The sequence below is a fragment of the Bos grunniens genome, chromosome 1 (genome assembly GCF_055505025.1).
Source record: "Bos grunniens cultivar Pamir isolate PY7600 chromosome 1, Bosgru_T2T1.0, whole genome shotgun sequence".
Taxonomy (NCBI): Eukaryota; Metazoa; Chordata; class Mammalia; order Artiodactyla; family Bovidae; genus Bos; species Bos grunniens.
Window position 1 is genome coordinate 50,009,244 of NC_141165.1, and position 144,179 is coordinate 50,153,422.

Consider the following 144,179-nt stretch of genomic DNA (forward strand, 5'->3'; position numbering starts at 1 on the left):
ATATTCACTACTTTGCTGTATTGTTTAGATTCCACATATAAGTGATACCATACAGCATTTGTCTTTGACTTATTCCACTCCAGGTTCATCCATGTTGCTACAAATAGTAAAATGGCATTCTTTCTTATGAGAACCAACTTATTTTTATCTCACACATAATTTTAACAAGTTTAAGAACTTGTTTAAAAATTTAGGAACAAATATAAAATTCTAAAATTTTTTTTTAATGTCTGATATTCTTTAGCATAATGGACAAATGGCCTTACCACAGTGATCTGTTTAACCCTTCATCCCTTTTTTTCTGATAGCCTGGGTTCTATCTCTTTATACCTGTAAGTCTGGCTTATATCTCATATCTGGAAGCAAACCTTCTTGGAAGGCACAGGCAGGGTAAGGAGCTCTAGACCAGTCCCTATGTGGTTCAGCCTCACACTGCTCTGATGGGTGTACCCCCATGTCCATCAGTGAGTTTTGCCGTGATCTGGAGATATAGCCCTGCCTTATACCAATCCGGTTCCTGATGAAGTCAGTTTGGGGTCAGTCTACTTTAGGACACTAATTTGAAGGCTGATACTGTTTTCCTTTAAGAATGGTGACTCCATTTTTCAGAAACAAAAATTAGGACATAAAATCTGATAATAAATCATTATATGATTTGTGTCTCACATTTAGTGTCACACAACACATCTCTATTGAGGCAAAATTCAAAGAAATTTAGCGTTTTATATTAATATAAAATCAGCTATACAATTACTAAACATTAGCAATTGGGATTTTTCCTTTGAAATCTGGATTACCTGACCATGTTTGTTTCAGATACCTGTAGGTAGACATTTGCTTCTTGAATTAACTTTCTTTTTGCACTGGGGATATTTCTGCATATAAAAACAGGCTCAAGCATTTAGTTTCAGCGGCACTAGGGGAAAATGAAGCCTGTTTTCTTTATGAAAAAAAAAAAGGAGCCCCATTTCTATGTGTATTGGCATATGCATCTCCCTGTGGCTTCCTGGCCAAGTCGCACAGGCTTGTTCAATGCAGAGGCCTTTTACAGTGTGGAGATCTGGGCTGCATCTGTAAAAAGCACAGAACAAGGGCTTCTGTCAGTTTCAGATGAGATGATATGAACACTAGTGCTCTGATGGGGGCTATATGATTACATTATTACATAATACAAGGCATATTATTAGCGGGGGGAGAAGGTTCTAACTAAGCACACGGTAAACATGGTCATGAGATCAGGGGAAAGACTCTTAGAAAGCCCCTGAAGGCCTTGCCTACCTAGCTGGTCCTTAGAGCTGCAGAGAGGTCCCCACCCTGACCTGGCAGCATGAGAGAGAGACTCTACCTGTCCTTTTCTGCTTTTTGTGCTCCTGGAACTCTGCTCCCTCCTGATCACATTCTGAGGAGAGAAAGGAAAGTAAAATAGAAGGCAATAGAAAACAACAATGTGCGCGCATTCTTATGAGCCTGGCCGTTAATGCCAGTCCTTTCCTAGGAAAACTAGCAGTGCTCCATCCCTGTGCATCTGGCTAACCTCTCGACTCTGAAACAATCCACCTTGGGAAGGATGGGGCAGAATAATGTGATTCTATATTGCTCCATATATTGCTCCTAAAAATGTATTTGTACATAAGGTTAAGGTTAAGTCACTTCAGTCGTGCTCGACTCTGTGCGACCCCATAGACGGCAGCCCATCAGGCTCCCCCGTCCCTGGGATTCTCCAGGCAAGAACACTGGAGTGGGTTGCATTTCCTTCTCCAATTTGTACATAAGATATATACATATTATATATACATGCGTCGTGTGCATGCTCAGTTGTCAGTCATGTCTGACTCTCTGCAACCCCATGGACTGCAGCCCTCCAGGTTCCTCTGTCCATGGAGTTTTCCAGGCAAGAATACTGGAGTGGGTTGCCATTTCCTATTCCAGAGAATCTTTCTGACCTAGGAATCAAACGAGTCTCCTGCATTGGCAGGCGGATTCTTTACCACGGCACCACCTGGGAAGCCTCATTACATATACATACATATTTATACATATCCATACATATACAAAACATAGCCATACATATACATATAAAATATATACATAATATGTGTATAAAATATAGATACAAACCTATAAAACCTGGAGTTTGTATTGGTATCCAGCCAATCATTTCACTAGAATTATGGACACCTGTCCTTTCATAGCTCCTTTGATGTCTTTCTATTGATGGGCCAACCAAAATATCTAACTAACTAGTTCTCTACCAGGATGGTGTACGTGGGAACCATTTGCAACAACTTCTGCAGCAGTACACATCTTAGGTCAGGACTGGCTTTCTTAGTGTTTCCTTGTATATGAAACTTACTACAAATGATGCACTCTCTCTCTCTGGATTGTATGTGTATTACCCTATGCCAGTGCATTGTGCTATGCCTGGGTACGTGTTCTTTAATCACGCCTTCATTCATTGAACAAGTATGCATTGATCTCCTTCAAAGAGTCAGATCTGCCTAAAATGCTTTTTATTGTCCTCTTAGCAAAAACCCTTTGCTTTCTCCTCTCCTCCAAAGGCAGCCCACACACCACTTCCTTGTTGTTCAGTTGCTAAGTTGTGTCTGGCTCTTTGTGACCCCTTGGACTGACTTTCCTGTCCTTAACTGTCTCCCAGAGTTTACTTAAGTTCATGTCCATTGAGTCTGTGATGGGGCTGTCTTATTTGTGATCACAGTATATTTCACCTACTCACTGCATGCCTCCCTCACCAGGTTATGAGTAGACCTTCAAGGAAGGTCAGTCTTGGTCATTTATTTACTGCTGATTTGAAAACCGGCACATAGTAGATGGTCAATAAATGTTTGTTCATTTAAATTCTATATGACAGATCCTGGGTCAGACCTGGGGACAGAAGTGCCTCAATATGCTCACAGCCATCCCCTCCCAGTTAACCTTACATAAGCCTGGGAAGTATCCATGCCCTTTCTTCTTTTTCTTGTTCTTGCTAGTCCTGCATTAAATATGAAGCAAAAATTAGCATGTCCTTCATTGCCCAAAGGAAAGGGCACCTCTAGCTCAGGCCCTTAACTCTTCACTGCCCCTCTAGACCCGAGTTGAATTTTTTGTAATTGTCATTATCCACTTAAGCTCAATTTCAATCAAAATCATTAAAAACAATTTTCTTTGACCCACCAAGTGACTAAATTTTAAGTTTGATTTGAAGGTGTCATCAGATAGCTCATTTGTTTCCATCTCACAGTGCAAGAACTTCATTCCATCTAGCATAAACAGAAGGGCTGGGTCTGACTAGCATTTAACTCCTCAACTGATTTATGTAACAGATCCTTTATTTGAAGTGATGGATAAAATAAATAAATGTATTTTTAAAAAAATTTAAAAAAAATGAAGTAATGGACCACCCAAGGAGGCATCATTGTTGGTCTGTGTTTAGACCATAGATTGACGTTAATCTAGCCCTGGTCCTTCCATTACTTGTTAGCAATCTGGTGAAAGGCTGAACATGAAACAGCTGGATAAAAGCACCTTGGGTAGCAAGTACAATCTGGCTCCTGTCTAACTGTTCAATTTTTGTCTTACATGTGCACACCCCTGTGCTCCATTCTACCCCCACTGGGACACTCAGTTTCTCCCCAAAGCACTCTCTTCCACTGTATGGCCTTCCCCCCATCCTATTCACTCATCTGGAGTTTATCCCTAGGAGGACTCAGCTTCAGTCCAGCCTCCTCCATGGCGCCTGTCTGGAAAACGTCCAGAGTGCATTACACATTGTAACAAAAAGTAATAGGCATGGAGCATCATTCTTCAGTGGCCCATGAGTTCTTGTCAGTTTTTAAAGTTAATCTGCAAATGTATTTTAACTCTCAATTAGTTAGCAAGCTCTTGCTGGTCTGTGTGTTTTGGTACGGGATAGTGTGAACAGTAGGTGCAAAATAAATGTTTTATAGTAAATGCTCTCCAGGTTTCAGTTGTCCATGGAATCCCCCTCAGTCCCCATTCTCCCCTTTCCCAAATCACAGATCATGGTTGTCACTCTTTAATCCAAACTCAGTCACATTTAGGAGTCTTGTCTGTGTCTCTCCCTTAAGGGGGAGTCTTCTGCATAGAGGACATCCCCACAAAAATAGTTATGGGAAGTCTGGGGACTTCCCAGGTGGCACTAATGGTAAAGAACCCACCTGCCAATGCAAGAGATGTTTAAGAGACCCATGTTCAATCCCTAGGTTGGGAAGAGCCCCTGGAGAAGGGCATTGCAACCCACTCCTGTATTCTTGCCTAGAAAATCCCACGGACAGAGGAGCCTGGCGGGCTATGGTCAATAAAGGGTTGCAAAGAGTCGGACTGACTGAGCAACTGCATATTCATGCATAGGGACAGCCTTACTTATGCATCCTCCTGAAAAGCAGTGGAGAGTTTCACTTCCTCGTTGTAGTCAAGTGCTCTCCTATCTTCCAACAAGTGAGGCGGGTTGTTTGGGGGCGGTGGGGAGGGGAATCAAGCAGGATCTAAACAAAGAAATCTCAATATGCCTAGTATGTATCTCAGCAAAACCCTCTCCTAGAGCTATGGGCAGGGACTGCTGACCTGAGCAAGGTGGATAAGGCGATGAGTTTGGAGTCGGCGTGCTGGAGGGCAACACTACCGAACCTCAGCTGCCGCTGTGCATCTGCTCTAAGCCAGGAATTCTGTGAAGATCATGACAGCCTGCTACCCTTTAATTCTCACAACACTTTTATGAAAGCAGGACTTATTGACCCCATTTATTTTTAAAGATTTTTTTTTGATGCGGACCATTTTTTAAGTCTTTATTGAATTTGTTATAATATTGCCTCTGTTTTATGTTTTGGTTTTTTGGCTGAAGGGTATATGTAACCTTAGCTCCCTAACCTGAACCCCCTGCCCTGGAAGGTGAAGTCGTAACCACTTGACCATCAGGGAGCTCCCCTATTACCTCCATTTAATGGATGAACCAACTGGGGCACCCTCTGTTTAGTGACATGCCTGACTTCTGGCAGGAACCCCAGCCACTGAACCACGCTGAATAGGGTTTTTCTAACAACTACTCAGATTCAAGAAATAAAAGTATTAAATGTGAGCTGAGTATTCTTTATGAGCATGAACTAATTCTGATGTTGACGTCTCTAAAATGACTCCAATTAACAATTTGAAGTCATTTCCAAGTGTTTGGATTTATTGGGTTCAGAAAGCTCTGAGGATTATAGAATAAAGTTGTTCTATGGTGCAGCAAGACCTGCTGTAGCCAATCTTGAAAGCTTCATGAGTCACAGGAAGAAAAATAAACTCACTCAATTGTGCAGAGCAAAATGTTGCTCTGGCGAGCCTTCCTGTCCCAGCCAGGGCTCCCACCTTGACCTCTAAGTGCCTTTCTTGCAGACATGATGGGCAGAGCCCAAGATACGCCTTTACCAACTGAGCTATCAGGGAAGCCCTCAGGGTTCTAGAGGCGGGCATTAAAAACTCATTAGTTATCTGTTAAATTATTTTAGTGGGTAGTTACCAGCAGGAGAGGGAGATGGGGAGAGAAGGAGGGAAAGAGAGAAAGAAGAAAGGGAGGAAGGAAGGGAAAGGAGAAGAGGAAGGGAAGAGAAGGGAAAAAGAAAAAGAGAGAAAATAGAGTGCATTTCACATAGTTTAAGTATTGTTTTGTGAACCAATTTTCAGGTAGAAATCATTTTTTAAATATATAGGGTTACTGGAACATGATGTAGAAATCCTACTCTAAAAACACTTGAGAAACACTGGCTTTGATTTTCGAAATAAAAAGTTTCTTCAAAATGTAGACTATTGAGTTTCCACAATGAGTGGACTAAACAGAAACCCTTCCAAAGTTTTCCTTACTGCCTACCTAGCTGGGCTCACTGGAGACATTTGAGAGCCTTCCAGGTTTGTTCAATGTGTCCTCAAGATCCCCTCCCTCTCCGTGGTTCTCAGGAGCTGAGAAAACACATGAGCGACTATTTCCTGAACACTTTATCCTACCCACTGAAAAAGCTTTCCAACGGTCTTAAGTTTCTGATCATGTTTCCAGTTGGGTGCTGAGCTTGGGAAGCAGACTCCAGTGAGCCCAGGCTGAATGAGTGACCCCACTCTGCTCCCACCTCATCTCTTCATTTGTCTCTCACCAAAGTGGGATGCCTCTGTCATATTTACTGTCATTGCCTCCCCACAACTCAGTGCCCTGTATGCAATAGGCACTCTGTAAGTGTTTGCTGAATAAAAAATAAATAAATAAATAAAAGAGAATGAATCTGCTATCAGTAAAGATCAGCTAGGTGAAGTACATGTAGCTTTGTTAAGGCCTTTCGTTAACCAAGAGGTTAATGAAATTTGCTTTCATAGTAGATGACTGGATGAGAACCCAATTAAAATTCATCTTCCTCTGATTAACGGGGTTAAGTGAAGGTCTCCAGGTCACAGTAAAAGATCTAGGAGATACCTGTTCACTTCTCATATATGGTGGCCCCAGTGAGTGTTGCCAAGAGGTCAGTTATTTGCCTGTGAAAGCAAATAAATAACACCTGAGAGAGGAAGAAGGGTTCCGTGTTTGGGCTACAAAAAGAAAAACAGAGAAGGAATGGGTAGAGGCAGACTCAGCCACTCCAGGATTTCCCTGATGGCCCGGGAGCTCACCTAGAGGCCTGAGAAGATGGTGGAGGGCCAGACCGGAAACCAGTGAAGACGGGCGAGGAAAGAAATTTCCGGGTGCCACGTACACACTGCCTTTCAGCAGTCCCCCAGTTTTGCCCAAGGGAGTTTAGTGTCATACAGCACCCTTCCTGTACTAATTCAGGAGCTATGGGGGACTTACTGTCTCCCACCTCAGTCCACACAGGCTTCCCACATGGCTCAGATAGTGAAGAATCCACCTGCCAGTGCAGAAGACTCAAGAAATGTGGGTTCAATCCCGAATTGGGAAGATCCCCTGGAGTAGGAAATGGCAACCCACTCCAGTATACTTGCCGGGAGAATCCCATGGACAGAGGAGCCTGGCAGGCTACAGGGTTCACAAAGTGTCGGATACAACCAAGCAACTGAGCAACTGAGCACACACACCTCAATCCACACAGGGTGAAATCCCAACATTCATAGCATCCCAGAGACTGCCTCAGGGTAGAGAAGACCATGGCTGAAACAGGTCCTAATCAGACGCCAGCAGGAACAGTGTGGAGCCTACTCCTGCAGCAGAAACACACTGAATAGCAGCCCAGAGAACTAGGGAGTGGCTCAGGGACAGAACAAAGGAGATATCTGGGTGTTCTGGCCTAGATGGCTGTGTAGCTGCTCAAAGCTAAAGTTAGCTTTCCTTCCTGTCAGCATTTATCAGCTTTCATTTGAACCTTCTCAGCTGATGTGGAAGAAAATGTGGCTCCCCAGCATTGTGGAAAATCCTTCACCATCAATCAGCCTTTTTCCAGAGAATTCAGATATCTGCCAGCCCAGCTCTGGAGAGCTTTCATGTCCAGGAAATGTGTTAGTGAGTCAGGTTCTGGAAGCCTAATTTCACTATTAAAGAAGGTTCCTATGCTATGAGGAACTACAGCTCTGAACTGTCTCTCTCAGCCTATTCTAAATTTAGGATACGAGGTTCCATGGTGCAAAGCACACTTCTCTATGAAGCCACAGAAATCCCTTCTGAAATTACAGCCGGGCAATACTCTTTTGTTTCTATTCTGTCACCAGGTCAATTCACAGACAACGTGTAACCAAAACATGGAGGAAAATCTCAAGCTTTGTACAACTGTTGAAGAGACTTAAACAGAGCAATGCTGTCATTGACTCATGGTTTCCAGTAAGAAGGAAAAAAAAAAACAGGCTTCTTATTTCTTGAGAAAAATCTATCCATTGAAAGGTCATCCACTTGTTTTGTTAAAGACCTTGGATGCTCACAGGGCCTTTAAGCTTGTGGGGAGGTAAAGACAATGAGTCCTCATGTTAAAGGAAAGAGAAACATTACAGAGAGGTCTCGTGTTTTTAAGCTTTTAGTCTTCACATTGCATGTTAGAATGGAAAAGTACCAAAACCATCTATAACAATAATAGCTGCTGTCTATTCTGTTTATTCACCATGTGCCAAGCACATGTGTCTTATTTAACCCTCGAAACAACCTTACGAGCAGAGCTGACATTCAGCCTTCGGTAGGTTTTTAAGCTACTGAAATACTTCTTTACTGCTGCTGCTGCTAAGTCACTTCAGACATGTCCGACTCTGTTCGACTCCATAGACAGCAGCCCACCAGGCTCCCCTGTCCCTGGGATTCTCCAGGCAAGAACACTGGAGTGGGTTGCCATTTCCTTCTCCAATGCATGAAAGTGAAAAGTGAAAACGAAGTCGCTCAGTCATGTCTGACTCTTAGCGACCCCGTGGACTGCAGCCTACGAGGCTCCTCCGTGCATGGGATTTTCCAGGCAAGAGTACTGGAGTGGGGTGCCATCGCCTTCTCCGAAATCTTCTTTACTGGTTGGTAAAATATGCACTGCCCAGGGACCACTGAGTGACAGCCCTCCTCCCCATGTTCACAACCTTCTCTCCAGCCTTCCTCTTCTCTGGGGACATCCAGGACTGTCCTCTAGACTAAAGGTTTCATGCTGGTGACTGTTGTGATTGGTAAGTGTCCAGGCTATACTTCTGATTACATATTTTCAGTGTCTCTGCTACCGTATGAGGTTAGATATGGTTATTCTCATTTGCAGATGAAGAACAGGAAGCTTGAGACAGTATGGCAGACTTTCTTTTCCAAAATTAGCTCCAATAATAGTTCCAAGCACACATGCTCTTCCAGAACCTCGTCACTTCCCCATCAGAGTTGGCATCCATCTCCCCTCCCCTAGAACCTGGGGGTGGGGGTGAAGGGCTGTGTGACTGTCTCAATGAGCAGAATGTTACAGAAGAAATGCTGTGTGACTTCTGGGGCTAGATCAGCAAAGCAGGCTTCCCTTGCGGCTCAGCTGGTAAAGAATCTGCCTGTACTGTGAGAAACCTGGGTTTGATCCCTGGATTGGGAAGATTGCCTGGAGAAGAGAAAGGCTACCCACTCCAGCATTCTGGCCTGGAGAATTACATGGCATGTGGTCGCAAAGAGTCAGACATGACTGAGTGACTTTCACTTTTTCAGCAAAATGATCCAGTTTCCACTTGGCTTCCTCAGGACACTTGCTGTCGGAGTATAACCACCATAGAGAAGAAGCCCAAGCCATATGAAGAGGCTGTGTGCAGTTCTTTGGCTGATAGTCTCAGCTGAGGTCCCAGCTGCCAGCCAGCCTCAACAGCTAGAAATGGGAGTGAAGGAGCTTTCAGATGATGTCAGCCCCCAGCTGCAGAGCTACCCACTCAGCCTGTGAGTTTCCAGCTAAGGCCCCAGACACCAGAGAGCAGAGACCAACTGTCCTGATATGCCCTATCTAAATTTCTGACCTAAAATGTAGCAGTATGCAAAATGGGAGGAATTTGTCACTTGATACTACATAAGGTCCGTCTAGTCAAGGCTATGGTTTTTCCAGTGGTCATGTATGGATGTGAGAGTTGGACTGTGAAGAAAGCTGAGCACTAAAGAATTGATGCCTTTGAACTGTGGTGTTGGAGAAGACTCTTGAGAGTCCCTTGGACTGCAAGGAGATCCAACCAGTCCATTCTGAAGGAGATCAGCCCTGGGATTTCTTTGGAAGGAATAATGCTAAAGCTGAAACTCCAGTACTTTGGCCACCTGATGCGAAGAGCTGACTCATTGGAAAAGACCCTGATGCTGGGAGGGATTGGGGGCAGGAGGAGAAGGAGATGACAGAGGATGAAATGGCTGGATGGCATCACTGACTCGATGGACGTGAGTCTGAGTGAACTCTGGGAGTTGGTGATGGACAGGGAGGCCTGGCATGCTGTGATTCATGGGGTCACAAAGAGTCAGACACGACTGAGCGACTGAACTGAACTGAACTACATGATCATGTGCTGTGCTAAATTGCTTCAGTCGTGTCTGACTCTTTGCAACCCTATGGACTATAGCCCACCAGACTCCTCTGTCCATGGGATTCTCCAGGCAAGAATTCTGGAGTGGGTTGCCATTTTGGCCCAAGGTCACACAGCTAGTAAATGGTGAAGCCAGGATTTCAACCCAAATCACTTGACTTGGGAAGCTGGCATTCTTAACCACCAGGTAACACTGTTCCTATGGTCACAGCATCATGAGGCAACATGGTAAGGTCAAGATGCCAGCTGGACAAACTTTCAGTGGATGTGTGGAGTTAAAGGGTAGGCCTGGCTATTTTTATTCTATGACTCTGCTGTATGTGGTTCCCATTTCTAAAACCACCTCCCAATCTAAGATGACATCTCCAGTTCTAGCCATCATATCTGCATTCCAGTCACTAGAAGAGGAAAAGGGGAGGAACAAGAGCTCCACCTTTCGAGAAAACTTCCTGGGAAGTGCAGACCCTATTTCTGTTTAATGTAACACCACCCAGAACCTCAGTACACAGTGTACGGAGCTGCAAGTGATGTTGGATGACCTTGTGTCCAGCTAAAAACTAGAAGCATGGGACTTCCTTGAGGGTCCAGTGGCTAAGACTCCATGCTTCCAATGCAGGGGACCCTGGTCTGATCCCTAGTCAGGGAAATAGATACTATATGGTGCAACTAAGTGTTCACATGCCATAGCTTAAAGATCCCATGTGCTGTAACAAAGATCAAAGACCCTGTGGGCCACAGCTAAGACCTGGCATGCCAAATAAATATATACATATTTGAAGTTTAATTATTCAATAAAAATTAGAGGCATGTTTCTGTAAATTCTGGAGAGTAAAGGGAAAACTCTGACACTTTAACAACTGGCGATCTCTGCCATAGTGAAGAAAGGGGCTTGTATAGAAAATGAATCGTTTCCAATTTGGAGCCATCAGTTCAGTTCAGTTCAGTCGCTCACTTGTGTCTGACTCTTTGCCACCCCATGAATCGCAGCACGCCAGGCCTCCCTGTCCATCACCAACTCCCGGAGTTCACTCAGACTCACGTCCATCGAGTCAGCAATGCCATCCAGCCATTTCATCCTCTGTTATCCCCTACTCCTCCTGCCCCCAATCCCTCCCAGCATCAGAGTCTTTTCCAATGAGTCAACTCTTCACATGAGGTGGCCAAAGTACTGGAGTTTCAGCTTTAGCATCATTCCTTCCAAAGAAATCCCAGGGCTGATCTCCTTCAGAATGGACTGGTTGGATCTCCTTGCAGTCCAAGGGACTTTCAAGAGTCTTCTCCAACACCACAGTTCAAAAGCATCAATTCTTCAGTGCTCAGCTTTCTTCACAGTCCAACTCTCACATCCATACATGATCACTGGAAAAACCATAGCCTTGACTAGACGGACCTTTGTTGGCAAAGTAATGTCTTTTGCATATGCTTTTGCATATGCTATCTAGGTTGGTTGTAACTTTTCTTCCAAGGTGTAAGCGTCTTTTAATTTCATGGCTGCAGTCACCATCTGCAGTGATTTTGGAGCCCAAAAAAATAAAGTCTGACACTATTTCCACTGTTTCCCCATCTATTTCCCATGAAGTGAAGGGACCAGATGCCATGATCTTCATTTTCTGAATGTTGAGCTTTAAACCAACTTTTTCACTCTCCACTTTCACTTTCATCAAGAGGCTCTTTAGTTCCTCTTCACTTTCTGCCATAAGGGTGGTGTCATCTGCATATCTGAGGTTATTGATATTTCTCCCAGCAATCTTGATTCCAGCTACTCATCCCTATCTTCCTCTACTTTAGCCAATCTTTTGGTTAAAAAATGTATCTCTCATCCATTATTAAATACTTTCTAGAGAATTTAAACTGACTTTACTGTAAGAGTGTTAAGTACCTTGAGATAACGGGAATCCCCTGTGACTGGGTTGAAGGGGAGACTTGCCCTAAAAATAATCTGGGCTCAGTCTGCTTGGGTCCATCATGTCCCAGAAGAGTGGAAATGTTACGTGGACCAAGACCCTAAAAAATAGAGTCACATTCAGTCATCTCACAGAGAAAGCCACACATGATTGGCTGGTAGTTTTTGGTGGGGGATGGGGGAGCTGTGTGGAGTCTCCGTTGAGGCCTGTAGGCTTAGCTGCCCTGCAGCATGTGGAACCTTACTTCCCCAACCAGGGGTCAAACCTGCCTCCCCTGCTTTGGAAGGCGGATTCTTAACCATTGGACCACTGGGAAAGTCCTGATTGGCTGGTAGTTTTGGCCTGGTTGAAAAATAAAGGTTACAGTGAATTTTGCAGGAGCCCATTTCCAGTTTTCAAGAGGTATTTCCTTCCCTCTTAACCGTCCATCTAGACAATATTTTGGATGATACCTGTTTGAATGGCTACACTGCTTAAACTGATTTCACTGATTACTCCATAAAATCTAAATGTCTACAATCTTTTACAATTCCAACATCGTTCCCAACATGGGAAGCTTTTAGGAGATAAAGGTGGAAATCACAGGGTCCCTTGGAACAAGCACATCATTTGGCATCATTACAAGCCTTTAGTTCAGTTCAGTCGCTCAGCTGTGTCCGACTCTTTGCGACCCCATGAATCGCAGCACGCCAGGCCTCCCTGTCCACCACCAACTCCCAGAGTTTACCCAAACTCATGTCCATCGAGTCGGTGATGCCATCCAGCCATCTCACCCTCTGTCATCCCTTTCTCCTCCTGCCCCTAATCCCTCCCAGCATCAGGGTCTTTTCCAATGAGTCAGCTCTTCGCATCAGGTGGCCAAAGTACTGGAGTTTCAGCTTTAGCATTATTCCTTCCAAAGAAATCCCAGGGCTGATCTCCTTCAGGATGGACTGGTTGGATCTCCTTGCAGTCCAAGGGACTCTCAAGAGTCTTCTCCAACACCACAGTTCAAAAGCATCAATTCTTTAGTGCTCAGCTTTCTTCACAGTCCAACTCTCACATCCATACATGACCACGGGAAAAAAAATAGCCTTGACCAGACAGACCTTTGTTGGCAAAGTAATGTCTGCTTTTTAATATGCTATCTAGGTTGGTTGTAACTTTCCTTCCAAGGAGTAAGCGTCTTTTAATTTCATGGCTGCAGTCACCATCTGCAGTGATTTTGGAGCCCCAAAAAATAAAGTCTGACACTGTTTCCACTGTTTCCCCATCTATTTCCCATGAAGTGAAGGGACCAGATGCCATGATCTTCATTTTCTGAATGTTGAGCTTTAAGCCAACTTTTTCACTCTCCACTTTCACTTTCATCAAGAGGCTCTTTAGTTCCTCTTCACTTTCTGCCATAAGGGTGGTGTCATCTGCATATCTGAGGTTATTGATATTTCTCCCAGCAATCTTGATTCCAGCTTGTGCTTCTTCCAGCCCAGCGTTTCTCATGATGTACTCTGCATAGAAGTTAAATAAGCAGGGTGACAATATACAGCCTTGACGTACTCCTTTTCCTATTTGGAACCAGTCTGTTGTTTAAGGTCTACATTTTTCAGTGCTTAATGACTCAAACAATTCTTTTAAAAATGGACCTGACCTGCAATAACCAATGGAAATGAGTTTAAAGGAAAGAAAATTATACCATCCCCAACACACAAATTTGTTTTTATATCATTTCAATGAAAATTTGCTACCACATTACTAAACAAAACAGAAAATAAAGCATGGCTTAGCAATAGGAAGAAACGGCTGTAAATAAAATGTTCTGTTGGTACAAAAATGCATCTGTTTTCTGAATTGGAGTCTATCTGATCCTAATTAGAGATGTCTTCAACTTGTTTCTACAAGAAATGGGACTGCTGTCTTCATAGAATGTTTCACCCAGGCCTCCGGCGGAATTTGGGAAAGGGTAAGTAACAAGAAGTTCTAACCCCATGAATTCCCTGAAACCTAAAACCCTGATCCTGAAAGAAAACTGCATAAGAACTCTGGGACCATCACTTTATGATGAGAAAGGGGCAGATGTTTGGGTTCTGCCCACAAGAGAAGAGGGTAAATTTTGCTTTACCACATGTAAAGCCAGCCGGAATATAAAAACAGAGTAAGTTGGGACTTCCCTGGTGGTCCAGTGGTTGAAAATCCACCTTCCAGTGCAGTGGCTATGGGTTTGACTCCTGGTTGGGGAACTAAGACCCCACATGCCATAGGGCAATTAAGCCCTGGCACGGAAACCTCTGAGCCCACGCTCTAGAGCCCATGCTCTAAACAAGCCCACGTACTGCAACAAAAAGCCTACACACTGAAACAAAGACTAGAGTGGCCCAAATTAAAAATAATAATAATAAAAAATAAAAGCAGCATAAATCTGCATAACATTTTATGATGTATAAATAGATTTTCACACACATCATGCTCAGCCTCTACAAGGCTTGCAGTTTGTAAGGAAGGCATATTGTCCACTTAATTCTGATAATGAAAAGGACGGTTCCGAGTACTTGTGATTTCCTAGGAGTCACCAGCTGGTGAATGGAAAAGCCAGAACTCAAACCAGGGCTTCGATGCCAAATAGATTATTCTTTCCACTATACCACATTTCTCTCTATCTCTCCACTTTTCCAAGAGTTCAGGCTATGTAAATATATATAGCATAAAAAAAATAGAGAAGTTTTAAAATATGTCCACAGATTCTCCAAAACTCCTTCTTAAAAGAAGTAGAGTCTACTAATTCCTCTTTCTTTCAGCCTGAAATGGACTTAGTAACTGATGTTTAATAAAAAAAAGAATATGGTAGAAATGACTGTATAGTAACCAGGTCATAAAAAGCATTGTGGCCTTCTCCCTGTTTGACCTCATCACCCTTGGGGAAGTCAGTGACCATGTTGTAAGGGCACTCAAGCAGCCCTGTGGAGAGAACTAAGGCCCCTGTCCAACAGGCAGCAAAGAAATGAGGCTCCTAGCAACAGCTTTGTGAGTAAGCCACCTTGGAAAAGGATCTAGACCCAGTCAGGTGTTCAGATGACTGCAACCTCAGCTAACATATTGACTACATGTTCACAAGAGACCATAAGCCAGAACCTACCAGCTAAGTGGCTCCCAAATTTCTGACACATAGAAACTGTGAGATAACAAATATTCATTGTTTCAAGCCACTATATTTGGGGGGTAATTTGCAACATAGAAACAGATAACTAAGATACTAGGGAATACTTTATTCTGTTCCTTGACCCCCAAGTGTGTGTTCCTTCCATGATGCCAACACATTTTTCTATGTTTCTCCACTTTTCCAGGTGTCAAGACTGTGCAACTACACAAACCCAAGAAACTCCTTAGTTAGTTCCTTGGCTCCCAGAAGCCCTACCTTTTGGGCACATTCACCCAGATTCTTGTTATCCTTTAGCTATTGAGTCAGAATGTTATTGTTTAATAATTTAATAATAATCACCCCTTCAGATACTACGTTTGTATTTTAACAGGGAACTTCAACATCTTAACCGAAAGGGCAGTCTCAACTGAAGGTAGAGTGGGAGGGGAATTTCTGGCCATTGAAGATCCCTTGTGTTCCCCGGTCTTTTTCTTTATGTAGATGCCCCACCAGCTGTGCTCACTATGTGACTACCCAGGACGACCAAGGACCCAAACCTTGAATTTGAAAAGGGTCTGAGAAAGGAAGTAATAGAAAGATGAAAAGCAGAAGGTTGACTCTGAAAAGGCTTCACGCTGAATCATGCCAACTCTATAACATTCTGGAAAAGGCAAAACTCTGGGGACGATAAAAAGATTGGTGGTTGCCAACAGTTAAGGGCATGGGAGGGATGAACAGGCAGAGCACAGAGGATATTTAGGGCAATACTGTTAGTGATGGACACATATCATTACATAGTCATCTAAACCCATACTGTACAACACTGAGAGTGAACCCTAATGTAAGCTATGGCTTCTGGGGGATCACAGTGTGTTACTCTAGGTTCGCTGATTTTAACACATGTACCTCTCTGGGGCAGGATGCTCATAGTGGAGGAAAGAAGGGCATGCACAGGGAAAGAGGATAGACCGGGAAGCTCTGTACTTTCTACTCAGTTTTGCACTGAATCTAAGACTGCTCTTTAAAAAAGTCTATGAAGGGACTTCCCTGGTAGTCCCATGGTTGAGAATCTGCCTTCCAATGCAGGGGACATGGGTTCGATCCCTGCCCAGGGGAGTAAGTTTCCATAGGCCTCGGAGGAACTAAGTCCACATTGCACAGCCAGTGAGCCTGCCTAGCGCAACTAGAGTCTGAGCACTGCAACGGCGATCCCATGTGATGCAACTAAGAACTGAGGCAGCCTAATAAATGAATATGTATTTTTTAAGTCTGTGAAGACCTAAAAAATAAAGTCTAAAAGAACAAGTAGGAGGTTAGTCTAGATTTAGATTGTATAGAAGAAAGGCAGACAGTAACGGAGGAGGCCAATTTTAAGGAAGTCCTCCATCCAATATCAGAATACTTGATGCCCATGCAATGGACTTGAGGTTGTCCTCCAAAGTCTCAGCAGCTGGAGAGCACTCCCGATGATAGAAATGGAACGTCCATGGGCTTCCTCTGCCTCCATAGGAAGCCCTGCCCGTGGCTGGGTGTCTGCTTTCCCAAGAGGACCTGGTGTTTCTGCCCCACATGTGCTTTCCCTCTGGAGCCTGGCAGCCTGTGGAACCAGCCATCTGACCCCAGGCAGGGATTCCAGAGGCCAGCTCTTTATGTGCTGGGGTGAGGCAGGGCTGGTTTGTGGTATGGGCCCAGGGCACTCAGACAGAACTCAGAATTGACTGTCAGACATTCAGTGGAAATGAAAGGTCAAGGTAAGGGTCCCACAAGGAGGGCAGACAGCCAGGAGGTGGAACCAGTCAGACAGAGAGTCCCTGATATGGGAAACCCAAAAGCCCAGCCTTGTTGTACAAACATTACTCTCAAATGGGAAAAGGACCGCTAAGGTTCAGCCCTGAAACTGTGCCCATCTTTATCTGTTCCCATCTGTGAATCGGGGAAGCTTATAGTCCTTGCCTCACAGGGGTGCTATGAGGATTAGGTAAATTCATACACGAATGATCACCTGCGGCTTCCCAGGTGGCAGTAGTGGTAAAGAATCCTCGTGCCAATGCAGGAGACACAAGAGAAGAAAGTTCAATCCCTGAGTTGGGAAGATTCCCCTGGAGTAAGAAAACGGCAACCCACTCCAGTACTCTTGCCTGGAGAATCCCATGGACAGAGGGGCCTGGTGGGCTACCGTCCAAGGGGTCTCAAAGAGGTGGACACAACGAAGGGACTGAGCACACATGCACACATGTACATGCACAATCATTTAGAACTATGCCTCGCACAAACTAAGTGCTTCCTAAGAAGATTAGTTGTTGCTGTTGTCATGACAGAAGCAGCAATAGCTCCTAGCCAGAAAATTGCCACAGGAACCCAGACACCGCTCGGTGACAAGTACGCATCTTGACAGCATGCTGCAAACTCTTTTTGAAATGCCTATGTGGCACTGACTGTCCTGTGCTTTAGGGGATAATCCATCTCAGCCAAGCCCCCAGGATCCTGCCTCACTCCACGTGGGAAGCCATGGGGTGGGGGTGGCTATACAGGGGCCCACTGTTCTATCATCCTATGCACCACGGGGACCGTCCTGTGGCCGGGCAGCAGCCACTACCAGCCTCAGCCCTCAGCATGGAGTTGGCAAGGAAATATGCTTTTCGCCTTTCAGGGGGAGATTTGACCTGAGAAAATCAAGTTGCCATTATCTCAGGCACAGCCCATCCTGAAGCCCAGATTAATTCCCTCAGTTTAGTGAAGGTGTCGTTCCCAGGGTTATCTTTAGAATTCGCACTCCAAATGCTGTAGCCAAGGAAGAATTTTACTGATGAGTGAGGAGATGAAACAGCTTCAGTCAGTCGTCACAGTCACAGAAGGAGGGGCCTGGGCTTGTCAGTAGGACAGAGGCATCTCTCAAGAATCTTCACTCTCTCCCTACTGAGGCAGCTCTCCTTGTTACCGTCTGTGTTGTGTGTCACCACAGGCAAACGATTCTGAAGTCTTGGGGTCCTCTTCCCTTTATTTGTGGAGACCCCCTCCCCACTACCCTGTGCCAGCATCTGTGCGCTATTCTTCGGCTCAGCTGGCTTCTAGACTTGAAAGCATCTAACACTGTTGGTCATTCATTCAGAAATGTTTCTAAGGCCCCATTGTATGCCAGGCACTGGACTAGACCCTGGGGGTGAAAAGATGGCTAAGATAAGGTGTCTGCTATCTAGGGTCCCTGTCTACTTGGTGGGATGACAATCGTGAAAAAAGTAGTGTGGTCAATTCTATACTATAGGATTGTTATACTATTACAGGACTCCAAGCAGTGTACATGAAGGACCACCTCCATAACGATCCCTTGATGGACGTCTTTGGCTCCATCCCTGTCAGGTATGTTTTAATAAAAGTACAGTACAGAAAGGCAGAAAGGCTTTTACGATGAAAGGATTAATCTGTAGGAGAGAAGAAACACCTTGCCAGTGAGAAAGAACTGGGGGAAGGAATTGTCCTTGTGCTTTTTTAATTGTTGGAATGCACCTTCCTTAGAAGGCAGTGCCAGGACCTAAGATTATAACTCAGATGCCCACCCTCCTGCCACATGTCTTTAAAAAAGAATCACTTAAGAGTAGCAGTTTTCCTACAGAGAGAGGAAATGTTGTCTGCTGTGAAGAAAAGTGAGATTTTCACCATTTTATTGTTGTTCAGTTGCTCAGTCGTGTCCAACTCTTTGCAACCCCATGGACGGCGACACGTATCTTTATACTAAGGACTTTATACTATGGTTTATTCCAAGATTCAAACCGCTTTCCAGGGGAAGAAGATGTCTGGAGCCTGTTGTTAATGCATCATCATTTATCTGGCAAGGGATGCTCATGGGTCCCTGGCCATGGAGGGAGAATGTCATGGTCCAGGGTGCCCAACTGATGCCCAGCAGCATCAGCTAAAATTAGGCTTTATCTCAGCTGCAAAGATCTCCCTCTTTCGGGAAAAGCTATTCTGGGAGATAAAGGAATCTAGTTGTTGCCTTTTTACAACCCATTTCTAGCTAAGAATGACTTCACTCACTGAGTGTTCTCAACCACAAGTAAAAGGGGAAGCACTCTACTATTCAATCCCCACTTTGAACTCTGCCCTGCCTGCTGCCATAGACCATGACCAAAATTAGGGGCACACTGTCCTGGGACTCCACCACTGCTAAGAGTTGACAGTCATTTAAAAATAAACAAAGCTGGAGGAAAAGCCGCTGGAGTTGGGTTCTGCAGGTCAACAGTCTATTCATAGGACAAGCACAGTGTGAAAGGGTCTAAGACAGAAGCTCAGGAGAAAGAAAGGGACAAAGACCCTCATGCCATCTTCAAAGAGTTAGCAACCTACCTGCAACTCCCACCCCCCAATAGAGCAGAGATTATCTAATAGTTAATTATCATCTCTAAGGGATGATGAGTGGAATACTCAGTACTATAAAAGGAGGAGGGAGTTGAGGAGGACAGCAATTCTGTGGGTCAGTAAATTTACGGAAAACACAGGACTTATGTTGGGTCCTTGGAGCCCTCATGAAGGCAAAGGAACACAGTCTCAGAACCAGTCTTTGTAACTTGAATGGTGTTTGCAAGTATCTGAGTCAGAGATTTGAATTATACATGTGAGAGGTGTGTGCTTAGTCATATCCAACTCTTTGTGACTCTATGAACTGTAGCCTACCAGGCTCCTCTGTCCATGGGGTTCTCCAAGCAAGAATACTGGAGTGGGTTACCATGCCCTCCTCCAGGGGATCTTCTCGACCCAGGGATCGAACTGGCATCTCTTGCGTCTCCTGCATTGCAGGTGGATTCTTTACCCACTGAGCCACCTGGGAAGCCCCACACTAACTTATGGAAGCCTGAGCTGGCTCCTGTAGTTGTTTTTATTAAACTATGAATTGATTTTAACTAGGAAAGATTAGTTTTTACAAAACGATTGAACTCAATTCAAATCAAAAGAGACCAACATATTTTTCCAAAATGATGATGCAAACAAAAGCAAAGGCACTTATTCATTCATTTGCTAGTGCCAGCCACTAGCAGTTCTACATAGCATGTTCCTGCTTTTGGAGCTTATAGTTTGGTAGGGGAAAGCCAGACAGTAAAATAGATTGGATAAACAAGGAAATTTCAGGACATAATAAGATGAAAATGAAACCAAGTTATGTGCTCAAATTACTAATTCAGATTGAGTGGTCAGGGAAGGGTGCTCCAGAGAAATGACTTTTAATAAGAAATGGAAATGACAGGAAGGAGCTGGAAAGGCAATGATATGGCATTGGGGTCATTCCAGGCAAAAGGAACAAGGCCAAAGGTAGAAGCAAGCTTAATATGTTCAAAAAACTGAAAAGAAACAGGGGTTGGAAAGTGATGGGCAAGGGGAGGGTAGTATAAAATTAGTTAGGAAAGGCAGGCGGGGCCATATCATAGAGGCATCACAGACCAGGGTGAGCAGCTTAGACTTTTTGCTAAGTGTGACAGGAAGCCATTGGTGGTTTCAGCTCCTGTGTGGAAATGGGCAGGAGTGAGCAGGGAGGCAGGGAGACCACATAAGGGACAGGAAGCCTGGTGAGGATGGCCATGGCTTATACTAGGCATGCTAACCAGCTGACCCAAATCTTGATTTTTCCATTACCATCATCAGAAAGCATCAACAAGCTATACTTAGGTTGAAACACAAAACCAAATTCTCCCAAACAAGATCCAATCAAACCATGTAGGGATGCCCTTTTCCAACAGGCCATGCTATAGTTTAGTTAGTGTGCATGCTAAGTCAATCAGTTGTGGCTGACTCTTTGTGACCCTACAAACCATGGCCCACCAGGTTCCTCTGTCCATGGGATTCTTCAGGCAAGAATACAGGAGTGTGTTGCCATTTCCTCCTCCAGGGGATCTTCACAACCCAGAGATCAAACCTGCATCTCTTGTGTCTCCTGCATTGGCAAGCGAGTTCTTTACCACTAGCGCCCCCTGGGAAGCCCAGAGTTTAGTTAGAGTCTCGGACAAAAGAACAGACAAGACACCCTTGGTGAGGTATCCTTGAATCTTTAAGAGCCTAAGCATTTGGTGAGAAGATGGGTTTGAACTAACTGTATCACCATCTTTCTAAAGTTAGCAATGGACTGTCCCTCAGTTTGATCTTCAAAGGCTTCACAGAGATTAAGGTTGGAGAATAGGAGATGAGGTCTGAATATGAATCTCCTCTAGTACCTTCTGAACTTTCCAGCATATACATTCACCAGTCTCAAACTGGTTCTTCTTGGCTGGGCAAGAGGAAAAGGAATTAAATTCCATCACTCACTGTGACCACAGAGTTTTATATAATGTTCTACAAGGTACAAGGAAACTTTAAAAAGTGTATAATTATCATTTGCCAGATTGCCAACTGTGTTTATACAACTTGATTTTCTTGGTTACTGGTCTCCATTTTGTAAATTAGTTCAAACCAATAAATCAAACTCCATTTCGTGCCAGGAGAGAGCTGCAACCTAGGCTAGCAAGCCCTGTGTGGAGATCTTTGTACAAGAATAAGATAGTAAAGGTTGCAATCTTAATGCCCATTTTATATGCATGACTTGAGTTGAGCCCTTATGCATAATTCATGCGGTCATTTACAGGCTTTTACACGACTCCCCCTTTAAGAGTTAACTAACAAAGGGCAATATCAGCCATGGCAACAAGGATATTATGTAAATCTATCTCGGTACCAACATAAGAGGGGGTGGGTTGATTAATTAAAAAGACAGAGGAGGACAGGAGGCAAGGTGCACATGCCTCTTGATGTTACTCATCATTTATTAATGTATTTAATTGAAAAGAATTTTGAAGGGTAAATATGTGTTTGTATATTGCCACTGGGTGGGAGAGCACTGCTTAACCCTGTAAGCAACCATTTGAATCAGTGGAAAACACCCGATTTCATTCATTTCATTTCCTCTCCTTTCAAGGAACAGCATCATGAGAAGGTGAACTAAGTCTTGGGTTTGATATCAGCTTTAGCCCATTATACTAACCAAGGTACTTAACTCCTTTGAGGCTCAGTTTCTTGCATATAGAATATACACTAAAATACCCATTTATTTACTTGGTACAGAGTGGGAGGGGACTATCCAAGGGTATGGATAGGAGGAGGCAGGAAATATTGGGGGTCATCTGGAAGGCAAGCAACCAGATGTCAGAAGCAGAGACCAAGGTGATTCTCCTAAAATCACTGGGACGATACAGAGCCAAGTCAACCGTACAGGTTGTTCAACTGCTGTTCATTGAATTGCTGGAGGGAACCAAAGTAGAACCCTCTATCTTACCAAATGGGATTTTGAAATTTTCATTTCCAAAAGCTGATCTGAAAGCAGTGATGGGGGACTTCCCTGGTGGTCCAGTGGTAAGAATCTGCCTTCCAGTGCAGGGGACACAAGTTCAATCCCTGGTCAGGGAACTAAGATTGTGTGTGCTGCAGGGCAGCTAAGCCTGCATACCACAATGAAGACCCAGCACAGCCAAAAGTAAATAAATGTTTGAAAAATTAAAGCACTGGTAATGTCTGACCCATGAGTATTTAAAATATTTACACTTTACCTCAAGAACATGTTTCCATCAAGTGCATCTATAAAGCGAGACTGAGGCAAGAAGAAAGTTAGGCTTGCACTCTCTCTCTCGGTTTTCAGTACCGAGACAAGGTCAGGGCTCCTATCCAGAAGAACCTTCCAGACAAAGTGAGTGACTCAATCAAAGTTTTTTCTGGATTTCATAAATCTGGGGTAGCTTACAACTGATGGGTGACTACTTCCAGGCAAACCAAATTCTTATAGACAAGACAGAAGCTACATTTCCTGTGAACTGCTAGCTTTTGACCTTATTTCCAACACGTGGGAACTGAAGACACTTCCTCCCACATCCCAAGAACTTACTCTTCAGTATTTTCTATTTTAAAATTGCATTCTTATCCCACATGACAGAGAATTTGGGGATTGTTCTGATTCAGCTGCAGAGAAGAAAGTTCTGTTTCTGTTCCAAGACAACCTTTGTTGTTTTTTATTATAAAATAATTTATGCTTATTGTATACATTTTAGAAACCAAAGAAACATCTGCACGTACAATTAAAAATTCACTGTCAATAGTTGATGTGTTTTCTTAGGGATTTTCTTTCTGTATATGTGGCATTAGTGGCAATGAATTGGTGTGCCAATTCAGGAGACTCAAGAGACATGGGTTTGATCCTTGGGTCAGGAAGATCCCCTGGAGAAGGGCATGGCAACCCACTCCAGTATTCTTGCCTGGGAAATCCTATGGACAGAGGAGCTTAGTGGGCTACAGTCCACAGGGTCGCAAAGAGTCAGAAATGACTGAGCACACATATATGTGAATATAGCTGTAATTACGTTAAAAAGCATGACCTATTTTCCCTTAGGGAAATTCATAATTAGGGTTGTCTTCTCTCTGAATTTCAGCATTTCATACATCACAGGGGCCACAATGATGTGAAATAAAACAAAGTTATAACTATAAACTTCTAGAACTACTTGAAATGATAAAATGAATACAGTCTTTTTAAATGGGTGATGTTCATTATTCCTATCATAGACAGTATCCCAAATTACAATGACTACACAGAGACTTCCAAGCCATTGAGCATCACTGCTAATTTTTGCAAGACATGAGCAGTCTTGGAACCAAAGAGTTCCCTTCCTAACCTTGCAGGAAGAGGAGCCTCCAGGATCACAGAGAATCATGGATTCGCAGAACTTTGCTGTATTACTGGTAAAGGTGGTGCCTGTAGCCCCAGTCTCTAAGTGTGACCAGTTATTGGACTGATATCACTGAGGGTCTTTGCCTTTCCTCTCTGGAAGCTAGAGACTATTTAATACCATAATTCCTTATACCCCTAAACCATAGTCCATAAGGCAAGCCTCTCTTAGTTTCTGGTATCTCACATATTCTTAATTCTATATTCCTTAGAATATCTTTCACCATCTCCCTCCATTATCATTTTTTTTTTCTAAGAAAACTTCTGATCATTCCCCCTGAAATCCTCACTCCATGTAAAAAAACCTTGCAACCTCTCCTATTTCTGGTAATGTCACAGGTTATTTGGACCAACTTCCTGCAGGAAACAACTAAAAAGGAGCTGAATTCATCTACATTCCCTCAACACCTCCATTTCCAGTTCTGAAGGATGTAGAAACAGCTCACTTCACTTCAGATGTCAGTGTTTATTAACACTGGGGCAGGGAGGATAAACACCTGAACTGTCAGAGATTAAATAATTGAGACAGACAGGAAAGCTTTTTATGTTGATGTTCTTACATATCATTTATTGACAATCCAATCCTGTTTAACTCTTTCCCATCCCATTTGGGGGTTTGTCAAGAGCCTGCTGGGATATTTTTTGCAAGCCATTTTGGACCAATTCTTCAGCAAGCAAATGAAATCTCTGTAAAGGGTGGCAGGCCAGTGGTGGTCATATGGGGAGAGTCAGACCCTTTCTCGGTTTGGTGCCAAACTGGCCCATGTTCCCCTTTGTGCATGGTTCAGACAGCTCCCAGGCACTGGGTCTGAGTGGGATCTGACCGCTGCCTCCCCCTTACTGAGTTCCTCTTGCTCACTCATTCTGATAACATTACTCAAACTGAGTCAGAAGTTGTGCTATGATTTATATGCCCTTTCCTGTACTGTTTTGTATATCCTCTAAAGTGAGTAATTATCTATTTTTATTTGATTATTTTCCAACATGTTTTCTAACAATTTAACCACACATTTTCCACCAGTCTTCTAAATTCTTCTCAAGATGTTTGGAGACATCAGGTTTTTGCTTGGAAATTTCTGACTTGTTCTGACCTCGTTAAACCAAAATTGAGGGGGGGAAAACCTAGCCTACATTTAAGTAAAGATTCTTCAGCCATTTTAAAAGTCAAACAAGAAGAAACAAAGGAAGAAAAGAGTAACTGGAAAATCTTAACATACTGATAATTCTGTAAGGAAAATGAGCTTAAGAGTTGTGAATAGCTAAAATTCCAAGCTCAGGAATTCCCCACTCCTGGGACAGCTTTGTGATTTCTCTCTCTCTTTCACACATGAACTGTGCCCAGACCTTCTCACTCTCTCCATCTAAGACCTAGGTCCCTGTTTCATCCCTCTTTCCTCACTGCCTGTTCCAGACCCTGGTGGTCCGGACATCTTCCTGACTCACCCCTCACCTCCACTAAGTCTCACTGCCGGATCACACACCCTTCCCCCGTCCTAGCCCACACTCCCAATGCCCTACACTCTGCCCAGTCACTTCTGTTGTTCTTAATTATGCACATGTCTTGTGATTATTGGGGATTCCTTGGTGGCTTAGATGGTAAAGAATCTGCTTGCAATGCAGGAGACCAGGGTTCTATCACTGTGTCAGAAAGATCCCCTAGAGAATGGACTGGCAACCCACTCCAATATTCTTGCCTGGAGGACTGTAGGACTGAGAAGCTTGGCGGGCTACAGCCCAGGGGGTCACAAGGAGTCGGACCGACTGAGCACAGCAGTGCTATTGTGATTATTATTTATGCTGTGCCCTCTCCCCACCCACTCTCATATAAAGAGACCTTAAAGTTATGTTCACTGATGTATCCAAGAATCAATAGGACAGTGCCTGGCACACAGTATGTGTCAAAAAGTGCAACTTTTTGTTGAGTGAATAAATGTGATTTCTCAACCCAGCACCCCAGATACTTTTACCATCCTAGTTTTCTCCCACCTTCATTGTGTCCATTTTCAAACTTGAATCTACCCAACACTCATTTTCTCAGCCTCTGATGCTGAGGCTTCTGCTATTTTCAAGCTGCTGAGAGTCACTGGAGAAAAATCAGAGGCCTGCCAAGGGGATCCTCCACAAAATCATATTGCTGAACTCATATGTGACTTTAATCATGACTAACGATCTCTGTGGGCTTCCCAGGTGGCTCAGGGGTAAAGAATCCACCTGCCAAGCAGGAGACATGGGTTCAATCCCTGGGTCAAGAAAATCCTCTGGAGAAGGGAACAGCAAACCACTCCAGTATTCTTGCCTGAAGAATCCCATGGACAGAGGAGCCTGGCTACAGTTCATGGGGGTCATAAAAGAGTTCGATACGATTTAGCAACTAAACAACAACAATCTTTGTATTTATCTCAAGTTGCCTCCCTAGCAAATTCCACACTGTGATGTTCCAAAACATCTTTCCCTTTTGTATCTGTGTAGAGTCAGACTTGTTGCCCAACCCCAGCCAATGTTTAGATTTGAGCAATTGTTTTCATTTTTGTAATAGGTTCTTTCCAGCTCTATTTTGTCCCTACTCTTCTGGCCTCTTTCCCTCACCTACTTCTAACTTAGGCAACCTTGCTGAATTTTAAATCTACTCACAAGCAGACTTAAATGATTTTGTTTTAATAGGGTTTTAAGTTTGTTGTTGATGTGTTCTAGTTTCTTAGGTAATTTTAAAGCACTTTGTACTTTGTAGATTAATTTTGATGGTCATATAATATTCTATGATAATGTACTTACTTTCACTAATGTTGGACATAACATATGTTTTTCCATTTATCATAAAAGCCTAGGCACATAAATCTTTATTTGACATTTCTGCAAATTCTTAACTGTAGATTCCTAGATTTATTGGAGCAAAAGGCCTAAGCATTTTAAGACTCATGATAAATGTAGCCAAATTTCTTTTCAGAAAAATAGTACTGATTTATGTTCCTATTAGTTGCAGTGATCACTTCATTATACCCTCACCAGTACTAATATTTTTGTTTTATCATTTTTTTCAACTGGATACACAAAGAATAGTGTTTCACTTTAATTGCATCTCTTTGATCATTTGTGAATATGATATTTTTCACATATTCATTAGCTATATGTACTTTTCCTTTTGTGGATTGCCTATTGAATATCTCTCCCCATTCATCCATTGAGATATTCATGTTCTTGGTCATTTTGTCTATGTTATTGAGAAATCTATTGCAGTAATTGTGTGTAATGTTTGCTAGAAATAATTTTCTGGCTTGAAAATTGCCTTTTCATTCATTTTTTTCTTCTTAATATGTACACACCATTTTTAAATCTTGTTAGAGCTTTGTATCTTTGCCTTTGGGATCTTTGCATTTGTTTGTAACCATGGAGAGTCTTCTCTGATCCAGACATTTTATATTATTTTCCAGTTTTTGTTTCTAATAGTTTGTCATTTATAAAAGCTAATCTTCATATATTTGCATGTGCTATGATATGAATTTTTCCCCCAATCAGTCAACCATTTGGTCCAGTTTTGGAGTTTTAGATGGACCAACAAATAATATCCTTTCCCCATCATGAATTGGAAACCTATTAAGAGAGAAAGACACAACGCACAATGCAGCCAGATGTTGTCTTCTTTCTTTCTGGGTAAAGCTGATTAGAACATGTAATTTTAGATAAACAGCCAGAATAACCTGTTAATACACCTCACCCCTGGACTAAACTGTTGGAGTCACATGAACTCAGGCCCTTCTAAGTCAATTCAGCTGTGTCCGACTCTTTGAGACCCTATGGACTGTAGCCTACCAGCCTCCTCTGTCCATGCGATTCTCCAGGTAAGAATATTGGAATGGGTTGTCATGCCTTTCTCCAGGAGCTCTTCCAGACCCAGGGATAGAATCTGCTTTTGTCTTATGTCTCCTGCTTTGGCAGGCAAGTTCTTTACCACTAGCACCACCCGGGAAGCAGGTTGTGCTAGACCCCAGTGAATTCCCATCAGACAGGAGCAAGAACTTCCTCAATAAGAGGCCACAGAGCAAAGGGCAGAACAGCAGTCTGCAGCCCAGCAGATCCAAGAGAGGAGGAGCCTGAGCCACTTAACACTCTATTTCTTCTTCCAAACTCATCGTGAAGTATTTCCCTCCTCTCATTCTAGGAAGGAGAAAGTGAGGACTCGGGAGAGAAGTGGGGCATGGAACTCGAGGTGAAGACTCTGTGCACAGAAACACACATTTAGGAACAGTTTCTCTCCCTTCCTTTCTCCAACCCCTCCCGTCCACACCAATAAATATCTAGCACTCTTCATTGGAGAACCTTCCACTTGAGTCCTTTCTGTGACACCATCTTTATCATCATCATATCATCACGTGAACTCAGGCCCTGCTGTGCTAAGTCGCTTCAGTCACGTTGGACTCTTAGAGACCCTATGGACGTAGCCCTCCAGGCTCCTCTGTCCATGGGATTCTCCAGGCAAGAATACTGGAGTGGGTTGCCATGCCCTCCTCCAGGGCATCTTCCCTACCCGGTGATGGAACCTTGGTCTGTTTCTGGCCTGTCTATTCTGTTTCACTAAACTATACTAGTAATGGAAACAAATTGAAAGCGTTATTGTTCTTCTGTTGTCTTTCACTTTCTGGGAAAACTAATCCCTCTCTGCCATCCACCTGTTTTGTTTTGCTTTCTCAAAAAATATAGTAGTTCCTATTGCCTGTTGTCCTCCAGCTGCATTTTAGAATGATTTTGTCATATTCCAAAAATAACCCTATTGGGATTTTGATTGGAGTTATATTATAACTATAAATTAATTTGGCAGGAAATTGACATTTTTTCTAATATTCAGTTCTCCCATCCAAGAACACAGTATGGTTCTATTTATTGAAGTCTTCTTTTATATCTTGTAGTAAAATCTTGTCATTTATTCATATAAATCTTTCATAGTTCTTGTTAAGTTATTCCTAGGTATTTCATCTCTTTTGTTGCTATTGGGAATGCAATATTTTTCTCCATTATGTTTCATCACTAGTTATTGTTAGTAAATAGAAAATCCAGTGATTTTCAGATATTTATCTTAATATATATGTGCATGTGTGCGTGTATGCAGGTGTCCTCAGTCGTTCAGTCATGTCTGACTCTTTGCGACCCCGTGGACTATAGCCCGCCAGGCAACTCTGTCCATGGAATTCTCCAGGCAAGAATACTGGAGTGGGTTGCCATTTCCTACTCCAGGGGCTCTCCACAACCTAGGGATTCAACCTGTGTCTCTTGCATCTCCTGCATTGCCAGGTGGGTTCTTTACCACTAAGCGAGCTGAGAAGCCCCTATATGTGTGTAGCTTTCATATATTAAGTCATTCTTTTCACTCTTTTATTAATGTCAATATTTTCTTCCTTGGGCTTTCTAGACTGGAGCTTTCCATGGTGTGCTTCGTGCCATCCACTGTTGCACTGAGAGTGGGACTCGGTTGCTCTGTAAAACACTGACTGCGGCAGTCAGGGAAGGTCTGATGCGGCCACTTGTAGCTAGTCACCTACAATCAAGAGGCTCCTTGGAGACTCAAGAGAGAGTCCCAAGCAGAACAATTCTGACTATGAGATCACTATTAGCAATGAGCACAACCAGCCACATCCCACACTCCTTGCTTTGTCCCAATCTGTTAAACCAATCCAAGGGGTGCCCTCTAGCCAGGCAAGAGCACATCTCTGCCTTGTAGCCCTGGGGTCATGGAGCTGCTGGAGGGGTTTCGGTACCAAGTGCCCACAGGCCCAGATCACAACCCAAAGAGGCTCAGGGCAGGCACTTCACCAGCCATCAGCTTGAAGTCTTGGTCCTGACACACAGGAGATGCAGCCACATTTTTGTGCCAATGGATTCTTTTAATGACATTCAAACTACTTGCAAGGTAACTGCTCAGATAACACCAGTCTTTTCTTCACATTAAAGAGCTTCATCACTTCTTTGAAGCACATAATACGAAAAAGCTACATTGATTTGAAAAATCTATTTGCATCATCACAGCAAATTTCAGTATCACATTTGCCTATGAAAGAATAAAAAGCTGTTAGATTCTCTTGGCAACTATTATACATTTTAAAAATTAAAAACTAAATATTTAAAATTAACAAATTATATGAACAAAGTTTCTCATTCATATTGACTAATAAGAGATGATCATTAAAAAGTCAACACAAATGGATATTGATAACTCTTTCAGGCATATAATCTTTTTAAAAAATATTATTTATTTATGTTGTGCTGGGTCTTCATAATTATATAATATAAAAACACACTAAAATTTTTCACCAAACTATAGAAAATTGCCTCCAGCCTTCCTATGGTTTATTCCAATATATCTTACAGATATTATCATTTTCTTCAAGGACCATACTGTGAAAAAGGACTGAGAATCTCTATTTTAGTTGTTCAGTCATTCAGTCATGTCCAACTCCTTGCGACCCCATGAACTGCAGCACGCCAGGCCTCCCTGTCCATCACCAACTCCCGGAGTCCATCCAAACCCATGTCTGTTGTGTTGGTGATGCCATCCAACCATCTCAGCCTCTGTCATCCCTTTCTCCTCCTGCCCTAATCTTTCCCAGCATCAGGGTCTTTTCAAATGAGTCAGCTCTTCGCATCAGGTATCCAAAGTATTGGAGTTTCAGCTTCAACATCAGTCCTACCAATGAACACCCAGGACTGATCTCCTTTAAGATGGACTGGTTGGATCTCCTCGCAGTCCAAGGGACTCTCAAGAGTCTTCTCCAACACCACAGTTCAAAAGCAACAATTCTTCAGCGCTCAGCTTTCTTCACAGTCCAACTCTCACATCCATACACGACCACTGGAAAAACCATAGCCTTGACCAGACAGACCTTTGTTGGCAAAGTAATGTCTCTGCTTTTGAATATGCTATCTAGGTTGGTCATAACTTTCCTTCCAAGGAGTAAGCGTCTTTTAATTTCATGGCTGCAATCACCATCTGCAGTGATTTTGGAGCCCCAAAATATAAAGTCTGACACTGTTTCCACTGTTTCCCCATCTACCTGCCATGAGGTGATAGAACCAGATGCCATGATCTTAGTTTTCTGAATGTTGACCTTTAAGCCAACTTTTTCCACTCTCCTCTTTCACTTTCATCAAGAGACTCTTTAGTTCTTCTTCACTTTCTACCTTAAGGGTGGTGTCATCTGCATATCTGAGGTTATTGGTATTTCTCCCGGCAATCTTGATTCCAGCTTGTGCTTCCACCAGCCCAGCGTTTCTCATGATGTACTCTGCATAGAAGTTAAATAAGCAGGGTGACAGTATACAGCCTTGACATACTCCTTTTCCTATTTGGAACCAGTCTGTTGTTCCATGTACAGTTCACAACAAGAGAAGCCACCAAAATGAGAAGCCTACTCACCGCAAGAGAGTAGCCTCGGCTCTCTGAAACTAGAGAAGGCTTGTGAAGCCATAAATAAATAAATAATTTTTTTAAAGTTATAATTCCAAAATCTGTTGGCTTCTGTCACTTACCTTGTCTCCTATGAGTTGACATTTCCCTGTTTCTTTGTATGATGGCAATTTTGGATTGTAGATTTGATATTTTGATTGTTAGGTAATGAGGCTCAGGATCTTGTTTAAATCCTACGGAGCATTTTTATATATCTGTCTTAGCAGGCAATTGATCTGGTTGGGTTCAGGTCACAGGTTCTGACCAGTCCTCTGTGGGTTGCAGTCGTAATGACAGTTGAATTCTCTGAGTTTGCAGGGCTACTGTATGTGCCATCCAGGGACCAGTATGAGACCAGCATGGTGGCCTGTCACATAGCTCAGTTCTCAGTTGTCTTCAGCAACCTATTTAGGGCCAGGTCTATACATGTACAGATCAAGGGTGAGGGGGTTCATAAACAACTTGATGGGGTTGATTTTCTCAGCTCTTTTTTCTTTAAGATCATCTTGTTCTTTTCAGTTCCCTGGGGCTTCCCTTTTCCATCTCAGTGTCTAGCTACCTGACTCTGCTGTGCACTTGGTACATGAAGTGTGCGTTCCCAAACCAGCAATATGCACTCAATAGGGGAGGGCCAATTAAGTCCCATGTCCACCCCTAAACCATTGACAGTCTGCAGGGGCAATGCCTTGAGCTGACTGGCTTACACCAATCAGGACACTCTTAAAGGGCTGAGAATGGTTGACATTTGACAAAATCAGGCTCTGTGAAGAGCAGTGACATGGCTGTTGGGGTAGACAGCCAGGAGTGTTTAGCCAACACTTCTTGTCTCCTTTTCTTCCCTGAAGCACTAAATGTCAGCAACCTCCTCCCAATCGCTCAGGTTTAAAACCTCAGAGTTTTCTTCTCCTCTGTGCTTCTCCTCCCCATCTTCACTCCTGCAAACATACAAACAGATGCTCAGCCCCCTCACTAAGGCCTCTCTCCTTCATCCTTACATTTTAAAGCCCATCTTTCATACTTCCCTGGTGGTCCAAGGGGTTAAGAATCCTCCTGCCAATGCAGGGGACGTGGGTTTGATCCCTGGTCTAGGAAGATCCCACATGCCGAGGGGCAACTAAGTCCATGAGCCACAACTACTGAAGCCCACGTGCTCTAGAGCCTGTGCTCTGCAACAAAAGAAGCCACCTTAAGGAGAAGCCCACGCACCACAACAGAGTAGTCCCTGCTCACCACAACTAGAGAAAGCCCGTGAAGCAATGAAAACCCAGTGCAGCCCAAAATAAAAAATAAACTTAAAGAATAAAGCCCTCCTTTCTGGCTTTCTTGCCTCAGATTTCCCCTCTCTGTGGTCAGCATCTAAAAGCAGAGTACAACTGATTATCAAATTCCCCTGGCCTGCAGAAGAAAGTCCTTAGTGCTGTGACCCAGGCCTCCCTGCATCTATTCTAACCTTCCATGTCTAGGGTCACATGACAGCCCTCTGTCCCCAGCACTCCAGCAGCTACCTTTGACTAAAGGTCAGTCCTTAAACATACCCTGCATTTTGTGCCTTTTGTTCCAGCTGTGTCCTCCTAAAAGACCCTACTATCAAATCACAGTATTCAAGGCTCAGCTAGCATGCCATGTTCTCCCTGAAACTGAGCCCACAGCAAGTTAACATTCATCCGCCTTCCCCTTTAGGCCTCATGGACATCTCTACTGTAGCTTTTGATCACGATGCCTTGAGTTGCACTGTTGTCTCCTTCACTAGAGCTACTTAAGATGTGAGACCCTCTCTTGTTCTCCTTTGTAGCCCTCAGAGTGCCTGGTCCAGTATCTCAGACACAGTAGATACTGACAACATGGTTGTTTCATTCAGTTCAGTTCAGTCGCTCAGTCGTGTCCGACTCTTTGCGACCCCATGAATCGAAGCACGCCAGGCCTTCCTGTCCATCACCAACTCCCGGAGTTCACTCAGACTCACGTCCATCGAGTCAGTGATGCCATCTAGCCATCTCATCCTCTGTCATCCCTTTCTCCTCCTGCCCTCAATCCCTCCCAGCATCAGAGTCTTTTCCAATGAGTCAACTCTTCCCATGAGGTGGCCAAAGTACTGGAGTTTCAGCTTTAGCATCATTCTTTCCAAAGAAATCCCAGGGCTGATCTCCTTTAGAATGAACTGGTTGGATCTCCTTGCAGTCCAAGGGACTCTCAAGAGTCTTCTCCAACACAACAGTTCAAAAGCATCAATTCTTCGGCGCTCAGCTTTCTTCACAGTCCAACTCTCACATCCATACATGACTACTGGAAAAACCATAGCCTTGACTAGACAGACCTTTGTTGTTGGCAAAGTAATGTCTCTACTTTTTAATATGCGCATTCAATTAAATGGACTTGACTATTTAGCCTCTAGGCTTTCCAGGTGGCGCTAGTGGTAAAGAACCCATCTGCCAGTGCAGGAGATGGGCTTGATCCCTGGGTCAGGAAGCTCCTCTGGAGGAGGACATGGCAACCTACTCCAGTATTCTTGCCTGGAGAATCCCATGGACAGAGGAGCCTGGCAGGCTATAGTCCATAAGGTCACTAAGAGTCGGATATTACTAAACTTAGCATGCTCACATGTAACATTCTTGGGATCAAAAGAATAATTGAAAGGTGAAATAATTGAAGGTGAAAAATAAGTTTCACATTCTAATAGGCTTATATGGGTGTCTTACTCAAAAGACATTTAAGAGGAGAAATCATTCCCTCCCCAGCAAAGCCTGGGTGCTTACCCCTATGCTACCATAGCCCCCTGTGCCCCTCATTTTTATCATTCATCACTTTTCCATTACTCAATTAGTATCTGTTCCCCCACCTCATGCTTTCATATCATTCTTGGAAAGTAGGGACTCATCTTTCTTATTCTCCACTGTATGTCTGACACCTACTACAGTTTCAGGTTTGAAGAAAGCACCCACAAATATTTATTCTTTGAAAGGAATTCCATAATTAAGAGCTACTAAAAAGAGATAAAAAGAAGTTTAAGTCTGTTATATAGCATTGCAAATTGCAGTGATGAGAAATAAATTTGGACAACCAGAATCAACTGAACAACAGCAAATAAGAAAACACCATCAAATATAGTCTGCCTTTACCAAAACAACCTTTGACTTTTCCTTCTCTTTCTCCCTTTCTTAACGTCCCCAATTTTCATTTTCCTGTCTTTTCCCTTCTTGTTTATACATGGGAATGGGACTGCCAGTTTTCCCCTTATTTCCATTCTCATCTTCTTACACGTGAATAGAGTTTTTAGTTCATCATAAAGCCACATAAGTAAAGTTGATATTTCTTAGCCATCCTTGTAGCTTGGTATGCCATGTGGCTAAGTTTTGGCCAGTGGGAGGTAAGTAGAATGATAATGATATACGCAAATTTGGGGTTTTACCCTTCACAGAAAGAAGTGTGCTCTCTCCTTCCATCTATCCCCTTCCCACCAGCTGAAATGCAGATGTGCTGACTAAAGCCAGAACAGTCCTGTTGGCCCACAGAGTAGAAGCCGCATGTCATGATGTAGCAAGAAGACTGAAGAAGCCTGATCCCTAATCCCACATAGCCACCAAACCCACCCTGGCTGCTTCAACCCACATTGTTAGGAAAGTGATGCAGAGAACTGTCTATTTTATTGACCTTTGTCTCTTAAAGAACACCAATATTTACATCCTTCTAGAGCCTGTAATACAGAGTGAAGTCAGAAAGAGAAGAACAAATACAGTTTATTAATGCATATATATATATATATTATGGAATCTAGAAAAAATGGTATTGATAAACCTATTTGCAGGGAAGAATTGGAGACTCAGGTCTAGAAAATGAACTTGTGGACATAGTAGGAAAGGGAGGGAGTGAGTGGGACGAATGGAGAAAGTAGCATCTATATATATATATATATATATATACACACACACACACACTCTACAGTGCTATGCTTAGTGGCTCAGTTGTGTCCGACTCGTTTGTCACCCCATGGACTGCAGCCCACAGGCTCCTCTGTCCATGGAATTCTCCAGGCAAGAATGCTGGAGTTGGTTGCCATGCCCTCCTCCAGGGGATCTTCCCAGCCCAGGGACTGAACCCAGGTCTCCTGTATTGCAGGCAGATTCTTTACCATCTGAGCACCAAGGAAGCCCTAATATACAGTATCATGTGTAATGATACATGGTTAGCTGATGAGAAGTTTTTGTACAGCACAGGGAGCCCAGTCTGTGATGCCCTAGAGGGGTATGATGGGGAGAAGGGAGGAAGGCTCAAGATAGAGGGGATATATGTATAATTATGGATGATTCACTTTGTTGTATGGCAGAAACCAACACAACATTGTAAAAATTAAAAAACAAACAAATTTTAAAAATATAATGCATGGTCCTCTTTATGGCCATTTTTCCTAATAGAAAAAAAAGAAAAAAGATACCTTTGAAAAATCCTACATTTGCTCTGTGTCTTGAAAAACTACAGATACAGGCTACTTTGTGATATTTCTATTAAAATAATGTTGACTTTTCAGTGTCTAAATGAGAAAGGAAATGTCGTAATTGGATGTCTATTGAGAATCATCTTGGTTAAAGAAAGGGGTTAGGCAACTATACCCATTGAGACCTTTGAGACAAAAGGAAAAAAATCTAGCAATAACATTATTGATCAATATTTAATGTTACCTTGAGTAGACAGCAAAAGGGATTCTATTGAAAATGCCTTTTAAATTATGTTTGTCTCTGAGAGTTCTGAATCTTTCATTCACTTCTCAATAAAATGAATTAACGACTTAATTTTTGACCTGGCAAAGCAAGGGGAATTATTGACCAAGAATCCCCCTAAAACACCTAGGGTAAGTACTGAGATGTGTGAATTTCATTAATTTAGCTGCTGAGATCTTTGATTTCTTTCTCATATTTTTGTAACTTTTCCAACTTATTGATGATAACTTCACTTTTTTTTTTTTAACCACACTGTGAGGCATGTGGGATCTTAGTTCCCCAAACAGGGATTGAACCCTTGCCGCTATAATGGAAGGTCAGAGTCTTAACCACTGGGCTGCCAAAGAAATTTAATAACTTTATATTTTAAATTAAAAAAAAAACAGTAAACTCAACATTCTTAGATTTAACCTCATGGTTTCTAATATCATGAAAAACTTAGGAAGTACATGGTATGATATTACATAATTGCTCCAGTTCACAGAGGAAATTATATCCTAGAATGATCCATTTGACAGTTCATAAAGGTCTGGGAACATTCAGGATCTCACTTCTAGTATTATGACAGCCCTCTCTTCAGCAGGAAGCTTGCCTGGTTCAGTAGACTTTGTTCATCAAGAAATCTGATAGGATTTCCCTGGTGGTCCAGTGGCTAAGAATCCACCTGCCAACACAGGGGACACAGGGTGGATCCCTGATCCAGGAAGATCCCGCATGTCTCAGAGCAGCTAAGCCTGTGCACCCCGACTACGGAATGAGCCCTAGAACACACGCTCTGCAGTAAGAGAAATCAGCACGATGAGAAGCTGACACGCGCGATGGAGAGTAGTCCCCACTCGCTGCAACCAGAGAAAACCCTCGCCCAGCAACGAAGACGCAGCGCAGCCACAAATAAATAAATATCTGTTAAAACATAGTAATAACAAAAAGCCAAACGCATATTAAAAAAAAAGAAATCTGATGAAGGTTTCCTTCTATACAGTCTAGGGTCTGTAGTGCCTGAAGGACCAAGAGAAGAGACTATTTCTTTTCAAAAACCTTTCTGTTAGTCCTTATTGATAATAGAGAGAATCAAGTGTAAGTTACTGATCCCTCTTCCTTACAAACCATTCCCTTGTTGAAGGCACATCTGCATTACCGGTAGATGTGCAGTTTATAAGGAAGCTTATCACTCCAGAGACTGAAGACGAGTAAGGCCCTCCATAGTGGCATCCTGGACTAGAAGTTCCTGTGTGTTCACTGTTCTCTTCAAGAACCTATCACAGAAAAAAAGAAGAAGAACCTAGCCCAGGGTCATGTATACAGCAAGTGCTTAACAAAAATCTGCTGAATGAATAAACAAATAGATTCAATGCATAATGTGAGGAAGCATAAGACACACTTCCTGCCTTCGAAGAGCTTACCAGTCATACATACCCATTACGTAAACCAGAAGAAACTCATTTCCTAAGAGGCAAAGGATTAATACAGATTTTTAGGTACCATAGTTTTTCTGGAAGGTCATTCTGTAGGGTTTTGATTGAAAAAGACAAAGGTGAGATGGGCCAAAAGAGAAGGAATTCCAGAGAAAAAGAAAGGCGGGCATTAGGACACAGCCCAAGACACCAGGCAGATGAAACGGCAGAATAATGGAGTGGCTGAGGACAAGGTCAGGGAAAGAAGCTGGGGCTGTGTGTGTGGACGGCTCCGGATGACCAGCCGAGAGTGTGGGGTCCATTGTGGGTCATGGGGAGCCACTGTAGTTTGCTCCATTGGAGAAGACAGACAGGAGGGGGCAGGAATAGGGGGCAGCTGCTATCAGGGCCGTGTAACCAGGAAAGAGTGTTTATTAGGGCAGTGGCAGGGCAATGCAGAAAAGGCACTAAAACATCTAGAAGCTCAGCGAACCACTCCTGCAGGAACCGGGATGAACCTGCAGCACTTCCTCAGGCATCGCGAGTCAGTCACCTGGGTGCTACTGTGACACAGGGCAAACTAAAATCGACTCTGAAGTAGAAAAAACTTTATAAAACAGCTCTATTAACTTTGTTTAAATTTGTTTCAGAAATATACAAATTCATTTATTTAAAAAAATACACAAAGTATACAGGATAAGTAAAAATTACCCCAAATCCCACTCTCAGCCACCAAGATTACTGTTATTATTTTGGTGAATACTTGCCCTCACATTATTCTATACACAGATACATACAACATATGATAGAATCTTATTAGATGCAATTATTCCATACAAGCTCTTCCAGAGTCAATTTTCCTCACCCTCTAATACGTTGTAAACATTTTTCCATTTTGATAAATATTGATCTACATATAATGATGTCAATCAGTTTGCCTCTGTCACAGTGTTCCACTGATGGATATTTGGATTCTTATTCTGTGTGTTGCTCTAAACAATCCTGTGATTAACCTCATTGTGTATGTTATTTTTCAACTGTATGATTGTCTCCTTAACACAAATCAAAGAAGTTGGATTAGCTAGGTCAAAGGTATATATCATTTTATGTTTTGACACATATTCCCAAACCACCCTCCAGAAAAGTATGTTTATTCATTTACACAATAACTATTTTTTGAGCACTTACTATGTAGCAAACACTGTTCTATGTGCTGGAAATACAATAGTGAATAAAATGGACAAAGTCTCTGCCCTTATGGAATGTACATTCTAATGTAGGACAATAAACAAACAACTAAACATATATTGTCAAATAGTGGTAAGTGTTACAAAAGCACAATAAAACTGAGTAGCGGGGTGGAGAGCCCCAGGGGTCAGGGGAGGAAATAGAGTGTTTTACATAAGATGGTGGGGAAGGGACTATGAGGAAGAGACATGATATCAGACATGTGCATGCCTGTGGGGACAACAGTACAGAGAGGGAACAGGAAAGCCAAAACATCTGACGTGGGAACACGGCTGGCATGCATCATGGCCAAAAAGCCAGTGTCTCTGGAGAGACTGGAATAAGAGGGAGCGTTGTGGGAAATCCAGATGGAGAGGTGGCCAGGTCAGACCGGAGAATTAGGGACGAGCACTTGTAGAGGTGTTCCAACTCGTTATGATCTTGGCTAAAGGAATGAGACTCTAGCCTGAGACTATTAAAAGGAGAAGAAAGATGGAACTGGGTCTGTTTTAGCTGTGTTTTACCACTGCTTAGTCTTCTATTCACTAAACACTGCTTAATAGATGTCTGCATTCCTTCTTCCCCTCTCCCAACTCCACTTTCCCACTTATGACTAGGGTCTGGCAAGAATGGAACACATGTAGGACTATGTATATGGAAAGCGATTTAAGCGTCCATCATGCAGGTCTTATTATGAAGTCTTAGGATATCTCCCAACTTCAATGGGATCTGAAAACTCCTTTTGCTGGCATCTTAACTAAGCTGAGAGATTCCCTGCTCCCATGATTGGAGACCTCTATCATCTTAATAAAAACTCAGGCAGCCACATGGGTTCATCACGGCTGACTTAAATCCATATGAACTTTCCCAAGTCCTCCTAACACAGAATTTTTAACATGGAAGGTGATCTATAAATATATACTGGATAAACAAAAGAATATTCACAAATTTTCTCTGAAGGCACCTTTACTTTGTAGGAAGAAGCTCTATCCTATTATTTTGCTTAGTGTCAGTTTCAGGGGACACATTCTGACCACGTTCTTCAATTCTGATGCACTTTGATTACAGTTCCCTGGGCCCTGCCTTTGAGTGTCTCCTTACAATCTTCTGGGAAGGTTCAGGGGATTTAAATGTGTCCAAAGAGAGCTTGGGACTTCCCTGGTGGTTCAGTGGTTAATAAGACTCCACATTTCCAATGTAGGGGGATTGGGTTTGATCCTTGGTCCAGGAACTAGATCCCACATAACCACTACTAAGACCCAGAGCAGCCCAATAAATACTTTAGGGATTCCAGGTGGTTCAATGCTAAAGAATCTTCTTGCCAGTGCAGGAGACAGCAGACAGGAGACATGGGTTTGATGGGGAAGATTCCCTGGAGGAGGAAATGGCAACCCACTCCAGTATTTTTGCCAGGAGAATCCCATGGACAGAGGAGCCTGATGGGCCCAGCCTGTGGGGTCACAAAGAGTTAGACACGGCTGAGTGAGCACAAGGAGAGCACCCACAGACAGTGTTTAGGGCAAGGTTTGAGTAAACACAGGGCTTTACTCTCTCCCAAGGTAATTATCTGCTTGGGATAAGGATTTCTTCTCCAGTGATAGTATAGAAATTGCACAGCAAAAAATAAGACTAAGAGCAAAAGAAATTTTTTTAATTCAAAGAAGAAAGGTGATTTGCTGATAATGGAAATTGCAATGTTGGCTAATTTACTGTTCTTTAAACAAATTAATAATAGTATTTTCTTCTGGTTATGAAAGTACTTTGTACTCATTCTAGAAAAATATTTTAAATATCAAAAAGCATAAAGGAGAAAATAAAAACTACTCATAATTCATTATTCACAGAAGACATTTTGCTGGATTTCCTTCCTTTCTAAACATCACTATGATCATACTATATATGTACAGTTTTACATCTCTCTTTTTCACCTGACAACGAATTCTGAACTTTTTCCCCCAAATACATTTTTTAATATTATTACTAAAAGATACACAATGTTCCAACTATGCCTTTGTCATAATTTATATTATGTGTCTATTACAATTAATAGGGGCTAGAGAACATTAGTTTTCAATCTATATTATAAACTCTTATAAATAATGTTTCAGTGAATATCCTTATACATAATCATTATTTAAATCTCTAAACAATGTCCTAAACTAGACCCTCAGAAGTATAATTACTTGGTCAAAAAATGAGTCTTTTGATAAGTATTTCAAAACTGCTTTCCAAAAAGTTTATATTAACTTAGACTCTCCCACTACTCTCAACCATCCCGCTCATGCCACAGCATTTTAAGAGAGTAGCAAAGAGATGCTGGGTTCAAATCCCAGCTCTACTATCTTAGGGAAGTTATTTAACCTCACTAAAGCTCAGTGTCCTCATTTGTAAATCAGGGATAGTAATGGTTATCTAGCTCAAAGAGTTGCTGTGAGGGTTAAATTAAATAACATAGAATTGCTTAGTTCAGGCCCTAGAACGTATCAGGTAGTCAATATTAGCAGCTCTCATGTAGTTAATGTTACCAGTAACCAGTAACATCACCCTTCCCCAAATTACTGCTAGCCAGAGCAATATTTGGGTGCAAAATCCCCTAAACACAGTCATAAAAAGTACCAAGCTTCCCTGTTGAAATAGCTGAAGTCACTCAATTATTGTATCCATACACAAAGCCTCAGTATTCTAAAAATACTCACCTATTTGGTTTCCACCTGGAAGCAAAAAGGGTCTACTGAAAGGTGTTATCTACCCTCTATACATTATTTTAACAATGGTATGTTTTTCTTTATTATTCCAAGGGAAATATTTATTTAAGGGTCAATGGCTCAAATTTGGATTTTTTTTCCAGCAAGAGAAGGAATCAACATAAACAGCCTTGTAATTCATCATTATAAACAGACTTCATAACCTTCAATCTATTATGTTTTGGTCACAGCCTCTCAGAAGAGATCAATGTCTTTTTTAAAAAAAAGTCCCTGAACAACTTAACAAAGAAAAAGTTTTTCTAATTATTTAATAATCTGAAAGGTCCGCTGGAACTTTGCTTAGAATTCTGTGAGTTTTTTATTTGACTATTCTCAGACTCTTCAGTTGAGATGATCCCAAGGTATTAATAAATGAAATCAATTGTGGAAACTTGTTTATTAGATAGATGTCCTAAAATTGCTGCAGGAAATTAGTTTAGCTCTATTTAATCCAAAATAGATCAATTTCAAGTGCTTTATGGGAATATATTTGATTAATCTTTCTATAGAGCTAAATATTTACTGGGTGTGGAAACATTGGTTCTCAGCTGATGGAGAGAAACTGCTCAATAGTGCTCTGTGTCCATTGTCTAAAAGGCTATTACTATCAGTAGAATAAATATACAGTTTTAAGTTCCTTGGGCTTCCCTCATAGCTCAGTTGGTAAATCAGCTGCTTGCAATACAGGAGACCTGGGTTTGATTCCTGGGTCAGGAAGATCCGCTGGAGAAGGAAATGGCCACCCACTCCGGCATTCTTGCCTGGAGAATCCCATGGACAGAGGAGCCTGGCAGGCTACAGTCCATGGGATCGCAAGAGATGGACACGACTTAGCGACTAAACCAGTACCACCACCAAGTTCTTTGAAGTTCCTTGACACTGGGTAAATTTACACCATTGGTTAGGAGAGAAACACTGGGGCATTTCATGCTGTGAAAACAACAGAGGAAATGAAATTGTAGGATATCAGAAAAGGTCCTGACTGCTGCTTTCACCTGGAGTTTCTTCTCTGGAAATCTACTCTGGTCTGATACCAAAGGTAGCATCTCGGGACAGAAAACTGATTCAACTCTTCCCTTTCTGAAGTACAAATACGGCCAGTGTTTTCCTGCCCTATTTTCCTTCTCCCTACTCTGAGATCAGTGTTATCAGACCCTGTAAATTTCCCTTGCAGTGGGTCCCAAATAAACAGAAGTATATGATAACAAGCAGTTGGGTTTAGACGTCTTTCTGTCCAACTGGTTTGGCCAAAAAAGATGGGTAATGCTTCTTGTGAGATAGACAAGGAAAAATTCTTGGAATTGTCCAGAATCTGAGTAAGAGAAAGGTACTTCTTCCTCCTTGCTGCAGTGGCTATCACTTAGTTTGACAAGCAAAGCGCAGGGTAGATTTTGCTCTAAACTATCTCTTTGGCCTACACAATCATACGGTGTAACCCTAAAATTCATTTTCTCAAGTGCCATATGTGTTGCTGAATTCTTAACAGTAACATAAGAAAAGCAACAGGACAAATGATAAAACATAACTTCAGATCTCAGTTCCAACCTGGAAATCAAAAGGTTTTATTGTGATTCTGCATGTGCCCATCTCTGGGCAAGGCATGCAGGGGATACAAATGGAAAAGAAGGATGCAATGAGTTCCTGAAGGATGCTATGGTGTAAAGGTCTCTCTGTATATTTCTCATTACCTGTTACAGAAGAGAAAGAAAGATTATCATATTACCTTCTCAATAATAAGACCTTGTTTAAAGTTCTAAGCTTCTGCTAAGAATATCAGAGCCCACATAGATTCAAATCCCAGTACCGTTCCTTGCTAAATATAATTTTCAGTGACTCACTAAGATGTCCTGTTCCTCAATTTCCTCATCTATAAAAATGGGGATGATAATACCTATGTCATATGCTGTGCTGTGCTAAGTGAAAACTGAAAGTGAAAGTTGCTCAGTCATGTCCAACTTTTTGCCACCCTATACACTGTAGTCTGCCAGGCTCCTCTGTCCATGGAATTCTCCAGGCCAGGATACTGGAGTGGGTAGCCATCCCCTTCTCCAGGGGATCTTCCCAACTCAGGGATCAAACCCAATTCTTTACCCACTAAGCCACCAGGGAATCCCAAGAATACTGAAGTGGTAGCCTATGCCTTCTTCAGGGGATCTTCCTGACCCAGGAATCAAACTGGGGCCTCCTGAATTGCAGGTGGATTCTTTACCAGCTGAGGTACCAGGGGAGCCTGTGCTAAGTAGCTTCAGTCACGTCCAATTCTTTGCAACCCCACAGACTGTAGCCTGCCAGGCTCCTCTGTCCATGGAATTCTCCAGGCAAGAATACTGGAGTGAGCTGCCATTTCCTTCTCCAGAGGATCTTCCCAACCCAAGGATCTCTTATATCTTAACCCGCATCTCTTATATCTCCTGCATTGACAGGCAGGTTCTTTAACGTTAGCGCCACCTGGGAAGTCCCAAAGGTCATTCCTATTATTCTGTGTTCATCACAGCTCTTCTAGTGCCAAGGATAGTATATTATTTTTAAAAAGAAGAAGTCCATCCATTGTCATAATCACTCTGAATTTAAGCTTTAACTTTGGAATGCCTAGCAGACCCTGTATTTAAAAGGGCTATTTGGTTTCTATTTCTAGCCATGGCAGGCTGGCTTGTAGTTTAAAAAAAAAAAAAAAATCTTCCCATGAAAATAGCTAGAAGAACTAAAAAAAATTTTTTTTTAATGTTAATGTCTGAAAACATTGAAGAGCCACTGAGGTAGCCAGGGCTTCAAGAGGCAAATCAATATCCCTAAAAGAAAGCAAACTCATTAAGACAAACCTGACATTCTACAATCCCTACTGAGTATCTGCTGACTCACATGCATAATGGATAGAGGATAGAGAACCTGAGCAGAAAGTGGCTTTTGAAAAGCAGAAAAGGTGAGCAGGAGTTTTGGCAGACTCATTGGAGAGACAAATATTGAAGCTCAGGGCCACTGAAACAACCAGGACTTGAGACACTAAGATTTTGGAGGGGAAAAAAGTGCAGAGAACTGATTTAAATAGAATTATCTAGTTTTTACCTCTACATATTTGCCAATTAGTAAGCAGAGCAGACCAAGAGTTAGAGAGGCAGAACAAAAGGCTATTAAGAGACTGAGAAACTAAACAGAGCTAATGACAGTACCATGCTGCTGCTGCTGCTGCTGCTGCTGCGTCACTTCAGTCGTGTCCGATTCTGTGCGACCCCATAGATGGCAGCCCACGAGGCTCCCCCATCCCTGGGATTCCCCAGGCAGGAACACTGGAGTGGGTTGCCATTTCCTTCTCCAATGAAGGAAAGTGAAAATTGAAAGTGAAGTCGCTCAGTCATGTCCAACTCTCCTCGACCCCATGGACTGCAGCCTACCAGGCTCCTCCATCCATGGGATTTTCCAGGCAAGAGTACTGGAGTGGGGTGCCATTGCCTTCTCCGAATGACAGTACCATAGTGCTGGATAAATAAACATTAGCACTCAGAGCCTAGCAAAGCAGAGTGGGTTTTGTAAACATTTCCTGCTTTCAGTGGAACTGATTGAACTACATTCTAGAAATAAGGGTAACCAACCTAGATAGCATATTCAAAAGCAGAGACATTACTTTGCCAACAAAGGTTCGTCTAGTCAAGGCTATGGTTTTTCGTATGGTCATGTATGGATGTGAGAGTTGGACTGTGAAGAAGGCTGAGTGCCAAAGAATTGATGCTTTTGAACTGTGGTGTTGGAGAAGACTCTTGAGAATCCCTTGGACTGCAAGGTGATCCAACCAGTCCATTCTGAAGGAGATCAGCCCTGGGATTTCTTTGGAAGGAATGAGGCTAAAGCTGAAACTCCAGTGCTTTGGCCACCTCATGCAAAGAGTTGACTCATTGGAAAAGACTCTGATGCTGGGAGGGATTGGGGGCAGGAGGAGAAGGGGATGACAGAGGATGAGATGGCTGGATGGCATCACTGACTCAATGGATGTGAGTCTCGGTAAACTCTGGGAGTTGGTGATGGACAGGGAGGCCTGGCGTGCTGTGATTCATGGGTTCACAAAGAGTCGGACACGACTGAGCGACTGATCTGATCTGATCTCTGAGATGCAGATCAGCCCTGTAAAGGCTTAAAAATCCAGGCTCAAGTCAGCTTATTCCCTTATTAGTTTAAGGTATTCTGCTTTTAATCTGACCATTTGCCAGAGTTAACATCATTGAGAGTCTTTATAACTTTTCATATGCAATGTCTGGCATTCAATCAAAAATTACCAGACATACAAAGGGACGGAGCAAGAGAAAAAATACACAATAGAAACAGATACAGAGATGATCCAGACACTAGAATTATCTGTCACAGAATGCAAAATAACTGTGATCAACATGTTCAAGAAAATAGATGACAAGATGGAGAATTTCATCAGAGATTTAAAATCTATGTATTAAAAATAAAAAGCCAAATATAAATTCCCAAACTGCAAAATATAATAAATGAATTTAATAGCAGTTTAGACAGATGAAATTAAAGTTCAGTAAATGAATTTAACAACAGTTTAGATAGATGAAAAATGCATTAGCAATTCAGAAGATTGGTTAATAGAAAATATCCAGATGGAAGCATCCAAATCAAAAAAAGAAGAAAAAGGTGAAAAATACAGAAAATAGCATAAAGATATGTAAGACATTGTGAAAAGGTTGAACATATGTGTAATTAAAATTCCAGAAGGGTTCTAGAGTGAAACTGAATTGGAGCAATAGGGGCAATATTTGAGAATTTTTCAAAATCAATTTGAAGGTATCAAGTTATAGATTTAAAGGGATCAAGTTATAGGTTCAAGAAGTACTACAAACCTTGAGCAAGATAAATCCAAAGGAAAACACATCTAGGAATAGCATAACCAAATTTCCAAGAAAACAAAACAAAAAAAGAAAATCCTCCCTAAAATCAGTCAGACTATCTTCCATATTACCCTCAGGAGAACAATGAGAAACAGAAGTAACGGAAGTCAAAGGACTCTGGGATAACATCTTCTAAATGCTAAAAGAAAATAACGGCCAAGCAAAAGTATATTTCAAATATTAAGGTGAAATAAAAACATTTAAGACAAAAAGTAAGAGGATTTGTTGCCAGCAGACCTGTGCTTTAAAACAAAGAAATCTAATAGGAGCCCTTTAGGCAGAAAGAACAATTATCTCTGGTATAAGATCATAAAAATGTGGAGGAATAAAAAACACTGGAAAATAAACATGAATAATGACTATATAAAACTATAAAAATGACTATTTGGAGACTTTAAAAAAGCTAGTACTAGCTAGCCTGCTTTTCAGGTCTTGTATGTTGAGAAATTTTCACTGTTTTTTAAGAATCAAAAAAGGATTGTCTTAACTAAGACAACAAAAAAAGGAATAATCTGTTTCCTTCCACATGAGGGGCCATACAGCATCAAAACACTAACCTCAGCCCTTCTACTCACTGAAGAATAGGGCTTGTGATGGCCCTCCAGGGATTATTTAAAACCTCATCAATCACTGTTTAGAAACCAGCCCCACAAAAGGAAACTATCAACATGCTAACATACTAAGGGCAAGGCTGCTGGGTTACAGGGCCTCACCCATTGGCCAGCTGTGTGTACATGATCCCAATAAATTGTCCCAACAATCCCAGCAGGTAGGTGTTTTTCTTCCTGTTTTATAGGAGTTCAGAAAAGTTAATGAAATAACCGAAAACTGTACAGTTAGAAAACGATGGAGGGAAGGGGAGGAGCAAGGACCATGGCCTCTGTGGTAGCTCTTGCAGTAGGCTAGGAAGGAGAAAGGTGACGCATTTCGTGACAGCTGCTGTCTGCCTCACAAATTCCGGGACTCGTGCAGTGCTGTGAAGAAATTGTTCACAATATAAACAGATAACAAGCAAGGAGGATCTGCCTGCTCCAATGGAAAATCCTCATAAAGAGCCTCTGAAAAATTATATCTTGTGTGGAAACCGTGTAGATTGTAAGAATATACAGCTTTTATCCCAGTTTATGTCTCCATTTACTGGATGCATTTATGGGAGGCACATAACAGGTCTTTATGGGAAGAAACAAAGAAATCACAAAAAGAATTAAGAGAGCTCAAATATAGGGAGTTATGCCAGTTACATATAAGGATCCTGCATATCTCAAAGACCCTAAAGTTTGTAACATCAAATATAGGGAGTAAATTATATAAAGTTGTCATCAATAAACTTACTTTGCAATTAAAAAAGAAAACAGAAAGTGATGGATGTTTAGATTTTAAACCAGTTCTGCAAAGCCCATGGTCTTTCCACTGTACCAGGCCAGAGGCTAGAAAGGCTCCAGCCAGTGAAAGAAAGTGAGTCACATAATAGTTAAAAGAGAAGATCGAAAGATGTGTAGCACATGTGCAGAATACTCTTCAAAACAGACTGAAATGATAAAGGGATGGATGGATGAATGAATGGACGGAATACATGCGCATGTGTGCTCCGTCACGTTCGACTCTTTGTGACACCATGGACCTCTGGCCCACCAGGCTCCTCTGTCCATGGAATTTTCCAGGCAAGAATACTGGAGTAGGTTGCCATTTCCTTCTCCAGGGGATCTTCCCAATCTAGAGATGGAACCCGAGTCTCTAGTATCTCCTGCAATGGCAGGTGGATTCTTTATCACTGTGCCACCTGAGAAACACCAGAGATTATACAACAGTGTAAATCAACTATGTTTCAATAAAAAAACTTTTAAGAGCTATCAGAATGGGCCCAGCAGCTCTCTGGGAAGTTCACTTCACCTGCCAGTAGGTGATCTTTTAAAAGACAAATAAAGCAAAACAAAAATAAATAAAGCTGCAATATATTTGAATGTTAAATAATTCAAACAATAAAGAAAACAAACAAAAAATCAGATTTTCTCTGTACTTTAAAGATTCAATCTCCTTCTCTAGTGGAAATGGTCATTGATTTTTTATGCTCTTATGAATGTAGATCTATGTTGATACTATACTGACATCTATGTGTACATACATATGTGTGTGTATAAATATATATGTATATACTTTTTCCTTGCACAAACAGAAGCATACTACACAGTGGACACTGAGCCTTAATTTTTGGGGGGGCATGGCTCACAGCATGTGGGATGTTATTTCCCTGACCAGGGATGGAACCACTGCACCTTGCATTTGAAGTGTGGAGTCTTAACCACTTGTCCTCCAGGGAAGTCCCTGAACCTTGATTTTTCACATAACTATTTTTTTCAAGATTTTTTTCAAATGTGAACCATTCTCAAAGTCTTTGTTGAATTTGTTACAACATTGCTTCTGTTTTATGTCTTTTGGATTTTTTGGTCACGAGGCCTGGGGGATCTTAACTGCCTAACCAGGGGTCAAACCCACACTCCCTGCATTGGAAGGTGAAGTCTTAACCACTGGACTGCTAGGGAATTTCCTCACATGAATTTTCATATAATGAAGGTTGTTCCTATCACACATATAAATCTAACTCAAGCTACACTGAAGAGTCCATTGAAAAGATGAACTGTCTTTTAATGAAATAAGCCCTATTAATGGACATTTAGAGTATTCTAGGTCTTTGATATTAAAAATAATACTTTCAATGGAAATAAGTCCTCATGTATATGTGAAAGTGTTAGTTGCTCAGTTGTGTCCAACTCTTTTCGACCCCATGGACTGTAACCCGCCAGGCTCCTCTGTCCATGGGATTCTCCAGGCAAAAATACTGGAGTGGGTTGACAGTTCCTTCTCTAATATGTGCAAATAGTGTATAGGATAAATTCTTGGACATAGAAATGCTGAGAAAAAGTATATATGTATTTTTTTAAATTTTAATAGCTATGGCCAACTAACACTTCCAATAGATTGCACTAGATTACACTCCCTCCAACATAATATGGCAACCAATTTCAACATACCTATAACTCATCAAACTTTTTAGTTTTGTGAAGTGTGAGGCTAAAAACCGTATCTAATCATTTTAATTTGCATTTATCTAGTTTTAAGTGCAGCTATTTGTCGTATGTTTCTAAGTAATTTATATCTTTCTTCAAAATGTCTATTCATATTCTTTGCCCATTTTTTATTGGATTGTTGAATTTTTTCTTTTTAATATTCATATTCATATACTAAGGAGATGAGCCCTTGATCTGTCACATACTGTTGCAAATGTTTTTTTTTCTAGGTTATTATTTGTCTTTAAATGTTATCTATGGTATCCTTTTGTTGTAGAAATGTTTGTTCTTTATATAATCAAATTTATCATCTTTTTCTTTTTAATGTCTAAGCATCAGGTGATCTCATTAGGCATGAGGCTGTGATGGCCAGGAGCCATATCATTTTTGCTTGTTTGTTTGTTAAACTGTCTCAAGATGCAGAAAAATTTGCAACAATATTCGTAAAAACCTTTATTCTGGAGCACCAATGAGCAATAATAACATCTTTCCTGGAAATTTTTTCTTGAAGACCACTGTCAGTATTTTTGAGGTTATTTAAGACAGTATGATAACATATAAATGTTGCCTATAGAAACAATACTATGAACGTTTAGGACTCCCCTTTCCCCTCATTGGGAAGTTGCCACTTAACATTTAAAAGACTGCCAAGAGGCAGCTGTGGAAGAAACTAGTGACCCTGTGCCTTAATCCAAAAATCTTAACTACCCCTGTCACTGTGTAGTGGTATTTCATAGTGATGACTCTCTTCAACTTTACAAATACTTACCTGGTGATTGATTATATAATATCATCCGCATGACTAAACTAGGCAACCAGGCATTACCATCTCCATTTTGCAGATATGAAAATTAGGAAAGGCAGTGGCCTGTCTTAGTTTATACAGCTACCAAGTAGCAGAAGGCAGCTAGAATTAAGGTCTTCTGATCGTAGATGCAAAGTCAGTCTTTCTGGCTCAGCTCACTACTTTTCTCCCTGCTGCTAAAACACTTCACTGCCAAAAAAAAATTGCTCCATGGAACCAGCCTCATTAACATGTCATGCCTGAGGCTTGTCTATTCAGTTCAGTTCAGTTCAGTCCCTCAGTCGTGTCAGACTCTTTGTGACCCATGGACTGCAGAACACCAGGCTTCCCTGTCCATCACCAACTCCCAGAGGTTGCTCAAACTCATATCCATCGAGTCAGTGATGCCAAACCATCTCATCCTCTGTCATCCCCCTTCTCCTCCTGCCTTCAATCTTTCCCAGCATCAGCGTCTTTTCCAATGAGTCAGTTCTTCACATCAGGTGGCCAAAGTATTGGAGCTTCAGCTTCAGCATCAGTCCCTCCAATGAATATTTAGGACTGATTTCCTCTAGGATTGACTGGTTGGATCTCCTTGCAGTCCAAGGGACTCTCAAGAGTCTTCTCCAACACCTCAGTTCAAAAGCATCAATTCTTTGGCACATAACAGGAATATAAGACTCTGCTTCTTACCCTGACAGGTCACCTTTCAGGAGCAGAGCTGTACTGGACCCCACTCTGTCAGGTGGGGCGTGAGAACACCAGCTGATTTATGGTCAAATTCAATGATCCCTATAGAATAGAACTGCAGGAAAACTAACAGCAGAGTCCTCACTATGTTATGTTTACAATACCTACTTACAGATTCACATTGACACACAGATCACAAACCTCTTTGGAACCTCACTTCTTCCAAGAATGGGATGCTACTCTAAATCATGGCACCAAAGATACAGTGCTAAGTCTTCAGTTCAGAGTCTATGACTGTGAAATTGTCTTCTAAGGAGAATAACAACAAAGGCAGGTAGTCTGAGCAACTACTGATTTTTTGGTACAGCTGCAGGTATCCCGCACTACTGATAATTTGGACAGTGTAACTTATTTCAGTTTGGGGGTGGGAGAAGCCATCCTGTGTACTATAGGATGTTGAGTAGCACGTGGCATCATTTCTCCACCCACTAGATGCCAGTAGCAATCCCTGTCCCCATTATAACAACCAAAAACTGTTCCAGACATTGCCAAACGTCCTCTGGGGAACAAGACCACGTCCAGCTGAGAAACAGTGATACAAGACCTTAAAACATTCTGCCAAATATCTGAAAAGACCTCTGATTACCAGTGATGGATCTATTAGATGAGATCTCAGATTGGTCCACTGCTCAAACTCAATGGGAAAAGAATGACTAATAGAAAAACTATCTGAGTATACCAAACTACAATTAAAGTTTGCAAACAACCCACTCCAGTATTCTTGCCTGGAAAACTCCATGGACAGAGAAGCCTGGCAGGCTACAATCTATGGGGTTGCAAAGGTCGACAGAGAGACTAACACACACACACATCCTTATATTTATATATATTTTTTATCCCCATTCCTCATCCCATCACTCCTCAGTGGGATCTATCCTAATATGTTTAGCACATTTCATTTGTTTGCAAGTGTCCTTGTATAACATGTACCATTTTGAATATATTCTTCTCATTAAAGTAAACACAAGTCTGCAATTGCTTATCCACAATTCTGAAACCTCACAGCTCTGGACCCCAAAAGTTTTTCCTTAAACTCACTTAGTAAAATCTGATGCACGGGACATGAGGTTATTTGTAGCCTTTATCCACTTAATGTAACCCATTCCTACATTTGGCTGCAGAAATATTGTGTTCAATCATGAGATGCTGCCTTTTCTTTTTCTAAAATCCAATTTTTTTGTATTCCTAAACAAACCTGACTGCAAGAGGTTTAACTGTCTGTGTCTAGTATTATACACAGATCTTATTCTGGTTTTATCTTTATGTTTTTACCTAGTATCATGTTTTAAAGATATACTCATATTGATGTGTATACATCTAGTCCACTGCTTCTAAATGTTGCAGAATACTCCAGGAAGTGGATCCCTCACATTCTATTTATTCATTTCCCCACTGGTGGGCAGCTAGATGGTCTCCAACTCCCACCACTACAACCAATGACTTAACATGCATGAACATCTTCATACATGCCCTTTTATGGACCTTGGGATCTATATTTCTTTAGGATGTATACCCAAGCTAGAACACTGGATAATCAGGTATGCATATACTTAATCCAACTGAAGCCAGACGCCAAAATGCCCTCCAGTATAGCTGCATCAGTCTACTTGCATTATATAAAAGAACCTAGGATCCTACATTTTCACCAACACTTGTCAGTGTCCAATGTACTCATTTTTTTTTGGTGGTCTAAAAGGTCAAAGTGATATATTCTTCTTCTTTACTGTTGTAGTTTTCAGATTATACTATATTTGAGCATCTCATGATGCTGGTTAGCCTTTGAGGTTTCCTTTCTGTATATTGCTGCCTGTTCATAAGTTTTGCCCATCGTCACTGGGGTTTCTTTTTCTTACTGACTTTTAGTCTTCTATACCTCTGTACCTTCTATACTTTCCTGTTGGTTTTAGACATTGCACAATATTTTCTCCCAGTCTGTCAGCTATCTGTTAACTTTGTCCATAGTTAACAGGAAATCATACTACAGAAATTTTTAATTTTATGTAATCAAATATTTGAGTATTTCACTTACGACTTGGGGCTTTCCTATTTTTTTAAGAAGTCCTTCCCACTCTTGAATGATGAAGATAGTGTCCTACATTTTCTTCTACTAGTGTAATAATTTTACTTTTCACATTTAGTCTTTAACCTACTTCTAAGTGGCTCCACTTCTGTATGATAATATTTTCTACTAAACAATCCATGCTTCCCTGATTGATCTAAGTGCCATCATACCTTTATACTAAATATACATACATACGAGTCTGTCTACAATTTTCTATTTTGTTTGAAAGGTGCATTTGACTGTCTTATTGCCAAATGTTATTTTTATTACTATTGCTCTGAACTATATCTTTATATCTGGTAGGACTATTTGCCTATCTCTATTATTTCTTTACAGGTTTAACTTAGATATTCATGGGCTTTTATTCTTATATATTTTGAAAGTTAGTGAAAGTTAAGTCGCTCAGTCGTGTCCGACTCTTTGTAACCCCATGGACTGTAGCCCACCAGGCTCCTCCGTCCGTGGGATTCTCCAGGCAAGAATACTGGAGTGGGTTGTCATTTCCTTCTCCAGGGGATCTTCCTGACCCAGGGATCGAACCCAGGTCTCCCACATTAGAGGCAGACACTTTAACCTCTGAGCCACCAGGGAAGCCCCAAAGCTAGAGTACTGTGATTAGGCTTATTATTAAGTTCCTCAGAAAAGTTATTTGTAATTTGTTTTGGGATTGCATTGAATATGTGAATTAACTAAAAGAGACTTGAGCTATTTATATCTTAAGATCTTCCACCCAAGGTTATGTGTTTCCATTTAAATTAAATCACTCTATGTTCTTGACTGAATTTTCCCCAATGGTGATTTTATGCTTACATTAACTCATGTAATAATCACAACCACCCTACAATACCTTTATTATCATCATTTTTCAGATAAGGAAACTGAGCTCAGACAGATAAGTAATTTGCACAAGAACACATGTAACTAGCAGAACCTGGATTCAAACAGTTTAAAGTCCATATTCTTAACCACTGTACTGCTTCCCCATCAACAGGCAGTTACTTTATAGTTTGGCTGCTATTGTGAATGGTATCTTCTTTTTATTACTGTCTATTTATTATCTGGTACATTATTTTTATTATATTTTCTAAAAGGTTGTTACAGATGTAGAGAAATTTGGTTGATTTTTGAAAGTTAGTATTTGTATCCAATGAAATTTATAGATAGAGTTCATACAGATTAATTCTCTTATTAGTTTAGTATTTGATCTATTCTTTCTGTTGCTTTTTTATATATCAACTGTAAATAATGAGAGTTTTGTCTTTTACTTTCCAATTTTATTTTATTTTATTTATTATTTTTTTTTCACGTTCCAATTTTAAATCTCTCATTTCTTTTTCTTTCCTTATCTCATTGGCCAAGACATCCAATATAGTGCTAGACACCATGTAATTGCGATCATGGCCAAAGAATGTCTCTTATAGAACATTAATGTTATCTCAGAAGAAGTCTGTCCTTTTATCTTGGCTACAGAATGTGCAGCACATCAGAGAACTGTTTCACTAAAGTACAGTTTAGAAATCATGTCTGGTGGCCATGAATCCATTCTGAGCATAGGCCTGATGTTCATTTATACTGCAGAAATTCTTTTTCATAGGAGACAGCCCTTCCAAGGGAGAAATGGCTCAGCTAAACTTGACTTCATTCTGACTTTGCTGCTGCTGCTGCTGCTGCTAAGTCGCTTCAGTCGTGTCCGACTCTGTGCGACCCCATAGACAGCAGCCCAACAGGCTCCACCGTCCCTGGGATTCCCCAGGCAAGAACACTGGAGTGGGTGACTTTAAGTACACATAACTCCATCCTAAATCCCTATGACAACAGTACAGCTCAGTACCCCTTATTTGCTTCACACAACCTGCAGATGCAACTGTTTCTGACAATCCATTGCTCTCTATCCCCAAGGGGTAATTCAAAGACCACAGCATTGGAAGGAGCCTTAGAGATCAACTGTTGGTCTCATTTTACATCTAAAAGTCCCTATGGTGAGTATCTCATAGCAGATGATCTACTAAGGGGACTGATACCAACAAAAGAGAGAGCTGGAATCAGAGAAGGGGTTAACACAGCTTTCTCCTAATTGGTTTCATCACCACATCTTTAGTAAAGGTTGGCCCTGCCTTGCATTCACGATAACATCTCAAGGCTTACTATGACCTCATCCATCCAGACTTCAACAGGGATCCAGAGGAAGCGCCACTCTTCTCTCCTGTACTCCAGAAGGCTTATCCCTCTACAAGACGAGTGCATCTGCCTAAAGGTGGACACTGGACACTGAAGTCCTGGGGCCATAGTGCAGTCAGATCCATTGGAGGCTCTGAGTGGATGATCAAACACACCCTTCCCTTTCATACATACCCAGGGTGACTAACGCTCATGGTAGAAATGAGTGAACTCAAAAGTCCCACAGGAACCTCAAACCCAACACATCCAAAATGGAACTTCTCAGTGTCTCCTCCAAACTCACTCCCCTCTTACAGTAACCCCTGCACAGGAACCAGAACAACCTCTCTTCAGCCATCCTCAGCACCTTCCTATCCTGCTCACCTGAGGAGTTACCAAGTCTTAGTCCCTCCCCACCCTGAGGATTCCATTGCCCACCCTTGAGGCTCCAATCTGAATAGGGCTTGGTCATGCCCTCCACTCCTGACCCCTGGGACCCATCCCCCGTGTGTATGTATGTGTTAGTCACTCAGTTATGTCTGACTCTTTGTGACCCTATGGACTGTAGCCCACCAGGCTCCTCTGTCCATGGAATTCTCCAGGCAAGAATACTGGAGTGGGTTGCCATGCCCTCCTCCTCCAAGGGATCTTCCCAACCCAGGGATTGAACCCAGGTTTCCTCCACTGCAGGCATATTTTTTACCTTTGAGCCACCAGGGAAGCCCCCATCGTCCACACTACTGCTGATTTTCCCATCATGCAAATGCAACCGCATCTCCTGCCTAAAACCCTAGACTGCGTCCCACTATTCTCAGAAGAATGCACACTTCCCAGCAGGGACCCTACTACCCCCACAGCACAGCACCCTCACCCTTTCCAACCTCACACCCCGTACAGGACTGCTAGATCACCCCCTTCCTTTACCTTCCCCAACCGTGTATCTGAGCCCTGTTCCCTCGACCTAGAACTTGCATCCCATTTTCACCCGCAGCGGTCTAATGTCTACTCACCTGTCAACAATCAAGTCGCAGCTCCCTCCTTCTGGGCGCTTTTGCTGCCTCCTCAATTGCATGCTCCTTGATGACGTTTCTCCGACCTCTCCTCCCAGGACTCTGTACATCCATCCCACTAAACTCTAACGATTCTCTCCTGGACACTGTAAGAAACTGGATTTTCTAAGAGTAGTTATTGCATAGCCAGTCTGGTTTCATCCCTTTTTGTATTTTAGATGGTACCCAGGAATAAAACACATTGAGTCAGATTTGGTGTGGGAGTGAGCCGAAAGTGACCAGTTCACTGCTGGATGCCCCTCGGTGTCACCCTGGCACACCGTGGACTATATGAAAAAAATGAATGATGATTGAATGATTTAGCTACTCTCCTCCAGAACTAGGCGAGAGGTCCGATCTCATCCTAGATTTGGGTGGACAGGGGGTGGCCTTACTCGGTGTTCCGTCGGGAGGGGGCGCTGCGGGGCGGCGGGGCCAGGGCTGGGTAGCTGGGGGCGGGGGGCGTCCGAGGGGGGCAAGCCAGGGGGTCGGGCTTGCCCGGGGACCCTGCGCCGCGACGCTGCGCCGAATTTCACTTTCGTTTTGGCCCAGGCCGGAGGCGGCGGGGCCGTCCCGGAACGACTGCGGCCGGGCGCACGGGGAGTTAATCCGAAAGCGCTCCAGTCCCGCGGGCTAGACTCCACGTGTCATCGAGAAGCTGATGTAGAGAGAGACAGAGAGAGAAAGCAAGCAAGAGATCAGAGTCCCGGGAAAGTCCTGCCGCGCCTCGGGCAATTATAAAAATGTGACCCCTGGTTTGGCCTCCCAACCACCACCCTCACCTGCCGCGTGCACCGGTCTGCGTCCAACTGCCGGCTCGGTTCCGCGTCCCCGCCGCTCCGCTCAGCATGTGCCCGCTTCGCAGTGAGTAACCAGCCTAGCGCTCTGGTTGGGGGACCGCAGCCGGGAGGCAGAAACTTGGGATGGGCTACGTGGAGACTGGAAGACCGCAATCTCGTGCAGAGGAGGAAGGACGCAGGGAGACACTGCGGGCTTATCCTGCGCCCTATAAGACATCCTCTCTTTTAACCGTGGAACAGCCCCAGGCGCTAAGTATTATGCCCGCTTTACAGATGAGAAACTGAGGCCCCGCAGGATAATTTCTTGCCCAGGCTCCCTTGGCGACACCATTAAGAGGACAGATCCCAGCCAGTCGGCTTCAAAGCAAGGCTGTGTCTACCCACTGTTTCCAAAACACTGGGTGGCTTCCCCACCTGGCCTCGCTTTCCCTCCTCCTGAAATGGAGACTTTTTCTGGGTGAACTCTGCCTTGCACCCTGGTCTGAACTCACAAGGTGATAGTGTCTGTGAGTTGGTTTCCAACCCTAGAACAGAGCACTGACCTTCAAGAGCTTAATTCATCATCTCTCAGTTGCTGAAAGAAGATCAGTGGGAGGTTGGTGCCCAGAAGGAGATGGGTGGACATGGCCAGAAGAGATGGAAGGTGGAGGCCAGCCTGCTCATTCTTCCCCTGGATTCCCTTGCAGGCCTCCTCCTCATATCCACCCTGGTTCTCCTCCACCACCTGCCCCACCTCAGTTTGGGCAGGAGCCTCCCCCCCACCACAGCAAGCCCAGGAAGGAGCTGCCTCGACTACTCCCAAAACCTGCTGAGGGCTGTCAGCAACACGCTACAGAAGGTGAGCTTTTCATTGTCCTTGTTCCCACTGCAGTCTCTCTAGTTAAGGGACATCTCTGAACTCCTGGTCACCTGAAGGAACTGCAGGGAAATTGTGGAAGTTAATCAGGAGCTGTCAAGAGATAAAGAGGGAACTTTACAAATGGCCCAACTATTAGCTAAAGAGTCTCAATGAAATTGTGTCTCCAGAGAAGGCAGGAGAGGTCATAAATTACAATGGCATTCGTTTTGGCTGTGCCTACACAGAGGAAAGTGGATATTTACAGTGTTCCCTGTAGCCTGCCAACAGAGATGGAATTGTGTCAAGCCCACACTCTTCCTCTGACAACTTATCAATCCAGGAAACTGTTACTAGGGGCGGCCTCTGTGCTCCGGGGGCTACAAAGATGAATCGGCCCTGCCCCACACAGTCCTCGCCAGCTTCCAGTCTGATGGCTGTTTGTTGTTAGAGTAACACATTTCAGGGGGCTTATGACAGTGCATGTCCAGGCTTCCTTTTCTAGGGGGCGAGTTATCTAATTTTATTTAAAGCTTCAGTCATTTTTTTTAGCTTTCATATTTTAATGCAAAAAGTTTTTCTTCTTCTTCCTTTAAAAACTTTCCAACATCTATTGATTTGGCTGCAACAGCCTCAACTGATATTTTAAAAGATGTCCTTTGACCTTCCTGCTGTCTAGAAAATCTTTCTTGAATATTTCTAGCTTGTTGCTTTATGAATATCTTAAAGTAAGCTCAGTGCCACAAGTTCTCCTTAACGAACTCTCCCCACCTCCAACCTTTTATAATGAGCTGACTGCTGTTCCTTACAGTTCAATCCATCTTAATTAGAAAGGCAGCTCACCAAGTGAAAACTACAGAGATAAGTCCTTTGATTCCTAAAGAAAAGTATGATATGGGTAAAATTTAGGAGCTCTGATTTAAATAGATGCTTCATGTGAAAAATTTGACTCTTCTACTCCCTGAGGCAGCACCAAAGGTCAGAAGATCACAGAACTCAATTTGATTTTTTAGTATGATTCATGTGTCAAATTTGCCAGAACAAATCAGCTGGCTACTTGTAGAGAAAACAGAGGTAGTAAATGCATGTGATTCAGAGGCTGTATCCAGCCCACAGATCTGTAAAGTTTGGTCAGTGTCTTTTATATTTTATTTTAATTTTTGAGTTTGATGTCATTGAAAAAGTAGACCTTTCATATAAGAATCCAGATTTCTAGCTTCTCCTGAAAATATTTGAAGAACTCTAACAGTTGGACCCACATTTCATATATATATATATATATTGCTCTATTTATTCATTTCTTCATTTAAAAAGTACTTGTTGAGTGCCTACTGTATGCCAGGCACTATTTCATAGATTCATCTTTTTTAACAATGCCATAATAATAGATAGTTACTGTTTCATTTTGGAATGCTGCTGCTGCTGCTGCTGAGTCGCTTTAGTTGTGTCTGACTCTGTATGACCCCATAGACGGCAGCCCCCTGGCTGCCCCGTCCCTGGGATTCTCCAGGCAAGAACACTGGAGTGGGTTGCCATTTCCTTCTCCAACGCATAAAAGTGAAAAGTGAAAGTGAAGTAGCTCAGTCGTGTCCGACTCTTAGCGACCCCATGGACTGCAGCCCAAAGGAAGGCAATTATCACAGAAATAAAACTATTGTCTTATTTGGAGTTTTTTTTCTTTTTATTGTTGCAGTGTAGTTGCAAATCTAACTTTTTACAACCTGCTCAGGCCTCCAGGAGCAGTGTATTCATTTTCTATTGCTGCTGTAACAAATTACCAGAAACTTAATGGCTTTAAGCAACACAAACTTATTATCATATAGCCCTGGAGGTCAGAAATCTGAAACGGGTCTCACTAGTCTAAAATTAAGGTGTCAGCAGAACTGTATCTCTTTCTGGAGACTCTAGAGAAGAATTCATTTTCTTGCCTTTGCCAGCATCTAGAAGCAGCCCCCATTCCTTGGTGGCCCCCTTCCATCCTCAAAGCCAACAAATGAGTCTTTCTCGTGCTTCATCTCTCTGACCTTGACTCTCCACCCTCTCTCTTCCATTTACAAGGACCCAGAGATTGCACTAGACCCACCCAGACACTCCAGGATAATCTATTTCAATGTCAGCTGATTAGCAACCTTAATTTCATCTGCAACCTTAATTCCCCTTTGCCACATAACGTGACATAGTCTCAGGTTCTAGGGATTGGGAGGTGGATATCTCTGGCGGGGGCATTTTTCTTCCTACAGCAGACAGGGTCGCAAGCTTTGCTACTTGTTGCCCACACGTGTCCTGTACTCTCAAGCTTTGTTTCATGGCCCATGCTGTTCCCTCTGCCTGACGATCCCCCTCCTCTGAGGATGTCCCATCTCTGGGGAACCTTTTCATCTCTTTCCACGCCCTTCTCAGAGCCTTCTGACCCTTCAACTCAGCCCTTCTCACCTGTTGGCATGTCCCCTGGTCATTTGGGCACTGGCCTGTCTCCACAGCTGAACTGGGAATCCTGGCGGGAATAATACAGTCCCCTTCTTTGTCACATTCCTTAGTACCTAGCATAGCATATATCAGGCTTGTTGAATGGAAAAATGATCTCGATCTTCAATCAACAAATCATTGACTTCTTAAGCTAAATTTCATAAATATGTTCAGCATGCTTGTAAGATGATGTGTGTGTGTATATACCACACATTAAATCTCCACTTGTTTTCATGGTTGCATGTTTGTTATATCCGTCAAGTGGTGACCTTAACAATCCCCCTCTAGAAGCTATATTTGAAAAAGATATTCATAAAACACAGATGCTTTGCCAAAAGGAAAAAAAACTGTTTTCACCAGAAGCAAGTGTCCCAGCATGGTGTAGAGGCTGATTAGCACAGCCTGTTGAAATGATTTGTAGTATTTACATAACGGAGAAACATATCTTCAGGAGAAACATGTCATAAGCAAAAGGAGAGGAGGGAGTGGGAGAGAGTGTCAATGACCTGTTTCTTTGGTCTTATGAAGACCTTGAATTTTCTACAGGTCGGAGATGGCGGTCAAAGGCAGCCAACTCTTGCTTTGGTGCCAGCGTTATGGGGAGCCTGGTGCCTTATTAATATCATAAGCTGAGTTTTTTTTTTTTATGTATTTTACAGGCCAGACAAACCCTAGAATTTTACTCCTGCACTTCTGAGGAGATCGATCATGAAGATATCACCAAAGATAAAACCAGCACAGTGGAGGCCTGTTTACCACTGGAATTAGCCACGGTATAGAGGATTTTCCTCCCAAAGCTTATAACATGGTTAAGGACTGTGCATCAGACCTCATCTTCTTCCAAAAATGTGCATGCTTCTGGGCTCTATCCTCATGGGATGTCAACAGGCCCCATTGTAGAAGTTCAATTTGAAACAAAAATGTGTAAAAATATATGTTTTTTTACAACAGTGTGAAATATACATCACACTACTGAACTATACACTTTAAAATAGTTAAGATGATAAATTTTATGTGTTTTTTACCACAGTGAAAAAATTTGATATGTTTGAGGAGTCAAAAAAATTTATATTAAAAATTAGTATCTTTTTGATGTGTGATTTTTTTTTTTTTTTTTTTGCTCTAGAATGAGAGTTGCCTGGCTTCCAGAGAGACCTCTTTTATAACTGTAAGTCAGAAAATTGAAGGTTTCAGCTCATATTATGAATTCATATCATTGATATCTCATTATTTTTTTCTTCTAGAATGGGCATTGTCTGGCTTCTGGAAAGACCTCTTTTATGACAGTAAGACACAAGAATCTTTCTTCAAATGCAGCATTGGGGTAGGGGGGGATGTTTTTAGCCCATCTCAATGGTTCCTTCCCCACTTCGTTGTATCACCCAGACCCTGTGCCTTAGAAGTATCTATGAGGACTTGAAGATGTACCACGTGGAGTTCCAGGCCATGAATGCAAAGCTTCTGATGGATCCTAAGAGGCAAATCTTTCTAGACCAGAACATGCTGGCAGCTATTGCTGAGCTGATGCAGGTAAGGCCTCCCATCCTTCATGCTGAGACAGCCAGCCAGGGTCCCTGATGAAGGGCTCTACTGTCAGCCCTTCCTGGATTTGGGGAGGCCTGAAATGCCCCCTTCAAAGCCAGCTACATAGTAGGGGAGACAGTCTCTAGGGTGCCCTCTAGTGAGAGGGCAACATGAGCCGATCACATGAAGGAAAGCAGCCTCCTGCTTGTTGATCATGCGGTGTGCCCCAGGCTCTGGGCAAAGATGTGCTGTCCCCACGGCAACCACATGGGGTCTGTGGAAAGGAGGAATCCCATGCTTAGAGGGTTGTTCGCTTGTCCGAGGTCACACAGCTTGGAAATGGCAGAGGTAGGATTTAAACCTCCAAAAGGGGATTCCACTCCACTCATCTTCTCACACATCTCAAAAACCTCTGTGATGTTCATGACAGGGGCCAGCATGCATATCTGCAAATACTGTTAGTAAAGACACACTAGTCTAGTGCCTGGATAGGACCCATCCGGAACCAAAATGTGGATGGAAGAGAGAAATGACCTATCACCTGGGGACGTCCACAGTGTTACTCAGAGACAAGAACTTGCTTTGTAATTTCCTGAATAACCAGAACACAGGATGCTAATATGAAACATAGAAATAACCACTTAAGAAAGAGCAGGGTGCTGCTGTGGTGACCAGGGCATGGGATAAATACAGTGTCAAGAATGATTATCTGAAAAGAAATTTATTTTTATTTCATTCATTTTTTGGGGGGGGTGCTAAATTACTTGTTTGAAAAGCAGTGAACATCATGCAAGTATCAAAGAATGTTACCATCTAGACAGTTGTAGATGATATTTTATTTTCAGGACCAAGAATGGAGTCACTTCCACCAGAAATCAGACAACTATGCCCAAACATTCTGTACCTCTGTGCCTCAGTTTCTTCCCCTCTGAAATGGGGTGATGACCCACTCTACATTTCTTTTAGGCTCTTTGTGAGGAAGTACAAGCAAAAATGCTGATCCTTGTGCAAATATATGGGCCTCCCAGGTGGCGCAGCAGTAAAGAACCTGACTGCCAATGCAGGAGACCCAAGTTCTATCCCTGAGTCAGGAAGATCCCCTGGCAGAGGCAATAGCTACCCACTCCAGTATTCTTGCCTGGATAATCCCATGGACAGAGGCGCCTGATGGGCTAGAGTCCATGGGGTCACAAAGAGTCGGACACAACTGAGCAACTGCACGCACATGGTCTTGCATTGTGTTGTCAAATTAAAGGGCTCAAACTGGGAGACCCAGTGCCAGGTTTATATACTCTCACACGACTATCTGTAGTCAGCAGGTCTGATACTGACAGTTTCCGATCAGTAGCAATCCATCACCTCCCTGTTCTGAAAAGGACATAGCTTCTTAATGTAACGAACAAAAATTAATTGGATATCACAGCAGATGTCTCTTAACAGAATTGTTCCTTTCTAAAATGCAACTCCCACTGATGATTTTCTAAATAGCTTTCAGGGTCTTTTCAGAGCTCACTGAAGATCCATGTGCTTGGATAATGAGCACTTCTTCTCTCAGGTTCTGCCTGCCCATCTGGCTGGGAGTGGATTTGCGTTGGGTTTAGGAGAAGCAATGAGGGAGTGGGTTGCAGGCTCTGAGACGTGTATTGGCTTCACCCGTTTTTACAGATGAATGTTTTAATTTTGGAATACCGTCTATGTCATGCTCAATATTTATTCTCCTAGGCCCTGAATTTCGACAGTGAGACTGTGCCACAGAAACCCTCCCTGAAAGAACTGGATTTTTACAAGACAAAAGTCAAGCTCTGCATCCTTCTTCACGCCTTCAGAATTCGTGCGGTGACCATCGACAGAATGATGAGCTATCTGAGTTCTTCCTAGAATGCTGAGGTCTCTCCTAACCTTAAAATCATTTTTAGAACAATTGGAACCAAAGAGATTGTAATAGGGCATAGGTTAAGAACTGGGGAGGGGGTGGCTGGACCTGTCCCTACTGAAGCTGGTACAGAATTCTCATGCTTGTTTCCATGAGTCATCTCTCCAGACTTGCAGAATGTGACTGTTCTATCCACATGATTCTTTTGATCAAGTCTATTCATATTTACTAGGCATAAGTTATTTTTATAAGTTTTGATGAGCAAATTGATGAGGGAAAATGTCCTCACAGAACATATTTTCTTTTTTTTCCGCTTTAAAAGAAGAGTAAGGAATTATAAGCTATTTTAGTACCAAAGTGTTTGTAGAAACAAACACTCAAACATAATTTATTTTAAAGTATTTATTTATATAATTTTATGTTAATGAAAGGGTGTGAACTAATTTATATTTATTTATGTTATATTTATTAAGATATTTATTGCCCAAGTGGATTTGAGATATATCTTATGTTGTTCTAAAAATAAAATGGATGAATTAAAAAAAAAGTAATTCTGTTTTTCTAATGTGATTGGAATGCTTTGAGTGCTAAAATACACATTGTGGGAAAATGAAAAACTGGTGAAATTCGAAAAACATCACCTTGGAAAGAATGCCACAACATCCTTGCCCATTTACTAGTTCCTTTAATCCCATATTTTATTTTTGTAACATCTCTAAAAAATTTTATTATTTATTTATCGGCTCTGCTGGGTCTTGGTTTCTACGTGAGTTTTCTCTAGTTGCAGCAAGTGACCGGGGGCTATTCTCTAGCTGCAGTGCACAGGCTTCTCTTTGCCATGGCTTCTCCTGTTGTAGATCATAGGCTCAGTAGTTGGGGAGTGTGGGCTTAGTTCCTCTGTGGCATGTAATCTGAATCTTTCCAGACCCAGGGATCGAACCCATGTCCCATGCATTGGCAGGCAGATCCTTAACCACTAGACCACCAGAAGAAGAAAGTGAAAGTGAAGTCGCTCAGTCGTCTCCGACTCTTTGCGACCCTGTGGACTGTAACCTACCAGGCTCCTCCGTCCATGGGATTCTCCAGGCAAGAATACTGGAGTGGGTTGCCATTTCCTTCTCCAGGGGATCTTCCCGACCCAGGGAGTGAACCCGGGTCTCCCACCTTGCAGGCAGATGCTTTAACCTCTGAGCCACCAGGGATACACTAGACCACCAGGGAAGTCCTTTAATCTCATATTTTAAAGAGAGCCTCATAAGCCTGATCTATTTTAATTCTGAGGCCATTTGAGTGAAGTTACAGCCTGTGAGTATATACTTTATTATTTTTGTTCAACATCTGACTCTAAAACACATAAAAATGTTTTTCCCTATTAACCACAGCTCAGTAACATACTGTGCATTAGCCAAATACATAATAACATCCTCCAACTGGGAAAAACATCATTAAGAGGCTTTCTAGTTACATTATTCTAATTTTTGTGACCCCTTGGTCTCTCAGGGGAGAACTGTTTCTAAATTACAATAAGAAAAACTCTCCCTTTGCTTTAAATTATATAGAACTCCTGCCCAAACCACATGGATAATAGCCTTGCTCTGGCTTGAGAAATGTGCTTTTTAATTCTTTAAACAATGAGAATTTTAAAAGATTTACCTGATGGAATACCATGTAATTTTCGAACTCTGTTAATCACATTCCTCCTTAATATGAAAAGGCCATAAAGAATGGACTATTCAGAGTCCGCCCCTGTCCCCCCTATCTTTTCTCAGGTGAGTCCTCCCCTCAGAACTCAATTCGTATCCCAGTGAATAGGGAGGGGAGTGTATATGGCCACCCCAGGTCCTCACCTGTGGAGAGACGTACTCGTTTTTCAGAGTCTCCCCCCGCCAAATTGATGTACAATCGGATAGAAATCATCAAGCTAAGATCCCATCACATGCCTCCTCTTCTTTAGGGACTCCTCCTCAAGCTTGGATGGCTAGCAGGTAATTCACAGATAGGAGTTTCTTGCCTCTGAGTACTAGGTTTGGGGTGGCTGGCTTTGATCATGGCAAGAGCTCAGTGGCTTTGATGGACTGGCACCACTGAGTTGCCCGTATCCCATCCCAGCCCCTCCTTGGAATGGCAAGGTTGTCTGGCCGGTTGTCTGTGCCTGGAAATGAGGACAGGCAAGACTGTCAACTGTGCTATAGACTGGGTTTATACAAAGGATCACAGGTATCTCCTTGGTTCCAGAAATTGCCATGACATATCCTTCAAAAACATTACCAGCCCAAGAAACATCTTTACAACAAAGTCCATTCTTCACTTCAAAACTTGACCAGTTTTCTGGTTTTTCTCATTTAAGCCTAGTCTGCCATTTACAACTTGTATGATGTGACCATGTTGTTCTAACCTCTCCTTACCCATTTTCTCTTCTAAAAAGTGAAGATAGGGACTTCTCTGGTGGTCCAATGGTTAGGGCTCTGTGCTTCCACTGCCGGGGCTACCAGTTCAGTCCCTGGTCAGGGAACTATGATCCTGTAAGCTGTGTGGCACATGACCCCTAAAAAGTGAAGATAATACTAGAACCTACCTCAAAGGATCAGATCAAGGGTTACATGGAGCGACTCCTTCAAAGCATTACCAGTGCACCTGGCATGTAATATGTACACAATAAATAGAAGCAATTTTTGATTATGATTATTAGCCCTTAGGTTTGGTGATGGGCCAAATGGGTTTGCTCTTTGCTACTATTTTCATCTGTGAAATTCAGAAAACTGTAGCCCTATTTCACAGCGCTATTGTGAGGACTGAATGACTCAGTACAGTGCTGGCCTCTAGTCTGCACTCAACATCAAGGTTTTAAAATTGTTAGATCATTTGCTTGAAGACCTCAGTGATGCCTTGTCCTGCCAGGGCAGTTGCCCACTAGGGGCATTCAAGCAGAGGAGACTGTCTGGCCAAGACACGATGGCAAACAAGCAGGGTTCTGCCTTCTCAGAGCAGAGGGTGGGGAACAAGGTAACTTAGGAAGACTGAGGGCCCTCCTAAAAATAGGCCTCGGATCTAGCTTATTAGAGAAATTTGATAACAGATCACTTTTTTAAAAGGAAATAAGAACGACTGAATCTGAGAATTAACATAAAAAAACAGCTGACAGAGGCCCCACTGAAGGCCCAGAGCTTTGGGGAAAAGGGGTCAGTTCTGCGGAGAGATCTGGCCAGAGAGCCACAGGTGGGTGTGTTACAACTCAGAGATGCACAAGGGCCTTAGACACCCTAATGGGGAAAGAAAGCCTGGGAGTCAAAAGGGGAGAACACCAGCTTTGTCTAAAGCCAGAAGGGACAGAGGCCAGAAGTCCCTGTGGCTGTGTCACCTGGGCCACGCAGTTGTCCCTGTTTGAGGACTAAACGGTTGGTTCCAGCTAGCGTAACTGTGGCTTCCTGTTTTAAGGCAAAGTGCATCTACAATACTGCCATGGACTGAACGTCTGCATCACATATGGAACCCCCGATCCCCAGTGTGACGGTATCAGGGGTGGGGCCTTTAGGAGGTTAGGTCATAGTGGGATTAGTGCCCTTGGTGGCTCAGACGGTAAAGCGTCTGTCTACAATGCAGGAGACCCGGGTTCAATCCCTGGGTCAGGAAGATCCCCTGGAGAAGGAAACGGCAATCCACTCCAGTACTATTGCCTGGAAAATCCCATGGACAGAGGAGCTTGGTAGGCTACAGTCCATGGGGTCACAAAAGTTGGACACGACTGAGCGACTTCACTTCACTTCAAGAAGAGACTCTGAAGGGACTTCCCTAATGGTCCAGTGGTTAAGACTCCGCCTTCCAATGCAGAGGGCACAGGTTGGATCCCTAGTCAGGGAATTAAGATCCCATGTGACTTGCAGTGTGGCAAAAGAAAAAAAAAGGGGGGGAGGGCTTGTGTTAATAAATTAAAAAAAAAAATAGAGACTTGGAGAGGTCTCCCCCAACCCCAATGTGAGGACACAGTAATAAGGTGACCTGCTGCAAATCTGGGAAAATTTTCACCAGACACCAAATCCACCAGCAGCCTGATCTCGGACTTCCCAACTTCCAGAACTTTGAGGAACACACTTCTGTTGTTTAAGCCATTCAGTCTGTGGTATTTTGTTGTAGCAGTCTGAGCTGACTGAGAAAACTTTTAAATAAGGAAGAAAGTCCAACCATATTTTTCAAAAATTGAATTGTATCAGCTTTTCGGTTGACATGTACTAGGTCAGAACAACTCAAAACTTTTAGTTATTTGTATGTATCTTTTAGTATGATATTAAAATTATGAGTATAAATTATGACATCAATGTAATATCAGAGACAATACACTCAAGTAACTTTTTTCTAGAAGCAACAGGACTAATGCTTACTCAGTGCTTACTACGTACCAAGAGTGTTTCTACAAGTGTTTATACCACAAATGTACAGAATCCTCTCAAAAACCCTGTGAGGAGGCACCATTGCCTTCCCCTTTTTATGGATGAGGAAATAAAGCAAGGGACCATAGAGGCTTACTCAGTAAGTAGTAAACGCTGGGATCTGAGCCCAGGCAGCCTGGTTCTGGCCTGTGCTGGCAACCTTACCCTTTGCTTCTCATAATCAGGTCACAGGCTTCCCCGGTCACTCAGTGGTAAAGAAGCTGTCTGCAATGCAGAAGCCACAGGAGACATGGGTTCGATCCCTGGGTCAGGAAGATCCCCTGGAGAAGGAAATGGCAACCCACTCCAGTATTCTTGCCTGGGAAATCCCATGGACAGAGGAGTCTGGTGGGCTGCAGTCCATAGGGTCGCAAAAGAGCTAGACACAACTTAGCAACTAAACAATAATTCAGGTCACAGTAAGTCATCATAACCATGCAAAAAGCATCAAAGTTACTTATGCTTCTCTCTCCCTCACTACACTGTGAGAGAAGCAAGTACAGGAAAGGTCGTGTCACTCATGTATTTGTGTACTTAGGCCCTGGCACTTAAAAATGGTAGAGAGAAAAAGGCAAATTTTCATGAGTTCCCACGTTTCTCATTTTTAATCTATGAATAAATAAGAAGGTCTTTTAAAAATCAAATCATTTCCAATCACATGAAAAAATTATAAAATGCGTATGTTCCCTTGGCTCAAAACAATTATACCTGCTCAGAATGGGAGAACACCCGTAAAAGTCACCAAGGCTCTTCCTAGTTTTGGATTCCTGGCTTAAAACAAAGGTCTATTTCTTGCTTGAGGAACAGACTCACTGTGGATAGGCTGGGGGCTCTGCTCTGCTGTTCTCTTCCAGAACCTGGGCTGATGGAGCATCAGCTGTCACATGCTCTGGGTGGATGATTTAAGTAATTGACATATCTATGGTCTGGGATTCTGTGGTCCATCAGGAGCAATGTGCCACAGAAGTATTACCAGTGAACTGGAAATGGGGTTATTTCCCACTGAAGATGTCATAGATACAAGCTACGAGAGACCCAGTCATCTCAATGGCAGTCATCTCAATGGTTGGTTCACATACTGCTCAACAGGAGCCAGTCAGGGGTCCAGCAGGGCGCCTCAACAACCCTGCATCAGCCCTCAGTAACCCCCCAAACCAGAGCAGTGCCACTTCCGAATGTTTCACCAATGCAGCTTCCAGGTGGACTTCCTTTCACAAAAGGCTCCTCCAGCTAAAGAAAACATGGAACTCATCCAAGCCCCTCCCTGCAGTTTTTATGTCACAAAACCATCTTTTAGATTTCCCAACTTGCTTGAAAACAAAACACTGCTATAAATGCACAGATAAGACCCCCTTCTAAAAATGAAACTCATGTCAAAGGTTAAAGCACACAGCAAGAATGGACTTCTGCAGAATAAAGATGGCAGCCTAACTCCAGGCTGCTTAACTAGGAATTTACAACATGATTGGAGTAAATTGCATGAGTCCTCTGGAGGCTCCAGGCTGGAGGTCTCAGTTAAAAAAAGCAGGAAGAATGTCAGAACTCTGCACTCAGAATTCTACCCCAGGGCCTCTGTTAAGTAGCAGCAGCCACAGAACCATTATCAGAAATGCTCAAACCCCGGTGTGTAGGCTGGAAGATATGTAATCCCAGCAGTCGGGATCTCTGCCTTCAGCAAGCAGCAGGCTGCTTCACCCTGAGGACTTCCAGCAATGGCAATAGGCTGGACCAACTGCTGAAAACAACCATCCTCATGAGAACACACTTCAATTCAGCAAAGATGGTGTCCTCTTTAGAAAATGGAGTGAAAACACTTCCACTTGACAAAGCAGGGGAGAAAGCCTGTCCCCTAAAGCACCCCCCAAAATAACAAAACATGTCCCAAATGTGCAGGAAAATCCTGTTACAGAGACACACAGGTAAGGAGCTCATTATGAAAACACCTGGTTTTAAATATAAACGTACCTTCCCATGCACAGGTGGGAGAACACTCATTCCTGGAGTCATTCCTGGAGGGAGAAGGGTTATGGGATGTGGGGGTGCTTCTGAATCTGTGAAAACTCCTGGGTTAGTTGCCCCTGCTTTACCCTCACTCAGCTTTACTCCAAGAACTGGGTCTGGGAGTAAAACCAACTAATGCCCGAACAGCCAAGATAATAACAATCAAGGAAGATCATGCTTTAAAAAGTAATGTGTAAGTAAATAATAACACAAAGAAGACATATTTGCACCGTACAGATGCATATTTATTGTTCTTCCCTTTATCCACAGTAAGAAAAAGGCTGGAAAGTGTTAGGAAACCAGCTTATATACAAAGCACCTCTGAAATTATGATTTTCTTTGGAAAACAACTTAAAAAAAATAATAAACACTTAAAAAATTCAAGACCTTTAAGTATTTTACACTTCTGAATGTTAAAACTCCATGTGTTTCCTGAAATATAGAGCAATTAAAAATAAAAACTCATAAAGTGACACTGATTTGAATTCCACTGGATCCCTGATCATTAATAATATCAATACGTTCTTCCCTATAAAATGAATTTGTTCTTCACAGGCAAAGCTATAAAGTATGTTTCTCTGATTAATTCATTAAGATTGAATTTACTCTCCAGCTACTGTCAACAGGAGACTAATGGTAATTTATAGTTTCTTCAAATAAGTTAACAAAACATACCCAAAATGTTAATCACCACACGCATGATTCTGGGAGAGCGACAATATCTATACATATTAAAAAAACAAAGATTTCACCCATTAACAAGAGCCAATATGGCCCATGATTCCCTGGGGCAAGTCCTCTTCGAGAAGAGATGACAATGTTCCTTGGTCCTGACTAAGGCCATTTCTAAGTGGCATTCCCGCACTGCCCGCCCCCCACAACCCTCCCAGAAGTAAACAATCCAGGGTCAAGGTCAAGAAATGCAGTGTTTGGTGATTTCAGAAGGTTGATGAAATCTGCAGGGACTCTGACGACGGACCCAGGTGAACTTCCCCAGTGAGATGAGGCCACCACCTGCGAGTGTTTGCACCAACACGGATGGGGAGAGGATTCTAATCCTTTCTAATGACCCTTGGGCCAGGTAACATGATTGATTTAATGGTTTAACAGACCACCAGCCAGACTGGTTAGTAATAAGACACGGAAATCACACCTCACATAAAAAGACATACTGGACCCGGCAGCACATGGGTATTTGACTGTATGGGAGCTAAAAGAACAGGAACCTCTCTTTATCATTAATGACACGAGGAAAAAAAGCTAAGTGAAATTGGTGCAATTTAAGTACTCCACCACTTAATTGCTAAAAAGAAATGTTCCAAACGCTTGATATGAATTTCATAGTTCACAGACGCCAGTAGGAAAATTACCACATTTCTCGCCTGACTGCTGTTGAGTCATTTTAGGCACCCTTTATAAGTGTATGTGTTTGGGTGGGGAAGCCGGGTGGGATGGTGAGAGTGGAAGGTACAAAAAAAAAATTCTTGATATTGTAGAGGTTTTTTTTCCTTCCTCAAGGTTTCCAAATATTTCACATTCCCTTTGCCCCTGAATAATGTGAGCTGCAAGCGGTCTATGAAAGGAGCTGCTTCCACAGGCTGTGTAGCTCTAGGTCCCGAAGTCTGTGCCTTATTACCACGGAGACAGTCTTTGAAGGCAGAGTTCCTGAGGCTTCCTCTTCCAGCTCATCTTTCAAACCTCACGTTTCCTGTAAGAAGCCTAACAAGGGAGAGAAACGAATTCAGGGATTCATTGTTGTGGGGAAAGAGCACATGCGTTTAAAGAAAGTCACTTGTCCGTTTAAAAAAGGAACTGCTAGAGTGGCTGGGTTTTCCTGAGATGAAGATAAACCAGTGCAATTTTTTAAGGCTGCAGTTATAAGACACTAAAATGCCCTGATAAAGACACAAAATTCAGCCAATCACCCAGATACTTTGACTACAGGAGGGCAGAAAACACTGGAAAATTTCTGGCTTTTTGTTCGTCTGTAACTTATTGAAGATTTTTCTCCTATTCAATGACAAATTGGACTAGTAAGCTTTTATGATACATTTCACTGCCAAAAAATGTCACAAATCCTTATTCAGCTTTATGTGGCGCCAAGTTAGGCGTCTAGCGAAGTCAAGAGCAGATAAAAACAAAACAACCACTCATTCTACAGGATCTGTGAGATGGTCAGATTTCCAAACCTTCCTTTGATGGACGAGGCTATGATTGTTTCCTTATCACAGCAGAGGCCAGTACTGTTGATAGGCAGAAGTGCCTATATGCAAATAGGGAGATTTCCACATGTGGGCCTCAGTGATTTACATAATTTCAACATATTCAAGAAAAAGAAATTTGATATTGAAACTGGCTCTTCTATTGCCTTGCAGCTCTTGCATCCAAACTGGTGGGGGCGTTCAGAAAGTTCACCCTCCACACCTGACATCATCCTGGGCGGTCACCCCAGACTTTAACTTTTCATATAAGCTTTTGGGGTGGCTGACACACTTTTACATTCTTTAAGGAACAAAAAGTCCGAATAGAATTCCAAATAAAAACCTCTCTCTGACTTGCTTCTGAGAAGGAACACAGCATTTGTTAATCATGGTAACAATACATATTAATAAAAATCCAAGTTGTGAATTGGTTTGACCTCGGGTCTAACAATATGCTAAGTCAAGCCACAAAAAAAAGAAGTGCTTCAAAACAAAGGAAGGAACCCTGTGGTTTTCTGGACTGAGACCAGAAACAACTCCTTTTAGCGCTCTGTTCCCATCTTTGCTGCTGGAGGCTCACTAGTGCCACCAAGTGGAGCACTGCGTCAATACCACAGGAAGTCTGGAAGGCTCAAGGCTTCCAGTTAGGTCTCCAGTTAAGGACATTATCAATGGACACGAGTTTGAGCAGACTCCAGAAGACAGTGAAAGACAGGGAAGCCCGGCATGCAGCTGCTCATGGGGTCTGCAAGAGTTGGACATGACTGAGCAACTGAACGACAACAAAGGACATTATCTACTCCTGCCGGAGTCTCACTGCCTGAACCTAGAGTTTTATATGCATTATCTCTTTTCATTCTCACAAGAGACCTAGGACATTGGGAGTTTCACATCCATTTGACAGATGAGAATATAGAGGCTTTATGCGAGGTAAGGAATTTGCTTAGTCATAGATATATTACACAACACAGGGAATATAGCCAATATTTTATAACTGTAAATAGAATATAACCTGTAAAAATTGTGAAACACTACATTGTACACCTGTACCTTACTGTATATATCAAGTATACTTCAATTAAAAAAAAAAAACAAATCTGCTTGGTCACAAACCTAGCCAGCACTTGAGACGGTATTCAAATGCTTCCTCTGATGCCACACGTGAATCATCTTTACTTAGATTATGACCCACATGCTTACCGCAGAGCATTTGCGCAATCTTCTGAACCTGAGCTTAGACGTGACTAACACCTTCTAGAGTATAAATTTGCTATTTGCAAAGACACAGCTTGACCCCAAGTAAATGACTAAGATAATTTTCTGCTTACCTCTCAGCACATCTTGGACTTCAACTGAATCAACATTTTTTAAGCAGTTACATAAATTCTGAGCTGTGGCATTATTCTGCTCCTTTTCTTGCCACTTCTTCAGCATCTTAAACTTACTGATCGTAACATTGTCTTCCTTCTCCCGGATAGCATCAATTTCGCTAATATTCAGCTTCAGGTTGGCAATAGCAATCTTTAACCACTCCTTCCCCAGCTTCTCAGCAAGGTTAAACAACTGCGTGTCTGTTAGGGTTTTAGTCTTCACCCCATCTAAAAGCACATGAAGAATTCAGCAGTTCCTCTCAACACTTCATTTATAGTCATTGACAATGAAAATGTATTCTCTTTATATAAAAAAGATACCATGATTTGAAACTTTAACTGCTTTTAAAATAAATTTAAGTGCCAAAAAAGTCCCTGCTTTCCAAACTATTAGAAGAACCAAAGGGAATGATTACACATAAGGTTGAACTGGGATATAATGCTCACAAGGATAATTCAGTGATTCAGGGAATGAAATTGTTTTACAAAGCTGCACAAATTAGGCTGGAGGGAAAAAAAAATCAGGCATCAAAAATAATTTACGTGGCTCAAAAAGAAAAATATACATTTCCCCTTGCCCATCTCTGCATCTTCACATACAAAGTGCTACCTTTAGTAGTCACTAAAGAGGGCAGCAAGAGATATTAACTGCAGTCTCCATTCTGCCATCTCCTGGCATTAGGGGGAAGAGCATATTCCACAGAAAAGTCAGGGGCACAGTGTCTGTAATATCAGTATCTGTTGTTCACTAAGAAACCATGTCATCATTCTGGAAGGGATTATGTTTACCAACACAAACCAGTGCCTCAATACAAAATACCAGCCCCAGCTGGGTTTTCTATGCTCACACTTTTCAGACGGTTGTGCTATGATGCAGCAAAGCTCACCAGCTGTAGAGTCTCATTAAGGATCCTCCAGGCCTTACAAACCCTGGAGGTGCCATGAGAAGAGTGTGAGGAAGAATCCTTCCTGCCCCTCCTCCAGAACCATAACACTTTGCTCATCTAGAGCCAATAGTCTAATGAAGGGAACCTAACATTTCTATTGAACCCTAACCCCCTTAACTCAAGAATGGTTTCTAAAGGATGGCCACTGCCCTCTAGTGGTCTTCTAATGCATGTGGCTTGTGTTCCTCTCTAAAACTACTACAAGAGAAACCACACAGGGAATCCATCCATCAAAGATTCAAGTTCTCAGGATCATCTCCAAACATACTGTGTCAGATTCTATATCTAAATTTTAACAAGATCTCAAAGTGACTCAGAGTTAAGAGATGACTATATTTTAAAAAGCAATCTGGTGATATGCTGAGCCTCAAACTATCAGGATAGTGACTCAGTATCTTTAAAAATGTTGTGAAAATACCTAAACAAAAGTAAATCATTATTAATTTATTTGCTACCACATTGTCTAAACTCTAAAAAGGCTGGAAATCCTTAATTTTCTAGGTAGTATTTGGTCATTTTATTCTATGTCTAGCTACTTGTTCTTGGAGCTAATTTTAAATAGCCAAATAACTGCAAAAAAGGAAAAAATTTTCCTATGTGTCCCATTCAGTTATAAGTGAATAATTTTTGAGGATCTAATATACAACATGATGACTACAGTTAATAATAAATACTATGCTGTACTCTTGAGATTTGCTAAGAGAAGGCCTTATGAGTTCTACCACCAAAAAAAAAAAAGGTGGCTGTGTGAGGTGATAGATGTGCTAATTCATTCGATTGGTAAATATTTCACAATGTATGCTTACATCAAAGCATCCCATTGTGTACTTACATACAGTTTTTATTCGTCAACTATATCTCAATAAAATTGAAAGAATATGTATCCCAATTTGGTTAGGTTTTAAAAATAATTCCAGAGCCTCATTTATTTTGATGTTCATTTAATAGAAATAATAAACAATTCTCTAGTGACAAACAGTAAAATCAGACATACACCATCCTCTTCAACTCCAAGCGGATAACATCTTATTTTAGTCTATAGAGTTTATCTGCTTTTAGATTCACACCTTCTTACAATAATAAAAGGTATTTTGATGAAAGGGTTCATCTACATGAGGCCCCCAAAGCCTTAAGATCTTGTCTTGTGTAATTTGAGTCTGGGTTTTTTAACTTCAATTTGTGAATTCAGTTTGGACTTGAATTTTGAGGTACATACTCCATCTTCTGGCTCCTTGGAGTACTGTTGTTAAGTGCTTAAATCTCTACTGTATTTTCGCAGCTACCAAGCCTTGGTCTCTGCCATTTAAATGGAAGAAATTAACTAGACCTTTATCTCTAATAATTGAGCTGGTGGCTTCCTCCCCGCAAAGATAGTGAATAACTGGGAAGCCAGTGAATGCACACACGGACATTCACTATTCACTTCTTCAGTGAACGCTCTTTATCTTCTACATTAGAGGCCGCAGGCTCAGTGCTGTAGGAAGTGCAGAGATGGACAAGCCGCGGCCACTGACCCTACAGGCTGCAAGACCTTCCCTTGACCCCACTTCTACTTTCACCAAGTGCACGGGAGGAGGAGGCAGTCAAGGTGGAAAAGTAGGCTGGGGCAGACCACCTAGGACCTTTATCCAGGCCCGAGAAGCTTGGACCCAGGGGGAGAGCAGGCACACCTGGGATATGGCTCCAGGAAGACTGACCCAAGGAGAACATGTGTCAGATGAACGTCCTGGGGGAGACCAGAGGAAGCGACTGAGAGCCACAGAGGACATGTTTACAAACCTGAACTGTCAATCTGCTTCATTCTTTTATCATAGACCATCTCATCAGGTAAGCTGCTACTCATTTTTCGTCGCCTGTTACCTTTAAAAAAAAAAAAAAACAAATTGGCTTTCCCTTATGGTTTTATTATCCACCCATCTTTAAGCTGAACTTCTAAAAAATCATTTTAAAATCATCATTCTGACAGAACAAATTAAAAAAGGATTCAAAGCTCATTCAGATAATTAAGAGTTATGGAACACTTAACAGATCCTGAACATTACTGGATTTGCAAAGCAGAATGAAAATTCTAGTGGATGGAAGGAAGAGACGAGTTTAATGTCCACTTACAAGCACTTACCACTTGTGCTGCTTTTTGAAATGTTCTGGTTCTGATGATGCTGAACCCAGTCACCTGTTAAGGTACAATAAGCAGCAGTTGGAAAAGTGGTATGAAATTGGAATTAAAGCATCGATGTGTGAAAGCACGTGAAGCTCTAGGGTTTTGGTAATCTCTCTCAAATTCAAATGCGGGTTTTAACTTGGTATGTATGCAAATACCCTGAGCTTGAACTCCTTCCAGCATGTCTGGTGGGACCAGTGTCTCCCATATTTCAGTCATCTGCACACTGCTGGCATGGTATCTGCCACACCCAGAGGTCAGGTGAAATGTCATTCCTTCCGTATTTCTCTAAATCTAAAACTACTATAAATAGAACATTGACATCATGTGCCATATGGAGAAGGAAGCCTTAAACATTTTTAAAAAATAAATAACATCTTTAAATTTTAAGTGTATTTATATGTACCCCACTCCAGTATTCTTGACTGGAGAATTCCATGGACAGAGGAGTCTGGTGGTCTACAGTCCATGGGGTCACAAAAAGTCAGACATGGCTAAGCGACTAACACACACACACGCACAAATCGTAAAAGAATCTCATATATGTATTATCATTATATATACTTAGTGGGTTCTTTGCAGAAACTTCATTATGATTTGACACCACCTGCCCCATGAGTTCAGCCCTGCTCTAACAGATGCCTACATGTTGGGCAGGCCTTCCACAGGTCGCTTGAGTGAAAACATCTTATGAGTGATGGGCAATTTCTGTTCATCGTTAGGATAGGCCTCCCCAAAATAACAGAAACCAGAACCATCTTATGAGGCAGAATATTATTAAATAAGTTTTAAAAAGAGTCTTAAAAGGTGGTCTTTAAAACTGCAAAGAGACTTAGTCTGGAAGAACATCTGTTATTCAGGTTGCTACATATTAAATATCTTTATTACTGAGGCATTTGCTATGATTAAAAAGTAACATCTTTCAGGTTCACTTATTTGAGCAAATTAAATAATACAATCCCCAATACAGAATCCCAAAACTAGGACTCCTCTGGGTAAGTAACTGTAGTTTGGATAAAAGGGCCTGTTTCAAACTGGCTAATTTAAGGGTATAATATTGAGAACAGCATTCACCCCTATACAAAAGCTTCCGGCTTAACCTAGGACAGAATCCCAAATGGATTAGATTGGGTTTTATTTCTGGAGTAGAAAGCCTCAATAGCAAATATGGGCTCTGTGCACCTGCTGAGTGTGGGGATTTGACGGTGGGGGCCTGAGAACCAGAGCCGGCACGTCTGTCCCAAGAACTGGGGCCTCTGCTTCTCTTAATCAAATTTTTTGATGTTATGATGATGGGACAGATGAGTACTCTATTTGCTTTCCACCCGAGCCACTCCCCCCAACCCTCCCCAACCCCCCACCTGCCAAACAGAGTTTTAATTCAAGATACAAGATACTCACACTCTCTCAGTTTTGCTTTCCATACAATTTCCTCAGAATCCATTTCAACCAAGAGTAATTTAAACTCCACTGGTTGCTCCAGATACACTTCAATATAACTTTTCAATTTTAAAAGTGAACCATCCACAAATTCAATTTCCTTAAAAAAAAAAAAAAAGTGGTTTTCTTAAATTTACAAGTTGCATTAATTAACAACATAAAACGTCAGATAAGGAATAAAGGCAATGAGAAGGGTTAGTGCTTCAGTGGACACCCACTGAAATTCTGACCTTGTAAATCCACTCCTTAACCACACCTCCTCTCACTCTCCCGCTTTCAGCCCCTCCTTACTCTTAGTCAGAACTGTTTTCCACCTCATTGAAGCTTCTAGTCCCATGGCCCTTGCTTTCCAAAGTGTAACTTTTCGGCCCTTTCCTGACTTCCAACATTTCATGTTCCTCAAATGGAACCTGTGCTCAACCATCAGCCACCCTCTCCCAGGTGCTTTAAGCTCCTCAGCACCTTTCTCTTAGATCATTCTCTGATCTGTCCAACTGATTTCACATTTACAGAACTACGTGCAGTGTTGTGTCCACATTCCCTCATTGAACACCACCTTCCCCCAACAAATCCTTTTATCACTATTTTATGCATAAAGGATCCCAGAGAAGTGAACGAATTTGCCCAAGTCCACATCTAAGTGGTGGAACTGGAATTGGAATTCATGCCTGTGACTCCAAAGTCTGAGCTCTTAACCACTATTCAGACTGTCTCCTGGCTTCCTGTGCCTCTGCTTCTCTCCAGACTGGCTAGCAAGAAATACATCTTAAAAAAAACATCAGTGAACTGCACTGGCGGTCACCATCACAAACTAATGCTCTTAGTCTGCTCCTCTTCCTTTCTGTTCCAAGTCACTAGTATTATCCTCCTAACCTTCCAAGGGTCAGTCACCAAGGTCTACAAAGCTGAGACAGCAGCTCCCCTAACTCCACTCTCCTAAATCCCTCCAGGTTCATTTCCCCAGAGCTCTCCTGGGGCTCAGCCCAGCTGCAGGGTCCCGTGCCCTCCTTAGGCACCTGGGGCCACCTCTCCCAGGACAGCCTGGGAAAGCTCGTCTCTCCCAGGGAATCCGTCACCCTTCAAGCCCAGAGCCAACAGCACCCATGAGAAAGCCTTCCTGGAAACCCACCGCACTTGGTCCTCGTCTCTAAAGGAACACCACGTTATAGTAACATTATTTCTCTACATGAATGGAGCATTTCCCGCACCACACTGGCATCTTTGAGGGAAAAGACTGTGCCTTACTTATTTTTTAATTTTTAGCGCTTATCAGGCTGGCTGGTAATAGGCACATTGATGTCAGTTAAGCAAATCATTAATGGTATAAAACTAATAAGACACCTTATATTTACACGGAGTTTTACAACTCTCAGGAGTGCCCCAAACCATTACTTTATATGATCCTTACAGCAATCTTGGGAGATTATCCCCATTTTATAGGCCAGAAATTTGGTTAAGAGGGAGCCCACAGTTAGTGACAGTCTATGCACTAACTACATGACTAACCACGACTAGAATGCAGACTGTTTAAAGCCCTCTAGCTATCAACATCTTTTGTAAGAAACAACTCCTGGGATCCCCTCGGTCTCTTTCTGGGAACAGCCACCCATTCAATATGTATTCTTCCCTCTCCTAGTGGTTCTTAACCTTGGCAGCACATTATAGTCACCGTGGGAGCTTTAACAAGTCCAATGCCTGGGCCATTCCCAGACCAATTAAGTCAGCATCTCTGGAGGTGGGACCCAGGCCACCGAATTTTTTTTTTAAGCTCCCCAGGGAAATTCACACTCAAAAGCACACCCTTCTCATTTAGTCCCACCGCCCAGACAAGGCTGCAGTTTGAGTCTCATGAGTCTCTTGATGTGCCACCTGCTGGGGCCTGATCCGTGTGGAAGGGATGAAAATCAACCTCTCAGATCCCAGTGGGGAGATGGTAGCTTCAGGAGCCAAGGTAGTCGAAGCCGTGGGCAAGCTCTGCTCACATGTGTGGCTGGGCAGAGCGCCCGCCTGCTTTGCACACTGGTTTCCTCAGCCGTGTTACTGTATGGCTCAAATGGTTCAAAGCTTGTGCAGAAATGCTTTGAAACTGAAAAGGAAGGCTGTCCTGATCAACCTGATTGCTTCTACAGGGCACAAGGCCCTGATAATACCAACATGATAAAACAACGCAATATGGACCATTGCCATTAGCTCTCTTGCCTCCCACTTTTAATTTAATGGAAAAAAAACATGTTTTCAACTTTTCATAAACTGCAAAACAGACAAAGGAGGTAGACAAAAGGAATTTCCATGCAGATGTCCAGACTAGATAAGCTATGGCATACACCCAGGGCACATAATGAAAATAAACTTTAAAAATAACTAAGTCATTTCCGACAAGCCAAAATCGCTTACAAGTGTCGTGGTGTGTACAGTGAATGCTTCAAATCTAACAATTTATTCCCATAACTACTTTTCAAACGCCTTCCAGTGGGAAAAGCCCAATATCCTTTGTTAGCAACTCTTTTCCATTAACCTTTAATGCTTTGCATGACTTAAACTTAAGTTTTGTATTCCTTTGAAGCTAAAATTATTTTAATAACTTAATTTAAAATGCAAGAAAACTGAAAACCTTTTCAAAGGGAAAGAGAAATGAAGAGTCTACTTTTTTGATGACTGCAGATGAACCCTGAAATTCAACAGCATCTTTGGAATAAACTGCAAGTTTAACAAAACAACTGCTTTCTTAGACACTGGGAAATAAAAAAGGAGAACAAAATGCATTATTTTTAAATATCTTCAAAATGCTGTATCTAAGAAATCTACACGCTCCCCACACTGCTATGCCAAGTTGATTTTTTACAGTGTCTACCTCTGGGGTGATCTCAGCTTCTGGCTCACTGATCAGCCTGTACTTCTTCCCATTCTGCAGCAACTTCTGGCAAACCGGAGGCTTGTCGATTTTCATGAATTTCTTAGAGGAGTGCTTTACAGACTTGGAAATATCCTAAAGGTGGAAATAGGTCTGGGTTTTGAAATCCATCACCAACAACTGTGAGAGTCGAAGTCAAGAACCGGGCAGTGCGTGTGCCAGCTGTATTATTTTCACGTCCTCCTACAGACATGACGGCCAGGGAGGATGTCCCACAGTGATCACAAGGGGTAAAGGCCCAGAAGTTGAGACACCTTTGTTCTACGCATCGGTCACGTAGCCCAACTTCTTCCCACAAAAACACTACAGCCAGAAGTGTCACTTACACCCTGTGTGGCACCACCAATTTGCTTCTGAAGGGTCTGAGAACATTACATGAGCACTTGCACTACACATGGGCACTAATTCCACGCCCATCATGTGAACAGAGAGCACCTCTTTTACTAGAAGTGGTTCCAGCTGACTCAAAGTTTGTCTCTGCCCCACACTTGATATGTCCCCATCCTTGCTGTCATTAACTCTCTTTCTGATGTGGCCCTAGAGGGGACCCCGATTTTACATGTCTTGTTCCAATGCCCCCCAAGAGGTGAATGTAATCTCTGGCCCAAGCTCCCTTGGTAAAGTAGCTGTATGGCTGAATATGAAATTTAGGTTTCTTGAAACAGAGTTCAAGGAAATCTTTTCCTACACAGGAAAAAAAAATCAACTGGAGAAGGCATAAAAATAAAACACTAGCCAGGAAGGATATCCTGCCTTCCCCATGCCACGCTCTCCATTGTCCTGATGGCAGCCTTCTCCACATCCGCTGATGTAATCAGCTCCTGACCCCAGCTTCCCAGGAAGTCTGGATAATGCTCTTTCAGTTAACTGAATTTACTTTTAAAATATAAGGTTCATTAAATAATAGTGCTTTTTCCAAATCTATACTAATTCTACTTTACATGTATGTGTGTTCAGTCGCTCAGTCATATCCAACTCTTTGTGACCCCATGGGCTATAGTCCACCAGGCTCCTCTGTCCATGGGATTTTCTAAGCAAGAATACTGGAGTGGGTTGCCATTTCCTCCTCCAAGAATTATACTTTAGGTGCAGTTATTTTTATACCACTTTGAAGGCTACTTTCCCAACTGAAAGTATTATCTTTAGTGAGATTACAGGAAGCATATTTTACTTTCTTAGGAGGAAACAAAAAAATCTATTACTTAGAGTTTTTACACTTTAATACATATTGCTAGTTATAATCCATATAACATTTTTAAAGCATGCAAATACTACAACCTAAAACCACTGGGAGTGGGTAGCTTGATATAAATTCTGTAACTCAAATTATAATTCACAAAGTAGTATACTTTACAATAGCTGTGTCGATCACAATAAACTGGAAAATTCTGAAGGAGATGGGAGTACCAGACCACCTGACCTGTCTCTTGGGAAACCTGTATGCAGGTCAGGAAGCAACAGTTAAAACTGGACATGGAACAGACTGGTTCCAAATAGGAAAAGGAGTACGTCAAGGCTGTATATTGTCACCCTGCTTATTTAACTTATATGCAGAGTACATCATGAGAAATGCTGGGTTGGAGGAAGCACAAGCTGGAATCAAGATTGCCGGGAGAAATATCAATAACCTCAGATATGCAGATGACACCACCCTTAGGGCAGAAAGTGAAGAAGAACTAAAGAGCCTCTTTATGAAAGTGAAAGAGGAGAGTGAAAAAGTTGGCTTAAAGCTCAACATTCAGAAAACGAAGATCATGGCATCACTTCATCGCAAACAGATGGGGAAACAGTGGAAACAGTGGCTGACTTTATTTTTCTGGGCTCCAAAATCACTGCAGATGGTGACTGCAGCCATGAAATTAAAAGACACTTCCTTGGAAGGAAACTTAGGACCAACCTAGACAGCATATTCAAAAGCAGAGACATTACTCTGTCAACAAAGGTCCATCTAGTCGAGGCTATGGTTTTTCCAGTAGTCATGCATGGATGTTGAGAGTTGGACTATAAAGAAGGCTGAGCGCCGAAGAATTGATGCTTTTGAATTGTGGTGTTGGAGAAGACTCTTGAGAGTCCCTTGGACTGCAAGGAGATTCAACCAGTCCATTCTGAAGGAGATCAGTCCTGGGTGTTCATTGGAAGGACTGATGTTGAAGCTGAAACTCCAATGCTTTGGCCACCTGATGTGAAGAGCTGACTCATTTGAAAAGACCCTGATGCTGGGAAAGATTGCGGGCAGGAGAAGAACGGGACGACAGAGGATGAGATGGTTGGATGGCATCACCAACTCAATGGACATGGGTTTGGGTAAACTCTGGCAGTTGGTGATGGATAGGGAGGCCTGGCATGCTGCGGTTCATGGGGTTGCAGAGTTAGACACGACTGAGCGACTGAACTGAACTGAATGCTTATTTTTTTTCCACATCTGTTAAACCCTGATTTTGAATCTGAAAGGATAATTTTGAGTCACTGCTTTATCTTTTGTCAGTGTTCCACCCACCTCTAAGTCATTATAACTGTATTGACAGTGAGTCAGGGTATAAAAGGAGATTCAATCCTCTGTTTTCAATGATATAGTTCAGAACCTAGGCTAAACAACATAGATTTATTCTGCATTCTGGCAAACAGGTTCCATTACAAATATCCAAACCCTTCCCCTCAGGTCATTCTACCTTAAACATATTGGGTGCTTCATGAATATTTGCTGCTACAAAACCCAGAATGTTGAACCCATGAACCAAACGTCAACTTTTATCCAAAAAATTACTCTGGAATGAGGTGTGTCTTACTGGCAGAGCTTTAAGCCAAGGAGGAATCTCCAGTCTCCCTACATTTGACCCAAAGACCTGAAATGGCCCCCCAGTGTATCCAGAGCAGGTGCCTCGCCAACTGTAATGTCCCAGTCACCTGGGAATACTAAACAGGGTAGGCTCTGAGTCTGCAGGTCGGGGTGGTGCTGAGATTTGGCATTTTAAGGAGCACCCTTGCTGATGGCAACCAGCCGCTCCTGGTTCCCTGGTCCCCAAGTCACATGTTCAGCAGCAAGGCTGTAGAGAACAGATGGCCTTGGTTGTTCTCCAGGCAACCGTCTCCAAGGCCAGGCCTGCTGGGTCATGCCACACCCACCTCTAGAGAGCTATTTTCCTATCTGCTCTCCTCCCAATGGTGTTCAGGTGTATAACACCCATGCTCCATGGCTCTGAGGACCTGGCACTGATCTTATAACTTCTGTGAGTGAGCATGACATCAGACCCACCATAGGGAGACAATTAAATCAACAGAGACACCCGGATCTTAGATCAACAGACATCACCCAGACCCTGTATAAAGTCTGAACACACAGTATGCAACATTTAGTATTCACTTTCATTGGCCTTACCTTGATGAAGGATTCATTATTGGTTGCTACATACACTCGAAAAGACAAGGACGGGTTATGGTCGATGGCTTTGTACAGAATCACTGCCCCATGGTGGAATACCGTCTCTTCGCTTTGAACAACGGGTCCCACAGGAGAAAGAGAGCTCACACGCCATTTGACGTGGGTTGCAGAATGGTCCACAGTATATTCTAATGAGGCCCCAGTACTTTTAACATGGAAGACTTTGAACGTCATGTTGGCATCTCGGTCTGTCAACACATGAAGCTGAATTAGTGTTCTGGGCATTGCATGTGTTGCACATATACTCTCACACGTCCACACATGCACACGCCAATTAAACTTTTAGCAAACAAATACTCACGACCCAAGCAGAGGGAATGTGGAAACTGAATGGAGGTAAGACAGAGCGGGTCACATTTAACATCAAACAACGGTCCACCGACGGCCCAGGGCTTCACAATGAGGTCTGAATATTTGCTCCAGGACAAGACGCAATACTTGATATCAACTTTCCTGTTAACCTCAAATATCAGACCAGTCTCCGTGCACTGGTAAGTTCCCTCTCCATCCACCTTCAGCCTGTATTGGATAGATAAGAACACCTGTCAAGTCCTGATGTTTGTTTAGGAGAGGATTTCTTAAAAAAATTTTTTTTAATTCATTTTTTTGTTGTTGTTTAATTTCACTCAAAAGCACTGAGGGAACTCCATGACATTTTGAAGCAGCATCACAATCAAAGGAAACAATCTAACGCTTTCCCTGGTGGCTCAGTAGTAAAGAAGCCTCCTGCCAATGCAAGAGACACGGGTTTGATTTCTGATCCGGGAAGATCCCACCTACCTCGGAGCAACTAAGCCCGTGTGCCACAGAAGAGTAGCCCCCACTCCTCGCAACTAGAGAAAAGCCCACAGCAACAAAGACTCGGCACACCCAAAACAAATAAATAAAATTATATATATATATATAAAGAAAACAATCCAAGAAAGTACATAAAATGTGCGAAGTTATGCTGTTTTGTGTTTCCCCAACTTGGGGTTATTTTTACATAGACAGATAAATTACGAATGGTATCATGTCTCCTGTATTCCCAATGACTCACAAAAACTGTCCTCGGGAAAGAAGCCTGGGGGTCACCAGTTCATTGTGTTTCTGGAGAAAAAGCACAGATATAACACATATGTAAATGTCATTTTCTTAAATAAAGCAAATTAAAGAATCATCCTTTATAATTAAAAACATACTTACATTTTCAGCATTACAGTGTTCACAGTGAGATTGGATTTTATTAGATTCTAAATGATAGAGAAAAAAATTTTACTTACAGGAATGTGACTGGCATTTTTGGACAAAATTTTTTTGACAAATATATATGATATGACCGTATCACAAAATTCAAAGATATAGGCCCCCTCAAGCAATAATGAGACTATTTTGGAGAATGTAAATTCATACCTGAATTATAATGCTGTGTGGGCAATTCTTTATCCTCCCATTCTTCAACTGTAACAGATATTGTCACACATGTATTGGCATAAGTCAGTCACAGGGTAAATCAGTTAAGCCCCACCCCCCACACCCAGCTTCACAACCAATAGGAACTTTGTGCTAAATCACTTCAGTCGTGTCCAACTCTTTGTGACCCTACAGACTGAGGCCTGCCAGGTTCGCTGTCCGTGGGATTCTCCAGGCAAGAATACTAGAGTGGGTTGTCATTTCCTGCTCCAGAAGATTGTCCCGACCCAGAGATTGAACCTGTGTCTCCTGCACTGCAGGCAGACTCTTTACCTTTAAGCCACCGGGCAAGCCCAACAGGAACCTTAAACGTATATGAAACATCTCTTTGAGTGGATTCGGTGATACATGACACTTTCTGTTTTTGAGTCTCGCTGTAGGTATAAGGCAGCAGTTTCCAAACTTTTTGGCACGAGGGACTGGTTTCACAGAAGACAGTTTTTCCATGGACTGGGGGATGGTAGGACGGGGGGCAGTAGAGGGGGTGCAGTGGGGGGGGGTGTTTTGGGATTATTCAAGTGCATTACATTTATTGTGTACTTCATTTCTATTTTTATGACATTGTGATATATAATGAAATACTTATACAACACATCACATGGCAGAATCGGATCATTAGGCATTAAAGTCTCACAAGGAGTGGGCAATCTAGTTCCATGGGCAGTTCACAGTAGGGTCTGTATTCCCATGAGAATCTTGTCCCACCGCTGCTCTGACAGGAGGTGGCACTCAGGCAGTAACGCAAGCAATGGGAAGTGGCTGTAAATACAGATGAGGCTTTGCTCGCTAGCTCATCGCTCACCTCCTGCTGTGTGGCCCGGCTCCTAATGGTACCAGACAGTGGCCCAGGGGTTGGGGACCCCTGGTATAAAGCAGGAAAATAAGCTTGAATGTGAAAGTTTCCATGCACCCTACTTTGGCACATTAAGTCTTTAGCTGATCTTTTGACACTGAAACAATAGCTCTCTCATCTCACACAGGCACAGGGTGAACAGGATACATTAGAGAAGATAAGAGGGCAAGGGCACTGCCTCACTCTTACCCTGAGCAGACGCTTCCTCGGTGGAAGACTCTCCTAGTTTCCCATCTGTGAAGACAAAGAGAGCTCAGGGCACAGGTGGTCATGGACAAACTCCACCAGTCACTCCTCGGCTAGACCAGTGTCTCAGGCTGGACAGCCGCAGGCCCCAGTGAAGAGTCCCTCAGAGTGGTCCGAAGTCGGGAACTAAGCTGGAGTTGATATCCCCAAGACAAAGCCTGACTGGCATCAGCCCTTCAGCTTAGTATAGTTAGAGATGAGCGGAGCAGTAAGAGAGGAACTGATGTCTGATTTTAGGCATGTTTAAGCTGGAACTGTCTTGTAAGAGTGTCTGATTTAGCATGTAGACTCTTTCCATTGGCTCCCCACTACTCGTCTCTGGTCAGCCTCCCTGCATTTACTGCCCTCAAGTCACTCTGAACCACTCTCCACACCAAAGCATGCTCCTGCCTCAGGCCCTTTGCACTCACCGTCTCCCAGGCTGAATATTCACACTGCTCACCCAGTCACATCCCTGCCGTCTCTGCTCAAACATCACCTTATCAGAGAGGCTTTCATGACGTACCACCCCTCTCCCTGACACATCTCTTCCCCCTTTCATTTTCATCAGGGCACTGCTCACCACCTCGCACATGATAAGCTCAGTGTTTCTGCTTCCAGTCTCTCTCCCCACTAGAATGTAAGTTTCACAAGGACTGTAATCCCAGGGCCTGGTAAGTGTTCATTTTCTGAATGACTAGAATCACAGAATACAAAAATACATTATGAAAGGGAACAGTGGTGAATCTTCCTATTATCTACACCAGATACTGGTTGCATAAGTTTAGGCTTAGTTACGTATGAAATCTTTGTCTATTACTTTCCTCATCTGTTAAATGAGAGTTAACGTAATACCACTCCCCAGAAAGACAGAAAATTAAATTATAGGTAGGGATTGCGCCTGGCACTCGGCAAGCAGTCAGTGAGTGCTATTATTTTGCTATGGTGATGTGTGAAACTCAAAAACATTAATAATTCTGAAGCAGACAATAACCCTTCACTTGGGAGATGACCTAATGTGTTGAATACTTGGTTTTATATTTGAAAGATCTGAACAACCTTTGGGAGGATAAGTCCCATTAGTGAGACAGGCATCTTGAGCACACGTGGAAGGTCCAGGCCACCACCAATGCCCAGAAGCAGTGGACCCCCTCTCTGCCCACCCAGGACCCTGGCTCCAGTCCTTGCTACACAAGCTGCCTGCTCTCAGGACATCACATGGGGACCAGGGGTTGAAAGACAGAACCAGATTTTAAAAACAGCATTAAAATGAAATAGAAAATAGAAACTAAACGTATTCAGAATTCTGGACTCAGAATACCATAGATCTGAAGGTTCTGAAACACCGATCCAAGTCCTGCACCAGAAAATCTTTCAACCTTATTCCACAGCCGCTATCCTAAAAAGCATCATAAAATCCTAAATATTTTATTCAAAAGCAGAGACATTACTTTGCCAACAAAGGTTCGTCTAGTCCAGGTTATGGTTTTTCCTGTGGTCGTGTATGGATGTGAGAGTTGGACTGTGAAGAAGCCTGAGCGCCGAAGAATTGATGCTTTTGAACTGTGGTATTGGAGAAGACTCTTGAGAGTCCCTTGGACTGCAAGGAGATCCAACCAGTCCATTCTGAAGGAGATCAGCCCTGGGTGTTCTTCGGAAGGAATGCTGCTAAAGCTGAAACTCCAGTACTTTGGCCACCTCATGTGAAGAGTTGACTCACCGGAAAAGATTCTGATGCTGGGAGGGATTGGGAGCAGGAGGAGAAGGGGACGACAGAGGATGAGATGGCTGGATGGCATCACTGACTCGATGGACGTGAGTCTCAGTGAACTCCGGGAGTTGGTGATGGACAGGGAGGCCTGGCGTGCTACGATTCATGGGGTCACAAAGAGTCGGACACGACTAAGCGACTGATCTGATCTGATCTGATCTGATCATCTACACTGCATTTCATCCACATACCATGTTTTTGTGTCTTGCTATTTGCCTGGGGAGCTGAGAAAACGAAAGTTGTTAGAGAAGCCTAACTGCCCAGCACAGTCTTCCAGCAGGTCTTCCCAGCCAAAGCAGAGAAACTGATGCACTTCTCTCCAATACATAATTCTCGGCTTCTCTTTAATCCATGTGATTCAGGTGACTTCAGGGCTCAGAATAGAAGGTCTATCCAATCCGAAGGATGATGGGTGGGCCTGCACGGCCAGTTGGCCCACCCACAGAGAAGCAAGCAACCCAGGGTAGCCTATTTGGTCCTCCCATCTGACCTCAGAATGGAGGTGAATGGGGGGTATCTTTTTGACCTCTTCCCCAAGGTGGAGGATAAAAGGTCTTTTAACAAAGAGAATAACCTTGGGGAAAGGCAGGGCCCTGTGGACAGCCCTGGACATCCAGGTGTCTCATATGGCCAAGGGCCAGGTCCAGCGGCTCCTGACCTACATGTGCCCTGTCTGACAGCACTGACTCCAGCCTCCCATCCAAATCTGAGCCTAGCTTGAGCCTCATGGACTCCTAATGCCTTCCACCTGGTTGCCACCCTGATGAGGCCCTGGGCCAAACCTGGCTGCCAGGACCCTGGGGGCCCTGCCTCTGGATCCAGTGTCTCCATGGCCATTTACTCAGTTATTAACCAGGGACAACAAAGAACTGATCCCAAGACACAGCCTCTGACTTCATTTCTATTCTAGTCCAATCTATGGAGGCTGGACTTCTGATTGCATTTAATTGGATGAAATAATCCTTATTATGTATAAGGAGGATTGGAAGTAGGAAGGCTGGTATACATTATTCCTTATGGGTATCAGATGGTGACATCTACTCCACAAGTGTGATACAGAAATAACTACAGGTTCTTATCTATACACAACATGACTGCAAGGAGCTTACAGTTACCTTCATGGATTCCCCACTGGGAAACTGCAGAGAGAATTAGATTAAATACAAGATTTCTGAGTGAAAAGACTTCAGTTATTTTAAAATATTATAAAGACACCCCCTGACTGCCTTGTTATAGTATTTGTGTTCATAAGCAGATAATAGTCTAAGAACTGGGAGGGAAAAAAATCCTAAAGCATAATAAAATCAGTTAAAATAAAAGCTTAGTCATGCAACTTAAGTTCTTCACAAAACTTTGGCCCAAAAGCAAATTTTATATTTAGAATCTATGTCTTTACAGTGGTTTCATGACTCAAGTTGTTCATAAACAGCCAGAACAGCAAGCCAGAAACTTTAAACCACATATGGTACCACATTTTCAGCAGTGAACACTCTAGTCTGTGATTAACTGTGAGCAGTGCCCACCACGGGAGGAAGCAGAGGCTGTGGCTGTAGATTTTGGTCAGTCCCTCAATCTCTTCTCCTTTGGGAACCGCAGAGCAAAGCCGCACACGAAGACCAGGAACACACCCCTTGTATTCCAAGTGTACTGAGCTCAAATTTTCAAAATGCTTATTCATTTCCCAGTGTTGAACCCAATCTGACACAGAAAAAGATCATAAACAAGCCACTTGCAACTTAAAAATCTCAAAGCCTATCCTTCTTTCTTCCTTTCAGTAACAAAAAAGAAAGTCAGAAGAAGGAAGGATATACTCACTTGTTTTTTCTGGTTTTGCCTCTTCATTATCTACGAAAAAAAAAAAAAAAGGTTGAAATCATGTCATATGAAATTCATATGACAACTAAGAAAAAAGCACCCAGGCTAACGGAAGACTAGGTGAAGTGTTCGCCTCACTAATAGCGACCATTTCCTGTCTGTCTTCCTCAGCGCATCCTGTTTTGCCACTTTACTTGCCAACTAGAAATTATTTACCATATAAGTACTCTTCGGTACTTCACCAAAAGGACACTTGTAATTACTATGTCCTCGAGCAATATCAGTGACATGGGCTTTACAGTAAAATACAAATAAAGGTGTCCATGTTTAACTAGAATTCTGTTATTAAAGAAAAACATACACAGATAACTCACCAGATTCAGCTTCAGAACCGCTCTCAAAGCTGCTGTCCTCACCTTAAAAAAAAAAAAAAAAAAAGGATACACAGAAGCACACAATGAATAAAAAAGTAGGAACTATTTTTTAAAATTGTACATATAATAAAACAGACCCAAACTCAACTAATTTCCTCCTTTTACTCCATTCTCACTGAGTCCCAAACTAGTCTGGTTTACGAAAAAGAAAGCTTATCCTTCTTTGGAGCTGGATGAAATATACTTTAATTACTTAAATATGAGCCCAAATCATACTTTGGCTGCAATAACCACTTTATTTGGTGTCATCCAAGTCTCATCCAGCCTGACCTGCCTCTACTGCTCCCGTCTTGCCTCTGCACTGTGCATCTAGAAGGTTCCATGCACAAGTTCAATGATACAACAGTGCAGAATTCTGTAATGCAAAATGCCATTTCCCTGAAGCACAGGACAAAGAGTCTACTTCTGGAGTGACCCCAAGAATGTTCCCTCCCTTTCCTCACCCCCAACTCAGCCCGTCTGTCCACTGCAATCAGGCTTCTGTTCCCACAGTTAGCTTGGAATTCTTTCCCCGACGTCCCCAAAGGCCCACTAACCCCAGACCCATGGGACAGATCCATAGTTCCCAGCGGTAAAGGCATCTAGCAGCCCTTCCTGTCCACACAGCTCTCCCATCTATCCTGGTTCTCCACCTACCTCTGTGTGTCTTCATCTGCCCTACTGTGTGTCCGACTGTTTGCCACCCCATGGACTGTAGCCCGCCAGGCTCCTCTGTCCATGGGGATTCTCCAGGCAAGAACGCTGGAGTGAGTTGCCATGCCCTCCTCGACGGGATCTTCCCACCCAGTGATTAAACCCCAGTCTCCTGCACTGCAGGCGGATTCCTTACCATCAGAGCCACCAGGGAAGCCCACCCAACTACTAATACCCAGGCTCCACTTCCCACACACACCCAGCCTTCTTTCTACCTTGAGAGCCCCGCAAGGACCTATCATCTACTCCCAAAGCGGATTCCAACCCCCACCTCCAAGGGTGCCCTGACCTGTTCCTGACAGAGCAGACAAGCACTAAGGCACCTCTCTCTCCCTCATCCACCCCCTTCAACTGCTCCTCCTGCTTCACCCTGCTTGGGATCCCCTGAGTAAGTATGTGGGAAGCTATTAATATGATTCTCAGATCTTCCCTCGATATACACACGCTAACAACCAAAACCAAGGACAGGCAATAGCTATACGGAGGAAAGAAAAGATTTGAGAATAAAGATGAGAACAATAATATAGCCCCTAAGAGCAGCTTTTCTGGGGTGTTCACTATGTGCCAGGCACTATACAGTATATATACTTACTAATTCACGTGTATTCATTAATTACATTTATGTACTCATTTTGCATATCTGTATTTACATATATTTATGTAAGAGCTTTATATACGTTAACACATTAGCCCTCACAACTGCCCAATGAGGTAGGCTGAGGTCAGTTAATTTCCTTATGTAAGACCACCACCACCACCAACCCCACTACCCCTACTCTCCACCCAGGGAGTCTGAAGCTAAGATATCAACTTGGGTAATCTAGCTTGAACTTGCATTCTTAACCATGGTGTTTCACTTGCAAACATGCTTCTTATTGCTTCAGCAGTTTAACACCCAGGACCTGGTGATGGACAGGATGAGTGGGAAGAAGGGGAGGAGGAGGCAGGTTCCTCATGAGATGATTCCTGAGTGGAAGGCGAGGCACTGAAACAGGGCTGGGAAATCAAAAGTGATAAGACACGGCCTTGGTCCTCCAGGGCTTGAAGCACAGAGCAGTGGTTCTCAACCTTGGCTGCACACTGATGCCACCTAGAGAGCTTTCCACACACACACAGCCATGCCTGGGATTCTGGCTTCCTTGCTGCTGCTGCTGCTGCTAAATCACTTCAGTCGTGTCCAACTCTGTGCGACCCCAGAGATGGCAGCCCACCAGGTTCCCCCGTCCCTGGGATTCTCCAGGCAAGAACACTGGAGTGCGTTGCCATTTCCTTCTCCAATGCATAAAAGTGAAAAGTGAAAGTGAAGTCACTCAGTCGTGTCTGACCCTTAGCGACCCTATGGACTGCAGCCTACCAGGCTCCTCCGTCCATGGGATTTTCCAGGCAAGAGTACTGGAGTGGGGTGCCATCGGCTTCCTTAGGGGGTACTAATTAACTAATCGGGGCTAGCATTTTTGGTAAAGGGCCCCAGATAACTGGAATGTACAGCCAGGGCTGAGAACCATGGACTAAAACCAACCCACCATAATCACTTCCTTGTTCCCCAAGCTGTACCCCAGCGTGATTATGACTCCTTCCTCCAAGTCTCAGACACACCATCCCATTGCCTGGATAGCCCTTCCCCAGACCCCACCTCCAGACCCCAAGGTATCCATGAGAAGCCAGCCCAGTCACTTCTGCTGACCAACTCACTCTGCTCCACCAAGTCAGATGAGCCGTGCCTCTCTCCGATCCATCCGTATATCCCTCTGTCAAGCAGTGGCTGCTTGCTGAGCTGTTGGTGCCTGAGCCTTGGAGGACTGAGGCCATGTCTCACCACCTGATCCCCCTAGCACCCATCCCTAGAGATGCTCCATGAGATGCTTTGCCCAGCTTTAAAGAACCGAGCAGCCCCCACCATGTCTTTATCTGCCAATTCCCTTGCAATCTAGGACTTCTGCATGTATGTGTGTGCGCGTGTGCGTGCTAAGTCGTGTACAACTCTCTGAGACCCCATGGACTGTAGCCGACAGGCTCCTCAGTCCATGGAATTCTCCAGGCAAGAACACTGGAGTGGGTTGTTGTGCCCTCCTCTAGGTGATCTTCCTGACCCGGGGATCGAACCTGCGTCTCTTATATCTCCTGCATTGACAGGCAGGTTCTTTACCACTAGCGCCACCTAGGAAGCCCCTAGAACCTCTGCAGGGATGTAATTCTGCCTGGACCAGCCCCAGGTGAGGCCCACCTTCTGCTCCAGGTCCCTGGGAAGTGGAGTCTGGGGCCATCCCTTCAATTCACCTTCCCTCTGATTTGGGGCCTAAGACTCCTTATTCTATTTCTGCTTCCCTGCCCTGCAAGCCCCCTCAAGCCCCCAGGACCATTTTCCTGTCTCATGGCACATATCTGAGAACTAAATAAGATGTCTGTGAAGAGTGACCAGCCCGGGGCCTCATACACAGTAGTCACGATTTTTAAGCGGTAGCGATTTTTACTAACAGGTCACACTCCTAAACTCTAGTGACAGGCCAGCCCAAGCCTGCTACCACCAGCACTAAACCCTCCCCACGTTTGTGTAGGTTAGAGCTCTGGCAGCTGGATCCCTGTTTTGGGAAGCTAGCATGCAAACAGCCCCCAACTCTGAGTTTCTTTTCTCTCATTTTCTCATCCTGATTGGTTCCACCTTGACTACACCCAGCTGTCCTGAATGCCAGCCTAGATCCAGACAAAACCTACACCCCTGTGACCCATTTCATTCCACTAAAAATAGGCTAAACTTTTAAAAATAAACCTTAAAAAAAATTGAAAGGAAGGACAGAAAGGTGGGAAAGGGAACAGAGGCAATGTGGCAGCAGGCAAACTGAAATCCCAAGTCCCATGCCCTCCCAGGGCTAGCAGCCCGGTCCTCAGCAGTGAAAGTGTGGAGTCCTAACCACAGGACCGCCAGGGGATTCCCACCTACACTTCCTGACCAGCCTCCCTTCGTCCAGCTGAGAAGGCTTCACCCCACTCTGACCTGAAGTGTCTCTCCCCTCACTCGAGAATCTGAATTATCTACTACACTCCGCATTCAAACATTTGTAACTCTCAATTTCAGACACTGCTGCCAGCAGCAGGCTTTCTCCTCCTTCCTTAGACAGCGGTCCTTGCACAGTCTCCTTCCAGTCTTCATTTTGGTTGCATATTACGAAACCATCATTCTCCTACTTTTTTATTTGAAAGGGTATTTAGCACAACTTTAGGGACCAATCTTCTTTAGTCACTAGGAACACGGAAACCTCATAAAGATAACTGACGTAATCATCAAACCAGTACAAAATTACCTTGATGAAAAAGGGGGAAATACACTTAATCTTCCAGATATAAAGATAAAAACTCCCATCTGGCAACAAGATTGCCAGGTGGCCCTGTTTTCAGAAATGACAAGGGCAAGGAAACAAATTAGAGGGACAACTTTTGCTACTTGTCCGTCCTAAATATATTCTGTTGCACATAAACCTAATCACAGGAGTAAATCAAGCACGCAAAGACCACAGTCCCAGAAAATGGTTCGGGACGAACGGCCCTGTGACTTCTGTGATTTCTCAATCACAGAAATAATTGAGCTTAAGTTTTTTCAAGAAAACATGGATTTTTTTCTGGATGACAAGCTTTGGATTTTTTTCTTCTGATATAACTTTTTTTATTTTTCTATAACAACCTTGAGTGAGTGAGTGAGTGAAGTCGCTCAGTCGTGTCCAACTCTTTGCGACCCCATGGACTGTAGCCTACCATGCTCCTCTGTCCATGGGATTTTCCAGACAAGAGTACTGGAGTGGATTGCCATTTCCTTCTCCAGAGGATCTTCCCAGCCCAGGGATCGAACCTGGGTCTCCCGCATTGAAGTCTGCACACTACACAATTCAAAGTGTACAACTCAATGGCTTTTCATATATTTACATTTCCCTGGTGGCTCTGATGGTAAAGAATCCGTCTGTAGTGAGGGAGAACTGGGTTCGATCCCTAGGTTGGGAAGATCCCCTGGAGCAGGGCATGGCAACCCACTCTAGTACTCTTGCCTGGAGAATCCCCATGGACAGAGGAGCCTGGCGGGCTACAGTTCACGGGTTCGAAAAGAGTTGGACACGACTGAGCAACTAAGCAACAACAACTGTACATCCATCACAACGCTAAGAGTTGGACACAACTGAGCGACTTTCCCTTTTCACTTTCATGCATTGGAGAAGGAAATGACAACCCACTCCAGTGTTCTTGCCTGGAGAATCCCAGGGACAGGGGAGCCTGGTGGGCTGCTGTCTATGGGGTCGCACAGAGTCGGACACGACTGAAGCGACTTAGCAGCAGCAGCAGCAGGTTACTCTTGCCTGGAAACTCCCATGGACAGAGAAGCCTGGTAGGCTGCAGTCCATGGGGTCTGGAAAGTCGGACACAACTGAGCGACTTCACTTTCACTTTTCACTTTCCTGCACTGGAGAAGCAAATGGCAACCCACTCCAGTGTTCTTGCCTGGAGAATCCCAGGGATGGGGGTGCCGTCTGTGGGGTCACACAGAGTCGGACACGACTGAAGCGACTTAGCAGCAGCAGCAGCAGCAGCAGGTTAGTCCTAACTTTCCTTCCAAGGAGTAAGCATCTTTAATTTCATGGCTGCAATCACCATCTGCAGTGATTTTGGAGCCCCAAAAAATAAAGTCTGACACTGTTTCCACTGTTTTCCCATCTATTTCCCATGAAGTGATGGGACCAGATGCCATGATCTTAGTTTTCTGAATGCTGAGCTTGTGTATGAGGGTTCAAATTTCTCCACATCCTTGACAATTCTTGCTATTATCTTTTTCATTGTAGCCGCCCTAGTGGCTGTGAAATGGCATCTTTCTGTGGGTTTGAATTGTATTTCGCTGAAATAATATTGAGCATCTTTCATGTGCTTATTGGGCATTTGTACATCCACTGTGGAGAAAAGATTTTTTAATCCAAAGGTCCTATGCAATCTAGCCCCCACCTGTCTCTACAGACACACTTTGGCCCTGCCACCCTTCCCCTCGCTCTCTGATTCCAGTCATCTGACCTTCTTCAGTCTCCACAAACAAGCACTGTGCACTTTCTCACATGGGGACATTTACACCTGCAAGTCTTTTGAACTCAGATAACTTTTGTCCCCACCTTTGCCCTGTTACCGCAATGCATCCTTCAGAGTTCAAGTCAACCATCACCTTCTCAGGGAAACCTCCCAGGACTACCCCAGCCAAGTATCCACCACCTGGTTTGGCTCACAGAGGACCCTGTATTAGGTTAGTGAAACCAATCTAGAAAATGGTCCAGTTGCCTCATCAGATAAATTCTCAGTTTCATTAAGTACAGCTTCATCACCAAATTTTAAGTTACTGATTTCTCTAGGCTAAGTAACCATGAAAGTTTAAAACTTAATCAGCTCTTTTAAGTAGAAAGATGAAAGTTCCTATCTTTCATGCAGATTGCTTGAAGTAAAACAGAAAAATTAATTGTTATTTATCTTGTGATGAATTGGTTATTTTACAAAAATTTCATTTGGGCATTTACCAATGTTAATCATATCTCTTACCTGATTTAGAGTCCCCTGAAGTATCTAGGTTGGGGCTGGGGTAATCTAAATTTTGAGAAAGAAATCAAGTTTAGTAGTATAAATACAAGGATAAAGTAGAAGTTTGTGTTCATTTTTGTAAAATATTGCTAAACCAAAAATAACAGAAGTATCCTCTTCTATAAATCACGTCTTTAAACCCAAAGCAGCACTGCAAGTCAAATTAACATCCAGTTACCAATGGTAAGCAAGGCCATATTCTCAAAGGAAAAAAGATTTAGACCAAGCAACCTTAAGCCTTTTCCAAGAGAAGGCAAACAGAAAGCCAATAAACTTTATAATGGCCTTTGGTTGGGTCCCTGGCAACCTCTTAGTTCTGTGCCAAAGGAGTGGCACTCTTTGATCAACTTAGCTGCTCCCCAAAAACATCCCTGGTGATTAAGTAACTTGACACCAGAAAGGGAAAAAAAGCACCTGGTTTTAGATTTTGTAATTGAAGAGCAGACAATAGTGTTACTATAGAAAAGACTCAGAGTCCTTTCCCACTGAACAGTCAATTGATGCAAACAACCATCACCGATTTAGTGAAATGACACAGATAGGTTAGAGGTGAGGATCCAGGTAAGTTGGGACCAGACTAGGGAGGACCTCAAACGCAATTGAGAAGAGCTGGCCTTGGGGGGTGTTTCTCCTACAGGGAGAATTACATGAGTGCTTCCAGCTGAAATGGGCCATGGTGTTCCCAAAGATGCTGGTGGACTCTGGGGGCGGTGGGCGGGGGGTACTGCTGTTCAGGATGCATTAGACTCCAGAGAGTCTAAAACTCTGCTGCAGAGATTCAGCTATGAAGTGATAAGACCCGAGGCCAGTGTAGGTGCATGGGAATGGAGATATTATAGCAAAGGACAAGAAGGGGTAAGTGTTGCAGAAGTTACCAACAATATCAACTAGAGCAAGAGTACTTCTGTGTAGGGAAGGACTGCCACTTAGTTACCATGCCCCTCATCCGTATTTATGCCACGCTCAATTAGATGGCTCATGCAACAGGACCTAGCACTCTTCCATTTCATTTGTCTGGAACATTCACCCACGCCAGGCTGGTGAACAGAAGGGGCTCGATTACTGGTTGACTGCTTCCCCTCGGCGCAGGCAGAGACTACTGTCCCTTCACTGACTTACTGTCCACCATGTGATGGGCACTCTGCAGAAATTAGGAGAAAATCCCTGTCCTAGCCAACAGCAAGTGTGAGGACAAGGAAGGACCACGCAGTAGACAAATGAAATTAGGACCATATCAAAGTAAGGAAGGCGCCAGCACTCTGCTGGTCAGAGAGAGAGACTGAGAGAAGGGACTCAAGCCTCAGCAACCCCTAAACCTAGACCATGACCTTCTTTTAACAGCAGAGGTTTTACTTGATCCAGTTTCAGGGACAGAATTAGGTGTTACTATTTTCATTAAGTATCTATAATTGATGATAACACTCAAGTATTAAAGAAAATATCTACTCATGCATAGAACAATTATAGAATTCCATTGACAATGCTTCTCTATTCTTACTCTACTAAATTTAAAATAAGGTTAAAAAGAACATTAGAGCCAGAGTTTAAAAGGAAAGAGATGTAAGAGTATTTGTTCTCTGTTCTTAAGTTATAAAAACCACAAAGGTATGAATTCTTTACACTTCATTGTTTTAAATATCTGTTGACAAATAATCTTAAAGAAAATTCTAAAAAACTGTCATTATCTTATCATCCTAACCTACTGATTATTTTAACACATTTCTGTAAGTTGGTGACTGCATGAATGTAATGAGGCAATTGCAGCCCATAAAAAAAATGAATAAAGAAATCATTTTCTAAAAATGAAAATTTCCACACAGTGCAGCTTAAGTTTTTCAGTTACTCAACGTTGACTTAGAGTTCATACCTTTTTCTTCTAAAGAGCCATGGTGATCATCACTAGAACAAGAAAAGAAAAACAGTTTTATAAATGGATACTAATTTTATACAAATAATTATGAAAGTCTTCAAAATGATCATACTATGTTTCTCCAGAAATGTTGGCAGGTGGAATGACTCTCTCCCTCCTCAAGGCTCTTCTTGCCCCCTCACTCCCCACTCCAGCCGGACTCAAAACCACAGGGATAGAAGTGACTTTGGAGTGTGCAGGTGAAGCCCTGCCAGTCCGCTCACACCTCGGGTACCAGCAGCACCGCGCACAGGGTCACTGTGCTGAATCCCCACACCCCACATCTCCAGCCCATCCATCCACCTCGCCCCGCCACACTGGCCTCCAATCCCTCCTCCTGGTTCCTACAGAGGGCTGCTCGCCCACTCACTCCAAGGTCTCCTCACCTGCTTCTCCAGCCTCCTCCCTCCCATAGAGCACTTCCGGGAAATGAAGGGCCTGGACAGCTCCCGCATTCAATTAACTGGTCCTTCCACTGCCTGACCTGGTGTTTGCATCCCCACCCCGGCTCTGCCCTGCTCAGTCCCACAGAAGGTCTCAAGGGAGAACTCCCCATCTCCGTTTCCCACTCCCCATCCTCTCCCAGACTCAAAGCCACCAGCCTTTTGCTTTTTCCCACGTATGGAAATCACTCGAGCTAGAGGCACCGAGGACCCCTGCCAAACAAAGCCAAGGGGCCCTCTCCATCCTTAGGGACCACCTCCCTTTCAATGAAGCACGTGACAGGCTCCGTGGTGGCTTCCAGCGCCCCTCACCTGGTCTCTTCCCTCCTCTCTGCTCGGTGGCCTCTCCCACCTCCAGGTGCTTCATCTCCCAGCTCCATCAGCTCCTGGCAATTTGCTTTGTCCCAGGACCACCTCAGTGCACCCTCCACACACTGCCTCAGGCCTGCCTTCAGGCCAAAGCTTCAGATCCTTGATCTCTGACCCCTTCCCAGGCCTCCTCCCTGACTTCAAGGTACTTAAGGCCCGAAGGTCACTTCAGCACTTTATATACAGTCAGCACAAGCTAGTCCTTGCCTCTCCTCTTCAAGAAAACCTGCTGCTCCCAACCTGTCTTTGCATAGAATCACCAGGTCACCTAACTGGAACCTCCGAGTCATCACTAACTCTTGCTCCCCCTTTCTTGGCAAGCAGCACAATCAGACTCCTCCTATGCTTCCTCCAACCCATCTCTCAAACTTCTCCCCTCCTCGCTGCACACCGCTTCTGCCTGCCTGCAAGCTCTCTCTCTCACTGGTTCTCTCGCTCTCTAACAATTACTGTCTCAGTCTCTTGGTCTGCCCTCTGCAGGACCTTATCATGTCTTTGCCCTTCTGTGGCTTCTCACTACTTCCTGGCCTGAGCTTCCTGGCACCGCACGCATGGACCCCCACCCTGCTCCCTTGTCACCCACCCTTCCTGCTCCCCCAGAGAGAATGTTCTTCAGTGTCCCAAGCACACCCTGCATAATACACACACACACATACACACCACCCTCTGCACCCTCCCCCGAAAAGAGTCACTGCCAGGAGCCTTGCAGGTGTGCAGCTCAGCTATGTGTGCCCCATGGACACACAGAGTTTGTGCATATAAGTAACAGCCCTGCCCTCCACCATGATGCCCAAACTGCTCCTTATCCCCCAGGAACAGCATTTCACAAGGTGTGGACTTGAAGACATTAGAACTCTCAGAGAGCCTTCTAAAAACAATTTTTCTGGGCCCAACAAATCAGAATCTTTGATGAATAAATGAAAAACCAGGAAGAAAACAACAATGGTGTTATTTGCACTTATGGGTGTTTAAAATCTTTCTGGATTTTCTCATTGAATCATCCCAATAAGCCTATGAAGGCCATTTGACAAATGCAGAGACTGGGGCTCAGAGAGGTTCATTAACTTTCTTGAGGTCACACAGCTAACAAACAGAAAAGGAGCACTTGACCCTAGGCCATTAGGACTTCAAAGCCCCTGGGACCACGTCTCCCTTCACACCCCACCACTTCACCGGCTGAACCCAATCCTGGCAGTGACAGTAAACTAAGGAAGAAAAGAGCCAAAGCAGCAGATGAACTGCTAGTCCCTTCCTTTCTCTTCTTCAGTCAAGTCAGTCAGGAGCCTCCAGATTTTGAAAACCTCCTTGACTCGAGGTTTTTTCTGATAAACATTCCCAAGTATTTGGTATTTCCCAAGCTTCATGTCCGATGAAAACTATGCATTTTCATTTTCAGACCCAAGTCCTCTTATTTTTTAATCTTAACCTCTGGCTCAGAAGGCCAGAGAGTGGTGGTAAGCCTGAAATTAGGAAATGTTTCAAGACATTAAGAAAGACTAAAACATGGTTCCCAACGAAATGCATACAAGAACAGGCCAGCCATGGCATTGTTTTTCTCCAGACTCATACTCTTATAATGCAGGCATTGTACCTTTTAATTTAAAAGTAATTATGAGAACATGTAATGGGACCAGATGCCATGATCTTAGTTTTGTGAATGTTGAGTTTGAAGCCAGCTTTTTCACTCTCCTCTTTCACTTTCATCAAGAGGCTCTTTAGTTCTTTGCTTTCTGCCATAAGGGTGGTGTAATCCGTCCATCTGAGGTTATTGCTATTTCTCCCAGCAATCTTGATTCCAGCTTGTGCTTCATCTAGCCTGGCATTTTGCATGATGTACTCTGCATATAAGATAAATAAGCAGGGTGACAATATACAGCCTTGACATATTTTCCTTTCCCAATTTGCAACGAGTCTGTTGTTCCATGTCCAGTTCTAATTGTTGCTTCTTGGCCTGCATACAGATTTCTGAGGAGGCAGGTAAGGTGGTCTGGTATTCCCATCTCTTGAAGAATTTATTCTGTCAGTAAAGCAGAAGGAGATGTTTTTCTGGAACTCTCTTGCTTTCTTGATGATCCAACGGATGTTGGCAATTTGATCTCTGGTTCCTCTGTCTTTTCTAAATCCAGCTTGAACATCTGGAAGTTCAGAGTTCACGTAATGTTGAAGCCTGCCACTTCATGGCAAATAGATGGGGAAACAATGGAAACAGTGAGACACTTTATTTTCTTGGGCTCCAAAATCACTGCAGATGGTGACTGCAACCATGAAATTAAGACACTTGATCCTTGGAAGAAAATCTATGACCAACCTAGACAGCATATTAAAAAGCAGAGACATTACTTTGCCAACAAAGGTTCATCTAGTCAAAGCTATGCTTTTTCCAGTAGTCATGTATGGATGTGAGAATTGAACCATAAAGAAAGCTTAGCGTCGAAGAATGATGTTTTTGAACTGTGGTGTTGGAGAAGACTCTTGAGAGTCCCTTGGACTGCAAGGAGATCAAACTAGTCAATCCTAAAGGAAATCAATCCTGAATATTCACTGGAAGGACTGATGCTGATTCCAATACTTTGGCCACCTGATGTGAAGAACTGACTCATTGGAAAAGACCCTGATGCTGGGAAAGACTGAAGTCAGGAGCAGAAGGGGATGAAAGAGGATGAGATGGTTAGATGGCATCATCGACTCAATAGACATGATTTTGAGCAAGCTCCAGGAGTTGGTGATGGACAGGAAAGCCTGGCGTGCTGCAGTCTGTGGGGTTGCAAAGAGTTGGACATGACTGAGCGACTGAACTGGACTAATGAGAACATGTATTAAGAGTCAGACATCCTTATTGTACAAAATATGTCTGCTTAAAACAGTGACAAACTTCTCTTGACTGTCCCTTTCATAGTCCCCTTTCTACAGCTGTTTATCTTTATTTCCAGATGTATATGCATGTGCATAGATATCAGAACTTCTGCTAAAAACCAGAAAACCTTTATGGAAAACCTTTATTTTCACCACATAATGAGGCTGCAGGGTAGAGGGTCAGCTCTCTGTATCAAAACACCCAACAGTTATGGGGGAAGGGGCTTAGCCCGAGGTGAAGGAGCCGCCCACTGGGCAACACCAAAGTCACAGCCCAGTGAAGGAAGTAACCCAGGGGACCCACAGAGCCCTTGCACTGGCTCTGGAATCTGCTTTAGAGGTAGCAGAATCTGCTACCCTAAAATATGTCTCTTTGGCATATTAATTATTTTAAGCTGGTTATTCTCTAAGAAACAGCAGGCAAAGGAAAAACATTCAAAACCCAGCAGGAGTTAGCCTTTTGGAAGAAACATTAACATTTGTATGGGAAATCTCCATGTGTAAGGGTGTCCAAATCTGTATCTTATCAGTGAAAGGGCAGGGACAGAAATCTCAGGACAACCTCACCAGGGTTTACCGTGCTCTTCCTGGGGACCTCCCAGAACTGAGTCTCCCCATCCTCAACATCCTTGTCTGCCTGCTGAGGCCGGTATTCAAGGTGAGGGCTTTGGCGATTTTGGAGAGTTACTCAAGTTTTCCTTGGTATCTCCCATATATGGCTGTTGTCGCCAAGTCATGTGTGACTCTTTTGCAACCTCATGGACTGTAGCCCGCCAGACTCCTCTGTCCATGGGATTCTCCAGGTAAGAACTCTGGAGATATTCCATTTCCTCCTCCAGGGGATCTTCCCAACCCAGGGATCGAACTGGGCTCTCTTAGGTCTCCTGGACTGGCAGGTGAGTTCTTTACCACTAGCACCACCTGGGAAGCCCCTTTTCCATGTACACCAGTTATTATAACTTTTGTTTGTTTTTCTCCTGTTAATCTGACACATGTCAATTTAATCCTTAGACTAGAAGAACCCAGAAGGGTAGAGGAAGATTTTCTTCCTCTCTGACACGCCACATGGATGCTAGTGCCCCACATCTTCTTTCTGTCTGCTTTTCCATGTGGTTTGTTAAAAGGAAAACTAATCATGGAGAGGGAGGACCCATTTCAGATGTTCCCAGTGTAATTTAGGGGCTGAAGATCAGTAGGGAATGGAAGTAGACATTTACTTAAGTATCACTTTTAAAATTCCTTACATTTTCATCCCGACTCAATCGTGATGACTGGGTGTAATGTCAGTGCTGCCTTATGCCTACCAGCTCCCAGGCCCTGCCTAGTACAGGTCTCTTTCCCTTAGTTGGGGGAGAAAAACGCTGCATCTTGGCACTGTAAAATCCAACCAGAGGGAGCCTTTCTCCCACCTGACTGCAGCCTGGACAGGTGGATAGTAGGTGCCAGAAGGGTTTCAGTCAAATCTGGCTCCGTGAGTAATAATTCTCCAGTTAAAGATTTTAACAATCCTTAAAGTGAAAATAAAACCATAATTGTTGTTGTTCAGTTGCCAAGTTGTGTCCATCTCTTCAAGACCCCATGGACTGCAGCACACCATATAATATATATAATATATTAATATGTATCAATATAATTACAATATAACATTTTATTATATTTAAACCATAATATAATAGCTAATACTTTTTTTTAATATTTATTGTGTGCCTGAACCTGAGCCAAGGACCTGGCAGGCATCAATGGGCTCCTTGCAACAAACTTTTTAGTGCCTGATGCTGAACTAGTATCATCCCCATTTCACAGATGAGGAAATAAGGCTGGGTAACTTATCCACAAACCCAGTCCATCTGACTGCAGAGCCCAAGCTTTTATCAGTACATTTCACAACAAAAAGCCTAAAATTCTGCCAAGCAGGTAAAGACAAAACACTTAATACTTTCTAGTCTCTGTTCCTAAGGTGTCACTGTCTGTGAAGGTAATTCTCAACTAGAGTCACCTTGCAGTAAATAATAAAAAGTTATTAGGCATAATTAAACCCATAATGGGTCGATGCAGGTAAAGAATCGATCTGCAATGCAGGAGCCACAAGAGATACAGGTTCAGTCCCTGGGTCAGGAAGATCCCCTGGAGGAGGGCACGGCAACCCGCTCCAATTCTCTTGCCTGGAGAAGCCCATGGACAGAGGAGTCTGGCGGGCTACATAGCATAGGGTCGCAAAGAGTCAGACACGACTAAAGTGACTGAGCATGCATGCGCACAAACCTATGATGAGGCCCAAATCCTCCTCTAACTCTTCACCAGAACGAAACCAACTAGTGTTTTACTTATTTCAGCTCCTATCAACCTTCAGGAAATAGGTCAAAAAAAGTTAAATGGGTTAAGAAAGTGGAAAAGAGTTTATGTTAGTCACAAACTAAAGTTAATCTTCATAATCATAAAATAGTTATACTTTCCAGAGAATAAACTCGATGAAAATACTATTCTCTATAATACAGGTCTCTTTTCATCAACTGAAATCCGCTGTGATGAGCGGAGGGGATATAAAAATGACACAGGAACCTGGTCCCAAGGGGCACACTAACGGAAGAGAAGACAGATCAGGAAATAAACTGTATGTGATGTGGGAAGAGCACAATAAAAGCAATATAAGCTGTCATTTTAGCCCAGAGCAGGCTATGGTGAACTGGGAAGAATGCAGCTCTCATGCCAAGAACACAGGCATGAAACTTAAGACCACTTAAACCTCAATGGAAAGGTCAGCTTTTGCATTTTCAGAGAAAGCTACCACCCCTCAGGATCCTCTCACTGTTAGACTCAGAAAAAACTGAAACAGAAAGGAACCTATAAAGATCTTCCAGTCTGATGCATTATTTCACAGAGGGAAAGATGCATTCTAGGAGAGGTGAAACTAATAAACACCCAAGATCACACAGCAAGTTAGAAGCAGAGACAATCTTACAACCTGTCTCAGATCTCCTAGTTTACCCATCAATTCATCCATTTAACAAAACAGATGGACTATGTGCCAGGCATGAATGAATAGAGCAACTGGCGCTGTGGCTTCAAGAACCCATCAGCCTGATGGGGAAGACTGTCTACTTGCATCTGAGAAAGGAAGTGCTGTCTAAGATTGAAAAATTGGGGTGGGGGTGGGTGGCAGGGGGGGCAGCTTCCTGAGGAAGTGACATTTAAACTCAGCCACAAAAGACAAGAAGGAATAGGCAAGAGAAGAATTGGGGCTGGGGGAGTAGAGGTCACACAGCTTCTGTCTGAGGCAGGAAGGAACTGATCAAGATCCAGGAACAGGAGGAAAGCAAGCGTGATCAGAGGGAGAAAGGGAGGAGATGAGGAAAGACAGGGAGGTGGAGAAATTCCAACTCTGTAACCAAGCCTATGGCAACCCCAGGATGCTGAATAAAGATCATCTGGTCCACCGAGTGGTCTCTAAATCTTCCCTCTTGGGAAGATCTGAAGTTTGAACACAAAGGAGGAAGTCAACAATGCAGGGTTACAGAATCTGCTGTCGTCAACATCTCTCATGGGGAATGTCTGACGCTGTGCAACCCTGATAGCCTACAGGCTCAGTTCAGTTCACTTCAGTTGCTCAGTCGTGTCTGACTTCTTTGCAACCCTATGAATCGCAGCACGCCAGAAACTGCTTATGTTGAGCCCAAAAGATCCAAGCATTTCCCCAAAGAAAATCTCAGTCTCCAGGCCACAAAAGCCAGACCTCCCTGCCCAAGAAGTTGTAGTACTAGATGACAAACACCCCACAGGAGGCTAGGAAACTTTAAAGCATACTCCAAGGAAACTGTCTTCACAGACTTGAGGTCTGGAAGCCAACTACACAGCCCCTTGCATAGGGACAGAAGGATTTCCTGTACTCCAAGCCCTCTGGGACCAGGCTGGGGCCGGGGAGGAGAGGTGGGGGAGGGGGGGTCAAGGACTCCATAGGGGAAAGTGGCAGACAGGTGGGGGAAGGTGGAGGAGAGATGTGGGAGTCATGAGCCACCAGCTGTCAGTTCTCCCAAGGGACACTTCCCAAGCTGGGCAGGCTTCCCATCATCACCCAGCTTCCTTTATTCTAAGCATCCCATAACCACCACCTATAATCAGTTCACCTGGGATGTAAGCCATCCCATCACTTTTTTCTTCTATGTTCAGGTCCCGGAATGAGAGCACAGCCTTAAATGCTTTGGAAAACATTTAGTGCCAGCAAAGGTGAAAAACCCACAGGCCTGGCTCTCCAGGCTGGCTCCTTCATCTATTCCCTCCCTTCCTTTTCTTCAGTTATACCAGAAGGAAAAAAAAAAAATAGTGGTCAAACAGGTAGGCTTTTGGATATCAAAAGGCTAAAGGATTCACGCATCATTAGTTGTAACAGGCAAAACCTGGAAACAACTGCCATGTTCATCAAGAGAAAAATGGGTGAACAAAATGTGATTCCGTCCTAAAATGGAGTCCTGTAAGCCACGAGAATCCAAAACTGCTTACACGCAACTGAGAGGATGAATCTCACAAACAATATGGCACAAAAGAAGTCAAACACAAAAGGGCATATGCTGTATGAGTCTATTTTCATAAAGTTTACAAACTAGCAAAACTATCTCTGGTCCCTTTGGGATGAAGGGATAGGAAAGTACAAGGAAAAGGAAGGGGGCTTTTAGGATGCCAGGTTCTATTTCTTGACCTGGGTGGTAGTTACACAGATGTGTTCACTCGGTGATAATTTATCAGCTGTACACTTAAAATGCTGGGTTTTCTGTACGACTGTACATACACACACCTCACGGAAGGGTTTTCAGCATCTTGGGAAAGGAAAAATATATAGGCCTTTAGCTTTGCGGGCCACATTTATGAATGGAGAATGAGCCTGGGTGGTAGGGGGCAAAGTGAAGAGATGACTGCATTTGGGATATGGCCCAAATAGCAGCTGTGGGGTGATAGGAATTAGGGTGAACAGTTTCAAGGTCTACTTCCTTCTTTCTCCTATAACTAACTGTCAATGAAATCTCTGCATACTGTACTCCAAAGGGAAGTGGGACCAGGAGGAAAAGCTGGAACTGAGCTGGCTTAAGGGAGAAGGGAGGCAACTGGAACACTTCTATCAGTGAGGGGTCAAGGAGGGGAGGAGGAAGAAGAGGGAAAAGAATGAAATCACAAGTGCCCAGGGCAGGCAAGAAGGAGAGCTGGCCTGACTGGGAATGGATGGGGTGGGGTGATTCCCTTACTCAGCCCAGATGAAGGGATCCCTTCTCTACTCGCCTCCCTGAGCCCTGCTCTGATGCACACCTAAATTAATGGCTTTATTGTGCTGCTCAAGAAATGCAAGAGACACAGGTTCAACCTCTGGATAGTGAAGGTCCCCTGGAGCAGGAAATGGCAACCCACTCCAGTATTCTTGCCTGGAAAATCCCACAGACAGAGGAGCCTGGCAGGCTACAGTCCACGGCGTTGCAAAGAGTCAGACACAACTGAGCACGCATGCACGTTGTACTTTGTAAGTCGTTTATAACTCTTGGGAACTAAAGAACAAGAGGGGTGTGTGTGTGTGTACAGCAAAGGATTCCACATCCTCAGCATCTAACACATCGTTTGGTGTATGGTTTGCACTATTAAAAAAAAAAAAGGTTCACTAGATAAATGACAGATACAATGTGGTAATTAGATATAAAGTTGCTGTTGCTGAGTCACTAAATCATATCCGACTCTTTTTCAACCTCATGGACTGTAGCCCACCAGGTTCCTCTGTCCATGGGATTTTCCAAGCAAGAATACTGGAGTGGGTTGCCATTTCCTTCTCCATGGGATTCTTCTGGACCGGGGATTGAACCCACACCTCCTGCATTGGCAGGCAGATTCTTTACCACTGAGCCATCTGGGAAGTCCCTAGATATAGAGACCTCCTTAGTATTTAAAAATCAGTAGTAACAGTTTAAATGGCAAAAAATGTCCGAATGACTAAGTATCAGAGTGGCATACCGGGCAGCTACTAAAAATTACAAGTAACAGTAGCAAACACCTGTAGGGTGCTTTACAGTTTACTGAGAATTACACCTCCCCCTTGTTTGACACACAATTATACAGACTTTGTGCCACACTGAAATGTGCAAACGACTCATTAGTAAGTCTTCCTGAAGAGACCAGAAAGATCAGCAATTGCAGGCTAGCAAGTTTTTATGAAAAGAGGTAGGGAGGACCCATATTTCAGAGTAATGGGGTCACAAAGAGTCAAACACGACTGAGCGACTGAACTGAACTAGGAAGGAGTAGGTAGAAGTTGAGTTAGCTCTGCTTTGTTTGTGTAAATAACCGTGCATGCTAATTCCACACACTATACTTCAATTCACTTCCCTTTTCTTTTGGAACAAAACTTTACTTTTGCTGTATTTGATTGATTCAACATTCACTTTAACCACCATTTGCAACCATCTTCCTGCTAACTGACCACCTCTAAGGAAGTGTTTTTGATGACCCAAGTGGACCCAGTTCTTGTCCTAGTGGGGTTTTATTAATGCTAATGTCAAGACATTGAACAGCAGAACCCCACAATAAACTTTTCTACACTGTCTTCCTGCTTGCAACAGTGTTTTAAAGAACAGAGACAAAAAGAAAAAAAAAAAAATCACACATAAAACAAAACAAAAAAATCCTTCCCTCCTTCCTAAAAGATTATGAGCCTAATGTTCAAAGAATAATTCACGAAACACTGAAGTCGTGAGACACTTTAAAGCTCCGTATTCTCTAGTTGATCGTGCATAAACTGTGATGTGGCAGGGACTGTCTCATAAGCAAGTTCTCTGCAGAGTCTGAATCTTTGCCCAGCGTTTCTGCACTGTTTTGGGCGGGCTTCCGGCATGTGCTTACAGCAATGAGAGAATTACCTAAAGGATACATTTCACAAACAAGCCGTCACGTGTCTTGTGCTGAAACTGCATCCGATGCCAAAAGTCTGCTTCTGCAGATGAGAGCTCTGGAGAACTCGACCACTACAGCCCAAACCAGCTCTGAATACACATTCCCACGTGAAAAGAGGCTGCCTTTAAAGGTCTGTGGGACGCTGATGACAAACAGAGGCATTGGCTACCTTTACAGTAATAGCAGATATCCTAAAAGCAATGTTGATCTCGTGCCTTCTGTGCTAAAGACACTATTAGGGCCCCATGGGAGCGTAGAAGGGATGACTGGCGCAAGGGGATGATGGGGGTGTTTCACGCATGGGCAAAAGGGGATTACGGAAATAATCCCGCTCTCAGCTCAAACCATTTGAAAGTCAAGGGGCCAAAGCGCCGGTGGTGTCCAGAAAAACTTCCCAAGTCCTCCCCGACACGGGTGCAGTGGACGCAGGGGATCCGGAGAGCCGAGGCTTGAGAGATGGGAGCAGACGAGGACAGCAGAAGCCGGCCCGGGCGGCGGGGAGTCAGCGCGGAGGCGGGAAGGGCGCGAGTCCACTCGCGCTGGGAGCAAAGGGGATGCCACAGGGCGATCAGCCCCCTCCACACCGGCCCGCCGCCCGCAGCCGCTGCCGCCGGGTGAATGTGGACAAATCGGGCCCACCTGCCGCCGCCTTTGCGCCGCCGCTGCCGAAGGGCCGGGTTGCTGGCGCCGGCAAGCCGAGACGGCAGGGGGCAGTAGCGCCGGCCATAGCTCCTCCTCCGGGCCGGGCGCCCGGGGCCTCGCAGCCGCGCGCCACCGCTTCCCGCGCGAGCACCTGCGCGCGACCCCGGCGCAGCCCGCCCGACCCAGGTGCAGCCGCCCGGGGCCTGCCGGCGGGTTGGGAATCGGAGTCCGGGCTGGAGAGCGAGTCGCTACCCCCATGCTCCGTGCCTGCGCCAGGCAGGCGCCGCCACCGAAGGGTGCTTTGTTTGTGCAGCTCGAGCGGGGATGCCGGGGCGGGAGTGGAGCCCCCGCCCCGTCCGGAAAACGGGAAAAGCAGAGCCCACGATAGAGGGTGCTGAAGACCGCAAAGCCCCTTCTCCACGCGGCGATGTCCGGGCCAGCCGCACCCCACCCCCGCTCTGCCCGTCCTCCTTCCCAAACCCCGGCCCCCACCCAGCCCCGCGGCTGCGCTCACCTGCTCTCCGCGACCCCCGAGTCTTGGCTCATCGTCGTTAGGCGTCTGGGAGGGGGCGCCAGGCGCGCCCGGGGCAAGGCGCTCGAGTAGCGCCCGGGCGCCTGCAGGAGGGGTTCGCGTGCAGTGCGCTGCCCTCCGCACCCGGAGGCGGCGGACGCTGCTGGGGGAGGGACGAGGGCGAGCGAGAGCCACCGGGGGAGGGGACTGGGCGGGAGGGGGCGCCGGGCACGCTGCTGCAGCCGCAGCCGGAGGCCGCCCGGGCTCCCGAACGGAAACGCACGCTCGCCGGCTGCCCCGCGCGTGCACGCCGGCGGGCACACTCTCACACGTGCGCACACCGGCTGCTCGGTGGCTGCTTACCTCCCTGCGGGAGCTAGGTTTGGTGACACTAATACCGGGGCTTCTGTGAAAGAGCAGGGCCAGCGCCATTCTGCAGGGAGCTCAAATCACCCTGATTGGGCGTTTTTCACGAGACAACCCGCCTCCCTCGAGGAATTCCCAGATTCTCTTCCTAGGGTCTGAAAGCCCCTCGAAATTTATTTTCAGATTTTATATTTAAATCCAAGTGTCTAGAATGAGGGACCGCAGCTTTCATATGGTTAAACAGCCTTATGACCCCGGCCCCTCCACCCTAAACTATAAGGGTGGATGGGCTAAACCAATGATTTCCCAAGTTTGCTGCACATTTGATCACCCAGGGAGTTTTTAAAATCTCGATGCTCCGAGTGGTATCCCAGATGAATTCGATTAGTGCAGTGGGATCCAGAAAGATCCAGGTGATTCCAATATTCAGAAAAGTATAGGAAACACTGCTTAGACTGCCAGTGGTCCTCGTGGTACCCTGTCTTCTTTTACCCCGTTTCTCAGCGTGGTCCTTTGCTAGTTTATTTTCCACGTGGTGGTGGGTGTCACACAGCATCAAGCCCAGGTCTGACAGTAAGTGCAGAGTACACCTCTACTGCAGGAAGGAAGCTATGGCAGAGTCCAGCCCTCTACCTTGCAGCCCCCTCTTTTCTCTTTCTGAAATTCTCCACAGGCTGAAATGCCCTTGACCTCATGGAAATGGCTTCATGTCATGCCTGAAGCCAGAGAAGGCAAAGGCAGCCCACTCTAGTACTCTTACTGGAAAATCCCATAGATGGAGGAGCCTGGTAGGCTGCAGTCCATGGGGTCGCTACAAGTTGGGAACAACTGAGCGACTTCACTTTCACTTTCCTGCATTGGAGAAGGAAATGGCAACCCCACTCCAGTGTTCTTGCCTGGAGAATCCCAGGGACGGGGGAGCCTGGTGGGCTGCCGTCTATGGGGTCGCACAGAGTCGGACACGACTGAAGTGACTTAGCAGCAGCAGCAGCATGCCTGAAGCTGGGGAAGAAAAGGAGTCATTGCGCTTGAAGGGACATCTGTCTTTTAATTTCCTCCAAATGTCTCCACCTCAGAACACCCCTATGTGTCTCACTGTGACTCAGAGGTCCAGTGCTGACAGTGTGGGAGAGCACAATAAAAGTCATGGCTCAGTGACTGGAACACCAGTTGAGTCCAGCACTATGACTAGATGGTTTATACCTGGGAAAGAGATGGCCTTGGTACTATCACTGGGCCTTGGTGTTCTTCTGTTTAACATAAACATGAACAAGAACATCAGCATCAGACAAGGCCCCTCTGTGACCACGATGTACGAAGACAAGAGCAAGACTCCTTAATCATGTCTAAACACAGACAAAATATGAACATCGTCCAAGCCACAGTGGACACACAGCCATTCTGGCCAGTTAGAGCCTCTTTGCCAATTATAGCCTCAGTCTCCCTCTGGTCTTCCCTTCTAAGAATAAGATTTACAAAGATATACATTTGTAGAATGAACTCTGGTTTCCTGAGCACCCCTGCAATCAGCTAACAAAAAAACAAATCCTTTAATAATATTTTCTAATACCTTCTCACTGACACACCTCCAGGGTTTCCCATGGTATGCATTTCCCTCAGTGCAATGAGTAATAAATTCAACTCTTAAAATGATAGGAAATATTCCTAGTGTTCTTTGGCAAGGGAGCATTAAAAAATATCTCAGTCATCACAATAACAGCACAAAGTAACTATTACACCCTCTTCACATATAAACTAACTGGGGTTCACACAGATTATATAACAAACTCACACAGGGCTGCCTGGCTGTCAGTGGAGAGGCAGGCTTCATGTTCACATGGGTTTGAGGGGAGCCAGGCTGGTATGCTACATTCTCCCAGTAACTCTGACTTCCAGATGAGCCTGAGTTCCAGCCCCAGCTCAGCCCTTTTCTAGCTATGGGCATTTGAGCAAGTCATTTAACTCTCTTGAGTTCACCTTCCTTGCAAAAGAAGAAAAAAAAAAAAAAAGTAGACCTAGGAACAGGTATTTTTTATTTAGATATACACCATCTTATTAGTTTCAGATGTACAATATAATGATTTGGTAGGTGTATATATGTGAAATGCTCACCATAATAAGTCTAGTTCATATCCATCACCACACCTAGTTACAAAAATTTTGTTCTTATGCCAAGAATTTTTAAGATATAATCTCTAAGCAACTTTCAAATATATAATACAGTATTATTAACTATAAGGATGTGTATACTACTGGTATATTTTTCATAAACTCCCCAGGTGGCCCAACACAGCACCTGTTGGCAGACCCTGGTTTTGGAAGTTACCTTGCATCTGCCAGATCTGAAGTCCCCTTTTCCGAATGTTACTATGTCACTTGACTCTTTTCACCTTCCAGAAGTTTTTTTGGCTTCCAGGAGGCCCATACAATATGATAAGCAAATGAACTAAAGCCTGAAAAAACCACGTGAGTGAACTTGTATTGGATCCTTCATCCTCACCTGAGTCTTTGGACCATTGCAGCCCTGGTAGACAGCTTGCCTACAATCTCATGACAGACCTTGAGCCACAACCACCCAGCTAAGCCCTTTACAGATTCCTGACCCACACAAACTCTGAAATAATAAATATTTGTTGTTTTAAGCCGTTATATTTGGGGGTAATTTGTTATGCAGCAAAAAAATAATACAAAGGAAATACGATCCCATAGTTAGTGCAGTAGAATCACACTGTTTGCAGTTTAAGGTACATTTAACCGTATTCATTCTGCAAAAGCAGGAGAGAAAACAATTTACAGTGTCAACAATTCTACCTGTTACTCCAGTGAAATGAGAGGATGAGTTGAGAAAGGTCGGTCTGGTTTTATCCGTCAGTCTCTGATTCACTCCTGGGTATCTCTCACAGAGATGAAAGTCTTAATACTGGCTATGTTGCCTGTATTTTTAAATATCCATGTTTTGCACAAAGTGAAAGGAATGATTCACTGACTTAGATTCTATATATAACATAATCAAAATGACACTTGAAACCCCTTAACTCATCAGGACCTGAGCCCAGAACATCCCCAAATCAAGAATAGCACTGACTTTAGACCAGTGTAAGAGGGGACCCAAACCCAGGATCCTGGCTTCAGAGGACCATTCCACAGCTCTCATTCAATCACACTTCCCATGGGCTAAGGAGTCCATGAGGCCCAAGGGATGTGCCCTTCCTTAGCTTTTGTCCTGTCTCCACTTCTAAACCAAGCTCAGGGGAAGAGAGATCCCACATTCCTCTCCAAATGCCCTAAGCTCACTTCCAGGGCCCGCAATAGGCCTTTCCCCAGTCCAACCTTCACCAGCTCCTATTCTCCAAGGCTGGGACATAGCAGGGCCAGAGGAGACCAGATGTAGCTGTTTAAAGGGATGTGGATGGAGATTGTCTGTGCAAGCCTAGTGGTCCACACATGCACAGAGCCCCTCGCCACACAGGCCAGCAGCAGAAAACCAAGAACAAGACCCACGGACCACGAGCTGGCTCTCCAAATGCTGCCTCTTGCTGATGTCCGACTCTGACAGCTCTCACTTGACCTGTCCCTCATGTCAGTTATTAATTTGGCAGGAATATTTGTCAAAGCAGGAAGACACAATATATTTCACGTAACAAACAGCGTGTTTGCTTGACTTATAACTTACATGTTTAGACATATTACACATGGATGTCCATTTGTACTCTAGCCCTGGGTCCCACAAATGACTGGGATGACCTGGCCCAGAACTAACTTCTTCATCTTTACTTTGTTTCCCTTTTTTCGTTTTGGCCTCTTTTTGCCTGAGAGAGTGGAATCCAAGGCATTATTTGAGTGGGGAGGAGGGCAGTGAGATAATTCTCCTCCCGCTTTTATTTAAGTATATTGGTGTGGGACTTCCCTGGTGGTCCAGTGGTTAAGACTCTGTGCTTCCACTGCAAGGGGCACAGGTTTGATCCCTGGTGGGGGAACTAATATCCTGCATGCTGCTCATGACACACCCAAATAAATAAAAGTAAAAGCATGATGCTTTCAAAATTTTAAGAATAAATAAATATATTGGTGTATGATTTTGCCTAACACATTTGGTTAAATCCACAAAAATGGTGTGTCTTCTCTCTCTGAGGCCCAAATGGGGCTTGTTCTTTGGGGTCTCTCTAGGTAAGGTCCATGCTTGGATTTTTGTATGTAGTTGCTATTGTTTAATCCTTTGCTAGGATAATTACTCAGCTCAGATGGAAATGTCTCTTCCAGACCATTTTCCTTACATCTTCATATATATTATAAAAAAAAAATTGTGTGTGTTTGCCTCAAAATTTATGATATATGCACTATTTTTCAATTTGTTTTTATGCTACAATATATCTCAAAGATCTATCCATCTTAGCTACAAATTTTGCTATTCATTTATTTATTATTAGCACTATTATTTATTTTTTAGCTCTTTTCCATTAAAGATAGTTCAATTATCTCATTTTGATTCCTAATGTACTATATGAAATCTGTACGTGAGTCATGCATGTTTTCAGATTTAAAATGTGAGTTTATTTACATTAAATTGTTTAGAAGGGGTGTTAGGGGAGAGAGATCTGAAGAGAGAAGATTTCCTGAAGACATCTTGGAGAATTCCTTAAATACTACAATACCAGAGTGAGAATTGCTTATGTAAGCTGTGAATAAGGGAAGGCTAGCCATTTTCTGACTTAATTATGGCAAAACCTACTCAGTTTTCTCTCCATGCCTGTTTTCTCTGTGTTGTAGATTTTTGTCTTTCTGTTTCTGCCTTGGAAAGGCATGTGCAGCCAAGAAACCAACAGTAAGATGTTCTTTGGATGCTGGCATGAACCAGGGGAAATCTTGGTGTGTTCACACAACTCTTGGTTTTCTTCCTAAAGTCCATTTGATATACTCTCTTGTGTTCTGAGCTACCTTGGAGTTTGCCTTGTTTGTTTTCTAGAACCAGAGCATTCATTTTTTGTTTATCCACGGCCTCCCAGGGCTTGTTATCCAACTGACAGAACGCTGCCACCCTCCAGGCTCCACAGGAAAGCAGGTATTGCCCACTGCTCTGCTGTTGATCAGAGCTCACCACGGGTGCTCATTCATTGCAGCAAAAACACGCCACCACTGGTAACAGGGAACTCTGACCAGAACTGACAGGATCCTAGCACCGAAGCTAAATCATTTATCTAAAAGAGTCTTTATCTAGTTGTAGTGGACCGAATGTCTGTTTCCCTACCCCCTACAAATGCAAATGTTGAAACTCTAAACCCGCTGATGTGATGGCATTAAGTGGTGGGGCCTTTAGGAGAGAATTAGATTTAGATGAGGTCATGATAGTGAGGCCTCCAAAATGAGACTCATGTCCTTATAAGAAGAGAGACACCAAAGTTGTGTTTCTCCATCATGTGAAAAAATAGCAAGAAGTCAGCCATCTGTCCCTCACCAAATTCCAAATCAGCTGGTCTCTACAATTGTGAGAGAGTAATGTCTGTGTAAGCCACCCAGGCTATGGTGTTTTGTTATGGCAGCTTGAGATGACTTAGACACTAGTCTTTAGGCCTCTACTGTCCATACCTGTTACCATAATCGGGGGAGGGCCACTCTGCTTCTTGGCTTCCCAGGTGGTGCTAGTGGTAAAGAACCCGCCTGCCAAAGCCGGAGACACAAGAGATGTGGGTTCAGTCCCTGGGTCAGGAAGATCTCCTTGAAAAGGGCCTGGCAATCCACTCCAGTATTCTTGCCTGGAGAATCCCATGGACAGAGGAGCTTGGTGGGCTACAGTCCATGGGGTCACAAAGAGTCAGACACAACTAAAGTGACCCAGCATACATGCACTCTGCTTCTGCCTTTATCTAGCTGAACTCTCTTTGTCTCAGTTATTTAAAGAGACAGCGCATGAGGGAAAGATTCTGGCAAAGTGAATTTAGTCAGAAGTTATTGTTTCTGCCTCCTACACCGCTTACACCCCCACTCTAATCATGCACCCGAAGATGTAAATACCTCACAGAATGGTTTCCAAATCTAGTTTTAGGATCAGATCAGATCAGTCACTCATTCGTGTCCGACTCTTTGCAACCCCATGAATCGCAGCACACCAGGCCTCCCTGTCCATCACCAACTCCGGAGTTCACTCACCCACGTCCATCGAGTCAGTGATGCCATCCAGCCATCTCATCCTCTGTCGTCCCCTTCTCCTCCTGCCCCCAATCCCTCCCAGCATCAGAGTCTTTTCCAATGAGTCAGCTCTTCGCATGAAGTGGCCAAAGTACTGGGGTTTCAGCTTTAGCATCATTCCTTCCAAAGAAATCCCAGAGCTGATCTCCTTCAGAATGGACTGGTTGGATCTCCTTGCAGTCCAAGGGACTCTCAAGAGTCTTCTCCAACACCACAGTTCAAAAGCATCAATTCTTCGGTGCTCAGCCTTCTTCACAGTCCAACTCTCACATCCATACATGACCACTGGAAAAACCATAGCCTTGACTAGACGAACCTTTGTTGGCAAAGTAATGTCTCTGCTTCTCAATATGCTATCTAGGTTGGTCATGACTTTCCTTCCAAGGAGTAAGCCTCTTTTAATTTCATGGCTGCAGTCACCATCTGCAGTGATTTTGGAGCCCAGAAAAATAAAGTCTGACACTGTTTCCACTGTTTCTCCATCTATTTCTCATGAAGTGATGGGACCGGATGCCGTGATCTTCGTTTTCTGAATGTTGAGCTTTAAGCCAACTTTTTCACTCTCCTCTTTCACTTTCATCAAGAGGCTTTTTAGTTCCTCTTCACTTTCTGCCATAAGGGTGGTATCATCTGCATATCTGAGGTTATTGATATTTCTCCCGGCAATCTTGATTCCAGCTTGTGTTTCTTCCAGTCCAGCGTTTCTCATGATGTACTCTGCATATAAGTTAAATAAACAGGGTGACAATATACAGGCTTGACGAACTCCTTTTCCTATTTGGAACCAGTCTGTTGTTCCATGTCCAGTTCTAACTGTTGCTTCCTGACCTGCATACAGATTTCTCAAGAGGCAGGTCAGGTGGTCTGGTATTCCTATCTCTTTCAGAATTTTCCACAGTTTATTGTGATCCACACAGTCAAAGGCTTTGGCATCATCAAGAAAGCAGAAATAGATGTTTTTCTGGAACTCTCTTGCTTTTTCCATGATCCAGCGGATGTTGGTAATTTGATCTCTGGTTCCTCTGCCTTTTCTAAAACCAGCTTGAACATCAGGAAGTTGGTTCACGTATTGCTGAAGCCTAGCTTGGAGAATTTTGAGCATTACTTTACTAGCGTGTGAGATGAGTGCAATTGTGGGGTAGTTTGAGCATTCTTTGGCATTGCCTTTCATACATCGCTTCAATTAACTCTAAAGGCTATTACAGAACAATAAAATATCACTCAACACAATTTTGACTCACCTTAATTTTTAAAATTAAACATCATCCAGCCTTTTCCCTAGAAAATAATAGAATAAATAGAATAATTGTCATCCCAGAAAAATCGATAATTTTCCTTTTTGTGTGTTTCAGTATCGGTTTGTATATAAACCATGCCCCCCCACCCATTATTGATGACAGAATCTACAAGTATTAGTCAAGATATTTGTTAAGCTGAAAAGAAATAGAAAAAGCATGCTGCACAAAGTGGGGTCCTCAGCAGCTGCAGCAGCTGCAGCATCACCTGGGAGCTTGTTAGAAATGCAGAATCTCACTTCCACCCAGAGCTCTTAAGTCCCATTCTACATTTTAATATAATCTAGTGATTTGTACAGAGAAGGCAATGGCACCCTACTCCAGTACTCTTGCCTGGAAAATCCCATGGACGGAGGAGCCTGGTAGGCTACAGTCCATGGGGTCGCTAAGAGTCGGACACGACTGAGCGACTTCACTTTCACTTTTCACTTTCATGCATTGGAGAAGGAAATGGCAACCCACTCCAGTGTTCTTGCCTGGAGAATCCCAGGGACGGGGGAGCCTGGTGGGCTGCCATCTATGGGGTCGCACAGAGTCGGACACGACTGAAGAGACTTAGCAGCAGCAGCAGCAGTGATTTGTAGGGCTTCCCAGATGGCACAGTGGTAAAGAATCCTCCTGCCAATGCAGGAGACTCAAGAGATATGGTTTGATGCCTGGGTTGGAAAGATCCCCTGGAGGAGGAAACAGCAACTCACTCCAGTATTCTTGTCTGGAAAATTCCATGGACAGAAGAGCTTGGTGAGCTACAGTCCACGGGCCCACAAAGAGTCAGACACAACTGAGCACACACACGTATGATGATTTGTGTGCATCTTACACTTTGAGGTGTACTGGTTTTAAAGATACTAGGTATGGGATTTCCTTGGTGGTCCAGTGGTTAAGAATCTACCTTGCAACACAGGGAACATGGGTTTGATTCGTGGTCAGCAAACTAAGATCCCAGTGCTATGGGGGAGCTAGATGAAAGATCCCATGTGCCACAAATAAGACCTGGTGCAGCTAAATAAATTTTTTAATTATTAAATAAATTATTATTTAATATTGAATTTTATTATTTTAATAATTAATATGTAATGTTTAAATAAATAAAGATACTGGGCAGTTCACAGACTCTCCTTCAGAAGAGTCAAATTTGGAATGTTAACATCAGGAGTGAAACCCAAGTCAGTCCTCAGAGGGGTCAGTGAGAACAGCCACCCTGGGGCCCGGGTCAGTCTGCCACCCAGTTTAAGTGAGGCCAGGTAAAGCAGTAGCATTTTCAGTTTAATTAGTGAGCATTTAAATGATGAGAGGAGGGGTATGGCTCTGAGAAGGAGGGTGTCTTCAAAACATAGGCAAGAGGGTTCAGCTGCTGGGTGGCCAAAAAATGACAGACTGCCCCTCCCTGTGTGTGTTTTTTTTTTTTTTAAGAAGAATGGTGGAGTCCAACTCCACCATCACCTGCCCAGACACCTTTAGCAAGTGCAGGGACATTTCACAGCCTGGATTTCCTCATCTTTAACGTGATAGTTTCTATTGACACAGAACTTTATAGTTGGCAAGGCATATATTTTCATTTGAGCTAACAGAGCAACTCCATGTAATAGGTGAACACAGTAGTGTTACCTCCATTTCACAAACTGGGAAAGACAGAGACACAGAGTGACCTGCCTGGGAGTGCTGAGACCACAGAGCTTCAAGCCCTGGTACTGTGACCCTGGAGCCACAGCCACATGAGTTTACATGTGTGAAAGTAAGTTGAAAACTGTAACACTTTCTCTCAATAAAAGGTGTTCCAGGGTTCAGGATGGGGAACACGTGTATACCTGTGGTGGATTCATTTTGATATTTGGCAAAACTAATACAATTATGTAAAGTTTAAAAATAAAATAAAATTAGAAAAAAAAAATAAAAGGTGTTCCTTATTACTCTAGTAACGTTCTGCAAACACACAGCTATCTGAACTGACTCACCCACCAAGACAGTGGTCCCAGGATCAGCAACCCCCTTTCTCTCCTTGTGTTGTGGTAAAACTATTACCAAGAAAAGCTAATAATTAATATCAGTGATGATTTGCATATGAATGAGCAATAAAGGAAACCCCAGCAACCCAGATGGAAAAAACTAATCACCCCTGCGTTGTTTCATTGTTCAGAGTCTTCTGCAGGAAGTAACCGAGAAAGCCTTACATGTTTTCTTAGAACTATTTTGAAGAAATAAAATCATGACCATTTCAATTATTTGTTATTTATCCTCATTTTTTCCACATTCTTCACCAAGTTCCTATAACCAATCCAAGGAGGTTCCAAGGCAGCTAAAGGACCAGGAAAATGATAAGACCAGAATTCAGGCATTCTGTCCTCAAAATCAATGTTTATTTTGGGTTTTGCAAATAATGAATCTCTTCTATTTTTTTCTCTAGAAAGACACAATAATTTCCTTTCATCTATCTCTTAACAGTAGGTCACAACCTACATTTCTTTTATCATCTGTTATGAATTCCACTAATTCTCCTCCTTTCTTTGTCACTGATGTTACATTTAAGTGAAAGGCTTTTCAACAGAGTTCTAAATTGGATGAGGTCTCAAGGTCAAATGTCTTTGCATAGCCTACTCAAAGAAATAGATTTTCAGTTACAATAGTAGAGAAAGGAATATTATTTTTTATTTATTTTTATAATCCCTGCTCTGCAAATAGATGATGAAAAATACATATTAATACCATTCTATCTGAACTGAAATATATTTATTCACATTTATTTCCTTGCCTTTTTTGTGGGGAAAGGGGTTCTTTTCTATTTTGAAGATGTATGTATTGATAATAACCGCCATTTGTGATTGTGCCTATTGTTCAGTAAAGATTATGGCAAGTATTTAAATATATTATCTGGAAACTCCCTAGCAATTCAGAGGTTAGGACTCCTCACTTTCACTGCCAAGGGCGTGGGTTCAGTCCCTGATGGGGGAACTAAGATTCCACAAGCCACTCAGTGCAGCCAAAAATTAATAAATGAAATATATTATCTTAAATCCCCTTTGGTACTATCAACAATATTATCAACATTCTGCAGTTGATTATACAGTTGAATATTTACAATAATGTTGGTGGTGGTGGTGGTCAGTCCTTAAGTTGTGTCTGACTTTTTGCAACCTCATGGACTGCAGCACGCCAGGCTTCTCTGGCCTTCACCATCTCCTGGAGTTTGCCCAAATTCATGTCCATTGAGTCAGTGATGCTATCTTACCATCTCGCCCTCTGCGACTCCCTTCTCCTTTTGCCTTCAATCTTTGCAGCATCATGGTCTTTTCCAATGAATTGGCTCAATTTTCACTGCTTTTTATACTACAACTGGCAATAGTGCTGAGCTCTTTTGCATGCGTTGTCTTGCTTAGTCCCCACATCAGCCTTATGAGGTATTAGCAGGCAGAGAGATGCCTCCAATCTCCCTCCTCAGGATGAGCAACCCAAGGCAGAACCTAGCACGGGTGACCCACTATCTCAACTGGCCTGAAACTCACCCCGTTTTAGCACAGAAAGTGCCATGCACTGAGGAAACTCCTCAGGCAAAAAGGGACAGCTGCTCCTCCTCCAGCAGAGGGCACCTTGTGAGCCCTACCACACTGCTGTCTCCGGGTGAGAGCGGGCGCGACAGCCATTATAATTGCCCACCCACTTCCTGTTCCCCTCTACTTCCTAGCAGGAGGGAGGACACTTCTCTGCTCCTGTGAGGTTAGGTGATGCCCATGTGACTTGCTCAGTCCAATAAAACATGAATGGAAAAGATGCTTGTGACTTCTGGGTAGAAGCATGTAAGCACCAGTATGGGGAGGATGGGGGAGGGATAAATTAGGAATTTGGGACTAACAGATACACAGTACTGTATATAAAATAGGTAAATGACAAGGACCTACCATAAAGCACAGGGAACTATACTCAATACTTTGTAATAACCTACAAGGGAAAAGAATCTGAAAATGAATAGATAGATGTATATGTATAACAATCGCTTTGCTATACACTTGAAACCAACATGACATTGTACATTAACTATATTTCAACCAGATAATAATAAAATATAAATTTAAAAATAAAATAAAAAGAATCAGTATGTAATTCTCCATATTTCCTTCCTCTTGCCCTGGCACTGGCAACATCTAGACAGTGCGGGCTCTGTCAACCTGAGCCCCTGAGTAAGGGCCACACAAAGCAAAGCCCTTTGTACCTATGTGCTCAGTGACTTAGTCTTGTCCGATTCTTTTGCGACCCCATGGACTGTAGCCCAGCCAGGCTCCCCTGCCCATGGGATTAGGAGTGGGTTGCCATTTCCTTCTCCAGGGAATCTTCCTGACCCAGGGATCAAATGTGTGTTTCTTGCGTCTCCTGCATTGGCAGGCAGATTCTTTACCACTGAGCCATCTGGGAATCCCTGTATATCTTTTTATGCACCATAAACTTTGTATATTCTTTTGCTCTGCTAAAAAAAAAAAAAATAAAAGCTTAAGTAAAAAGACGCCACCATATTGCAAAAAGCAGTTATCCCCAGAGCTGAGGAAAACTGCCAGGGGACATGCTTCCAAAATTCCCTAATCCAGGGATTCCCACCTTGGCTGTGCCTTAGAATCACCCAGGGATTAAAACATATGCTGCCCAGGCCATGCCCCAACTGTATTAATTTCCTGTGACAGCAACAAATCAGCAGAAACACAGAGGCTTCACACAATAGAAACTGATTCTTTCACAATTCTGGAGTCTGGAAGTTTGAAATCAAGGTGTCAGCAGGGTTGCCATTGAAGGTATCAGCAGCCTTTGAAGGCTCAAGTGGATTTTCCTTGTCTCCTTAAACTTCCAGTGGCTCCAGATGTTCCTGGGCTGTGGCTGCATAACTGCCTCCATCTTCACATGGTTCTTTCCTCTTCTTCAGGTCTCTCTTCTCTGAATGTCTCTTATAAGGATACTTGTTGGAATTATGCCCTACTGGGATAATCCAAGATGATCTCATTGCAGCATCCTCAACTTCATTACATCTGTGAAGACCCTTTTTCCAAAGAAGGCTACATTCACAGGTTCTAGGAAGTAAATATACCTTTTGGGGAGTAACTGTTCAGCCCACTAATAATTTTTTAAAATATTTATTTATTTATTTGTGGCTGTGCTGGGTCTTCATTGCTGTGCAACCCACTAATAATTGCTATAGACTAGATGTTTCTGTCCTCCTAAAATTCATTTGCTAAAACCTAATCCCCAGTGTGCAGTTATTTGGAGGTGGGGCCTTCGGGAGGTGATTGGGCCTTGAGGGTGGAGCCCTCATGAATGGTATTCAGTTCAGTTCACTTCAGTCGCTCAGTCGTGTCCGACTCTTTGCGACCCCATGAATCGCAGCACGCCAGGCCTCCCTGTCCATCACCAACTCCCAGAGTTCACTCAGACTCACATCCATCGAGTCAGTGATGCCATCCAGCCATCTCATCCTCTGTCGTCCCCTCCTCCTCCTGCCCCCAATCCCTCCCAGCATCACAGTCTTTTCCAATGAGTCAACTCTTCGCGTGAGGTGGCCAAAGTACTGGAGTTTCAGCTTTAGCATCATTCCTTCCAAAGAAATCCCAGAGCTGATCTCCTTCAGAATGGGCTGGCTGGTTCTTCTTGCAGTCCAAGGGACTCTCAAGAGTCTTCTCCAACACCACACTTCAAAAGCATCAATTCTTCGGCTCTCAGCCTTCTTCACAGTCCAACTCTCACATCCATACATGACCACAGGAAAAACCATAGCCTTGACTAGACGGACCTTTGCTGGCAAAGTAATGTCTCTGCTCCTCAATATGCTATCGAGGTTGGTCATCACTTTCCTTCCAAGGAGTAAGCGTCTTTTAATTTCATGGCTGCAGTCACCATCTGCAGTGATTTTGGAGCCCAAAAAATGAAAGTCTGACACTGTTTCCACTGTTTCTCCATCTATTTGCCATGAAGTGATGGGACCGGATGCCATGATCGTTTTCTGAATGTTGAGCTTTAAGCCAACTTTTTCACTCTCCTCTTTCACTTTCATCAAGAGGCTTTTGAGTTCCTCTTCACTTTCTGCCATAAGGGTGGTATCATCTGCATATCTGAGGTTATTGGTATTTCTCCCGGCAATCTTGATTCCAGCTTGTGTTTCTTCCAGTCCAGCGTTTCTCATGATGTACTCTGCATATAAGTTAAATAAGCATGGTGACAATATACAGCCTTGACGTACTCCTTTCCCTATTTGGAACCAGTCTGTTGTTCCATGTCCAGTTCTAACTGTTGCTTCCTGACCTGTATATAGGTTTCTCAAGAGGCAGGTCTGGTGGTCTGGTATTCCTATCTCTTTCAGAATTTTCCACAGTTTATTGTGATCCACACAGTCAAAGGCTTTGGAATAGTCAATAAAGCAGAAATAGATGTTTTTCTGGAACTTTCTTGCTTTTTCCATGATCCAGCGGATGTTGGCAATTTGATCTCTGGTTCCTCTGCCTTTTCTAAAACCAGCTTGAACATCAGGAAGTTCATGGTTCACGTATTGCTGAAGCCTGGCTTGGAGAATTTTGAGCATTACTTTACTAGCGTGTGAGATGAGTGCAATTGTGCGGTAGTTTGAACATTCTTTGGCATTGCCTTTCTTGGGGATTGGAATGAAAACTGACCTTTTCCAGTCCTGTGGCCACTGCTGAGTTTTCCAAATTTGCTGGCATATTGAGTGCAACACTTTCACAGCATCATCTTTCAGGATTTGAAATAGCTCAACTGGAATTCCATCACCTCCACTAGCTTAGCTCGTAGTGATGCTTTCTAAGGCCCACTTGACTTCACATTCCAGGATGTCTGGCTCTAGATCAGTGATCACATCATCGTGATTATATGATTATTATATCATGATTATCGTGAAGATCTTTTTTGTACAGTTCTTCTGTGTATTCTTGCCACCTCTTCTTAGTATCTTCTGCTTCTGTTAGGTCCATACCATTTCTGTCCTTTATCGAGCTCATCTTTGCATAAAATGTTCTCTTGGCATCTCTAAGTTTCTTGAAGAGCTCTCTAGTCTTTCCCATTCTGTTGTTTTCCTCTATTTCTTTGCATTGATCGCTGAGGAAGGCTTTCTTATCTCTTCTTGCTATTCTTTGGAACACTGCATTCAGCTGCTTATATGTTTCCTTTTCTCCTTTGCTTTTCACTTCTCTTCTTTTCACAGCTATTTGTAAGGCCTCCCCAGACAGCCATTTTGCTTTTTTGCATTTCTTTTCCACTGGGATGGTCTTGATCCCTGTCTCCTATACAATGTCACGAACCTCATTCCATAGTTCATCAGGCATTCTATCTATCAGATCTAGGAATGGTATTACTGCCTTATAAAAGAAGCTTCAAAGAGCTTCTTCACCCTTTTCACCAGGTAAGGACTCAGCAAGACAGGCTATTTATAAACTAAAAAGTGGGTTCTCCAGTATGGAATTTCCTTTAAAAACTAGGAATAGAACTACCATATGATACCCTGAGAAAACCATAATTGAAAGAGATGCATGTACCCCAGTGTTCGTTGGAACACTTTTTTACAATAGCTAGGACGTGCAAGCAATCTAGATGTCCATCGACAGATGAACGGATACAGAAATTGTGGTACCTATATACGATGGAATACTACTCAGCTATAAAAAAAATGCATTTGAGTCCCCCCTAATGAGGTGGATAAACCTAGAGCCTGTTGCACCGAGTGAAGTAGGTCAGAAAAAGAAAAACAAATACTGTATATTACCGCATGTGTATGCAATCTAGAAAGATGGCGCTGATGAACCTATTTGCAGGGCAGCGATGGAGATGCAGACTTGTGGACACAGTGGGAGGGAGAGGGTGGGATGAACTGAGACAGCAGCATGGAAATATATACATTGCCATATATAAAATAGGTAGCCAGCGGGAATTTGCCGTGTGACATAGGGAGCTCAACCCAGTGCTCTGGAAAACCTAGAGGGGTGGGATGAGGTGGGAGATGGGAGGGGAGTTCAAATGGGAGGGCACATGTGTGTACCTATGGCCAATTCATATTGATGTATGGCAGAAACCAGTACAATCTTGTAAAGCAATTATCTCCCAATAACAAATTTTAAGATATATACATAATTTTTTTAAAAACCAAGTGGGTTCTCACCAGATGCCAAGTTGCTGGCACCTGGATCTTGGACTTCCCAGCCTTCAGAACATTTCTGTTCTTTGTAAGTCACCCAGTCTATGGTATTTTGTTAAAGCAGCCCAAGAAGACTAAGACAGAAATCAACCAATTAAATCAGGCTCTTTTTAAAATTTTTATTTATTTATTTTGACTGCTCTGGGTCTCAGCTGTGGCTTGTGGGATCTTCACTGTGGCACTCGAAATCTTAGTTTCTGCATGCATGCAGGATCTAGTTCCCCAACCAGGGATTGAATCTGGGCCCTTTGGTACTGGGAGTGTGGAGTCTTATCCACTGAGCCACCAGGGAAATCTCTAAATCAGTCTCCTTAGAAAGTGAATCTGGGCATTAGATTTTTTTAAATTTATTTCTTTTTAATTGAAGGATAATTACTTTATAATATTCTGTTGGTTTTTGCCACACAGCAACATGAATAAGCCACAGGTATTCATATGTCCCCTCCCTCTTGAACCTCCCTCCTGACTCCCACCGCATCCCATCCCTCTCCGTTGTCACTGAGTACCAGTTTGAGCTGTATCTGTGTCATGCAGCAAATTCCCACTGACTATTTTACATATGGTAATGTGTATGTATCTAAGCTACTCTCTCAATTAGTCCCACCCTTTGCTTCCCCAACTGTGTCCACAAGTCTAGTTTTTAAGGTTTAGAATCTGCTAATAAAAGGAAGTGTTTCTAATGGTTACAGGTAAGGCCATGAAGTCAAAGAGGCCTGGTTTCAAACACTGGCTCTGTCATTCTCTTGCCGTGTAACCTTGGACAAGCTACATAACCTCTCTGCACTTTAGTTCCCTCATCTCTCAAAATAGAGATGGAATACCAGGCACACTCCCGTCAGTTACAGAGATAAGGTTACAAATGGAAGTCAGAAATGGCAGATCCAATTCCCAGAGAGTTGGCTGACTGGATACCCAGGGGAAAGGAGCGAAACAATGAGAAACAAATTAAATATATATCCCTTGGTTATTTTTACCTGTAATTACTAAAATGAAAGTAAAAGGAGGGGATGCTGGCACTGTGCCATACTTGGATTTGCCCCAGTGGGTCAGAGCTGTGGTTGCTGCCCTCGGGACTACTACCAAAGGGACAAATGATGCTGGCACATCAGATAATACCTCTACAGTCCCTAAAGGTAGTCCAGGTGGTGAAGGGACGCGGCTGTGCAAAACCAAGGAACTATGAAACCAAAGAGTATAGTCTGAAGAAGCAATTTCATTTTGTAGATCAATATCATCAGCTTCCTGAACTTTCACTAAAATGGGTAACGTGCGTACGTACTCAGTTCAGTAGCGTTTGACTTCTTGCGACCCTACAGATCGTAGCCCGCCAGGCTCCTCTGTCCATGGAATTCTCCAGGCAAGAATATGGAAGTGGGTTGCCATGCCCTCCTCTAGGGAATATTCCATGACCCAGGAATCTCTTACGTCTCCTGCACTGGCAGATGGTTCTTTGTCACTAGGGCCACCTGGGAAGCCCCTCCCACCTCAATGCTTAATTTAGGAGCAGTCTTCTTGGCTTTGAATGCTGCAGAGAATAAGGGCACGTTTGATTCATGCAGGACCCATAGCTTACTATTCAACAATCAGAGGTGGCAATATATAATTCAAACAAACAGTAGGTTGTTTCTGAAGGGACAGCTAAACTGAGGGGCTGGATGAAAGCCATTGTATGGCTTATATTCACTGAGAATGTTAACTGATGACTCCTCTCCTTAAATGCTGAGTGGAACTCCCCGGATGAGGCAGCTCATATGCTGAATTGGCTTTATGATGACTGGGGTGTGCATCCACATAATATACTCCTTACTTAGCTTATAACAAATGCTGTGACTAAGGGAGCCCCTTTTGCACAGACACCCCATATAAACTTACTTCTGCAAAATCAAGCAGCAGTCCAATAAATCATATCAGAATTTTTATCTTAGCTTACCCTTAGTCTTAGCAACCCACTCCAGTACTATTGCCTGGAAAATCCCATGGACAGAGGAGCCTGGTAGGCTACAGTCCATGGGGTTGCAAAGAGTCAGACACGACTAAGCGACTTTACTTTTACTTACTACCCTTAGTCTAAGAAAATGGAATCATTCACAAAAGCATAATGGAGGAAAGAGGGATAGTCAAGGAGTTAGTCCCACCAGGGTGGAAATCTTCATTAAGTTACTAAGAAATGGGAAGAATATGGAGGACACTGATGGGGTCAAAACATGAGGCACTGCTGGAGGTTGAGTGGACTGATGGCACTCTGGCTGGTACCCCAACATGAAAGGGCCTTAAACAAACCCATTTTATTTACTCTAGTTTTAAAATTCTAAAGAAATTTTTAAAGCTGGAAGGCAAAGACAGCATTGAAAAACCCAACTTTGTATCCCTGGGGGCTAGGGCCAGCAAATTAATCTGGGTGAAGAGTAACAAAAAGGGTCAGGGTCCCTTGGTCTAGTCCCTAGCTGGGGACCCAAGGCCATGTTCATATGTATGAGCAAAGTGACCAGAAGGTGGACACAAAATATTCTGGGTGAGCTCAAAATCTAAAGAAGGCCATGGTTAGCTTGGGCACATATGGAGATGCAGCAGTGATGGGATTAAGGTGAAAGTTGGGATCAAAATTGGAATGTTTGAACAGACTTAATGTGAAGTGGTTGTGTTTCCTCCACTTGAATGCATTACTGAGATGGATATTATGTCTGACGGGGGAACCCTTTCTGTATCTTATACTGTAAAACTGAAGGCATATAAGTTTGCCTTTTGACTCTCATTATTTGAACATACGAAATGAGAACCCATAGATTTGCTTGCCCACACAGAGGTTGTTAACTTGACACAGTACCGGATGCCTAGTGGACACAAAACTTTTTCCGCTTTAATTAATGACATATTGGAAGTTGGAGTGCTGGTGCCAACAAATTCTCTGTGCACTAGCCCCGTGTGGTTCATGAAAAGGCTGGATGGCTCATAGCAATTTCCAGTAGATTATCAAGGCTTGAAAAAAGTAGTGTCATCTGCAGTTTTTTCTTAACCACAGTCTAAAAAAGGAGCCAACTACTGTTTGCCTTCATGTGAAAAGGATCACAATTCACATTTGCTGTAAAGCCCCAGGGTTATTTGGATTTACCAGCTGACTGCCATAATTTGGATTGATAATATGCTGATATGTGTGTGTGGCATGTTTTTAATTACCTTTTATATATGTACATAGGGCTTCTCAGGTGGCTCAGTGGTAAAGAATCTCCCTGCTAATGCAAGAGAGGCAGGAGGCACAGGTTTGATCCCTGGGCAGGGAAGATCCCCTGGAGAAGGAAACGGCAACCCACTCCAGTATTCTTGCCTGGGACATCCCATGGATGGAGGAGCCTGGCAGAATACAGTCCATGGGGTCACAAAGAGTCGGACACGACTGAGCACGATTCAGCACAATTAAACAGGACACGTCAATGTCCAGGAGGAGAATCTCTTTTCCAGATTCCACTGTGATAGAAACCAGCAAGTGGGTATCTCGGTGTACTCTCTTAATGTGTTCAACTGGCTCTATGAAATGAGTGGCTCTGGGGGAGCTGCAGCAGCGCTGAGATGGGCTGACTGTCTATACAATCCTCCTTCACTTGAGAGACACAAAGGGCCAACCAGAACTATCCTGTCTGCCAACAAGACAGGGACTGCAGACGGCTGTGAGGTATATTACCGGAGAGAAGACCCTCAAGTATAACTGGTAAGTAGAATATATGGGGCCACTGCCCAGTAGCCCCACGAGGCTATACATAGGTCATGACAGAAATAGACACTTCAAACTGGACTTCGCATACCCAGTGGTAGATGTGAATGCTCGAAACACCATGGAAGGAATGAAGCAGAAGATACGATACCAATTCGGACCAGGAAATGAGTTAACGTTTCTTCAGACCAAGGAACACACTTTACAGCTCATAGTGTGCAGCAGTGTGCAAAGAGCTATCACATTTAATGGATGTATCATATTGCTTACCATCCTCAGAGTAGTGGTTTGGTAGAGAATTGGCAGGGACAATTGAAACATTTACTGCAAAAATTGTGGGAGATAAAGGCATGCAGAGCTGGTTTTATGTATTTTCCTGAGTGTGTGCTCACACTCAATAGATTTCCTCTGTTTTTTTTGGAGGGCGATGGTTAAGGGAAGGGGCATATGGAGGATGCTAGTATAACTATACAATTATTCCCCACATCACCCCAACTTTCTTTATTCCTAACTGACTCAGTATTCTGGGACCATGGTTGCAACCATGGGTCATTGAAGCAGGATAAAATAGGGATGTTCCTTAAGCATGAAATTGTAACTATACCTTCTAAAACTTTATGCCAGAATTCCTAACAGCCTCATGAGCTACATCGTGCCTTCACTCTACCTAGAAAAATTTAAGGTGACAATGAGTGCAGCCATGTTGCGATGTGACCATACCCTATATGAACAGTGGGGACTAAGGGGGAGGCACTGGATAGGCTGGTACTACGGCCAGAAATCTGGACCTGCACAGTGACTGAACCTAATATCCCTTCAAAAGCTGGAAAACTTTGTGTTAAAATCAAGGACAAATGGAGAGGAGAAATAATAACTGGGAGGAGAGGAATGAATAAATGGATTATGTAACAAGGGAAATCCAATATTCCATTGTTGCCTCTAGAGAGGCTCAGAGCAACAGAAGGATGTTGTTTCTTAGCATGACTGTATCAGATGCCTGAAAGAGTAAAGCTGTATGCTCAGCTTTTGGAATCTGCAAACCTGAGTGGTATTGTTCTGGGAGACATTTTAGTCATACAATATAATGATGAACCAAACTAATTATCCATGACTGAGTGGAACTCTAGTATGTTCCAGCATCTTTTGGCTCTTTTTTTTTTCCAGGTCACATCTACTACAGAGGATATCAAAATAGAAATTTTCAGGAAACATCTTCCACTGGGCTATCGGGCCATATATTGTGTAGCTTCTGGTGTGCTGTGTAACAATAAGCCTTGATGACCAAATGCTTATATTAATAAAAGTCTACAGTTCTAACAGTCAAATATAGACTGCCATGCCCACCCCACAGTGTACCATGCACAAATATATATTCCCCTTGTTTTTGTGGGTGCGTGCCTGCTCAGTCACTTCAGTCATGTCTAACTCTTTGCTACCCTATGGACTATAGCCCACTCAGGCTCTTCTGTCCATGGGATTCTCCAGGCAATAATAAAATATTGGAGTGGGTTGCCATGTCCTCCTCCAGGGAATCTTCCCAACCAGGGATCGAACCTGCATCTGCCTATGTCTCCTGCATTGTAAACAGATTCTTTAAACAATGAGCCACCGGGAAGCCCTTTTTTATGGGTGGGAAGCTGTAGAACAGAATAGAGAAAGACAATGATTTCTTTCTTTCTTTTTAAAAATATTTGTTATTTATTTATTTGGCTGTGCCTGGTCTTAGTTGTGGCATGTGGGATCTAGTTCCCTAATCCGGGCTCCCTGCATTAGGAGCTTGGAATCTTAGCCACTGGACCACCAGGGAAGTCCCGACACCAAGTTTCTGGTGGGAATAAAGCAGAGGGCTTCAGACAATTGATCTGAGTTCCCCTGGGGAACACCCCACTCCCCAGATGAATAAGGCTATGAGATGCCTAATGGCATAATCAAGACTAAACTGTTCTGAGGTATGACAACCACTCATCCAACCCTAGTATGGGGACTCAATATTTTTGAGTACAAAATACGTATCATATCTGCAGTTAGGCCATCAGTACACAGTGACGGCAACATGCATGGTGGATTCAACACTGACCCGCAAAACGAAACAGGGCCTCAGGGGAGACAGGTACCAGTCTAGGCAGCATGGAATAAACCAATTTGCTTTCTCTCTCTTTCTTTTTTTTTTTTAACCATTAAATTTTTTTTAAATTTTGTATAGGAGTATAGTTGATTTGGTGCTCACACAGTAAAGAATCTGTCTGCATTGCAGGAGACCCAGGTTCAATCCTTGGGTCAGGAAGATCCCCTGGAGAAAGGAAAGGCTACCCACTCCAGTATTCTCACCTGGAAAATCACACAGACAGAGGAGCTTGGTGGGTTACAGTCCATGGGGTCGCAAAGAGTCAGACACAACTAAGTGACTAACACTTTCACTTTTACTTTTCATAGTTGATTTACAATATTGCGTTAGTTTCAGGTGTACAGAAACATATCCGTACTACCTATATGTATAAATAGATAGTCAAAAGGACCTACTGTATAGCACAGCAAACTGTACTCAATATTCCATAATAACCTATATGGGAAAAGAATCTGGAAAAGAATAGATATATGTATATGTATAACTGAATCACTTTGCTGTAAGCCAATTTGCTTTTAATGAGGAGCAGGATTCAGAGTAAAACAATAGAGTTTTATCATTAGCATGAAAGCTAGCCTATTTAGGCCCATTATGGGGACAAAGTCCATCCATGTCACTGAAAATTAGAATACACTTTTATTGAATGCCAAAGGCAACTTCAAAATAAAATCCAGGAGTTCCCTGGTGGGCCAGTGTCTAAGACTCCACACTCCCAATGCAGGGGGCCTGGGCTAGATCTCTGATCAGGGAACTAGATCCCAGGTGCTGCAACTAAGACCCAGCTCAGCAAAATAAATAAATATTAAATAAATAAATAAAAATCTTTATTAGAAAAAAATAACAAAATAAAATCCCACTCTTTATTGGGCAAATAACCAAAAAAAATATGCCCCTTAAATTTATAAAACGAAGCTCTATACAGTCAGCAAAAACAAGACTGGAAGCTGATTATAGGTCAGATCATGAACTACTTATTGCAAAATTCAGACTTGAAGAAAGTACAGAAAACCACTAGACCATTCAGGTATGACATAAATCAAATCCCTTATACGGTGGAAGTGACAAACAGATTCAAGGGATTAGATCTGATAGAGTGCCTGAAGAACTATGGACGGAGGTTTGTGACATTGTACAGGAGGCAGTGATCAAGACCATCCCCATGGAAAAGAAATGCACAAAGGTAAAATGGTTGTCTGAAGAGGCCTTACAAATAGCTATGAAAAGAAGAGAGGCTAAAGGCAAAGGAGAGAAAAAAAGATATACCTATTTGAATGCAGAGTTCCAAAGAATAGCAAGGAGAGATAAGAAAGCCTTCCTCAGTGATCAGTGCAAAGAAATAGAGGAAAACAATAGAATGGGAAAGACTAGAGATCTCTTCAAGAAAATTAGAGATACCAAGGGAACATTTCATGCAAAGATGGGCACAGTAAAAGACAGAAATGGTATGGACCTAACAAAAGCAGAAGATATTACGAAGAGGTGGCAAGAATATACAGAAGAACTATACAAAAAAGATTTTCATGACCCAGATAAACACGATGGTGTGATCACTCACCTAGAGCCAGACATCCTGGAATACGAAGACAAGTGAGCCTTAGGAAGCATCACTACAAACCAAGCTAGTGGAGGTGATGGAATTCCAGTTGAGCTATTTCAAATCCTGAAAGATGATGCTGTGAAAGTGCTGCACTCTATATGCCAGCACATTTGGAAAACTCAGCAGTGGCCACAGGACTGAAAAAGGTCAGTTTTCATTCCAATCCCCAAGAAAGGCAATGCCAAAGAATGTTCAAACTACCACACAATTGCATTCATCTCACACGCTAGTCAAGTAATGCTCAAAATTCTCCAAACCAGGCTTCAGCAATGCGTGGACTGTGAGCTTCCAGATGTTCAATCTGGTTTTAGAAAAGGCAGAGGAACCAGAGGTCAAACTGCCAACATCTGTTGGATCATCCAAAAAGCAAGAGAGTTCCGGAAAAATGTCTACTTTTGCTTTATTGACTATGCCAAAGCCTTTGACTGTGTGGATCACAATAAACTGTGGAAAATTCTGAAAGAGATGGAAATACCAGACCACCTGACCTGCCTCCTCAGAAATCTGTATGCAGGTCAAGAAGCATCAATTAGAACTGGACATGGAACAACAGACTGGTTCCCAAATTGGGAAAGGAGTATGTCAAGGCACCCTGCTTATTTAACTTCTATGTAGAGTACATCATACGAAATGGTGGGCTGGATGATGCACAAGCTGGAATCAAGATTGCCGGGAGAAATATCAATAACCTCAGCTATGCAATGACACCACCCTTATGGCAGAAATCGAAGAACTAAAGAGCCTCTTGATGAAAGTGAAAGAAGAGAGTGAAAAAGTTGGCTTAAAACTCAACATTCAGAAAACTAAGATAATGGCATCTGGTCCCATCACTTTATGGGAAATAGATGGGTAAACAATGGAAACAGTAACAGATTTTCTTTCCTTGGGCTCCATAATCACTGCAGATGGTGACTGCAGCCATGAAATTAAAAGACGCTTGCTCCTTGGAAGAAAAGCTATGACCAACCTAGACAGCATATTAGAAAGCAGAGACATTACTTTGCCAACAAAGGTCCATCTAGTCAAAGCTATGGTTTTTCCAGTGGTCATGTATGGATGTGAGAGTTGGACTAAAAAGAAAGCTGAAGGCAAAAGAATTGATGCTTTTGAACTGTGGTGTTGGAGAAGACTCTTGAGAGTCCCTTGGACTGCAAGGAGATCCAACTAGTCCATCCTAAAGGAAATCAGCCCTGAATATTCATTGAAAGGACTGATGCTGAAGCTGAAACTCCAATATTTTGGCATCTGATGCAAAGAACTGACTCATTGGAAAAGATCCTGATGCTGGGAAAGATTAAAGGTGGGAGGAGAAGGGTATGACAGAGGGTGAGATGGTTGGATGATGTCACTGCTTCGATGGACATGACTTTGAGCAAGCCCCGGGACTTGGTGATGGTCAGAGAGGCCTGGCATGCTGCAGTCTGTGGGGTCACAAAGACTCGGACATGACTGAGCTACTGAAATGAACTGACTGATTGCTTTTGCTTTTAGAATCTGTGTCCAAAATATGCTTATAAATTTTTTTTTTTTTTTTTTTACTGCACTGGGTCTTCACTGCCGCTGGGGATTCTCTTTAGTTGCGGTGAGCAGGGGCTGCTCTCCATGCAGTACATGGGCTTCTCATTGCAGCGGCTTCTCTTGTGCAGCACAGGCTCTAGGGTTTCAGTGGTTGTGGCATGTGGGCTCTAGAGCACAGGCTCAATAGTTGTGACGCACGGGAGCACAGCATGTGGCATCTTCCCAGACCAGGGATTGAACCTATTTCCTACTTTGGCAGGCAGATTCTGAGCCACCAGGGAAGCCTGCTTATACATTCTTAAACATAATTGTGTGCAGTTTGATTTTTCTTTTTTTTGAGGGTAAGAATTTTATGTCAGCAACACTGAAGTGCCACGTGAATCAGAGAAGATAACTTTCAGAAAATATAAAATGGCCTGTCTCCTATATTTCAACTCCTAAAACTCTCTTTCATGGGCTTAAGGGTCCAACAAGTTCATTTTAAAGTAGGTTTAGGCTCCTGTACCTGTCCTCTGGTTTCAGAAGACCCCAACCAATCTTGCCTCCCTCATTCCCTGAAGCTGCTGCTTATGCTGCAGAGTTTTATGGGGTTGGGAGGAGGACAGGAAGCATTCCAAACCATGAAGTAAATGGTAAACAATGAAATATTGATGGCGCCAAAAAGAACCTGAGGGAGTCACAGAGGCTCACATTACGTAAAAGCCTTGTGGGTTTTGTAAAGTTGCTTAGCCATATGTTCAAGGATAATAAAACATAAGCACACTGCACAAGACTCCAATTATGAAAGATACTAAAACTTGCAAACAATAAAGAAAAAATTAAATTCTGGGTCTTAAAAAATATTTATTGTCACTTTCATCTGTTGGGAACTATAAGCAGATAAACTGAAACGTTCATATTTGAAACCAAATGCCAAAAAACCCCCCAAACTGCATACTTTAAGACAAAACTTCCAACATCTTATCGTCATTTTGACACTTATCAACTTCTCCTAAAAGAAAGAAGAACGGTAGATTTTACACTTTTGGAAAACATGTTCTTTTGAAAGAGTTTTAAAATACATTCTTTGAGGATTTTAACTAGCTAGTTGAGAATAAAATACTGCCACATTTAGCTTCTGGTAGACGATGTCTGAAAAATATTTTTATTTCTTTAGAAGGTTCAAAGCCAGATAATTTGGGGGTAATTCCTTAAGCATCTGGAAATATCAACTCATTTTGGTCTGACCTCTGGGAGATGCAAGCATACATTGAGAATCACATCAACTTTTCCATTGTTTATGTAGCCACGCTTACAAGGATAGAAAAAAAATCAGACAAAATGAAGGTAATTTGATTTATAGGGGTAGATGAAGGGTTTATGGGTAAATTTTTTTTCTTTCCCTCTGATTTATGTTACTGTGCTACTATTGCCATGATTTCACAACCACATTTTCACAAATGTTCCCTGCATGATGTTTCCTCTAGAGCCAAAAAGATTTGGTGTTGTACAAAAGCAGTTGTGATATAAGCAGGTTCTTACTCAGATTTGTGTGGATTCCCTCTAGAGACCAAGATGAGAGGCCAGAATTTGAGGGATTGTAAGTAAAAAATAAAGACTTCCAGTTAAAAAAAAAAAAAAACAACACTGGCTAAGGTTATACATAAGTAATCATCTAAAGGAGCATATGAACCATAGGAGGGAAAATCTAGCTGTAGGTCAGAATTACCTTCAAGGTTATTTTAATTACTTTTAAAATTACCTGCTTAAAATACAGCTGCTTCAATTCCCAGGTCTTTTGATTCAGTAATTCTAGAGAAGAGAAGCTTGGAACCAGGTTAAGCATCAGAATCGTCTGAGAAACTTTTCAAAATAGAGATTTCCAGGCCCCTGCCCCAGGGAGATCTAATCTGCATTAGCTAGCATTAGGGTTTTATTTTTTTGTTTGTCTGTTTTTTAACATTTTTAAAAAATGTATTTATTTGGCTGCACCAGGTCTTAGTTTCAGCACGTGGGATATTTAGTTACAACATGAGAACTCTTAGTTGTAACACGTGGGATCTAGTTCCCCTACCAGGGATGGAACCTGGGTCCCCTGCATTGAATCTTAGCCATTGGACCACCAGTGAAGTCCCCAGGAATCTGTATTTTGAAAAGGCTATCCAGAAACTTCTATAAGGCGTGGGATCTGCTGCCTCAGGAGAGCTGGCAGACAAAGTAGGTCCCAAGCCAGCATTGACACCTTTGAGCCTGGGGACTCAGGACAGGTTTGGCCATAGTTGGTCTGCGGAAGGAGAGAGGAGGCTACCTGTCTTGTTGGGGGCAAAGACGGGAGAGGACAGCCTTGAACCAATTCTCCTTCCCTCGGGTTTGCCAGGCTCTAGCCAAAACCTTGAGCTGAAGAGATTTTGACTACATCTTTTATCCTTTCACAGGCTAGACCCCACGTTATAAAATACAGTAAAATCCATTGCCTTTCAACGGTTTTAATCCTTTGGGACTTTTTTTTTTCTTTTTTTGAAGTATAGTTGATTTACAATGTTGCCTTAGTTTCTGGTATATAGCCAAGTGATTCAGATACCTAAATAAATAAATAACAAATATTAATATATATGTAAAAAAAATATATATATATTCTTTTTCAGCTCTTTGGGACTTTTTTAATAATAAATAATGTCTGACAGAAGCTTCCCAACCCAGGGATCAAACCCAGGTCTCCTGCATTGCAGGCAGATTCTTTACCAGCTGAGCCACAAGGGAAGCCCAAGAATGCTGGAGTGGGAAGCCTATCCCTTCTCCAGGGGATCTTCCCAACCCAGGTATTGAACCAGGGTCTCCTGTACTGCAGATGGATTCTTTATCGGCTAAGCTACAAGGGAATCTAAAATGAGAAGCAGAGCATACTAAATTGTAAGTTCTCGAAGGCAAGGGGCAGGGTCCACCCTCCAGTTTCCCAGCTCCGGTGGCACCTACTGAGGAACTGGTGGACACCCAGTGTGAGTCCTTGGCTCACAAACAGTCCAACAAGCCTCCTGGTTTTTATTTCTAGCTCTTCCTCTGAGTTCAGTGGGATAAGTCATCCCTTCAGGGTCTCAGGTTATTTTTTTGGCTTATCAACAAGAATGTTTTCTGCAGAACTTTGAGGATAGGCCTTCCATGAAAGTTGCCAGAAACTAGAAAACTTTCTTAAATATGGCAGAAGCAGTTCTGGACATAATCAAAGTAGAGTGTAGAATAAAAATAAAGCAGGATAGTTTTTCAAAATCCTAGAGAACTTGTGGAAATAGGGCCTGAATGGTATTTATTTAAAGAGCTAGTGAATCTGTTCAAAATTGCAATGTGATATAAAAATAAGTTACAAGATAGTATCAAAGCTTAGGAGCATTTCTTCAAGTCAACCTTTTAAAGACATGTTTACTAATTCAGACATGTTTACATCTGCATGGATGTAAACATCTGCTCAAACAAGATACATAGGTTAATATGTATGAAGGCAACGCTTAAGTGACATTTACTTTCGCTTTTGAAATGGAACCCTCTCCTCCTCTTTAAGCCACATATTTTGGTTCCCAGTAACATTTTTTCCTTCAATTCCACTCACTTGGTTTAATTTTTTTTAAGTGCCTTTCTCCACCAGCTTTCAAATAAATTATTTACCCTTCTGAAAATGTTTTAAACATCAACCCAGCCAAAGCTGATGGAAGTGAACCCAGGGGTATTGACAGCACACAAACTGAAGGTTTTTTTCCTTAAATGGGACTACAGAAAAACAAAGAAAAATTGATAGGAGAATAGACTTAATTCTCCTTTTCCGAGGAGGAGAAATGAGTCAAGACAAATTGAGGCATGATGAGATCTTCCTAGAGTTTTCATTTTCCACCTGGAGGCAAAAAATAACATATTACAGATGCCTATTACGAATCGGCAAGTCGCTAACTTGCAAAAGTTAACTGTTGAATAGAAGAATGTTAGGATACTTTATCAAAAAAAAAAAAAAAGAAGAAGAAGAAGGAAATATTGCAACAAGATACCGTAAATATTTAGTGTGATTGTTAACATATAGGATTTAATTAAAGAAGGTTGAAAAGAAGTATCAGCATATCAGCATAAATTTCACTTTTAAAAAAGTCTTGTGGCAAATGACCAAAGATACAAATAATGAACTGTGATTTTTCTCAAGTTCACAAAGCAAGAATAAAATTTTCCAAACCCTTTTACCCTAAGAGAAATGCAGACATGGATACAGCTTTGGCCAAAAAGGGGATTGTGTACTGAGTTCCCACCTGTATTTACTAAAGTGCTCCAGGAGAATCAACAATAAACCTTTTACTGCTGTTTATCTCACCATAGCTGGATAAAGTAGCCAGAAAAACGGTAGAAAACACAGTAGAAACAGCGCCGAACTTCTTCGTGGGAGCAAGTGTGGGCAAAGTAATGAGCTGGGATCTGTTCCCACAGGAAATGTTTATATTTTCATTAAATCAGTGACTTGAGCCAAAGAAATGCCTCCAGGGACTAGGAATCAGGATTCTTTTGAATGCTTCAGCTTGTGATGAGCTATTAAAGAGAGAAAGTTGATACAGGAGAAGAACTTGTTTTAGTTTTCTACCTGCAGATTCCAGATCCTTGGTTTCAAAGCAAGAAGGGACCTTAGAATTCACAGAATCTAACTTTTCCTCCACCGTATTCTCTAGTTTCTAAACTTCCTGCCTGCCCTCAGAGCCTCAGTCTGGTCACTTGCTAAGTGCCCTCTGCTGGCCAGCGCTCCAGTACCTCCCTGCAGCCCTCTTGGTGGCAACAGTTTTGGTCAGCGGGATCCTCAAATCAAATCAAAAACCCCTCACAAGCCACCTATTTCCTTCTACACACATGAGCGCGCGCGCGCACACACACACACACACACACACACACCCTTACCCACAAAGGACACAAGCAAGATCAAATCCCTCATCTAAATAGTAAAATGACAAGCGTTTACTACATGCTGCATGGGCACAAGGGAAATACGTAAAGTAACCGTGAAAACGCAGCATGAAAGACAAAAGCAGTGTAGGACTGTGAGAGTGAAAAAACAGCAAACTTGGGGGGTGAGGAGCAGGTAGAGACAGATAAAATATTCTATTTATTTACAGTGGAGAAACCTGACAAACTCTACCTCAGCCAGAAGATCAAGGTCAATATCAGCAGTGATGTCATGTTGATGGTAGGTACCCTTGATACGATGTGATGAAAATTATGCTATGTTACCTCTGCGGTCTATTCCCAAAACACATAACCCCAGTCTAGTCAACAGAAAAACAGCAGCCAAATCCCAATTGAGAGACATTCTATTAAAATACCTGACCAGTCCTCAAAACTGTCAAGGCCGTCAAACACAAGGAAAGTTTGAGAAAGTGTCACAGACAAGAAGAGCCTAAAGAGACATGACAGCTATCTGTAATATGGCATCTTGGGTGGGATCGCTGAAGAGAAAAAAAGACATTAGATAACAACAAAGGAAATCTGAATAAAGTGTGGCACTTTAGTTAATAATAATGTATCATTCAGATCAGATCAGATGAGATCAGTCGCTCAGTCGTGTCCGATTCTTTGCGACCCCATGAATCACAGCACGCCAGGCCTCCCTGTCCCTCACCAACTCCCGGAGTTCACTGAAACTCATTACTGACTCATTATTTGTCACAACTGTACCATACTGTGAAATGTGAAATGTTAGTAACAGGGATGCAGTATTTAAGAACTCTCTGTATCATCTTTGCAGTTTTTCTGTGAATCTAAAACTGTTCTAAAATTAAAAGTTTATTTTTAAAAATTCTATTTATGTGGTCCATAGGCTAGTGGGTTTGAAGTCAGAGAGATCAGTTTAGAATCTAGTTTCATCTCATCAGCTTTGTAACCCTGGATGCTTCTTGCCTTCATTTACCTCAACTCTAAGTGTTGTAGAATCTGCTGCTGCTGCTGCTGCTGCTAAGTCGCTTCAGTCGTGTCCGACTCTGTGCAACCCCATAGATGGCAGCCCACTAGGCTCCCCCGTCCCTGGGATTCTCCAGGCAAGAACACTGGAGTGGGTTGCCATTTCCTTCTCCAATGCATGAAAGTGAAAAGTGAAAGTGAAGGGGATCCAAATACGTCATCCCCAAACACAGCTCTTTGGCATAGAGCTGATTATTCTGATTATTTTATGCTAAAGGCAATTAGGAAACAGCAGTCAGAATAGAAAGAGCTCTCTGCCCTCTCCCTTTCTCCCTAAAATCAGGGCATAAATTTCCTTTTGTAAGGATGTTCCTTGCCCCAAAACTAGGAAGAGAACTAGCTTAATCACTGAAGAGGGTCAGAGTAAGCATAACAAATCTTACTAAAAAACTCTTTATCTATTGTCCATTTCCTAGTTAACTTCCCACAATTTACCACCCCACCACCCCCACCAAGGAGCCCCAACCCTCTTTTATCTAATCATTTCTTCACAATTCATCACTGTTTGTCAAAATGATATATAAACCCTCAAATCTAACCGTGTCTTTGGGTTTTCACTTCTTTTCTGTGAAGCCGCCATGCATGTAAGCTGTGTAGTTGCTAAGTTGTGTCAAACTCTTTTCTAACCCCATGGACTGTAGCCCACTAGCTCCTCTGTCCATGGGATTTCTCAAGCAAGAATACTGAAGTGAGTTGCCATTTCCTACTCCAGGGGGTCTTCTCAACCCAAGGATCGGACCCACATCAGTGGCATCTCCTGCACTGGCTGGTGGATCCTTTACCATTAACACCATCTGGAAAGCATCCCATGAATGTAAAAAACTAATAAAATCTGTCTCTTCTTCCAATATTCTGTTTTTTGTCAGTTTAAAGCACAGGCCCTAGGTACAGAATCTAAGAAGGTAGAAAAACAGTTTATGTTCCCTTATGAAATCAAGTGAAAGCATACAAACTATGTGGAATTATATTAAGAGCACAGGAAGCTTCAAATTATTCCCTATTTGTATGACTGTAGTAAATATCTTCTTTAGAATTTTGTTTCTTCATCTAAAATCTAGATGGAATAATAGTACTTTTATCTCAAACAGATGTTATAAACAATACATGAGATCATAAAATGAGGTAAAGTGTCCAATGCCATTCAGGTCATGTGAGCCGTTGTATGGAGTCCCTGCTGCATAGCTGACTTTCAGTCGGTGACTCTTCCCTTCTCTTGCTCCCCCACACCCTGCCCCCAGAGGTAGAGGCATCACAGGGCAATAGCTCATCCATAGCTTTGTTAGTTTAAAAACCATATTTTATCCATCCAGTTAGGTGTGATCAGGGCCAGGGAAACTGAGGCACCTCAGCCAAACTTTCAAGAGATTAGCTTGAAAATACACAAACCAGCAAGCTGATATGTATTAAGTTTCTTGGGAAATATGATGGTCAAAGAGAGTATGTCTGGCTGTGAGGCTGGTTTCTTCCAGTCGGAACATTCTTGGGGAAACCATCTTAGGTTCAGAAGACTACTCAAGAATGACTGGGAGAGAGTGCAAAGAATATTATGGTCTTGATAGAATATGTAGTGAGTTCTTGGTAATTTATGTTTGCACCCCACTGTTAGGAACTGAGGGCTTCCTAGGTGGCACTAGTGGTAAAGAACCTGCCTGCCAGTGCAAGAGACATAAGAGATGCAGTTTCGATCCCTGGGTCAGGAAGATCCCCTGGAGGAGAGCATGGCCACCCACTCCAGTTCTCTTGCCTGGAGAATCCTCATGGACAGAAGAGCCTGGTGGGGCCCGGTCCTTAGGGTCATGAGACGGACTGAAGCGACTTAGCATGCATGCATGCACACACCATTAGGAACTGAATTGTGTCCTCTCAAAATTCACATATTGAAGTCCTAACCCAGCAGGTGACTGTATTTGAAGATGAGATTTTAAAGAGATAATAAAGGTAAAATGAAGTCATCACAGCTACTCTTTTCCAGTACAACTATGTCCTTATGAGAAGAGGAGAAAGGTACACAAACAAGCACAGAAAGAAGACCACAGGAAGACACAGGGAGAGTGAAGACACCTGCAAGCCAAGGAGAGAGGGGTCAGAAGAAGCCAGTTCAGCTAATACCTTGACTTTGGACTTGCAGTTTCCAGAACTACGAGAAAATAAATTTCTGCTGTTTAAGCCACCCAGTATATGATGCATTGTCATGGCAGCCCTAGCAAATAGCACTCTCAACTGTAGAGAAATGCCTAGTAAGCCCAAGAAAAATTCTTCCTACTCCCCAGTTTCTTCTGTTTTCCTCTGTAATCACAGCATATACTGAGATATGTTTAATTCATTTGTGCAAATTAATTTTTATAAACTTGTTTGTAGAAATAAATCTTTTTGTAGAACTATATATAAGCAGA

At 43.1% G+C, this 144,179-nt stretch overlaps 2 protein-coding genes, 1 long non-coding RNA gene and 1 pseudogene across 5 annotated transcripts; 2 read left to right on the forward strand and 2 right to left on the reverse strand.

Moving 5' to 3' along the window:
- Positions 1-206: 206 nt before the first annotated feature.
- Positions 207-57,456, reverse strand: LOC147379420 (uncharacterized). 3 transcript variants are annotated; one of them, XR_015160959.1, is made up of 6 exons: positions 57,339-57,456; positions 56,779-57,002; positions 56,392-56,654; positions 55,958-56,103; positions 1,346-1,399; positions 207-1,071 (listed from the first exon to the last, which is right to left on the reverse strand). It is a non-coding gene; the product is annotated as an uncharacterized LOC147379420 (long non-coding RNA). The 3 variants fall into 3 exon arrangements; XR_015160958.1 differs by lacking the exons at positions 207-1,071; positions 1,346-1,399 and adding an exon at positions 37,007-37,128; XR_015160953.1 differs by lacking the exons at positions 207-1,071; positions 1,346-1,399 and adding an exon at positions 42,772-42,925.
- On the forward strand, positions 46,864-47,431 carry LOC147379421 (small ribosomal subunit protein bS18m pseudogene; annotated as a pseudogene).
- On the forward strand, positions 56,407-64,041 carry IL12A (interleukin 12A). The gene is made up of 7 exons (XM_086392396.1): positions 56,407-56,860; positions 57,483-57,634; positions 60,757-60,870; positions 61,224-61,265; positions 61,342-61,383; positions 61,484-61,627; positions 63,344-64,041. The coding sequence occupies exons 1-7, from the start codon at positions 56,845-56,847 to the stop codon at positions 63,497-63,499; spliced, it is 666 nt and encodes a 221-aa protein (XP_086248522.1). The 5' UTR covers positions 56,407-56,844; the 3' UTR covers positions 63,500-64,041.
- Positions 64,042-70,142: 6,101 nt separating this feature from the next.
- Positions 70,143-111,303, reverse strand: LOC147379423 (uncharacterized). Its single transcript, XM_086415134.1, has 18 exons — positions 110,875-111,303; positions 110,064-110,608; positions 99,094-99,125; positions 97,188-97,232; positions 90,879-90,920; positions 90,505-90,534; positions 86,883-86,927; positions 85,781-85,828; positions 85,574-85,620; positions 85,428-85,477; positions 84,690-84,907; positions 84,326-84,576; positions 80,890-81,024; positions 78,000-78,138; positions 76,557-76,610; positions 76,217-76,297; positions 73,449-73,718; positions 70,143-71,638 (listed from the first exon to the last, which is right to left on the reverse strand). Exons 1-18 carry the CDS (start codon positions 111,301-111,303, stop codon positions 71,619-71,621), a joined length of 2,481 nt encoding a protein of 826 aa, XP_086271260.1. The 3' UTR covers positions 70,143-71,618.
- Positions 111,304-144,179: the final 32,876 nt, after the last annotated feature.

Excerpts from the sequence above, each read along its gene's own strand:
- IL12A (XM_086392396.1), top strand. Across the intron at positions 57,635-60,756 it reads TCAGCAACACGCTACAGAAG|GCCAGACAAACCCTAGAATT; the intron begins GTGAGCTTTTCA and ends TGTATTTTACAG. Across the intron at positions 61,628-63,343 it reads CTATTGCTGAGCTGATGCAG|GCCCTGAATTTCGACAGTGA; the intron begins GTAAGGCCTCCC and ends TTATTCTCCTAG.
- LOC147379423 (XM_086415134.1), bottom strand. The coding sequence starts at position 111,303 with ATGGCGCTGGCCCTGCTCTTTCACAGAAGCCCCGGTATTAGTGTCACC. Across the intron at positions 99,126-110,063 it reads GGCCCCTTGACTTTCAAATG|TGATGATCACCATGGCTCTT; the intron begins GTTTGAGCTGAG and ends TTCTTGTTCTAG. Across the intron at positions 76,611-77,999 it reads GAAAGCAAAACTGAGAGAGT|GTGACTGGGTTCAGCATCAT; the intron begins GTGAGTATCTTG and ends GTACCTTAACAG.